The 144179-nt window shown below is 42.5% G+C and overlaps 3 protein-coding genes across 7 annotated transcripts; all 3 read right to left on the bottom strand.

Moving 5' to 3' along the window:
• Positions 1 to 59927: 59927 nt before the first annotated feature.
• On the bottom strand, positions 59928 to 100480 carry EPM2A (EPM2A glucan phosphatase, laforin). 2 transcript variants are annotated; one of them, XR_013392226.1, is made up of 5 exons: positions 98918 to 100480; positions 87049 to 87223; positions 65581 to 65822; positions 61022 to 62561; positions 59928 to 60674 (listed from the first exon to the last, which is right to left on the bottom strand). XR_013392226.1 is itself a non-coding variant. In XM_028723596.2 (4 exons), exons 1-4 carry the CDS (start codon positions 99180 to 99182, stop codon positions 62287 to 62289), a joined length of 957 nt encoding a protein of 318 aa, XP_028579429.2. In that variant the 5' UTR covers positions 99183 to 100480; the 3' UTR covers positions 59928 to 62286. The 2 variants fall into 2 exon arrangements, 1 of the variants encoding a protein (XP_028579429.2); XM_028723596.2 differs by having other exon boundaries at positions 59928 to 62561.
• Positions 100481 to 100880: 400 nt separating this feature from the next.
• On the bottom strand, positions 100881 to 121000 carry FBXO30 (F-box protein 30). Of its 3 annotated transcripts, XM_028723598.2 has the most exons (7): positions 120771 to 120999; positions 112062 to 112102; positions 111690 to 111789; positions 110660 to 110691; positions 109539 to 109643; positions 107112 to 109176; positions 100881 to 103724 (listed from the first exon to the last, which is right to left on the bottom strand). In XM_028723598.2, exons 5-7 carry the CDS (start codon positions 109601 to 109603, stop codon positions 103521 to 103523), a joined length of 2334 nt encoding a protein of 777 aa, XP_028579431.2. In that variant the 5' UTR covers positions 109604 to 109643; positions 110660 to 110691; positions 111690 to 111789; positions 112062 to 112102; positions 120771 to 120999; the 3' UTR covers positions 100881 to 103520. The 3 variants fall into 3 exon arrangements, with proteins under 3 accessions (XP_028579431.2, XP_028579436.2, XP_028579437.2); XM_028723603.2 differs by lacking the exon at positions 111690 to 111789; XM_028723604.2 differs by lacking the exons at positions 110660 to 110691; positions 111690 to 111789 and having other exon boundaries at positions 120771 to 121000.
• A 3439-nt stretch (positions 121001 to 124439) lies between these two features.
• Positions 124440 to 143781, bottom strand: LOC114594220 (pancreatic secretory granule membrane major glycoprotein GP2-like). Of its 2 annotated transcripts, XM_028723605.2 has the most exons (9): positions 143438 to 143780; positions 136113 to 136207; positions 134693 to 134797; positions 133132 to 133292; positions 131712 to 131847; positions 130532 to 130626; positions 129576 to 129744; positions 125480 to 125597; positions 124440 to 124725 (listed from the first exon to the last, which is right to left on the bottom strand). In XM_028723605.2, the coding sequence occupies exons 1-9, from the start codon at positions 143517 to 143519 to the stop codon at positions 124553 to 124555; spliced, it is 1134 nt and encodes a 377-aa protein (XP_028579438.2). In that variant the 5' UTR covers positions 143520 to 143780; the 3' UTR covers positions 124440 to 124552. The 2 variants fall into 2 exon arrangements, with proteins under 2 accessions (XP_028579438.2, XP_028579439.2); XM_028723606.2 differs by lacking the exon at positions 134693 to 134797 and having other exon boundaries at positions 143438 to 143781.
• Between the last annotated feature and the right edge of the window lie 398 nt (positions 143782 to 144179).

Below are 144179 nucleotides of genomic sequence, written 5' to 3'. Positions count from 1 at the left end.
TCAAAAGCCGTCGGGGACAGCGGAGAAACGCGCTGCCTTTCTCTGCTCTCCCGGGAAGGCAGGCAGGGGGGAGCAAAGACTTTCGCCCCCGCCCGCCTTCAGAAGAGGTCCAGGACCTCTTCTGAAGGCGGGCGGGGGCGAAAGCCTTTGCTCCCCCCTGCCTGCCTTCCCGGGAGAGCGGAGAAAGGCAGCGCGTTTCTCCGCTGTCCTGGATGGCTTTTGAAGGCAGGCAGGGGGGAGCAAGGACTTTCGCCCCCCGCCCACCTTCAGAAGAGGTCCTTGACCTCTTCTGAAGGCGGGCGGGGGCGAAAGCCTTTGCTCCCCCCTGCCTGCCTTCCCGGGAGGGCGGAGAAAGGCAGCGCGTTTCTCCGCTGTCCCGGACGGCTTTTGAAGGCAGGCTTTTGAAAGCCGTCCGGGACAGCGGAGAAACCCAGCGCGCCCTTCCCGCTGCCCCCCGACTTGGCTGGAAGGCTGGCGGGGGGAGAAGCCTGCTCCTCCCCGTCGCCAGCCCCACAAACTCGGGGGACAGCGGGAGAGGCGCAGCGCGCCCTTGCCGCTGCCCCCCGACTTGGCTGGAAGGCTGGCGGGGGGAGAAGCCTGCTCCTCCCCATCGCCAGCCCTGCAAACTCGGGGGACAGCGAGAGAGGCGCAGCGCGCCATCCCGCTGTCTCCCGACATGGTTTGGAGGCTGGCGGAGGGCTTCCTCCTCCCCCAGCCCCGCAAGCTCCCAGAGCGATGCCAAAGCTGCCCGCAGCTTCGGCATGGCTCTGGGTCCCGTTCTGGGGGAGGGGGAAGCTCGGGCTTCCCCCGCCCCAGCCCCACGCCTGGCGGTGGGGGAATAATTTTTCCCCCTTTATTCCCCCCCCCCCGCCAATTTTTCCCGCGGCACACCAGGCAACGTATCGCGGCACACTAGTGTGCCGCGGAACACCGGTTGGGAAACATTGGACTAAAGGACCATCTAGTGCAGAATTGGGTTCCTGCAATGGCCACCACCGATACCTAAGGGAAGCTTGCAAGCAGGATATGAGTGCCCAGGTTCCTCAGCCACTGATATTCAGAGGCCGACTCTCTCCAATAATGAAAGAAATAGAGCTATCATAAGTAGTAGTCATGGGTGGCCTTATCCTCCATGAAAGAGGTGAGCCAAATGTATGATAAACACACAAAGTGAAGCATGTTGGGGGCATGTTCTTTTGATTAAATCAAAATCAAAATAAATGAAATTTTAAAAAATAAACTGATAACTAATTTTCTAAAAGTTTTATTGTTTTCTCTCATCCTAACAGATTTAAAAAGTTAAATATTCAGATGTCTAGATTATAATATTCACATTGATTTGTCCAGCACCCCCACTGCTCTTAACCCACAAGTTTGTGCTGAACATTCTTAGATGAATCTAAAGTGGTGACAGTTATCATCCCAATTTTGGCTAAGAGTTAAAATAATAAAAATGCTAAGTGGCATTGAAACTGATTGAAACTGTGCCTGATTGTTTCGGACAAATACTGAGTGGGGATATTTGGGGTAAAATATCCCTGTACTGATGGAGGTTGTGGAATTATGTAAGTTCATTTCCCTCACATTCCTACACTTCTGTCGCTCTGTTTCCATGCACCAAAACCTTGTCCCAGATTGGTCCAAGTCCATAATTACTGTATTTTCTTAAAATAAGTACATTCGCAACTATGCAATGCATGGGTCCTATACAACTATTTACATATTTATCTATCCATCTTCCAGCTGGAAAATTGAATGCGAAAATGGGAATAACTAAGGTACTGCACACACCCACATTGCAAATTGAAATACTTCTCTGAGTATACACATGTATCTAGTAACATTATAGTGGAAGTAGTTCAAGTCTTGTTCAGAGCAGATTTTGTTCCACAGCAAGTAGAGGTGAAAATGTAAGTGAAATAACATTGACAAATTCTGGTTTGGATGAAAATTGAAACAGACAGAAAAATTGTTCATCTAGCCTGGCAAGTTCCCAAGCAGTCATCGCTGTGGAAATCAACCTTCACATGAAAGCAGCCAGAGGTTTAGTGCCTTTGAACATGCCCTGATAGTGAGAGGTCTTGTAGGCCACCAGTAGGGACGGGGGAATCTGCCAGTTTCAGTTTCTTTCAGTTTCTCACTTTTCTAATTGTAAATTCACTTCACATTTCTGCATTGGTTTTCAATGGAAAAAAGTAAAGGATTTCCCCAAGCATTTTAGTGTGAATTTTTCCTAATATACACATTTTAGTATGCAAATTTCCCTAATATAACATATTTTCTTGTATGCTATTTTCCCAAACATATGCATTTAGTGCACACTTTCCCCTAATACTCACATTTTCACTCATTTCTTTGGCTGCAGAACCGTACTGCAATATTTAGAGAAAAGTGAATTTTCAAGGATGGTTGCCTTTGAGTTTGTGCATTGTTTCAGGAAATGTGGATTCACCTCAAAATGAACTGAATCTCTCCTGTAGACCTAACTGTCCTGTGAGTATTTATTATCTAGTACTTCAAAACTGATGGTGGCAGTTTCCCCAGTATTTTAAGGCAACGGATTCTGTATTCATTGACACTGCTAAATTTCTCTAAGCAATTGTGCAGTGTGTGGTCCGAGCACAACAGCCATTTCCATGGTTGAAGTTGTTGAGAAAAGTACAGTTGCAATCACACACATGGCTTGCCAGTTCGGTTTGCACCGACATCTCTCCACACTGTTGTGTATGATTGTGTAGAGGAGTCTAGAAGTGAGAACCACTCCACTGTGTAATGAAGTGCTCCCCTTATTTTCCGCCTTAAGTCTGCTGCCAACTGTATGGCTATTGATGGCAGGCCCTGGAAATATGAGGCAATAGCACACCCGTCTCCTGTTTGATTGCTAACTTGTCATATTTGTTATGGCATAGCAAATACACTCATGGGATAAAATATGACTTCATGTTGACTTAATCCAGTCTATTTTGGCTGTGTGAAAATACCCTTCGCAGTCACCTTCCTTGGCATTTCTGTTCATATGTTCATGAATTGGCCATAAAAACAATCAAAGTTAATGGGAAGACTCCTATAGGTTTTAAATGTGCTGTGACTCAGCCCCCCAAATGTCCAGTATTATCACAACGGCCACACAAGGATCATCAAAACCAATGAAAAAACTTAACCTTGCTCCTATGGACCACTGAGGAAATGAAACACATTTGCAGGCCTGTATAATGAATGTGGCTGAAGTAATTTAGTAAAGACATTATCATGGTGGTAAGCAGGCTTAGGACTTAACTATTGATTTCCTGTCTCTTAATTGTTTTGATGAGGGCTGATGCACTTGAATAACCTTAACTGGCTTTTTGAGCTAGAGTTTTCTCCCCCCCCCCCCCAAGTTGGGAGGACAATGTAAACTGTAATAGTTTTAATTAGACCTTTTCCTGTTTTGTTTAGTTCATAACCTGAAAGGGCAACTGAGCAATAAAATGGCAGCAGCAATGTTACAACTCAGCATATAAAGGGCTGTGTGTGCTCTGTGCCAAAATAAAAAAGGGTTTCTGCTGAAGAAAGAAACTCAGATCTTGTGAGAAGAAGCAGAATAGCAGCAAACAGAGCAAAATGTAGAATTTTACATTCATGTTAATGTCTTACCTAATTAATTTATTTCCCAGAAATTTTTCCACAATGATTTAAAAAATACTTGAGAAATGAAGGGAGAGAGGGTCATGCAGAGAGCCAAAGCAGACATACTAAGCACTTTTAAAAGATTTGCTCTGCTAAACTCATTTCAAATTTCACCAGACCTTCTGGGGTTTTTTCCATATTATGAGAGCTAGAAACTCATTTATTTAAAGAAAGTGAAAGCTAAGATTCTCAGGGAGCCAAATTCCATTTGTGGTCAACACAATGGATGTACACAGAGAAAATTTACAGATCTGGTGTTTAAAGTGTTCTTTTCTGACATAATATGAAGAAAGCCATTTAACTAAACTTTGAATACAAGTATCTGCAAAAGACCTGTTTTGTGGTGGCCCCACAGCTCTGGAACTCATCACCAAATGAATTCAAAATGCTGGTTTTGACCTGTAAAACTTTATAAAGCTTGGAACCCTAATATGTCTCCCAGTATGAACCCTCTCATTTTTGGAGGCCTACCTCCAAGTGACCCTGGTGGTAGAGATGCAGAGAGTGGCCACAAAAGAAAACCTCTGTAGTGCTCCCTCAGTTGTGGAATGCTCTCCCTAGGAAAGTCTGCCTAGTGTTAACATCACCATGTTTTGGGCACCACATCAAGACCTTCCTTTGCTTCCAGGCCAATGAATTTCTCGGGTGATTGATCTAAGGTAGAATTAAGGTAACCAGTGAAGCACTTTTAAGACTGGTGCGATGGATGGAAAGGAGACTGTGGCAGTACTTCATACTGCACTGACTAAACCTTCCAAATGGCCTTGAAAGGCAACCCAATTGCAGTAATCCAAGTAGAAAATTACCAGAACAGGGAAAGGTATTTATAGATGGGAGTTCTAGTCCAAAACTTCTGGAGGCCACTAGGTTGGGAAATACTGATTATGGTACCTCTCTAACAATTCATTTGTGCAAAATATGTAGTTAGCCCCTTCGCCTTCTGCTACCTGAACTGACCCAACAGCATTAACTTTCTGAGTAGCAGGAAATCCATGACTATGTTATTTATTATTCATGCTTCTTTGAATAAAAGGAATAAAATAAAGGCCATGGTTAACATTATTTGCAGACACCTCTTCTAATATTGTGGATGCTGCTAGCAAAAGAAACACCAAAATTTGTTTTTTAAAGAACTGTGAACATAAGTGGTGCTCTGAACTCATAGATTTCTTTTCTCTCTGATTAAGCTATCAAAATATATTCTTGGAGCATAGAGAAAACTAATACATGATATTTCTCTATAGCTCAGTGACACTAGCAATAAAGGATTTCATTCTCTATAATGAACAATAAATGAGTAAAATGTGCTGCAGTAATAAGAAAAGAGGAGGCCAGATAAAAATAATCCTTGAAGTTTCATTAGTAGTTTTGTACCATGTGCAGAGTCTTGCTAATGGTCTTGGATCATACAAATAAACTTCTGCAGCAAAGAATGGGTGGTTTTCAATGAGATTTTACTCAGAGTAGACCCAATGAAATGACCATGACTAAATTAGGTCCTTTAATTTCAACAGGTCTACTCTGAGTAAAATTCAGTTGAATACCATCCTCTGTGTTGTTCTCTTTTCTCTGTCAGTCCAAAAAGGAAGAGTTGATCCAGCCTCAGTTCCAGAGACAAAAGCTGTCATAAGCCACATTATTTTCTGTTAGCTTCAATAGGATTACAGTGATTAATTTGCATTCCAATTAATATGCAAGACAATCCGAAATCACTGGCCATGTCACCCAGGCTGGATTATGTAGATCAGTGTGTGGAGAACTGCTGTGTAAATTATCCTGACCTGAAGTAGGAGCTTGTGCTTGATATAATTTTGCTCTTTTTAGACACTGGTTCCCTAATGTTTCAAAATGGAAAGAGATGTGAACTGCAATGTTGGATACCAAAACAGGGAGCGCATTACAAATTTTAGAGTCCAAATAGTATATGATGCTTAAAGAAGTAAAATAAAATTAATGAAGATTAACTTGCCTCAGAGCAGTCATCCTAGAGCTGTGTGGGTACATCTCAGTGACCAGAACCTGTTAGGATATTTCCGTTCCACCTTAAGAGAGAGCAGGCTTGTGAGTCACAGAGTCTGCGTATTTCCTGTTACAGGATGTTTATGTTTGCTGTTTCCTTTCGTTTTCAGTCGGTCAGAGGCACTGACACAGAACAGTCATGTTTTTCCTTTGTTCTGTTCAACGCTAAATAAAGTCTGAAAATTATGCTCTTCTGCGGTGCAAGCTTTCTGGTTGCTGTTTCTGCTGATAAACAGTGTGCACAAGCCTGGAATGTGGCAATCTATTTCTGAGGCTTCGTGTCGCTAACTGCTGGATCTGCCTGACTACGGGAGATCGATGGACGTCCGACAGCCGGCTTGGGGCCATGATGGACAATATCTCCCTGGCAGTTTCCCAACAACAAGGTTTCGGGCCCAGATTCACAGCACCTACAGGAGAGTAAAGCTGCAACAGACTGCGTTTGAGAGGTACGTGGGAAAAGCGAAAGAAAGGGAGGCTTTTCTGTTTTACCTCGGACGGAGCGTTTGATGTCCGGCAAGGCTTAATTGGCCTGGGAGCCGAGCCAAAAGGCATCGTGATTAATGGCTGCCAAGATAAGGAGTCTCTGAAGTTTAAAAAGACTCACGGCTAAAGCAGAAAGCTGGAAATGGAGTTTTTCCAAGCTTCTGAGGCAAATGCTGAATGCCTTAAGTTACATGGGCAGAATTATGAAACCTGGGCAAAATGGTGTGAGAGTTTGCTGCGTCAGTTTAGGGTGTGGCATACCGTGAGTGAGGCCCCCCCAGTTCCTCTGACAGAGAGATGGAAAGCCGATGATTCGAAGGCGATAGACGTAATAGTCTTATCCGTATCTCTTGAGGAAATTAAGACGCTGGCTGGCAACACCACTGCACGTGGAATGTGGTATGCTTTGATGAAAGCTCACAAGTCAGTCATCCCAGCCCAGAGTTTGACTGCATCGGAGGTCCAAGCTGTTTCCCAGAATGCGAGTGAATGCAGGGATGCTGAGGGCACCGGTTGCAAGCTGCAGGGGGAGCTGACCGTCACGTCATCCCAGGCAGCATTCCAGCCTCCAGGGGGAGCCAAGGAGTCGGCAGCTGAAAGCTCTGTTTCTCATGGGAACCAAGGTCATCGTTTTTGCAGAGGCCGGAAGGCCAGAGGTAAACAAAGACAGATGCCTGCAGATGGCCCGAAGCAGAAGGGGGGTGAAGAGCCCACGCCAGTGGAAAACAAGGCTTTGTTAGCTGGCACTGCTTCACCAAAGGCTAAAGGCAAGTCTCATGGCCAGGAGCAGGGGGGCAAGCTGCAAAAGCCCACGCCGGTGGAAAACAAGGTTTTGCTTGCTGCAAAGACTGCTCCAAAGGCTAAAGCCAGGTTTATTGTGGACTCTGGTGCGAGCCGCCATCTTTCAAAGGATAAGCACCTGTTTATCTCCTTCTCGCCTCAAGAAGGAGAGATCCACCTGGCTGATGGAAGGACGTTGCAAATTGCAGGAGAAGGGACTGTGAAACTTGCAAGTTTGCATACAACCATCAGTAATGTACTGTATGTTCCTGGAGCTGCGGATAATTTGCTTAGCGTCCCACAGCTGACTGGGCGTGGCTTTGAGATATCCTTCAAGAGGAGCGTCTGTGTCATCAGAAAAGGCAAAGAGGACATTTTGCATGCAAAGTTTATAGATGGTTTATTCTGTATAACTTATGATGACAATGCTGTTGTGTCTAATGCTGATTCTTGTTGTGTTGCACAAACTAACAAGGTTCTTCATGCAGGATGCATTCATGATGCACATCGAAGATTTTGTCACATGTCTTGGCAGGCGCTGGCCAAGATGCCTGGATTGGTTGAAGGTTTGAACATCAAACCTTGTAAGTATTACATGAAATGTGTATCTTGTGCAGAGAACAAGGTGAAGGTTGCTCCAAAAGGCAAGGAGTCTAGCAGGCAGGCTTCCAAACCCTATCAGCTAGTGCATGCGGACCTGGTTGGGCCACTTACGCCCTCTTTAGGAGGAGCAAGGTTCTTCATGGTTCTAATTGATTCTTTTTCTAGGTACATTCATGTGTTTATGCTCGAGCAGAAATCGCAAGCGTTTCCTAGGTTCAAAGCATTCTGTGCTTGGCTGGAGAATGCTCACGGTAAACGTATCGGCTGTCTGTTTACCGATCGCGGCGGGGAGTTCACTTCTCAGCAGTTTGAAGCTTTCCTGACTGAGAAGGGAATCCAGCATGACATGTCAACGCCTAGATCGCCATGGATGAATGGGCTTGCGGAGCGAGCAAATCAAACGTTGCTGCAAGGAATGAAAACCTTGTTGCATGATGCCAACCTCCCTGATAAGTTTTGGGGGGAAGCTCTGTCAACGGTAGCTTATACCGTTAATCGCAGATTGTCATCACCCATTGGTTGTACCCCCTATGAGAAGATGTTTGGCAAGAAACCCAACACCAAACACATGAGAATTTTTGGTTCTGACATGTGGGTACACACCCCACAAACCAACAAGCTTGGGAAGCGTGGGGCACATGGTTTGTTCATGGGGTACGAAAAAGGTGCATACAGGGTATGGATGACTGACTCTAAGTCCATAAAGTTCACAAGGAGTGTTGAGTACAATCCTAAGTGGGGGGAAAATGTGGGAATTTTCCAGAGTTACCCAGAGGAGGATGAAGGTGATGTCAAGCAAGCAGCTAAAGCTGAGGAAGCTGCTGAGGATGATGATGATGAGGATGATGATGATGATGATCAGAGTTCGGATTCCAGTTCATTGGGCGGCGCTGCTGCTGATGTCAGTGAGAGTGATGACACAGCAGACTACAAGAGTGCAAAGGCCTCAGTCAGACCATCTGATGCGTCTGACAATGAACTGGAAGAACCACTGTTCACCATTGGTCATTTTTCTCCTAAGAAAGAGGAGATGAGTCCAGAAGACTTGCGTCTAGTACGTAGGTCTGAAAGGGCGACCAAAGGCAGACCTCCTAAGAGATTTGCTGATGAGTTTGCTAAGACTGCAACTGCTGTTCTTAGTAGCTCAGAGAAGGTGTGGGAACCTTCAAGCTTCAAAGAGGTTCAGGAGTTAACCTCTAAAGATGCTGAGCCTTGGCTTAATGCCATGAAGGCTGAAGTTGATTCCTTGAACAGGAACCAAACTTGGGAACTGGTACCGGTAGTCCCAGGTATGAGACTGGTTGGCAGCAAATGGGTCTTCAAGGCCAAGACAGACCAGAATGGCAAGGTTGTCAGACACAAAGCCAGATTGGTTGCCAGAGGTTTTTCACAGGTACCAGGACAGGATTACCACGAGACCTACTCACCCACCGTCAAATATGAGAGCATTCGGCTGATGCTCAAGATTGCTGCGGAGGAGAAACTGCATGTTTCCCACCACGACATTAATACAGCTTTTTTGTACGGGATTTTGAACGAGGACCTGTTTATGCTTCCACCTGACGGGATGCAGATACAGAAGGGAATGATCTGTAAACTGCGGAAATCCTTATATGGTCTCAAACAGAGTGCTAGGTGTTGGAACACAAAACTCACTGAAACGTTGCTTTCTCTAGGTTTTCACCAGGGCAAAGCTGATCCATGTGTGTTTGTCAAGGAGGAGGGGCAAAACAAACTGTATTGTTTATGTTTTGTTGATGATCTTCTGATGTTTTGGAAGAATCAGGCTTTCTATCAAAGCACCCTAGCTCAGCTGAAGTAGCACTTTGACATGAAGGATCTTGGTGAGGTATCCAACTATCTTTCTCTGCAGGTGGAGAAGGACCAAGCAGGTAATTTTCTGGTACACCAAACACAGAAAATTGCTGATGTATTAACCAGGTTGAATTTGGTTGATGCAAACTCAGCAGACACACCGATGGTGACAGGTTACCAGGTAGACAGTACTGCTGAAGCGTTTTCTGACACAACGCTATATAGATGCGTTCTAGGCAAGCTGAATTTCATTGCCAGATGTTCAAGACCTGACATAGCTGTAAGCTGTAATCTGCTTAGCAGACATGCCAACAATCCTACGGTTCAGGATTGGAAAGCTCTGAAGCGCATAGCCCGCTATTTGAAAGGGACTATGCACTACAGGCTGAGGTTCACCAGTCAGAAGACTGGAGGTCTTGAAATCTTTGCAGATGCAAGTTTTGGAAGTGACACCACAGATGGTACAAGCACTTCTGGAGTATGCTACATGTACAACCACTGCCTGTTTGACTGGTTGTGCAAGAAGCAAACAACAGTGAGCCTAAGTTCCTGTGAAGCAGAACTCAATGCTCTGTCATTTTCACTCATGGATTGTGAATGGTTGATGCAACTGTTTAAGGACATCGGGGTTTCTGTGAAATGTCCTATACAAGTGTATCAAGACAATAGATCATGTTTGGCTTTGCTGAACTCCGAGAGTTGCAAGCAAAGAACCAAGTACTTGCAGATTAAGCTACATCGTGCAAGAGAGTGTATTCAAAAGGGACTGATTCGGGTGTCCTACATGGCAGGAAATGAAATTCCTGCTGATCTGTTGTCTAAGGTTGTTAACAAAGAACAACTAAAGGTTTACACACAGAGGTTGCAATTGGGTGAACCACAGGTACTACAGGTTACACGGAAAGGGGGAGGATGTTAGGATATTTCCGTTCCACCTTAAGAGAGAGCAGGCTTGTGAGTCACAGAGTCTGCGTATTTCCTGTTACAGGATGTTTATGTTTGCTGTTTCCTTTCGTTTTCAGTCGGTCAGAGGCACTGACACAGAACGGTCATGTTTTTCCTTTGTTCTGTTCAACGCTAAATAAAGTCTGAAAATTATGCTCTTCTGCGGTGCAAGCTTTCTGGTTGCTGTTTCTGCTGATAAACAGTGTGCACAAGCCTGGAATGTGGCAATCTATTTCTGAGGCTTCGTGTCGCTAACTGCTGGATCTGCCTGACTACGGGAGATCGATGGACGTCCGACAGCCGGCTTGGGGCCATGATGGACAATATCTCCCTGGCAGTTTCCCAACAGAACCTTGGTTAACTGAGGCTCAGTAGGCCCAGAGTATCTACAATACAATCCAGAAGGCTGAAATTTAAATTTATTTTGTATTGTGGAAATCAATGGAACAAAATCAATTTAAACCCCAGAGTTACAGGCTACCTATTAATGATTAGGTTCTCTTTAGGCTGAGCTACTTATTACAGGGGATGAATGGCTGTACAAAGTGCGTCTAACTTCACATCTCGCCAGTAACATCTACTCAAAGAAATGTGATAGAATTGCTTTCAATGTTCTCCTACACCCCGCTAACCCACCCTCAGCTTCATTGGCTGCTGTTTGCAGGGAGTCAGGAAATCCTACATGAAATGAGGTCATGTCACACATTTCTATCACCAGATTTTTCAGGCAGATGTGTTGTTGTTGTTTAGTCGTTTAGTCGTGTCTGACTCTTCGAGACCCCATGGACCAGAGCACACCAGGCACTTCTGTCTTCCACTGCCTCCTGCAGTTTGGTCAAACTCATGCTGGTAGCTTCGAGAACACTGTCCAACCATCTCGTCCTCTGTCGTCCCCTTCTCCTTGTGCCCTCCATCTTTCCCAACATCAGGGTCTTTTCCAGGGAGTCTTCTCTTCTCATGAGGTGGCCAAAGTACTGGAGCCTCAGCTTCAGGATCTGTCCTTCCAGTGAGCACTCAGGGCTGATTTCCTTAAGAATGGATGAGTTTGATCTTCTTGCAGTCCATGGGACTCTCAAGAGTCTCCTCCAGCACCATGTGTTAGATGCCACCAAATAGGCCCCTTAATATCTACTTAACCCCCATGCAACCCTTTTGGTTGCAATCAGACAGGACCCCTCCCTGTTGAACCTCTGTCGCTTACTGAAAACGTAAGCACATGAGATGAAATTGTTGAATCGGGTCAATGGCCCATGTATTCCAGCACCCTGTTCTCACAATAGCCAATCAGATGTCTGTGAACTGCAACAGCACTCTGCCCTCCTGCGTCTCACAGCAACCGGTATTCAGAGGCATCATGCCTCTGTCAGTAGAGGGAGAACATAGCCAGCATGACTAGCAGACATTGATAGCCTTGTCTTCCATGAATTTGTCTAATCCTCTTTAAACCTATCCAGTTTGGTGACCTTCACTGGCTCTTGCGGGAGCAAGTTTCATAATTTAACCATGTGCTGCATAGAGAATAACTTTCTTTCATATGTCCTGAATTTTCCAAAATCCAGCTTCATTGGATATTCCTGAGTTCAAGAATTATGAGAGAATGAGATAACCGCTTCTCTCAAATAATCATCTATCATGTCATTTCTTACTAGCTGTTGGTGGTGGTGGTGGTGGTGGTGGTGGTGTTCAAGCACGCTTTTAAATTGAATTCTGATCTTATAGTTTCAACTCGTTTTAGTCTTATTGTACTGGGTCTCCTGTACACTGCTTAGAGACAACTGTGATTCATTGGTATACAAATTGTCGAAGTAAATAAATAAAATAATAGTAAATCCCTCTTTGCATCTAGCAACCAGTTTTAATGCAAGTTTCATCAGCTGGAAGGGCTACTAATTAACCAGAAAGGGTTTGGGGGTAATTTAACCCTTTCCTTTCCTGTTGAGATCCTGAAGAAAATCTTCTTCTGAAGCTAATATTTGCTTTGGGAGTAAATCTTCCATTGGCTCCAGTGGAGGAAATTCAAATGAAATGCTACCTTCAGAAGAGGAGTTTAGGGATGAAGGGATTAAATTCCCATCCATGTCTGCTCTGATACCTTTAATTATCACCCACCCACCCAAATGATGCTATCTGCATTTAAAAAACAAAAACACAACCCTGTAGTTTGGCCCCAGTCCTCCTGCTTACTCAGTCTTGTGATTATCTGAATATTTTGGAATCCCCAAAGCCATTTGGTAAATGAGGTTGCAATAAATGCTGCATAATGTTTAATAACAAAGAGCAGCCAAGTCCTTGGTTTATCATATCCGTTTGAAAAACCAGATAATAATGGGCAGATGTTAAGAGCTGGCAATTATGTTCCTATGCAAAATTTGCTTTTGTTGTGCACTCAATACATTTGTAAAGCCTGTCAGTGGATTTCCCCTTGTCTTGTAGACCCTTTGACCCCCCCTCTCAGCCCATCAGATTGAGAAGGAAATTGCACTCCAAATTCATCTTCATTTATTCCTTAAAAACACAAGCTTGCTTGTCACTGAAAAGAAGTAGCTAATCTTTCAGAAGTGGATGAGAGATGTGAAGAATGAGTTTATAGACTCAGTAGGGCATTATTTCTGGCATTTTTAAAATAAATAAATGAATGAATAAAGACAGTGTTCAAAAATGTGTGGTAGGAGCAAGTGAAGGGCCACTGTTGCTTCTTCTTTAAAGAGAAACTGAATATGCGGGAGGGGAATACAAATTTCAATCTGGATGTTGGAAAGCTTCTACAGTGGTACCTCGGTTTATGAACTTAATCTGTTCCGGAAGTCCGTTCTTAAACCGAAACCGTTCTTAAACTGAAACTGTTCTTAAACCGAGGCACGCTTTCCCTAATGAGACCTCCCACCGCTGGTTCCCTTCCACCATTCGGCTTCTGTTCTAAGACTGAGGTAAAGTTCGCAAACCGGAACACTACTTCCAGTTTTGCGGAGTTCATAAACCGAATAGTTCGTAAACAGGACTATTCATAAACCAGGTGCCACTGTATTGTGTAAATCAACTACAGTCATACCTCGAGTTACAGACGCTTCAGGTTGTGCGTTTCTACTTCCGGGTTTCGGAGCTTGGGCATGCACAGAAGCACTAAATTGCACTTTGTGCATGCGCAGAAGCGCCGAATCGCAACCCGCGTGTGAGCAGACGCGGTGCTGCGGGTTGTGAACGTGCCTCCCAAACAGATCATGTTTGCAACCTGAGCTTCCACTGCATAGGTGAGATTCAGCAACTGCTCCAGCATGATATCTTCATGTCTGCTTCTCCTGGGCTTGCACCACCCAATGGAAAGCATTACCAAGCATTTTAGCAGGCTGACAGTCATTCACTCCATTTGACCCAGCTTAACATGGTCTGGGCCTAATGGAGCAACGCATGCACTTAAAAGCTATTTGTGTGCATTAGCTACACTTTCTGGCTCTGAAGAACTGCAGCACACTGGAGGACTGCCAGCATTTCTTATTTTTGTCTCACTGCCCCTGCTCCTGCTCCTGTCATTTTAACAGCAGGCAGACATGCAAAAATGAAGCCAATGAAATGTTTTCTGGCAAAAAGATAAGCTGAGGGAAAGCTTCACTTGAGAAATATCTGTGTCAGGCTGTTGTAAAGGACAGACGAACTGCTAAAAAGAAAAAGTTGGCAGCTCCAGCACCCTCCAGATGTTTTGAATGCTATTATTATTATTATTATTATTATTATTATTATTATTAATTGTTGTTTAAATTTATATACCGCCCTTCATCCAAAGATCTCAAGGCAGTTCCAGAAGATAATTCCCTTCAGCTCTAGCTAGCAGCAGTCCAAAATATTAGGGGCGAGGGCAGGGAATATACCAGGTTGGTGAAGGTTAATCTGAAATCTTCATTATATCAAATTAAAGGCATTTCTGTCTACCTGTTACAATCCTAGGCAAGGACATATTTCCATACAAGGACAGGACTAGACATAAATACTTGGTCATCCTGGTGTGTATGAAATGTAAAAGTAATGCTTTAGGCCATGTAACACCCTATACTCTGGGGGGAGGGAGAGGTTTGCTGCTTCTCCCATCCCATAATAGGGATTCCCAATCAGTTCAGTTCTCCTCACCTTGCACATCAGTTTGTGATTTAAAAGACAAAATCCTCATAAAAATGCATCAGCGTTTTAATGCAAATTTCTCCTAACATACACAAGTTATCCCTAATGGACACATTTATTTTATTTTATTTTTTGCAAAGCAATTTCCCCCAAAATAACACATTTCTGTGTGCTGTTCTCACTAATATATTCACTTGCAGGGACATTTTACGCCCGTAGATGCATTTTGGTAACACATTACTTGGCTGGAGAACCGCACTGCAAAATTTCAGAGAGCTGTACGTTTGAACGATGGCTGCGTTTTGGTTCTCCTATTGCCTTGGAAAATGCAAATTAAGTAGATTCAACTTTAAATGCAGACTGAATCAAATATCTTCCCCCTCCATAACCCAGAGGTCAGCAACTCCATCTGCCCATGGGAGAAATATATAAACTCCTTTCCTTTCTCCCTTCAAAATCGCAGGAGAAGCAGCAGAAAAAAATAAAAGAAGAAGTGCAACCCATGGCATACGTCCTGTTTCAGTGCTGCTTGTAACTTAGTGAAGTGCTCCTAAATTCATGTTGGGTCCAAACCCAGGATCTGCACCTGACTTAAGGCTCTGAAAGCTGATGGTGGCCTACTTCTATAAAATAAAAGGAAATAAAAACATTTCTTTTATATTTTTATAAACTAGCACCTTGAAGAGACACAATGGGCAAGGCAACTGCAGATACTGTCTTAAATTCCCCAGAATGGCTCTTGTCCTTGACAGCTACAACCACCTAGCTCAGTTCATCTATTTAGAGAGGAGGGCTATATATGACCAAGTGTCTCCATTGCTGTTCATCAGCGCTGCTCCCCAGTCCACTGGTAAGTTTGTGGGGACCATCTGGACAATACTGAGGAGTGAAGGGTACCTTGCTCAGGGCCCCTTCAAAGTGGCTACACCCCATGCCATGCTCACGTCAGCTGAAATTGTGCCACTCCCACCATTGCTCTTCCCATTAGGCAGATGTGTTTTTTTAAAAAAAAAATCAGTGTAAACCTGAACTTGATTAATATAAAATAAGCACCACTGCATTCAGTGGGCCTTAAGGACAAACTTGTTGTTGTTGTTTAGTCGTTTAGTCGTGTCCGACTCTTCGTGACCTCATGGACCAGAGCACGCCAGGCCTCCCGCAGTTTGGTCAGGCTCATGTTTGTAGCTTCGAGAACACTGTCCAACCATCTCATCCTCTGTCGTCCCCTTCTCTTTGTGCCCTCCATCTTTCCCAACATCAGGGTCTTTTCCAGGGAGTCTTCTCTTCTCATGAGGTGGCCAAAGTACTGGAGCCTCACGATCTGTCCTTCCAGTGAGCACTCTGGGCTGATTTCCTTAAGAATGGATGCGTTTGATCTTCTTGCAGTCCATGGGACTCTCAAGAGTCTTCTCCAGCACCATAATTCAAAAGCATCAATTCTTCGGCGATCAGCCTTCTTTATGGTCCAGCTCTCACTTCCATACATCACTACTGGGAAAACCATGGCTTTAACTATACGGACCTAGATAATAGTGAAACATGTCAATCCATTTAATATATCTGTTCTTTGTGAAAAAGAAAGATGGTCATGCATAGGTTCTAATCAAGATTGGGACTGTGATACATAGGGAGGAGGATTTTATACTGCCCAACCACAATACAGCAGTTCTGGTGTTTTCCTTGTGCTCACATTCCTTTCACAATTTTGAAAGCACAGGTGCTATAACTCCGTTGATAATTTTGAGCAGCGATGAACACATCTTTCATGTCTTTTGAAACAGTTGCTACTTGAGCCACCAGTTCCAAATAGTGATCATGTGAAAACCACAGTTGGATTAGCATAGCCAGGGAACAGCCTGTTGGGAAGGGAGGAGACAGAGCAGGGGCAGGGAATGTGACCCTGTGATGCCATAGTAAAAGACCTTGATAAAACGTAAGACAGAAGAGAATAAATGCAGACAAATTTATCCAGAAGAGGAGAAGCAAATGAAAGGATAAGGAAATAACCCAATTAAACAAACAAAACAAAATCAATGCTTTGCCCCATGCCTATAAACAATTGCCAAGTATAATTCAGCTTGCTAAATCAAAGGAGACCCTATTAGGATTGATCACCTGGATTCTGTTATTTGCTACTTGGGAAGCAAACGTTATGTAGATGGAGTTCCCTCTTCATTGTAAAAATCCTATTATTATTTAATATTTGTATTATAAAAGGCATTTCAAAGGCCAGCTAATTTAAGGACCAATTTGTATCATAGTAGACACTGGACACACATATATAAAGTGACATTCTCTGCCCCAAAGATTTGCTGATGAAAATGATTCCAGCTAACAAATGTAAAGAAGCAAATCATTTTCCCGCTCTGCTGCTTTCTGGTGCAAATATTCTGAGATTCTGGGTATACCAGAACAGGACATCTTATTGCTTTAAAGCTAAGCAGTTCTCTCAAGAACAAGATGTAACAGGCAACACACCTTGGAATGAGGAAATGCTACAGCCTGCACTAACCCCATTACTGTGCTCACCTGCTATGAAGAAGGCAGAAACCCAGTGACAGCTAAAAGCCCATCAGTGTGGGCACTGGATGAAAGAGGACATCTTAACATTAGAGGATTCCTCTTAGGAACAATAAGGCTCATTTTCGCCTACTGTGAACTGATCCACACAGCTACAGCAGGTAATATTTGAAAATCCCATTAGTCAGGGTAATACAAGACCTCTGTCTTTGGCAGGTGTTTAGTTGGAGGCTGTGAATGACAACAGGTTGCTGCCAGCAGGCCAATTCCAAAGGAGAAGACATTAAAGATCTTCCTTGGGTCTCTTTTTCTGGGCAGGATAAGTCTGAGGACAAGGGCAATTGCTTGTGGATGGGTTTGCTTCTAGGTAAGAGTTTGGAGCAGCTGTATATATGTTTATAAGTACAGTGGTACCTCGGGTTACAAACTTAATTCATTCTGGAGGTCCGTTCTTAACCTGAAACTGTTCTTAACCTCAGGTACCACTTTAGCTAATGGAGCCTCCCGCTGCCGCCTCACGATTTCTGTTCTCATCCTGAGGTAAAGTTCTTAACCCTGAGGTACTACTTCCAGATTAGCAGAGTCTGTAACCTGAAGTGTTTGTAATCCAAGGTACCACTGTAAGTTAAACAGCTTCCAAGTGAAAGATGGAATAATGGGAAGCTATGGCTGTGGGGAAAACATGAATGTAGCTCATGAGCACAAATCCAGTGTGATTGGTGGTTATTTTGCTATTTTATATTGTTTCGTTTGACTAAATTTTATTGCGTTGTGTTTTTTTAAAAAAATTGTTCACTACTTTCAGGGCCTGTAAGACAAAAAGTGGTATATAAATTAACTGTAACATGGCAAAGTTATGCAGACAGTGCCTCTGCATGAGCATCTCTCATCCGTAAGTGCAGAGGCAGCCCCACACATTCCCAATGTGCATGCAAAGACAGCAGCAGCTAGCATGAACTGGCGCCCACTCTTAAAAATGAATTGAAGTGACAAAAGGCTGTCGTTCTCCAGTCACCTACTGATAAACTGAGAGCAGAATATCATTCAGGACAAACATGCCAGGCAGGCAGAGGGTCCTACCCTTCGTTCTTTGATGAGTTCTGACGTAAAGATGGCAGGTGGAATAAAAATAGCAAGGGTCAGTGCAATGACAGCTACACTGTCACTACCAGAATTATGGAAGACCTGGGCCTTAATGAAGTATTTCACCAAGGACACTGAGAAAGCTTGTATTAGAGCAGGGGGAGGTCGGAGGGGGGAACATGCTTGTTCTGAAGATGACTCAAGAAACATTCTTAGATGAACTAGATAAGCTCAAATGTTGGGCTCACCCAGGAAAAAACAAGGCTTTAGACGTTCTGAGCTGCTGCCAGTATGACTTAGGCATTCATTGTCTGTAGAAAAGAAAATGTGAAAAAAGAGTTAACAGCATCTAAGGGACATGGGTGGTGCTGTGGGTTAAACCACAGAGCCTAGGACTTGCTGATCAGAAGGTCGGTGGTTTGAATCCCCGCGATGGGCTGAGCTCCCGCCAACCTAGCAGTTTGAAAGCATGTCAAAGTGCAAGTAGATAAATAGGTACAGCTCTGGCGGGAAGGTAAACGGCATTTCCGTGCGCTGCTCTGGTTTGCCAGAAGCGGCTTAGTCATGCTGGCCACATGACCCGGAAGCTGTACACCGGCTCCCTTGGCCAACAAAGCGAGATGAGTGCCGCAACCCCAGAGTCGGCCACGACTGGACCTAATGGTCAGGGGTCCCTTTACCTTTACCTTTTTAAGGCTGCAGTTAAAAGGATTCCCTTTTAACTTTCCCAAGGATTCCCTGGAGGAGTAAAATATTCCCACTCAGCATGTGAGTTGGAAAATCTAACATGAATGTTTCACCCTTTTCAAGTTTCTGTAAGACTGCTTACCTGGAAGTAAGCCCAGTTGCACTCAGTGGGGCTTACTTCTGCGTAGACATGTATAGAATTGCATTGTTAAATGATTTATGACTCTAGCATGGATGGAAAGTAGGCATAAATTCATCAAGTGGATAATCAAACAAATGTGACAACATTATATACAAGGAAAAATAAACCTCTTTTCCAGTTTTCCAAGGAATCTATGCATGCTTCATGCAATTGTCCTTCTTGAAAACAATGCAAAATAAAAGAAAGAAGCAGAACAAGGAAAGAACGTAGTAACAGCCTGGTAGATCAGGCCAATAGACAACCTAGTCCAGCATCATGTCCTCACGGTGGCCACACAGAGGCCTGTGGAAAGCACATAAAAGAACAGAATGTTCCAAATGTTTATACGACACAAGCTTATTTAGACAACTGAGGAGCAAGTTAATCCATTGTACTATTCAACAGGCAGTGAAAGTCTAGCAAATCTTGGGAGATTTCCTTCAGATCATCTCATATCTATATATGCCCAAAATAGATGACTGCATTTAATGAGAGGCAGAACTACTAATGGCAAGAAGTTTAAGGAAACATCCAGATGTGAACTGTCACTTGAGCTGTTCTCAGAGTTATGAGTCCTTCCTCTAGTCTGCCTAATATAGACCAATGATAAATTGCATGTTTCACTGCCAATCATTTCCAGAAACAACACAAAAGCCCATCTTCAGTTAGTTTTCCACATTACTTCAGAAGCCCCTACTAGGAACACTGACAGAAAGCTCTGCAATACTGGCTTAAAATTAAATACTTTATTAGAGACTTGTCAGTGAAAATGACAGCACAGGCCTCCGGCAGAGATCAGCTTTTTTTGCAAGTTTTCCAAGAAGGCAAGGCAAGGCAGTGGAACAATGGACTAAGTATGTGGAAGAGCCCCACCTAGTGGTGGGCTGTTTTGCTTAGTTATTTCATTTCCTTCCACAAGTCTTATGTACAAGAATTTCAGATGAGCATGAGTGTGCAGTGGTGGAGCTTCATACTCTGGCACCAGGGGTCGGAGAGCAGGCAGGGGCGGGGCTGGCGCGCGCCTGGGGGCGGGGCGCAGTCACGATGGCACCCTACTGGGATCGCACTGCCGGGGCGGTGCGCTTCCCTCACACTCATCTTCCTCCACCAGTGTGAGTGTGATGTGTGAATCATCATGCAGAGACAGAAAGGCTTGGATTCCAGGTTTTTGATATTGGAACAGAAGTAACTGTCCTCTATTGAAAGAGAGCTGAGCTCATGGAAGGGCTGCTTTTATGACCAGCAATGTCCTCCTGCGAAAAGTTCCTCTAAAAAGTTCCATAAACTTTGGATTAAAGCACAGAATGGAGGACAATAGGATACTCGGATACTTCCATGGGTGGATATGCAATATTATTATTATTATTATTATTATTATTATTATTATTGGTAATAATTGGTCAGCCTGGATGGCTCAATTGGTTAGAGCGTGGTGCTGATAACACCAAAGTTACCAGTTCGATCTCTGTATGGGACAGCAGCGTAGTCCTGCATTGAAGGCGGTTGAGCTAGATAATCCTCAGGGTCCCTTCCAACTGTACAATTCTGTGTTCTAATATTACTACTATTATTATTGATTATAACCCAAAACAGAGAACAGAACGGCTAACGACAAGTACAAATTTAACTGATTATTATGAGTCTATTATATTGTGTTATTTAAAATATTTAATCAAAAGTATTAATGAAATAAGACACTTACAAACAACATAAGCAATACAACAAGAAAAAAATAGGCAGTATAAAATACAATTACCACAATCAAAGCAGATTTTAGTTGTCAGATGAATGTATACATTGTGGGGAACAGTTGGATCTGTACCGGGAGAGAGTGCCATCAATGGGGAGCCATCACTGAGAAAGCTCTATTGTGTGTAATGGCCCCCCTTGACCCTACTCAATAAGGAGTCCCACAGGAAAATGCTCTACTTTGCTCTGCAAGATGGAATTAACTTCATGCCATGTTTTGGTCACCTTATAAATGTACCTTTGTTTACTTTTATCACAGAGGCACAATGTCTGTGCAAAGAATGCTAGTGAGATAGAAGACAGCACGTATTTGTTCTTTTGGAAGCAGATGTGCTAAGGAGAAGGGGGTACCCAAACTTTGACTAGGGCCACTTAATTTGTAATCCAGGGCTGTGCTCCTCTTACAGCTGCCCCTAATCTATGCCTGCCTCTTACAAAACTCACCAACATTTCATGTCTGGTGGCCTCCATGGGTGTTGATTTCCAGAAACGTCCCAGAAATCTCTCCATTCAGCTCTCTACAATTTTGATGCCATTGTGACTTCTACTTGGAGTGCTGTCATGAATTTTCTTTCACATGTTTATATGACAGGAGAACAAAAGCTAAACTTCCACCTCCATTTTCATCAATGTCTGAGCTGCAGACCAGCACAAAGTCACCATGAGAGAAATATGCTGTGGACGGGATGAGCTGAACAAACAAGCAGGGTTTCTTTGTCCATTGGCACTGATTGGCACCTGCTCCTATGCACTACTGCCTTTTATTTTCAATTGATTTAAGCCACTTTTATGCCGCCTTAAAAAATATCCCCCAGTGGATGAAATAATGAAAACATCAAAATGATGACAAAACAATGCTTAGGACAATATCCAATAAGCTCAGAATCATATCCACTTGAGAAACTATATACAAGAGCCAGCAGAATATGATGCATCGAAACCCCTGTGAAACAAAGAAATAGGACTTGACTGAGCTCCCTGGGAAGGGAATTCCATAGTGGTAGAGCCAACACCAAAGAGGCCCTGTCCCTGACACTGGCCAATCTACTCTTGCTGGAGGCATGTGAGAGACTGGGGCTGCTGCAACTGATCTTAGAACTCTTTTTTATAATCTTATTATTGTTGGTGTTTTTCTAATATATATATATATATATATATATATATATATATATATATATATATATATGCTTTCGTAGATTTTCACGGGTACAGGCCTGGGAACCTCCTCTCTGCCCAGAACATTGGAGGCTATACACCACACCTTCAACAGTATTTATAGGAACTCAAACACTGAGATCCTGCTCTGTTCCAGTAACAAGAAGCCGAAAGCACCAGCCTGAAGATGACGAGTGAGACCTCGTCGAAACGTCGCCTAGACACCCCAACTTTTACACGGGAAGACACCCGAGGACACCAAAACCTGCATTCCTGTACCCGTGAAAATCTACGAAAGCATATATATATATATATATATATGGAGGTTTTGGTGTCCTCGGGTGTCTTCCCGTGTAAAAGTTGGGGTGTCTAGGCGACGTTTCGACGAGGTCTCACTCGTCATCTACGAAAGCAAATATATATATATATATATACCCCCTGCCTTTTCCCCTGACAGGTACTCCTGGCAACTTCCAGATAAAGATAAGAACAACTAAAAACTTAGAAAACAACATTTAACAATAATTAAACTTTGATAGTTAAAACTATATCTATCTATATCCCTATACTGTTAAATGTTATTATATGTCTCAGGCTTCAGGGAATTCCGATCCTCCCCCCTCACGGCAGCTGCCGAGGAAAGTAGACAAGAAAGTTCTTACCAGGTCTTTATTCAATATTCACAGAGAGAGGCTTAGGAATGCTGCCTCTTAGAGTAATGGCATTGCTCCGAGTAATCTCCTCTTCTCCACTGTCAGCAGCAACACCCCCCCTTACGGTGGCCACAAAGGGTCATTTGTCTTTGAGCCCTTTGCTCTCCCACTTTCAATGCTCACTGGATCCTGGGAGAAGGGGGGTCTAGAATGCTATCCAGTGATAACATGTCAACCAGCGGCTCCAGCTCTCCCCCCCCCCCCGTTATCTCCCAACTCCTGTCTTCATCTATCTCTGAGCTGTGACCTCCCTCAAACCACTGTTGTAAATCTACACTGTCTCCCTGTCTTCTCTTGAAGGTTCAGGGGGAGGGGAAGGCAGTCCCCACCATTCTTCCTCAGTCCAGTCCCTGACATATTCATTTGGGTCTAGCAGAGTGCACAATCAAGTTGAATCCTCTTGATCCACCTCCTATCCCCTACAGTTGACTGAATTCTCCCCTCTTTGATGGCCAAGAAGACTTAGACTTCCATCCCTCCAACTGTTCCTCAGCCATTTCCCCTTCTCTCCCCACCCCCTCCAAGCTGCCTGATAAGCTTCACCATGCCAAATGAACTCACCAGCTGCATTTCCTGTTTTATCGAACAAGAAGATATTCCTTCTGTTCATTTCTTCTGTGTTGCTTTCTGACCTTGCACTGCCAAGTTTTGATGAAAGAAAAACGTAGGCTTCCAGATGTGGGCTTTGAATTATGCTATGGGAAAAGCTCCCTATGCCTTTATCCTATAGCACCTGTTGTAGGCAGAGGATCTCCCTCTGTCCTCTCTTCTGAATCAAGCATTCTTAGACAGAGAAAGAGGCCATCAGAGGTGTTGGTGTGTCAAAGAGCACAACTCACTTACATATTTGGCTGGCTTTGCTCCTTGTAGATGTGAAGTCTGACTATGAGGAATTTCCATCTCTACTTTATTTGAAATTAAATATTTAGTTAAGGCAACCCTTGGGACTATTGAACAGACATTTGAACGGCTAATCTATAATAGTTGAGAACAGATTGAAACACATCATTATAATGCTTAACTAGATGTTATATGATTAAAAGGACCAAGACAAGTACCAATGCCTAGTGCTTAAAAATTAGTGTGTAATAAAGCCATAGAGCCCCAAGGATATTAATTTTTTCTTGTGAACTTCAGAATTCCTTAACTGTAATATCATTGGTTTACATACAGCTATGTATATTGAAAGAGACTCATTTCTCTCATGCAGTGTCTTTGAACAGTAGAGCTCTAGCTGCTCTGACAACTAAAGCGCAGATTAAATATTAGAGGCAGAATTTAATTAACCAGCCCCACTAATGGAAGCCCATGCAAGGACTGCTGCTTGCCCAGTGGGGCTTCTTCCCCTCTGCCCCACTGAAATTGGCTTGCGAGAGGAGGGGGGTCTGGATAACCCCAAGAAGAATGGAGGGGGGTAGTAGAGTGGAAATTGTTCCATCCGGCAGAACTACTGGCATCTACATCAGGCTTGCTCAACTAGTGGCTCGCTATGATGAACACAGCCTACCTGCCACATAATCTATTCAGCCAGATGTTTGACAATAATCCAATTTTTTACAGTCACACAGACAGGCAACAAAAAAAGTATATTCTCTGATGGGTTGCCATGCATGGCTTCTCGGTTTGGTGAGTGACAACAGAGCAGACTTCATCTGTGCTATAAAAATAAGGAGCTGTGCCTTTCAATAATATGCATCTAAATACATCTTTGGTTTCATATCTATTTATATGAGCATTCTAATACTGTGCTGTCTGGTAGAGAAACAGGCACTTTAATAAATTATTCCATTCCTTTCTCCCCCTTTTTTATTTCAGTTGACAATTCTCAAAACTGTTTCCTGTGCTGAAGGGTCAAAAAAAATCCTCTTAAAAGGGGTTATTGTATTGTTATGTCCCTCATAGAATATGGCACCACCAGATTGTGTATAGATGATAATAATAATAATAATAATAATAATAATAATAATAATAATAATAATACCCTGCCCACTCTGGATGGCTTCCAACAAATATAAAACATCAGACATAAAAACCTTCCTGATACAGGGCTGCCTTCAGATGTCTTCTAAAAGTTGTATAGTTCTGTATCTCCTTGACATCTGATGGGAGGGTGTTCCACAAGGAGGGTGCCACTGTAACTTCACTTCTTGCAGTGAGGGAACTTCCAGAAGGCCCTCAGAGCTGGATCTGAGTGTCTGGGCTGAATGATGGGTGTGTATTGTGAATCTTCCACCTTTAATCATCATGCAGAATGGCCAGCATATGGATTTTAGCAGGTGAAGCTTTTCCTGTCATGGTTATCCATGATGGAAGAAGCTTCACCTGCTACATATTCCATTCCATGCAATAATTAAAGTCCTTTTACTGCTCTTTACTGAAACTGGCAGATCTAGCTGTTTCCTAAGAAAGGTCTCAAATCCCACATTTCTTGAAAATCTGGAATCTATCATGTTTAAATAGTTTGTCCCTGTCAAAGCAAAGCAAACATGGTTGAGCTGCTAGAATGGTGTTTATTTTAGTCTCTTCACATGCAATAAAGATGAGCAAGTAGAGACCTGTAGGTCACATTGAGGCCCCACCTTATTTTTATTGACCTCAACTAGGTTCTCTATGCCAGATTGGGAGTGTGAGGTATGGTACAACTTCTTACCAAGTAGGTACCCATCTCATATGTGCCTGCAATGTAAGAAGGAGCAACACACATACCTCACCCTGACAATCCTGCATGGAAATGGTGGTGGTGGGAACCAGAAGAGCCACATCTTACTTATAATCATCCCTCCCTTGTGTTGGGCACTCAGGTCATCTCAGAGACCTCTGCAATGACATACATGCCTCCAGGGAGATTTATAATTTCCAAAAGACTGTCACTGCTGGGTTGAAGGAAATGTGTCACTCTGCTTCATGCTGTATTAACTAAAGTTAGAGTAGGCCCACAAGCCTTTGCTGGGAGATCTGTGCTGGTTAAAGCAGCACATCAGAGAGTCCCATTATTTTTCCACCTATTTTATATAGGGAACTGTTTATGCGCTTTAGGTATTTTGTTGCTGACTTCCTCCCTCCTTTATTTTTCAGAAGACTCTTGTTAGGTATGTATTATGTTTCACAGTTGAATCTGAGACAAGTCGATAATAGCTTACATTATGAGATTCTGTATTTCGCAGGGGTTGAGTTGTGGAATTTATTGCTGGCTTGACATTGTGTGTAATTTGACATTGCTGCTTAGTATGCATTGTTCATTATATATTATGAATCATTATGCATTATCTGTGGCTATGTATTATTATTATGAATTGTATTTATATGACAATGTTAATGTTTTGTGTTGGATGGACATTATTTTGTTTATTATGTTCTGTGCTGCAAACCACCCTATGGTCTTTTGACAGACGATGGTATCTCTCTCTCTCTCTCTCTCTCTCTCTCTCTCTCTCTCTCACACACACACACACACACACACACACACTGATTGTCAAGACCAGCCCCAGAAAAGGAAGAAACACACAACTGATAGTTAACTCTTTATAGGCAAGAGAAACACTTGCAGCAGCTTCCACAGCTCTGGATACACACACACACACACACACACACACACACACACACTTCTAGCCTTTAGGCAGTTGTCCACAGATCTGAGCCCTACAGATCAGTTACAGAAACGGGGGGGGGGGGTCCTCCCCTCTTCTGGCTTATATACCCTCTTCTGACAGGTTGCGTGCCTACAACTTGAGATTTCTCCTGCGTGGAAGTCATTGCTGCTCTTCCCTTTTCAAACCCCTTCTGGTTCTAGGAGACTGACCCAGGGAATCTCCTGCCCCATCTCTTGCCCGAACCGTCCCTTCTTCCTCCACCACATCCTGCTTACCCTCAGACTTCCCTGACTCTCCCTCCTCTCCTGGCTCCTGCCTTGTGGGTGGCGTCACACCCCATAAATCACTGGTTCCCTCTCCTGGGTCACACCCCTGGTCCCGTGCCTCCACCACACACCCTTTGGAGCCCCAGCAGCCCTAGTTCTGTACACTGATGTATGAAAACGGTAATGCTCTGACATCAGCATAACACATCAGCCACATGATTCTAACTCCAAACATATTCCTCACTGAATTTTCAATAATATCCAAAAGTTTCTAATAAAAAACCTAGTGATTTCTATTAGACTTACTTTCTCCTGGTGGTTACAAACCAGGGAACCTTTTCTGTGTACTCAAATAATATTTACACTTCAAATTTATATCATTTTTGTATTTGATCAAATCATTTCCAGAATAATTTAGGAAACCGAAGTTTGCTGAGGATGATGAAAACTCTCTATTAGCAGTTACTATTAGCTCTTTCTTACAAAACTCCACTTCCTGTTACTCCCTAGTGTGAAGGAATGGCTATGATTTAATCCTATAGTATACATAGAATTGTAATGAATTTGATTTTCAATACACATATGAGAATTCCTGGATGCCAAGACCCAAGTTTGGCACAACTACTCCTTGGAGAACAGGGGATGTGACATCACAGAGCTTGCTCTAACAATTTAGAACTCTGTGGTCCTTAACCCTTTACATAGTAACTAGCATTGTTAGGTTTGACTGCAAATCTCCCACACCAATGGCAGCAATGGAACTATTTCCCCCCTAAACCTAACTGCAGTAGAGGGGTATGTGTGCGATTTTCATTGTGCTTAGTGGATAGGCATTGTATCACCACTTGACATTGTGTGCATCTGCGTCTGTAATGAAACAAATAAAAAATATCTGCATGGTTGTAAGCATTGCAGTTAGCACCATGTGACATTACACCCTGATTGAAGTTTTGCTTTGAGCAGAGCACCTTGAAGATGAGCTCCTTTGTACAACAAGTGTCCCTTATTTTTATGGCTATATTGAGGCAGAACAATTTGAACATCCTGCCAGTTCTTCTGAGCTGTAGCTGATTGTTTCAGCACCTAGCCCTACTCACACTGCATTTCAAGAATATCATTTTTATGTTGCTCTGAAATCCTGGAATACAGCACGTCAAGCTTCCTTTGAGCTTTTTCCACCCTGGATTTCAAAGACAGTCCAGCTAATAGGCAGCGGCAAGTGCATGTCTAAATCATGCAGAAATTAATGGCATGATGAGGACAATAAGAGTCCTCTGATGGAATGACTGCTTCACCTTGAGGAGTTCATACAGCTACAGTTTGTTGGTGCCCAGACTGTTAATGAGTTCTTCCCTCTTGATTTTTTTTTTTAATGGAGCACAATAGCAGTGACTGACAGAACAGCTGGGAGGGAAAAGGAGTTATCAAAGTCACGCCAGATCAGAATTTCTTTTCTTTTGTTTTGACAACTTGGTAAAAGGAAGGTGGGTTAGAAGAAGAGGAAGAAGAGGAAGCAGCAAAAGGTAAAGGTGAAAAATATGTGTAAAAGAAATAGGTGTGCTTCATCAATTTCCATCTCTAGATTTAGAAAAACAAATAAAAATATGACTGACTAATCAAATAATAAGCAAAGTCTTCAAAGTCATTTTTCTGAATGTAATGAGAGCCATGCAAGAGAAGACATTCGTTTCAATGGACTGTGCTGAAGAATTTCCACAACCATTATATCTCCTTTAGCCTTATAGTTAAATAAGCTAACAAGAACGTGTAATTTGCCCCAAGATACCTGAGAAACTGGCCAATGGAACACAATTTTTTAAATAAAAGGTATCCAGGGGGCCTCCTGGAAACTACATGACAGTCAGGTTAATGCTTGTCCCAGGAAAACTGGTGGAAAGCAATGTCAAGGATAACCATACAGAAGAACAAGTCTTGCTGAAGCAGAACCAGCATGGTTTCAGTAAGTGTGTCTTGTTTCACTAACCTATTTGAGTGTCTCAACAAGCATATACTGTATAGAGAGGTGAGCAAGTTGACATTGTGCACTTAGACTTTCAAAGAGCTTTTGGCTCACCAAAGTCTTCTGAATAAGCTTATCAGTCATGAAATAAAAGAAGTCCTCTTATAGATTGTTAACTGGCAATGCCAGTGCTTAATTATTTAGTTATTATTGCACTTAATAGGAATGGTATGAATAAGAAGAAAATAAAGTGGGAAAGTTCCTTATACAATGACAGTGGTGATAGTTATTGAAAGCAATTCCAGACCGTTAAGCTTCTATGGAGAGGTTGGTTTTAGTGGTGTTTTCCAGTGCAATTGTGTACCTCTCTGCTTAGAAACAAGTCCCGTTGAGTTCAATGGGACTTACTCCCATATAAGTGAGTATAGGACTGCAGCTTTACCATGGAATCCCATACATGTCTATTCAGAAGAAGGCCCCACAGGGATCAATGGTACTTATACTGAGAGTCTTAGGTAAGTGAGTATAGGATTGCAGCCTCAGTTTCTGGAAGCTTCATATTCCTGAGACTTTGTGATCTTCTCTGCAGAAAGGCATTTTATAATGTTACCTTATTAACTCCACAAATTTGGTGCCTATTATGTTTCCATAAAGCGCCAGAAAACCACCAAAAAAAATCAGTATAACATAAAATGGCAGTGATAATAATATTTCTCTTTGGAAACATTACATCATTCCTTCAGTTATTAAAGAGCAAAATGCTCAATTTTTATTTTTAAGAGCTTAGGCTTGCACCCAATTTAATGGCAGTTTAAAAACACAATAATGTGGCACCTTGGTGACTTTCGCTGAGCATGGTATTTTACAGCATTCCTCCAGTGTCTACTGTTGAGGACTAAGAGGAGCCAGTCTAAATGGCTATGATTCAGAATGTGCAAATTTGTTGGCTAGGATCCCAGTACAAGATAATTTTAAGAGCTTAATGGAAGGAAAGTTTCCTGCCTACCCCAACCCTGGGGCAGCCAATTTCACCTTTCCTCGGGGCTTTCTGAACAGCGTTGGATGGGGCACAGGAGCCTGATGAGGAGGGAGGATTGCACCCAACCCTAAAGAGAGGCTTTTCAGGGAGCTTTGTGGGGAGGAGTAGAAGAGAAGCTTTCCTTCTGTGAATGTCTTCTGTAAGGATCAAACCAGTGTATGGAGATCTAGCTACGATTGCCATGGCAAACACAAACCATGAAAGAGGAATGTGTCTCCCTTAGCATGCAGTGAACATGTATCATCCTCTGACTTTTGCACAACTGGAATGCAGCTTACGATACTTTTGCTTCTGGCCCTACGTACCACTGCCATGAGGCACCCAACAAGTTGTCCATGAAGGAATGTGGCATTCACACTGAAAAAAGTTTCCCCCACCTCTGGTGTCAACAGTTGAGACAAAGCGGTGTCCCACTCCCATTCAACACCCGGCCATTGTTTTGACTATTTGGCAACAGAGGCCAGGGTGCCCAGGGTGACTCCCAGTCAGAAAGAAAGGAATCTGTAGCTTATTTCGCCTGTAACAGTGCTCTCATATGCTTCTACTATGAATCCAAGGCAGCCATATAGTTTGGAATCATCCACATTAGAAAATTGATGAAAACCAGGAAGCCCTTTTAGATTGTCTTACAATGAAATCTTGTAAACTATTTCGGAAAGGAAGAAATCTCACAAAATTGTTATAGGCTGCAATTCGGACCCACTCAGTCTGGAACAACCCAATTGATTTTTATAGTTCTACTTTGGGATAAATAGGTTGTGGATTGCCACTCTGTAGTGATTTGCAATAACATCTCAGCTGAGTCGGAAAATGAGTTTCTTTTTGAATCAAAGTTAAAGCCTTGGAGAAGGAGACAGGTCTGGCAAGTGTTAATCCTAATATTTCTAGTAAGTCAGAATTGAAACTGTATTCAAATCTTCTTTTAACTTTACCTTTTTTATGCTTACATTTTCATATCATAAATATGTATATGTATAAATATGTATATTTATGAAGAGGCCTAAATGATAATGTTCTCTTTCATTCTTTTTTGTGTGCGTGTTTTTGTTTTGTTTTGACTAACTAAAGCCGCAAAACAATTGTTCAGCAAAAAGTCACAAAAACCCTCTTTGCTTTGTTTCTGCCAATTTGTAACTGCATGAAAAGGCTGATGTCTTGAGAGTTTGAAAGAGGGTTTTCTATCATTATATCTAATGACTGTTCTGCTTAGTTTGTGATTATTCATTTACATCTGGTTGTCTGCTGCTCTTGGCGGTACTTGAAAGAGTTGCATCCATTCGGTATTTGCCTCTCGCAGAATCATTAATTTTCTCTTCCAGAAAGGCATTAACATCTTCATGCAATTTGTTTCTCTGATTAATGAGAACAACTAAATCATTCTCTGTCTCTCTGATCCATCCGTCTGATTTTTTATTTTTTTTACATAGTCTGGATACACAGACGGGGGCTGCCCCATATTCTTTTATGCTGGGTGTGCTGTGAGCATGCAGTGCCACTGTGTGCATGAATTATCCTTTCTCTGAAATTTGTGGAAGTACAGGATCTGTCCCAAGGCCTGGACCAGGCAGCTGTATGCCCCTTGATCCATAATGCACAGTTCCCTATACCTAAAGCCATTAGTTCCTCCTTTCTTCAACAGCTTGTCTCCTCTCCTCTACATATCTCTTTCCCACCAACTCTTTCCTCAAATTCCTGTTTATTACACTATGTTTTCCCTTCAGCTACTTTGCTTCTTCCAGAGATTTCCAGAGATCCTTGCATCCTGCACTGAGGTGACCTCCAAGGACCCTTCCAACTCTACAATTCCCAGTCCTCAGCCTGTCCCGTGCATTTATGTCCACTCTGGCAGCTTGTATGAGGTTTTAATCCGAGCCAGCCTGACAATTTATCACTTACTTTTACTGAAGCTAGTCTGAGAGTGTTTGTTGGTGACAGCTGCATCCCCTGCGCAGGTTAGATACTTGTGAACACTCTGTGGCATCATAATGGCTTAGCTGCTTCAGCACTACATACACATAATATAATAGATATAGAACATCATCTTTTTGCATGGAGTTCTACAGAGTTTTCATCCTGCCTGCATGTACAGTGGCTGGGTGTCAGGGGTTCAGGGAAAGAGGCACAGATGAGGGAGGAGACTGAGAGCGAGGGGGAAGAATCCAGGAACGAGGAGGAGGAGGATGACAATGACTTGAGGGCTTCCATGAGTCTCTCAAGTGAATCGGAGGATTCCCAAAAGGGGGCGCCCCTGGTCAGGCCAAGGGGAGCCACAGGGGGGACTCGTCAGGAGCAGGGGAGCAGCAGGGAAACCCCGAGTGGGAGTGGGAGATCGGGGCCGGCTTCCCAGCCGGAACGGAGTGAAGAGGGTGGAGTTCCCAGTGTGACACAAGGAGCAGAGCAGGAAGCAGAGAGGGGAAGGAGACCGGGGCAAGACGTCCTGCCGGAAGGGGCGGAGAGTAGTACAGAGAGTAGTATAACTGTCAAGAGGAAGGTCAGGGGTAGCGAACGCGCGCCAAGTTCAAATGTGGAGGCGCGCGGAAATGCGGAGAGCCCGGAGGAGGAGCCTGGTCCCAAAGCACGGAGGAGGGGGGAGCAGGCGTCTGGGGACTCAGCGTCAGGGGAAAGCAGGAGGGAAGGAACCCAGGGGGGCAGAAAGACCCTGCGGAAAAGGAAGGACAGGAAGAGGTGGACTAGCACAAGCCTCTTAAACTGGTGTAGAGGCGGGACTGATTCAGAGGGGACTTCAGCGGTCTAAGCGTAACAGACGTGGGGCTGCGCGCCTCGGCTGTGGAACAAACAATGTACTTCAATAAAGACTTTTGTAAATAAAGTGGACTTGGCGTTAGTCTCTTGTGAGCTGGGACCTGAGGCGGCCCTGACAGTAAGTCCCCTCTCAAAAAGAACGCAAAAATTTTTTTTTGCAAAGCTCACGAAGTGTGGCAACCATGAGTGCGGAAGAACAGTTGACAGCACTACGAAACGCAGTCTCCGAGCTTTCCACTGCGGTAGTGGTCTCCCAGAAGAAGAGTGAAGAAGCGGAGGCGCGATGCCACGATCTGCAAACCAGGTGGGAACGTGCGTGCAAAGAGGGGTTCCCGGGGTCCAGATCAGAGGGAATCGGACTCGGAAGGCGGGGAGGAAATTTAGTAGCCCCCTTCGATGGGATCCTGAAGCACTACCCCAGTTTCAGGGCAGACGTCCTGTATGCACTGCATTTGCTTCGCAATGACTTTAAAGATGAGGAGGAGAAAGTGGGTTTTATTGTGTCTCATTTGCATGGAGACGCCAGAGCGTGGCTGCGCAATTTGTGGCGTGAAGATGGTCCTGCCCGCCGCGATTCTGATGAATTTATTAAAGCGATGGACGCTTGTTTCCAGTCCACCGTGGATGTTGATGTTGCGCGCCAACAGATGCATGGACTCAGACAAGGCAAAGCCACTGTGCGTCAGTACCATTCGCACTTTTTTGCATTGCTGACTGTATTGGGCTGGGAGAAAGACTCCAAACCAGTGAGAGATTTGTTCTGGGAGGGACTCCACAGCTCCATAAAAGATTAATTGGCCAGGGGTGACAGACCTCAAACCCTAGCAGACGTAGTACAGAGGGCTCTTGCGATTGGAATACGACACGAAGAACGTCCTTGGCACAATGAGGAAGGTCGCCAGGTGCGTGCGCCAGCGAGGGCACCTCCTTTTATCCCCAGGGAGTTCGGCCAGGCGCATCCTTCGCCTCTAATGCGGCAGGGGGAGGAACCAATGGAGCTTGGCAGTGCTAGAGCTCAGACAGCAGCCAAAGCCCCAACGTCCGGTGCAGTCAAGGAGAAGCCTCCTAGAGGGAACAGGAAATGTTACATCTGTGATAGTGCACAGCACATGGCTAAAGAGTGTCCCCAGAGGTTCCGGAGACACACTGCAGCTTTAGCAACGGTCGCAGCAGACGTACTTCATGAGGAGCAGTTTCAGGGAAACGACAGTGCCTGGCTGGAGACAGCGATGCTGGGGCTCAGCCAGGCGAGTCTGTAGAGCAGTCCCCAGCGATTTTGCAGCACACAGACCCCTTACCACCCAAGCCAGCGGTGCAGCTCACTGCAACACTCCAGTTGCCGAATGGAACCACCCTGGAAGTCCCCATTACAATCGACTCTGGAAGCAACGCGGACTTTGTGGGGGTGCAGTTCGTCAAGCAGCATCGCATAGCGCTTCTGCCAGCTACGACGCCCCTGAACGTAGTCACGGTAGATGGCAGAAAATTGCTAGGAGGGCAAGTTGTGCAACAGACGCCTCCCATGGTGATGCAGATTGGAAATCATCGAGAAGTCATTAGCTTCAACGTCACCCGCCTATCAGACACGCCTATAGTGTTAGGCATGAGCTGGCTAGAGAGACACAGTCCAGCAGTGGCGTGGTACCAGCGACAGCTCACCTTTTCCTCATCGTACTGTGCTCAACATTGCATCCAGTTCAGCCAAGGGGAGGAAGCTGGGCAGCAACTGCAACTAGGCATGGTGCAGGCGGTACCCCGCAAGTACGAGGGATTTTTGGAGGTTTTCTGCGAGAAGGAAGCTGACCAGCTGCCACCCCACAGGCCTTACGACTGTGCGATTGACCTGTTGCCGGGGGCGAAGCTGCCGACTGCAAAACTGTATTCCATGTCTGAAGATGAGATGCAAGACCTCAGGGAGTTCATAGAGCACAATTTGAAGCGCGGATTCATTCAGGAATCCAGAGCGGTGGGGGGCAGTCCTGTGTTTTTTGTGAAGAAAAAGGACACGCCCCAAAAGAGACTCATTGTGGACTACCGGGCCATAAACTCGATGACAAAGCCCAAGGCCTTTCCCATGCCCAAGATTTACGACCTCCTAGCAACCGTGCGGAAGGGGAGGATCTTCACCAAGTTGGATTTGCGCGGAGCGTACAATCTCATACGCATGCGTGAGGGCGATGAGTGGAAGACGGCCATGTTCACGCCTCTGGGCACGTATGAATACAGAGTTATGCCTTTTGGTCTCCAAAATGGATCCCACTGCTTCCAAGCCTTTATGCATCACGTGCTAGCGGGACTCCTCTACAAGAAGTGCGTGTGCTTCCTCGACGACATCCTGATCTTCTCAGAATCGCCGGAGGCTCACGAGAGAGACGTAAAGGAGGTCCTGCAGAGACTACGGGAACACAGACTCTATGCCAAGTTGGAGAAGTGCCAGTTCGATGTGACGGAGGTGGATTTCCTGGGCTACAAGCTGTCCGACAAGGGGCTGGCCATGGACAGCGCCAAGGTCCGCGCGGTGTTGGACTGGAAGAGCCCGCGCAATCGGAAGGAGGTCCAGAGGTTCATCGGTTTCGCCAACTTTTACCGCAGGTTCATCAGGGGTTTCGCGAAGGAGACAGCAGCAATCACGGACACTCTCAGTTCCAAGAAGAAGAAGTTCACTTGGACGGACCAGGCGGAGCGCTCTTTTCAGAAGCTTAAAAGCCTCTTTGCCTCCGAGGAACAGCTGCTGCACGTGAATCCTGGCAGGCCCATGCGGGTCGAGACGGACGCATCAGACAGAGCGGTAGGGGCCGTCCTTTTGCAGGAAGATCCGCAAGGGCACTGGAGGCCCTGTGCTTTCTACTCCCGGAAGCTCAGCAAGGCGGAACAGAACTACACCATCTGGGACAGGGAGTTGTTGGCCATTCACGCGGCTTTCAAAGCGTGGCGGCACTTCCTCATAGGAGCCAAGCACACCGTGCAGGTCCGCACAGACCACAAGAACTTAGAGTATTGGCGCACGGCGAAGCTCCAGAGCCAGAGGCACATGCGCTGGGCGGAATTCTTCGCGGATTTCGACTTCCGAATAGAGTACATCCCGGGGGACTCCAATGTCATAGCCGATGCGCTCTCAAGGAAACCGCAGTATCTTGAGGAAGTGGCAACAGTAGCAGCCAAGCACATTTTCGCACCGCAGGCGTGGGCGTGCGCTTCAGTCGCCGTCTACCTGGACGCGGTGTGACACGCGCTGCAGACGGATCAGTTTGCACAATCCAAGATGGAAGAGCTGCGCAGAGGTACAACGAGAGACGACGAGTTCCAGATACGCGACGGGCTGTTAACTCGCAAGGGTGCCCTCTACGTGCCAGGGGACGATCTCTGCGCAAAGGTTCTGCACCAGTTGCACGACGCACCCAGTGCGGGCCATTTCGGCAAGGAGAAGACAGCGGAACTGGTAGCCAGGGACTTTTGGTGGCCCCAAATGCGAGGAGAGGTCGCGGATTACGTCGCCAGATGTGACACCTGTCAAAGGTCCCAGCCAGTGCACCAGAAGCCAGCCGGACTATTGGAACCGCTAGAGACGCCACTGCAACCGTGGGAGCGGGTAGCGCTGGACTTTGTTACTGATCTGCCCAGCTCCCGAGGCAAGACGGCAGTACTGGTGGTTGTGGACCTGTTCACCAAGATGGCGCACTTCATTCCTTGCGCGAAGGTGGCGACAGCGGAACAGACCGCCAAACTCTTCATCGACCACGTGTTCAAGGTGCATGGGCTGCCACGGTCCATTCTGTCCAACAGGGGGCGCCAGTTTGTTTCCAGTTTCCGGCAGAAGCTCCTAGGTATCCTGCACGTCAAAATCAACCTATTGTCGGCGAGACATCCGCAGACCAACGGCCAAGCAGAGAGGGTCAACGCTATCATGCAGCAGTACCTGAGATGTTACGCCAATCAGCGACCCGCAGCTTGGGTGGATTACCTGCCGATGGCTGAGTTTGCCTACAACAACACGAAGCACACGTCGACGGGGGTGACGCCGTTCTTCGCTAACAATGGACGACATCCCAGAACATTCCCGGGGCTCATAATGACGGGGGAGGGGGCGCCGCAGGGGGCCGACCATTTCGCAGCAGAACTGCAAGAGGTGCACGAGGAGCTGCGGAGACATTTGGAGCTAGCTAAGCAAGCCTATAAGGTGCAGGCGGACAAACACAGGAGGGCAGGAGAAGACATCCAGGTGGGGGACTGGGTATGGTTAGCGGCCCAAGCGGTGCCGGCCAAGTCGTTAGCTAAGAAGAAGCTAGGACACAGGCAGCTAGGGCCATACCAAGTTGAGGCCAGGATCAATCCCGTAGCGTTTCGACTGGCCCTCCCCGAAGGTTCCAGAATGCACCCGGTCTTTCATAGGTCGGTGCTCACCCCCTACAAGGCCCCACACAGATTTCAGGAGCCAGGGACGGCACAAGAACCACGCAGAGAGTCACCCAAGAGGGGGAGGTCACCTAGGGCCGAACCAATCAACGAGGTCACAGAGATTCTGGACTCGAGATGGGGGGAAGAGGGAGTAGAATATTTTCTCGCCAAAGAGGGTACCCCAGCCAGCGCCAACAGTTGGGTGCCGGACTACGCTTTGTACGAACCTCTTCTCAAGGACGAATTCCATGCCCTTTTCCCACACAGGCCCATGCCAGCAGAGTACTTTGACGACTGGCTTTTTACGCCCACACTTTCAGCCAGCACTTTCCGGGGGTTTTCTTCCACGGAGGAGGGAACGCCAGAGTCGAGCCCCCCCAGGGGATCGTGCTCGGGGGTGGAGACGGAACCCTCGTATTGGTGGGACGAGCAACCAGAGGAGGACTGGCGCAGGAAGTGGAGGGAGGGGCCTTGGCCAACAGCACCGGACGAAGTAACAATGGGAGAGGAGACTGAGAACACCTTGGGAGACGACCCTGAGTTCGAGCACACATACACTGAGCTGGAAGCAGAGGAGATCGAAGTAGACGAACTGTATCCAGCATCTACCCCCGCAGAGACGTGGCTCCCAAAACCTGCGCCCGACGGGCGGGAGGGGGGAGGGGGGGCTTCGAGGGGGGATGGTTGTCAGGGGTTCAGGGAAAGAGGCACAGATGAGGGAGGAGACTGAGAGCGAGGGGGAAGAATCCAGGAACGAGGAGGAGGAGGATGACAATGACTTGAGGGCTTCCATGAGTCTCTCAAGTGAATCGGAGGATTCCCAAAAGGGGGCGCCCCTGGTCAGGCCAAGGGGAGCCACAGGGGGGACTCGTCAGGAGCAGGGGAGCAGCAGGGAAACCCCAAGTGGGAGTGGGAGATCGGGGCCGGCTTCCCAGCCGGAACGGAGTGAAGAGGGTGGAGTTCCCAGTGTGACACAAGGAGCAGAGCAGAAAGCAGAGAGGGGAAGGAGACCGGGGCAAGACGTCCTGCCGGAAGGGGCGGAGAGTAGTACAGAGAGTAGTATAACTGTCAAGAGGAAGGTCAGGGGTAGCGAACGCGCGCCAAGTTCAAATGTGGAGGCGCGCGGAAATGCGGAGAGCCCGGAGGAGGAGCCTGGTCCCAAAGCACGGAGGAGGGGGGAGCAGGCGTCTGGGGACTCAGCGTCAGGGGAAAGCAGGAGGGATGGAACCCAGGGGGGCAGAAAGACCCTGCGGAAAAGGAAGGACAGGAAGAGGTGGACTAGCACAAGCCTCTTAAACTGGTGTAGAGGCGGGACTGATTCAGAGGGGACTTCGGCGGTCTAAGCGTAACAGACGTGGGGCTGCGCGCCTCGGCTGTGGAACAAACAATGTACTTCAATAAAGACTTTTGTAAATAAAGTGGATTTGGCATTGGTCTCTTGTGAGCTGGGACCTGAAGCGGCCCTGACACTGGGTCAGAGTGCTAAATCTTTCACATAAATTTAAAAGAGAAAAAAAACTTAATTGTCTCCTTCTGAATAGTTAATAATTCAGTACATCTTAACTAGATACTGTGTTCTTTAAGGACTGATGATCTTGTAGAAATTTGACAGATACCCACTTTTGCTTTCTGTTTGACAAAACTCAACGATTGTTCACTAATATCTAAAAGAGGGCTACTTTTTTTCTTAATCCTTCTTGCAGATTGTCAGATGAAAAGCACAGAACATCCCTAATGGGAATTTCCTACCTCTCATCACTTAGATGGATTTCAGATGTATATATTTTTTATAGCAATTACTTCTTCTATCACTTCTTTCCTCCATATTCTGGTGCCATAGTCTTTCTGTTGATTACTAGGAATGAGCTTTGCTGCATGTTTTTTCCTGTTTGATTTGCCTGAGGCTTTGTATCTTTAACCCTAGATTTATGTCACATCGGAAGCATGTATTTCAGTTTTAATGTACTACAGCAATAAATAAATATGACAAATTCAGTATTAGGAATGGAAAAAAGTGGGAATGAGGTAGAAAAAAATCCTGAGGTGCCAAACTGGATTGTAACATTTCCCATAATCCCCCTAAAACTTCATGGAAGTAGAAATAAGCTCAGTAGGCAAACAGCAAGATGAAATGCACATTTCTGTGCATTTTACCTGCACAGTTTTGTTTTTTTTTAATGTTGGTGGTCATAGAACATGGGAGAAACACCCTTGAGTCTGAGTGGTACACCCAACTATATCACCTCAGGATTCAACCAGCTCATTTTGCTAGGTGTATAAACCTAGTCTTAGAAAATTAAATTCTGGTTGCACCATCTCAAAAGATACTTGAGCCCTAATGTAACTAAATGGATCACCATTAGGTTTCAGAACAAAAGGAAGCATCATGTGAACAAATATGAATCATGGAATTTGTTGGTGGAAGGTGTGTTGATGTGGATAACCATTAGCAGAGTTGCCAACCAACTGTGTTCTTTCAGGGAACAAGTATTTGTGGATCAGAGAAGCCAATAAACGTTCTAGCATGCTGTCCCTTGTCCTGCTAATCTCTCACATGCATCATCGAAAATCCACACTTTTTCTGCCTTTGACACACCTGATCCAGTCAACACTTCTTCCCATGGAACTGTGAAGAACCTAAAGTTCTCCACAAGGGTGTGGAGTCTGGGAGAGAGAGTCTGAAGGTAGAAGCTTAAAGGGCCTAAATCGACTCCTAGTCTTTGTTGGAGCAAGTGGATTACTTGGAGCTATCCATGGTCCTGCAACTTCTGCCTTTTCTCCTCCTCCTCCTCCTCCTCCTCCTCTGTCCGATCTGGTCTTAGATCATAAGACAACATTCACACCAAATAACAAAAAGCCCTGGTCTGGCCCTGCTGCCAAACCATGCGTTATTTTAAGTGGTTGGTTTGCACTTGTATTTTCCAGTCCCCTAGCAGGAGTCATGGACTGACAGGGGAGTTGATGCAGATTGGGACTGGTCCTGCCAAAAATATGCCCCCCCTCCCCAAAGCTGCTATTCTCTCCAGCTTGGAAATGTTTACTGGCAAACATAGCTTTTCAGGGAGGGGATTTTCACCAGGACCATGGCATGAAGGAATGGGTCAAAAGACAGATATATGTCAGGAAATAACTTTGGGGTATAAATAAATTAACAATGACAACGACTGGATCTAAGACAACAGCAATCCCGGGGAGTAAACCTATTTCCCCTTAACTACATGCAAAAATAGACTTTAGTGATTTATTATGTGATTTTTGATCTAATCATAATGATCTGATATGGGTGATACGAAGACAGAGTCACAGGCAATGACTCAGCCATTTGGTAAGGTTGAGGGCACTTCAGCATACAAATACAAATAAGTGGTTTTGTGTGTGTGATCTTCAAGAGTTCATCCATCTTCTTGGCAAACAATATAGCAAACCCTTCGCTCTTCTCTACTGAAAAGTTCATGGATAAGATGAGGCAGTTTGGATTCAGCACAGTGGAGAAAAAGAGGGGAGATGAAATGTCAAGGTTGCACAAAAATAATGATTTTCTTGGCCCAGCACATTTTGAAGTAAACTTAGTGCATACAATTATGGCTTTCATTGTCGCAATGTGTTTTGAAATGCCCCACACCAACACACATGGATATGGCACACTCAAGAACACAGTGGTGTGTTTTTAAGTGTCCCTAGAGAAATGTGTTTTTAAAATGCATTAGGATGATAAATACTTCTGTTTTTGTGCACACTTGGTATTTAGTGCTCTGATGGTGTTTCCTGCTTGGCAGGGGGTTGGACTCGATGGCCCTTGTGGTCTATTCCAACTCTATGATTCTATGATTCTATGATTCATCCCCCTTCCCTCATTGTTTCTACCACCCTAATATTAGTGCCATCAGCGTGATGTGCAAAACTCAAACTACCATGCAAATCTGTTCTTTGAGGTGTCTGAGATAAAGCATACACAATTATGTATATTATTGGTCATAAGCCTTCTGCATGCCCATGTGATCTCTCTAAACAAAAATCAACAGTTCGACATATTCGTTTCTGCTTCCCCACTTTTCCCCCAAGTTGTTTTTAAACTGGGGCAGAAAGCACAAAATGACCAGGACACAGCAATGAAAAAGCAGTTGGGGCTGACAATATTTTAGCAGTGAGCCGTTCTTGCATGAAACTGATTATGGCAGCCAAGAAGAATGTGTTACTTCTATTTGTGCTGGACCTCTCAATAGCTTTCATTACCATTAACCATAGCGTCCTTCTAAGTACTGGTCCCTCCCCCAAAGCTAGTATTGGCATTGGAAGGAACTCTCCCAAGGGAGAAACCTCTGGTCCCATTGTCACACACACTAGCTGATTCAATCTGCATTTTTTAAAACCTGCACAAAGGAGAGATAAAATTGGGTGTCATCAGCATAGCAATGGTGTCCAATTTTGAAATGGTTCTTACTGGAACCAACAAGTTCATTCATAAAGGGGCATTTTGACAGGTGTTATAGCTCAGTTTTTGGCATGGTTTGGTACCTGCCTCAGTGTAACAATGCATCTCAGGATCCTAAGCTTCTTACTGAAGTCATCATCATCACTGACAATCACTACATATACAGTAAAACCACCATCAAATCTGCTAAAGTTCTTTGTTACATACGATGAGAGGTAAATCTCATATAAAATATACAAATTAAATCTCCAAGTCCCCTTTAGAGTTAATCACTAGATTATCTAAACCTTTTCCCCTAATCTTCTTAGTTGCCATGACATAGAGGGCTATTCTGTAAGTTACAGAGTCATCAGCAGGTGGAGATTGCAATTCTCTTTCTTCTTCCTGGTTGTAAGCTCCCATTGAACTCGATGGGACTTACTTCTGAGTAGATACGTATAGGTTTGCATTGTTAATTGTGTTTACCTTACTCTGGGCTTTTGAAAAGCAAAAATCAAGCAAAATCAAGCTTTTCTTTTTAATCTCATAACTTTCAATTGAATTTTGCAATTTTGCACATTTGAAAATAGCAACTCTGGAAAAATGTTTTAAATAGGAATGCTGTGTATACACCAGCTGTAGTTTCATATCCCCTGTGTCCATGCAAATTGTATGCAAATAATGTCAGTAATATGACTCTGAATATGCAAAATAGCCCTACTATTGATGCTTATTAAATTGCCCACTACAGCTTTAATGTGATGTTTTGAATAATTGAAGTCATTACTTTTTCCCTAAAATGCTAGGCGTTTTCCCAAAAGGATGAAAACTCTCATAACTATGGCAACATGGACAAATGTCATTGTTCAGTAGTATATTTGCATGTATTTACGGTTGAATAGGAACCAAGCATCAAGTGCACAGCAACCAGTGCTTTTCTGTAAAAAAAAAAAAAATGCAGATGATACAGATGCATAGCATGAATTCTTACTTTAAAATCCCATCTGTGTAATTGGCCAGGATGCACCATATTTGCCTGACAAATAGAACTTCATAATTTTAAGGTTATTTACTCAGTGTACAGTCTTCCAGATCCAATTAATTCAGAAGCTATTAACAAATGATAGGAATTAATTAAACCCTTATGTAATTGTGCCTGATAGGGATAATAATTAATGCCAAATGGGCTCATCATTATGATGAGTTTTAGTACAAATTGCAAATACCAGTTATCCAAAGAGGTTGATTACTGATGATCATATGTTTCCAGCATTATTCACTATGAATTCCTTTACATTGTTGTATGTTGTGCCTCATTAAAAGTTGCTCTCCTTTCACCATAGCAAGAACACCCCTGTTTTACTTCATGTATGGACATATGCAATATAACCTTTATACACAAACCCTGCAACAAGGTTGACCCACATACTGGGGCCTAGTGGCTTGCCAAGGGGTGCCTTCCCCACCAGTTTCTTGGAACTGTCCACAGGGTATGTCCACTTAAAAAACATGTTAATCCCCTTTCCCTTGACCATTTTGTCACTCTAGTATAGACACATGTAGATCAGGAAACATATTATGGCACAAGTACACTCACCACCACTAACCTATGTCCAGGTTCCAAATGGCTGCTTAGGGTCAAACATAACGTGGATGATCCATGGTCAGGATCATAGAATCATAGAATTCTATGGAATTGGAAGGTACCTAGATCATCATCTAGTCCAACCCCCTGCAATGCAGGAATCTAAACCAAAGAATCCATGACAGATGGCCATCCAACTTCTGCTTAAAAACCTCCAATGAAGGAGAGTCTACAACCTCCCAGGGGAGTCTGTTCCACTGCTAAACAGCTCTAAAAGTTCTTCCTGATATTTAGTCACAATCTGTTTTCTTGTAACTTGAATCCATTTGCTCCGGTCATACCCTCCGGAACAGGAGAAAACAAGCTTTCTCCATCTTCCATGTGAAGGTCTTTTAGACATTAGAGGGTGGCTATCATATATCTCCTTCAGTCTCCATTTTTTCAGGCTAAATGTGCCCAGCTCCTTCAACTGTTCTTCATAAGGCTTGGTTTCCATGCTTTTGTTTTTCTAACTGACTGTCTCACATAGTTACTTTGAAGATCAGTGAAGAGGCATAGAGACAATGCATATTTAATCATTTCCTCTTCTGCTGTTCCCCCAACCTTTTGAAGCCACAGGTAGCTCCACAGGTCAAAACATACATGTACAAAGATGAACAGCCTCATGGATCAACTAGTTAAGAAAACAAAACTAAGGTGGGGGATCCAGATCATGAATTTCTCACATCACATCTATTTCAACACTTAAGCTCACATACAGTGGTGCCTCGCAAGATGAAATTAATTCGTTCCGCGAGTTTTGTCGTCTTGGGATTTTTTTCGTCTTGCGAAGCACGGTGTCGGGAAAGTTTTGGAAAAGCTTCAAAAATCACCAAAGTCTTTAAAAACCTCAAAAAAGGCTACCACAGTGCGTTCTATGAGTTGCTCCTCGAAGTCAAGTCGCAACTGTATTAACGGTGTTAAGAAAAAGGAAACAAACTTGCAAGATGTTTCCATCTTGCAAAGCAAGCCCATAGGGAAAATCGTCTTGCGAAGCAGCTCAAAAAACAAAAAACCCTTTCGTCTAGCGAGTTTCTTGTCTTGCGAGGCATTCGTCTTGCGAGGTACCACTGTAAAGGGCTTAATTTTGGCAGCAGCTGTTGTTTTCTATGAACAGCTGGTGCCCATGCCATATGAAAATTGCCCTTTTCAAATATTTCTGTACTAGAATAGCAATCTTAACTAATAAATACAAAGACACAAAACCCCAAATGGCTTCTTTGTAAACGTTTCTTTCGGCTGCTTCAGGGCTCGATATACGAAGCTCTTCTCATACCTACCTCAGACCTAGCCCACTACTGTCAGTTTTTAGGATGTCAGGTAGAAATTCCCCCCCTGCCCTAGATTCTGGGGTGCCCAGGTGAAAAAAGGACGGAGCGCCTTCAACTTTAATAGTTCTGCAAGAGAGAGTATTTCAGCAGATGTCGCTTGCATGGCACGCTACACCTACTGAAATCCCTTCTTCCACACCACAGATAGGCAGACTTCAGGCTTCTGGGATCTACTTGGGTTTTTACTATACTTCCAAGATCCACTGTCTTGAGCCAAGTGCAAAAGACATAAACTCAGAATTAAAAAAAAATATGGGCCCAGGAATTTGTTTTGAGTTCCAAACCCCAAAACAGCCCTTCCCTACCAAAAAACAACAACAAAAAACCCAATCTGCAATAAATCTGCAGTAAATAAGAAATCTGCAATACATGTCTGGACCCCCAGCAGTGAAAGGAGAGGAGCTGCAGCTGGAATAACTGCAGAGCCGATAAATGACAAGAAGGAAGTTGAAGGAAGTTAAAAAAAACTTTTGCAGAATGCAAAGAGGAGGGAAAGAGTAGTAATGGATAGAAATTAAGGCTACAGCTCTGTACATACTTAGAGTAAGTCTTGCTGAGCTAAAAGGCACTTATTTTACTCTGAAGTATAGGATTGCACTGGCATTCACATGAGAGGTCATGTTTGAAGACTGGATGGCCAAGAATCTTTTTTATTAATTTTTAAAAATATAAACGTATAACATTAAACTGTACAAAATCCAAATATAGAAATATCTGAATCTCTTGACTTTCCCTCATCCCTTCCATGGGTCCTTTTAATTCTGTTTTCAGTTGCATGTCAGTACTTCTCCAATTTTTCATCTTCCTAAGTTATCTATACGTTCTGTTACTTTACAAGTGTATTTAAAATCCTGCTAATGTTTTGACCTGTTTACAATAATTTCGTATATACATTTTAAACATTTCCCATTCTTTTTCAAATTTCTTGTCTTCTTGATTCCTGAGCTTCCCAGGTAATTTTGCCATTTTGGCATAGTCCATCAACTTGATTTGCCATTCTTCTCTGGTCGGGACTGACTCTTCCTTCCATTTCTGGGCTAGTAATATCTGGGCAGCCATTGTAGCATACATGAACAATTTCCTCTGGTCCTTTGGAATCTCGATACCTATAATTCCTAATAAAAAAAGCTTCTGGTTTTTAAACAAAGGTTATTTTAAACATTTTTTTCATTTCATTATATATCATTTCCCTTAATTTTTTAATAGCATTACAGGTCCACCACATATGATAAGGGTTCCAGCATCTTTAATAGTTGTGTGTCACAGAAAGAGCTCTTCAGCCCAATAGGGATGACATGTTGGCTGGGGATGTGGCTGATGCACATGTCTGTATCAAGGGTGTCAGGCTAGCTTGTTTCTGCATGAAAACCCAGCGATCCATTCATACTGGACACCTGACAAGGGCTTCTCTACCTTGTCTGAATTTGGGGACACAGGAACACAGCTGGAGAAACTAAATCAGCCTGATCTGAATAAGGTATGTCTCCTTCTAAGAAGATACCTGTGATAACGATGAACAGGGGAAGCCTTTTGAAATATGGTTGTTTGGTTTTTGAAAGACTCTTCTGAGGCAGAACAAGACATTGAGAAACTGAACAGGGAGAAAATTGTTTCAAACTGTCATTTGTAATCTTAGAAAGGGGAAACTGAAAAACCAAACTTTTGCTTTTCTCATTCAAAGACTAATAAAAAAAAACTTTAGTGAGCCAAGAATTCAATAAATGCCTAGCAAGGGAACACTTGACAGGAGAAAGATGTGAAATTGAGTACATTTGGAAGACAGTTTGAGAGTAAATTATTGAAAGAATATGAATATTTTCCTGTTATAGCTCTTTTGAGATGCCACATTTTGTATATTAGTAATGAAAGAAAGTATGGATGTATAGATCAACATTTAAATCCTTGAAGAATCTTAGGAGGTTTTGCTGTACTATTTGTTGCCTCACATACCTTTTATTATGTGATGCGAAAGTACATATTTTTCACTCCACCCCTTTCCCCCTGCATGCATATGCTTGAAATACCTCCCAGAACCTGTGAGAAGCTTGCTTCAAATTCCTTCTCATGGCCTACCTTTTCTGTAAGCCACTTGGTTCTGATGCCCTGCATTAAGTAAGTCAGAGCATGTGTAAGTGAAACTATTGTATATGCTCTTCCTGCCTATCCTAGCCTCCATATCCCTCTCCTTCCTCCACTGCTTCTCCTGTATCAAATGCCTTCACCCCGGTATGGCTCCCCTTTATCACACACACAGCCCAACAGGACAATGACAATAATCCACCAACAGCATACAAATCAATATGGCTAACCTGATCCAAAACACCCACCCACCTCACTCACACACGAAAACAAAGATCACCACAGCCAATCACAAGCAAACAATCACACCCTAGGCCAACCCCAACCTCTCTCACCACCAAAGGAACACAAGTGAACAACACAAGCACGCTGACACCAAACTCTACATACATTAAACATAATAGAAACACCGCCACCCAATCCCACCCTTATCCATCTTCCCTCTCTCCACCCCCTTTCTCTTTTCTCTCCTTTTTTTATTTTTATTTTTATTTTCTTCTCCCCCTAATGCCTCAACAAATGAAACGGATTTGTAAAAATGTTACATGGGGAAAAATATATATGAGGCACTACACTTCTGTAAAACAAGAAAATCCTTAATAAAATATTTAAAAAATGTGTTGTCAGGGAACTGACATCAGAGCGAGAAGCGGAGGCAGGGCTCCTGAACGATGCTGGAGAGGGGAGCAGCAGGGGGGAAGGAATTCAGTGTAACACCAATAGGGAAGAGAGGGAGATGGAGGAATTGGTGACAGGGCTCCCAGACCCTTCACCCGAATCTAGTGGAGAGAGCGCTGGCACGCCCCTGCCGTCCCCTTACGTGCGCAGACGCGTTCCGCGCAGGGAATTTAGGAGGAGACTTGGGGTCAAACAGTTCTTATGTTGGAAGAGGTTCAAGAGACGCCCACTGACAGATTCTTCAAGTGACTAACAGGTCACGGAATGCGAGCTCTGACCCTAAGCATGGGGGAGCAAGCAATCTAACTAAACCTAAGGCAATTTACGCACAAGTAACCCCACATAACCATTACATGTGTTCATCATCTGAGGCCCTTCTTCGTGTGCCTCCTCCACAAGAGCTCCAGAGGGTGGCAACATGAGAAAGGGCCTTTTCTGCAGCAGCTCCCTGTTTGTGGAATGCTCTGCCCAGGGAGGCTCATCTGGCGCCTTCAATATATATTTTGGGGCGCCAGGCGATAATGTTTCTCTTCAACCAGGCCTTTGGCTGATTAATATTCTACAACCTTTTCAATATGTTTGTGGGAGAGGGTAGTTACTGTTTTGTTTTCGTTTTGACTATTTATTGGCCAATTCTGGGCTTTCCCCAGCCTTGCACATCCATATCTCAGAGATCTCTAGGAGATCTCTGATCCACAAAACAAAAATGACATTTCCAGCTGTAAGGAACATACCAACTTTGTCAAGGTGCATGTTTTATCTCACTGCTGGCTCTTCTGGCTGAGAACAAATCCCTTAAGTGAGGGTACTAGAAACTGCTGTGTGGACACTACTTTAATCTAAAGTGTGAAGAAACCTATTCTGCTTCTCTCTCCCTTTCTTTCACCCTAAATTGGTAGATCCGCTTGCTCATTGCAATTTCATGGTATTAAAGCTGGAGACATTCATTATTCTCAGCATACTTTCAGTTACAGTGTTATTTATACAGCATGTGCCTCCTCATAATCCATCTTGGCTCTCCTTGAAGTGCAGGAGTCAAATGGAAGCCTGCAAAATAAACATCAAAAAGTCAGTCGCACATAACTCATTGGAAGGGAATACAAATAAAAAACTGCAAGCAACTCAAGCCTGACCAACCGTGTCTGCTCAACTTTACTTGAACTCTTGAACGTCTTGTAGTAAGTTGTATGAATGCACCTGTGCCTCTCCTCCAATTCCAGTTAAAATGACAGAACTGGGAAAACGGGAACAAGCCTCCTAAAAAGGAAGCTAATTAGTAATGGTCTTCATCAGTGGCATAATGCCAAAATTTGGCTCCTCCCTCCTCTCACCTTCCATTGTTCATCGTTGTTGCAGTGCCCCCTCAACTCGGCACTCAGTGCAGGTGAACCAGTCATACACCCCTAAATCCACATCTTCCTTCATCTCTGTTTCAGTACCGTTACAACTTCCTGGACTGCATTTTTTCTTCTTTTCCTGTACACCATTTTCAGGGCTACCAAGATAGAGGGGGGCAATAGAGCAGGCATGAGGGAGAAGGTGGAAGGGGGCTTGTTTAATCCAATGTTAGCCTATAAACTCAACAGTTTTTTTCTCTGGGAAGGAACAGTGCTCATGTTTGCTCTGAGTTTTCATGGTGGAACAACACAACAGACAGATGCTGAAGGAGTAGACAAATGTGGTCCCAAAAGATATGAAGACTGGGCTCTACTATTTTCATTCCAGACGTCATTCTAAAAGTGGCTCTCTTGTTTGATTGTTCTCCCTGGGTAGGTGTATGGATTCCTTGATTGGATGCCATCTTCTCGGCCAAAATAAACTAGTTTAACTCTTTGGAATGCCATCACAAGAGGAAACGATAATTTGGTGGAATGTAATAATCTTGTTCAGTTCCTTGCACTGATGGAAAGTTTAGAGAGTCCCTACTTTTCTTTTGTAAACCACTCAAAATGTTTGTATTAAGTGGCACATAAGATAAACAAAGTCCACAAATTTGCCCCTGACCAGGCCATTTATTCCAATGAAATGTACACATAACTAAAAACTCCGTATCTTGTCTTTCTTTCCTTCTTAAACCTCTCCTTATTTATAACATTTATTAACAAATTCACGAAGTGATAGACCTAGGATCCCATTTGAATCTCTATCCAACTCATTGGTAAGGGACACCCAAATGATCACACCCACTGAAACCAATTGAGATTGCATGTGATCCTGAAATTGCTCCATCATTAATATGAAAACAACAGAAAGCAGTTATGACATGTCAGATATATCCTGTTTGGAAATGTCTAGGTAATCTGTGGCTTGTTAAATCCTGACACATCTCTAATACCAAAGACTGCTTTATCTTGTTAAGCAATTATGCTGGGTTAATTGATTTGATTTGCTTAAGTGTTAACTCTGCATTAGATGTGAAATGAGCAGCAGAACTGATTTCAAGTCCAGCCTATGTGCCTCATCAACCGTTCCACACAATTGTCAGCAGTCAAGTGAAGTTCTTCCCAGTATGAAATGAGGTACGCATCGATCTGCTGACAACAGCTGGGACCATTTACCTCATTTCAGATGACATGTAGTACAAGTGGCAAAAGCCCAAAGAAAGCCGCTGAGGCTGTGAAATGCTACAGCAAATCTTCTATGTGTAGAACACTTGATGTCTGTAATAACTAACAACAGGAGAATAGAACAGAAGAATAGAAGAATAAGCAATGGCACTGGAGTCAAGGGGCGGGGGGAGAGAGAACCATTCATACTCCCACACTCCTTCATAAGTTACTTTAAACAAAAAAAATGTACTCTAGTGTTATGGGCCCTGTGATGCCAAGCAGGGTGGGGCAGGAATGGCAAGATCTGTCAGAGGAGAGTGGAGATATCTCAAGCAGTGATGTGGAGGAGGACTTCACTCTGGGGGCTGTTGGACAGCCCAGAAGGGGAGGGGGAGCTGACCAAAGCAGTCCCACCCAGTGCAGTGGAACATTTTGGGACCCTGAAGCTTGAACTGATATGGGGGTCTCTTAGCAACCAGCAACAAAGTCTGGGTAACTACTGTTATCTTCTTCAATGGGGTCGATCTTTTTTTTTTTTTAATAACTACTACATCTCAGATTTTGATTAAAATTGCTGAACTGGATTATCCCACGTGTCAAAGTCACTGGTGTGAATAAAAAAAACACCCTATGCCTTACAGTTTTTGAGTTATGGGGTGTTCATGAAAAATAGGGAAAATTAGGAAATGTTATATACATGCAGGGTGCACTTTTTAAAGCAAAACATTTAAGCAATGTGGACTAAAGTTGCTTCTGGGGCCTCTCTGGGATTAGGGGTCCTGAAGCTTAAGTTTCTTTGGTTTCGTAGTAGATCCACCTCTGGTCCCACCCCATCGCCTGAGAATGAGGTTCCCATGATAGCCGATGAGCCAGCCAGTCAATTGCAGAGCCAGCCGGATTGGAGATGAAGGGAGAGTCAGAAGGCTGGACTCAAGTTCCATCGCCAAGGATGCACCACCAACAGATGTGAACAGACACAGCACCCTCTGCTCCCAGCAGGAGCACAAACTTGCAAGCTCAGTCTTCTCACTTTGAATGGGAATTGCACAAATGACAGGCCCTGCCCCACTCCTTTGGAAGTAGAGAAGGAGGGATATGTCAAGTGTTGGAACAATGTTTTTGCTTAAGTCATGTATTGTAGACTCTGTTGATGTGCCTTTGAACCTTGTACAATGGTACCTCCAATTACGAACTTAATTCGTTCTGGAGGTCCGTTCTTAAGCCAAAACCGCTCGTAACATGAGGCGCACTTTCGCTAATGGCGCCTCCCGCTGCTGCCGCACTGCCAGCACTCGACTTCCGCTTGCATCCCAGGGCAAAGTTTGCAACAAGGGGCATCTACTTATGGGTAAGCAGAGCTTGTAACCCGCAGCGTTTGCAAGGAGGACAGTACGTAACAACGAGGTTCCACTATAACATGTATCCTTACCTGATGCATAGATTGTGTATGTTATTCTCAGTTTTCAGATTGTTAATTTCCACCCATTCTGAAGTTTTAAGGTGCATTCCATTTTTGTAATCTCTGTGCTATTTATACCTCAAGATTTAAGCACTTTTTCAGTTACGTATTGTGCAGTTCCGATTGCCCAATGACCATTACAGCTTTCTTGGAATTCCAAGTCCTGTTGCTGTCTGCAGCAATGCCAATCCTATCTAAAATGTTATTGCTGTGAAATTACAAGGCTATACTTCAGCAATCAGAGTATATGCTGGCCTCCCATCTGTCTTTAGTTCCTTCTCATTGACTCGGCTTGCCCATCATTATACTTCTGAATAAATGTGTGCATGCATCTCGTTATAAGGATCAGGTCACTCTGCTGCCAGGCTGTGTCTCCATGGAGCATCTGTTGGAGTGTTATTTATGTACTTCCATATATTTCCATGGTACCTGAATTTCTCCATTTCTATGATGGTGATAACTCAAAAAATAAAAATGCTGCCATTGTTACAGAAATGTAGGCATCCAGATATGGACCACTCACATGGAGGAACATTCCTAGTATACAATAACTCTTTGCAAGCTGAGCTTGGCTATATTCCCAGCATGCCCCCTGGTGTCACCTCAACCAGCCCTAGAACGATTGAAATCACATTGCCAGTCCATTCACATAGCTAATGAAGTAGGCCTTGGCCTGTCAAATCTGGCATCAGCTAAACCACTTAGCTCTAAGCAGGTTTTGTGTTGTAATTATAAGAGGGCTATTGTATGGGAATATTTTATGCTTCCTGCTCTTGACTGTCACACCTAAGCATATCTAATTAGTTTTTTATTTACTCATCTTATGCTGCTGATCATGAATCGCAAATAGAAGGTAATAAGAAATTGGAATGGATAAATTTATGAAGGCTATTTTATGATTTAATCTGGCACATTAGTGTTCTTTCTCTTGCAAGTAAACTTCTGAATATTTGATGAAGCAATTCTGTTATGATTCCTCAATTTTCTTTCTCAACAAGTCAGTCATAGAGGAAGGCATACTTAGAAGTGTTTTTATTTTTTTAAAAAAAAATCCACAGATGTTGAATTTGTTAATAAATGATGCCTTTTCTTCTTCTTCTTTTCAAGCAGTCTGGAAAATGGGGAATCATTGACTACACCAATAAGGTTAAGGTCATAGAGAGAGAAACACCTGAGTTTATAGCAATGCAATTATTTACTACAGTCATGGGAGCTATAAACAGGGCCATTCCAACATACATAAAAGATTTGAGACATGGGCACAAATTTGCATAAAAATTCCACATACTTATATATCTGTGTATATGCAAATTTGGAATTTAAATGTCACAGACAGCAAGCCACCTAGTTTCCCATTCAAATTACCTCAGTTAATTTTTTCAGTTAATTTGCAGCCACACCAGTTCACCCCAATCAGCTCATCTTCAATTCATCTACTCCCAGTTAATTTCCCTACAAAATCTGCTCCAAGTCAATTCAATTCTTCCTTACTTACCCCATTCATTAACCACAAATATATCTAGAAGACACCATCCTCTATCAGGTGGCAGAAAGAAGGCGGAACTGCTGAACACCTACTTTGCCTCTGTCTTCACCCAAAAGGAAAGCAGCCCCCAATGATGTAAGGAGGGAGCTGCAGCCCCAGACAGGAAAAGAGGTGGCAAGGGAACACCAAGCTACTTTAAAATAATTAAAATCTCCAGGGCCTGATGAGCTGCACCCAAGAGCACTAAAGGATCTTGGATGTCAGCTCAGAGTCTGTAATCTTTTAGAATTCTTGGAGAATAGGTGGGGTCTCTGCAGACAGGAGGTGGGCAAATGTCCCCATCTTCAAAGGGGGGGGGAGACCCAGGTAACTACTGACCAGTGAATATGACATCGATACCAGAAAATGTCTTAGAACAGATAATTCAGCAGTTAGTCTGTAGGCACTTAGAAAAGGATGCTGTGATTACTAAGACCCAGCATTGGTTTCTCAAAAACAAGTCATGCCAGATGAATCTCATTTCTTTTTTTCATGTAGTTACAAGCTTGGTGGATCAGGGAATGCTGTGGACATAGTCTATCTTGATTTCAGTAATGCTTTTGCGAGGAAGGTATTAAAATGTGGGCTGGATGAGGTAACTGTTAGGTGGATTTGTAGCTGGTTGACTGACAAAACCCAAAGAGTACTGGGGTGCCACAGGATTCTGTCCTGGGCCTGTTGTTATTCAACATCTTTATAAATGACTCGGGTGAAGGAATTGAGGGGATGTGAATCAAATTTGCAGATGACATCAAACTGGGAGTGCTAGCTAGGCAGGAAGAACCAGATGAACAAATCTAGGATGGGGAACACCTGGCTTACTAGCAGTACATGTGAAAAGGATCTAGGGATCTTGGTGGACCACAAGCTAAACATGAGTCAACTGTGTGTTGCAGCAGGAAAAAGCTAACACTATTCTAGGCTGCACCAACAAAAGTAGTGTCCAGATCAAGGGAAATAACAGTACCACTCTATTCTGCTTTGGTCAAACAACACTTGAAATATTGTGTCCAGTTCTGGGCACCACAATTTAAGAAGGCTATTGAGAAGCTGGAACATGTGCAGAGAAGGGCAACCAAGATGATCAAGGGTCTTGAAACCAAGCCTCATGAGGAGCGGTTGAAGGCTTTGGGTATGTTTAGCCTGGAAAAGAGGAAACAGAGAGGAGAAATGATAGGCATCTTCAAATATCTCAAGGGCTGCCACATGAAAGAGGGAGCAAGCTTGTTTTCTCTTGCTCTGGGGGGGTAGGACTTGAACCAAGGATTCAAGTTACAAGAAAGGAGTTTCTGACTAAACATCAGGAAGAACTTTCTGACAGTTGAGCAGTTTGACAGTGGAACAGACTCCCTTGGGAGGTTGTGGGTTATCCTTCATTGGACATGTTTAAGCAGTGATTGGATGGCCACCTGTTATGTATGATCTAGTTGAATTTCCTGTATTGCAGAGGGTTGCACTAAATGACCCTTGTGGTCTCCTCCAACTCTCCAACTCTATTATCTGAAATTAACCTATTTCCCCATATTAATACACTGCCCAGTAACCTAGATTACCCCCTCCAAATTCATTACCCATCTGGAAGTGCTCAGGGCACATAAATACACTCCAGGTCCAGGGGCGGACTTTGGTCTTTCAGGTTTCAGTGCTGCCCTGTGCAATGTCATAATTTGGCACCCCACTGCCTCTCACCTTCCATTCTGCTTAATTCACTACATCTTATTTGTGACACCCTGTGGCGCCCCTAGGCTCTGCACCCAGTGCAGTGGAACCAGTTGGACTGCCCTCTATCTACCTCGGCTAGGTCCAACCCTAGCAACTCCCTTGACCAGAAACTACTACAAAGAGAAGCAGGATTCTGCCCAGTGGTAGTACTAGAAAAAAATGGGAGCACAGAAATGGCAAAGTATATTTCTAAGTGGGTGGGGAAGAAAAATAAGAGCATATGCTAAAGACAGGAGTTCAGAAATCAGCGGCTAGTGGGGGCAAGTTCCTTGTTTATGGGGGTACTTACCTCTCTGCACCCCCACAGAGCAACCTATGAGTCTGCTATAATAAAATGCCCAATAAAAATGCAAATTAAAATACCCGTTTCAGATTTATAAGTCACAACAATTCCAGCAGTGCCATGCAGTTGTTCTTTTAAGTAAATAAAGTATACGGTATTCTAACCCTGCTCGCATTAATTTTCTTGGATGATCAAGAGCGCTTTTGTTCCGTTTTTCTCTCTTGGGTAATTGCCTTGGCAGATTCTGTTATATAATTTTTATTTCTCCCCCTGTAACCTGTTTGAAAGTTTCTGTTCTATTTTCATTCTTAAAATCTGTTTGAAGTTTTCTGAACTATTTTCATTCTCAGTGCATGTTTGCTCTCTAAACTTTCAGTTTATGGGATTTATTCTTCCGAACACATATAAATAACTGAGTTAGCCTGAATTCTGCAGGCCGGTACACCCAGGAAGCAAAACCAAACATCATTTTCCATTTCTTAACTCATGTCTGAATTGCTCTCCTGCAGCTCACAACTCTGCGTGGATCCTTGAAGCTATCTGACCTCATTCTGCTCTTTCAGTTCACCTCCCCTCACCAGTTATTCCTCTTTTCCTCTGTCCATGTGACCTTCCATTGTTTGAAGGTGATTAATTCATTTGTTCTGCCTCAGTTAGCTGGAATAACTCTCTTCTGCCAGTCATTTCTCCCTTATAATATTGCTTCCCACCCCCTCTACCTCTGCCACAGAGAAATCCAATGGCTCAGCTTCACAAGCAGGCAGCTGACACTGGTATAAACCAGCATTGGGAGTCTTTGAACTTCTGACAGAAAAACTGAAAAGAAAATGGTGCATAATGTAACAATCAGGACAGCCCCTCCTCCAGCAACCATGGCAACAACACCAATGTGCCTATCATAGAACATGTCCATATCAACAACATATGAAAGAAACTGCAGAGTCAGAATGCCATGTTCCATTGCAATGGTGGGAAGAAAGACAGGCAACGTTTGAGGGATCTCAATTATTATTAAAAGGTAAAGGTACCCCTGCCCTTACGGGCCAGTCTTGACAGACTCTAGGGTTGTGCGCCCATCTCACTCAAGAGGCCGGGGGCCAGCGCTGTCTGGAGACACTTCCGGGTCACGTGGCCAGCGTGACATCGCTGCTCTGGCGAGCCAGAGCCGTACACGGAAACGCCGTTTACCTTCCCGCTAGTAAGCGGTCCCTATTTATCTACTTGCACTCGGAGGTGCTTTCGAACTGCTAGGTTGGCAGGTGCTGGGACCGAGCAATGGGAGCACACCCCGCCGCGGGGATTCGAACCGCTGACCTTTCGATCGGCAAGCCCTAGGCGCTGAGGCTTTTACCCACAGCGCCACCCGCGTCCCTTTCAATTATTATTACTATTTTATTATTTATTAAACTTCTATACCAACCTTCATCTGAAGATCACAACACAAAAATACAAAATGAGAACACAAAATACATAATAAAACAAACACAAACCAATAACTCCCCTCCCACAAACACGTTTAAAAGGCCATATAATGTTAATCAGCCCAAGGCCGCGTTATAGAGAAACATTTTCGCCTGGCACCGAAAGTTACATAATGAAAGCGCCAGGTGAGAGTCCCTGGGGAGAGCATTCCACAAATGGGTGCCACCACAGAAAAGGCCTGTTGCCATATGCCCAGATTTCCCCGGACATATCAGGAATACTGCAGTCGGCAGCAGCGTCCAGGCAGAAATTGGGAAAATATCTGGGAAAATCTGCACACATGGCAACGCCATGTATAACATGTTGCAGTAATCTAACCTGGAGGTTACCAGATCATAAGACAACATAAGTTAGGCTATCCCTGTTCAGAAAGCGGCACAGCTGGGCCTTGTGAAACACCCAGGTCTGGTGAGAGGGAGGCATTCTGGCAGCGGCAGAAGTGGTGGGATGGGTGGAGTACAGTGGGAAATAGGGCAGGAGGAAGCATGTACCTGTTTTGGCAGTGGAAGAAGCAGAACATCATGTACTAACATAAGTAGCCAGGGCGGCATCTGTCAATCAGAGATGTCCCAGTCAAATCAGGACAATTGGTGGGTGGGTGTTCCTACAAAGCAAGCCCTAGTTGTTCAGCAGCTGAATAATGGCCAAACTGTTTTCCCTTTCAGCAGCTGCTTTTGTACACTACGCCTTCACAAAAGATGATCTAGGTCAGACTGCTGTGCATTTATTTGTGCAATATCATATATATATGTACACAAACACACAATCCCATTGTTCTCAGTCAGTGAGTAATTTGGTGGAATCTTGCTGTGAGTTTCATTATTATTCAGCAGCAGATAAAGATGACATGGGATTGGGGGGGGGGAGAGAAATCACAGTGACGCAACTTCACAGTGCTAGACTTAATGCAAATAAGCTGGTGCCAGCCCTTAGAAAATATCCTTGGCTGTGTTTATAGCTTTTCGGCAGGTCACCTAAATCAGTATTGCTGGTTTTTAATGTTTCCCTTCCTTTCTACGTTTACAGTCCTAATCCCTAATAATGCTTCACAAATCAGAAGCTTTATCATATAATCCTTCTTTACTTAAATCTGCTCTTCGGTCTTAATGAATGAAACACCTTGGGTTGCTTCTTCTCATGTTGTGTTTTTGAACACCAGGAGTTTTCTTGAACATCATTCCCAGGCTGTAATGTGCAGAACATATTAGGGAAAGGGCTGCAGCTTTTCAATGGTAGATCATTTGCTTTGTGTCTCGAGGACCGGCCACCCACATGAAGATAAGAAAGACACAAGAACACATGTATTTGGGTTAATGGGCTAAATAAGGCCACAACTTTATTGGTTACAGCATGTGAGAGGTATTGGCTTAGGCAATGGATCAGACAACTATACATGACAGCATCCCATTCAGTGGGGGGTCAATCGAGGGTTAACAGCCAATGGGAGGAGCTTGTTGATCCAAATACAACTGAAAGCTTCCCCAGGCATCACCAAGGGTCGTGCCATGGCCCTAGCCACCAGCAGGGCATCGGAGGGGATCCACGACCACCGGATTCCTTTAATGGAATACCCAAACAAGGGGAGGGGTAGGCAATGGCCACAACCTGCCCTCCAACACATTGCACAAATTCCGATGCCTAACCGCCAATACCCAAAAAGTTGTGACAATTTGCTATGAGGTAGGCGAAAACCAAGAGGCTAGTGCCAATTTGCCAAATGGATAAAATTCCTACCAGGACCCCTGGGCAATGAAGGCAACCAACTGAAGTCCATAGCAAGGTCAAAAAGACAGAATTGACCTAAAGGGGTGGGAGATCCAAAGGAAGCAGGAAGCCAAATGGGGCCCCAGCGCCACCACGGCCACATAAGCATGGCTAAACCCTGCCCACAGCCAGCCCTATTGGCTGTCTGCTGGGCTTGGCGCGGCAGCTAAGGGAAGGCTGACGCAGGGGGCCGAATACGCCCCCCTGCTGATGCGGGAGCCGGTTCCTGCATACAACTCCTCCCCTCTGGGAGGAGGAGAGGTCTTGCAAGAAGAAAGCCTGTGTTTCATTTGTAGGTCTGGAAAAGGTTGGTCCTAAAACCCAAGAGAGCTGCGGCCAGTCGGTATAGACATATTGAGGTAGATGAGCCAGGGTCTTCCTCAGCGGCTTCATATATTCTTATAATAGGGAGATTGCGAGTGCTAACATGCATAGTCCTCATGCGGTTTTGGTGGGGTACATACATGAGTATCTATGTAATATGCCCATACTGAGTGCAATAAGTTCCAATCTGTTAATCAGTTCCATCTTGAGGTTTGAGCCGTGCTATTCCAGTCAGCAAATTTGTTCTTTTAGTTGGGGTATGCTTTTATGTCTGAATCTCATCTCTGTGTGTAAATTTTTTGGCTGCAATTAATTCTTTTGATGATGCTTTTGAATGGATGACCTGTTTCAGCTCTGCCTTCTTCATTGTCACTAGAAAAAAAAACTCCCTTTGAAATTAGAGTAATGGATTAATTCTCATTTTAGGAGTTTTCTACCTCCCACCCTTTTGTCTCTCAAAAATGTATTAGCACCTTTGTGCCAGACTTCCAAGAGGAGCCATACAAAGACATTAGTTTCAAAAATTTGCTCATCTTTTCGGACACAGCATAAACAGGTTTTTGTGTGGTAATGGCTAATGAGCCAATCAGTAGTGCATATTTCAAATTAGTTTTTTAATGGACTAGATCTAGACTTATTATGTAATTATGCTACTGGGGAGGCATCAGTACTTTGAGACAATCACTTTGTATTGTCCGTGAGCTCTGTCATTTGCATTTGTAGTGCTAGCTAAATTTATTTTTGCCACAGAATTGTAGAGTTGGCAGGGTCCACAAAGGTTATTTAGTCCAAACCCCTGCAGTGCAGGAATCTTTTTGCCCAAGGTGGGGTTCGAACGCACAACCCTGAGATTTAATGCTTTAATGACTGAACTATCCGTCATACCTAAGAAAAATATTTGTGTTTCTCTAGATGTGCCAGAATGTGGATTGATAACCAACTATGGTTAGGCACTTTTAACTGATATCAGTGGTAGAGAGTTGTAAGAATATGCTTAACTCTTCACTGCAATAAATGGGATTTAAGACTGTTTCACTTTGGCTGGCCCATCCCCACAATTTACATTAATACACTGGGGCAAACTCATTTTTTTTTGCAATGCAAGAGGTGGAGGAAATAGAAGTAGCAACCACCATCTGTTGCAAATGATACAAGCTACTGTAATAAATTTGACCATTATATAGAGAGTATTATACTGTACAAGAATAATCAGAAATACACTTACTCTTGTTTTCTTATGGTCACATAATAAACGTGGGTTTACCCTGTGTATGCAGCAGGGAGGGTACCTTCATCAAGAGTACAGCATGAGCACAATGGGTTGAATCAGCTCTGCATACTATGGTCCTGGTCCCAACTGGCTCTGCCCTATGAGGCTGCTATTTAACTTCAAAAAACTAATTGCATCAATTGCATTCATGGATTTAACATCAGATCTAATTTGGAACTGAAAAGCAGCTCTACAGACTTCTGGGATGTGAAGATGGTCTATGATAAAATGGTGTTTTAAAAGACAAAAGCATTCGCAACACTCACAACAACAGCTACACCCACCCACATAGATACATATGCACAAACACACACAATTTCCAATATACTCAGAAACTGAGTGTGGACTATAAAGGACAGATTATTTTGCTTAAGTTTTTGCATACTTTCCATCAACAATGAATAATGGCTTCTATCCGGGGCAATATATTTGTCTAGTTGAATTATATTTATGTTTACCAGTGTGGCCGTTCGTATATTATTATCGGATTTACCCCGTGTAAGCAAATCATCTTTGTACTAAGCAAATGACGGAGGAATCTGCTGCATCAAAGGGCACTGTCACAAAATGAAATTCTGTTCTGTGGTCTCTCCAGAACAATTTTTGTGTGTGCGTGCTGGCCTAACAAACAGCAAACATGAGCCAAACTGTGAATAGATAGGGAATATAGGCTGATGCCAACTCTACAAAAATAATGGAGTATATTTGTCTATCATTGTGAGCATGTTACCTGTTTGGAAAATACACATAGCATGAATTAGCTCTAAACTGGGCTCAAATAGCACACAGAAGGCAAATGGTCATACAGAAGGAACATTAAATATACTGAAAACAATGGTAGGATAAATCATTAAAATCCAACAGTGTGATGAGAAGAACAAATGCATCATTCTAGGCTGCATAGCATGCAAAAAGCACAAATTTTATTTACCAGCAGTAATAGTGCAGTTTCAATTATTTAATGACATGTTGGCACAAAACTAAAATCAGAAATAAAACATCAGACCAGCACACAAAATAAAATAATTAAAATAAATTCCATTCCTTTCCTTACATGCAAGAGAATGGGAATGAAAAGTAAATACCGGCAGAGCAATGCATTAGTTTGCTTTTGAAGGTGACTGCAATGCTTAAATTCTATCAACACTGGAAGAAAAAGCTGAGACAGAGCAACTTACAACAGTCTTGTAATGAAGGCTCAGTATTGTTCAGTAATGAAAGCAAAGGTAATAACAGCCCAGTGTGGTTATAACCATGTTGGAGATAGGTGTGCTAAATAAATGGGGAACAAAGAATGCTGGGATGGGACTTTTCCGTTAACCAGTGTGCATGTTAGCAATGGATACTGGCGGAAAATCCTGGTATTTTAATGTATTTTGTTACTTGCGTACAAGACGAACTGAAAGGGGCACACACACAAAAGAAAGGAACAGAATGTTTCAACACACCAGTTTTTGAAGTGAAAGACAGAAAATCGAGATGGAAATGCAGAAGAACGGAATGGCAGAACAAAACATAGGGGAGAGTCATGCCATAAAATAATTTCACAATGGAACATAGGAAATTCACCAACTCCTGGTGAAAACAATGGTGGCATTAGATTCAGATGGAACTTGAGTCAAGAGAATTAGGTGTTAGCTTTCCCAAGCTGTCGTAAAACAAAAATAAATATGCAAAAGTTACATAACTTACATTTTTATTGGATGCATAGGCATAGAGTGCACTGGAAAATATGTTTAGAAACAAACAAAAGCAAAGTAGGATGCTATAGATAAGCTTGCCACTGTGCCACATATCATTTTATATGGCTTTTGGTGGAGGTGTAAGTGTGGCTCAATACTGACAGATGCAACTGTCAATTTTAGGAGCCTGCAGTGATCCATTTTCTTTTCTCTTTTACTTTTCTGTCTTTCCCTATAATTTCCTTGTATTTTTCTTTCTTTCAATCTCATCCCTTTCCTTTCTCTGATTAAGCTTTCCACACCCACTACTGACCTCACACACGAAGAGCCGTAGCCACTGTTGTTCCAATCCAGCAAATGTCATCATCAGAAAACTGTTTTGCCTTCCAGACTAGCCCTATAAGAGAATAGTGAGTGTGAGGGGTGGGATCCTGCATATGCAGGATTTGAACTATACCAAGTGGATTAGAACTTAAGCTTTAAAAGTTTATTTTTTATTTTACTTTTTACTTAATTGTTGATAAACCACATTATGCATGCTTAATACACAAAAATACAAGATAATGATCCAAACATAAATGCAAATGATCAAATAAAGATATAAAGGAGATATTCCTGAGGACCTTAAGAAATCATTTCCAACAATATTCCTGGCTTCTCTATCCTCTGGTTTTTCTTCAGATCATATAAATATATTGCTGTTAAAAATCAGTTAAAATCTAAAAACATTATACACATCATAAGATAAAGATTTGCCCATACATTAGAAACAAATATGCCAATGCAGACAAGAGTAATACCCCCACTTTTTATTTTTCTTTAAAATTTTATTTTATTACAACTTCTATTTGCCAAAGACTGTGCTAAAGGCTCCCTTTGATATGACCAAATAATCCAAACTGCCCAGGTGTGGGGGAAATGATTTTTTAGTTTGTAACAGCTTGTGTTCCGATCCATTCTGACTTCTTTCTATCCCAAGTCTTTCTCTTTTAACTCTTTGCATCATTCACCCACGCCTGATATTGTATAAGAATCTTATGTATGTGTATCCAATTGGCTAGGAAGTTTAGAGGAATTTTGCCCTGATCCAGCTAGGGGACATACATGCTTATCTTTAGCTGGATGATGGAACTAAATGCACAATCAAGTTCTAAACTTGCAGCTCCTCTCTTGGTCCAGCTGCCCGGGCTGTGTATGTGGAGTCCTGTTACAAAATCTACAGTGGTGTTGTGGAGGAAAGGAGGAAAGATGGATTTAATTCCAGCGGCTTCCCCTCCCCAAACAGCTAATCAATGTGCCAAGCAGCTAATCAATGTGATTACACCTTTTCCAACAAAGCTGCACAATCATAGCCCTGACTGCTGCACACACATTCGGCTGAATCGAAGCCATTTTGCTTAATTGTTCCAGAGAGAAAGAAAAAGCAACATATGAAAGATAAGACTCAGAAGACTTCTTCACCGTTATCACCATCATCCCACCGTTTCCTCAGGCAGTGATCCTGTTTTTGGAGCCAGTTTCACAATTCCTCAAATGCTTGGGTTTGGCAGCACTTCTAGCGACGTCCTCTTTTTCTTGCTAAGGCTTGCATGAGGAGCGAAGAGGTCCAAATTTCTGAAAGAAATCCTCCTCAGCACGCACCAGAGCTTCTTCATCGATGTAGACAGCTGCTCTCCTGGAGGCCACAAAATACTGCACTTTCCTCAAGTTCCACCCTAGCACATATTTTAACCAGCCGCAGACTGCAGCTGTGGACCTGCCAACACCTGCATTGCAATGAACGTAGACATTGTGCCCGTTCTCCAGTAGCCCGTGGAGGAGACAGACAGCCTGAGGCAACATTTGGACTCTACCTAGAATTAGAAACAGGACAACTGTCAAATGCATGACGACCCCACACTCACAAGTTAGAAACACTGGTAGTGGTTTGTGTTGTGCCTTAGTTCTAGGTATGGTCATATTTAGCTTGTGAGGATTTTCACTGGTGAAACATGATTGCTCTTTTACCTTTGTGAACTGTAATTAAATAACTGCTTTACAGTGACAGGTCAGAGACTAGCAGAAACAGCAATTGGTCAGGAGTTCTTCAGCCTGTGTGTCCTCAGTCTAATACCTATCTAGGACTCTGACCACAGTTCACATAAGATGCTTAATGCTACTGACACTAGTGATCCTTAAAGGTATAGCTGAGTGTGTCGTCTGAACCTGAGTTTGTGGGTAAGCTTTCTCTTTGCTAACCATGAGTTGTAGCCAACCTTATTTTGATGTACAGTATAGCCTTCCTGGTTATAATTCTATGTATAAGAAAACACAGGGTATGAAGGGCTAAAAGTAAAGTCTAAGTCAGACAAAAGACACAGGTAAAGAAAGAGAAACAGAGACCTCAAAAACTGATTATATATAATGAATGTGTTCACCCCAATGCAGAGGCAGTGTTTTGCCTACACAAACAGGTTTTGGTATGCAGCTGTACTGCTGTGGGATATGATAGGTCACTGTGTGCAGGAACAAGCATCCAGCAACTGCCCATCTGTATTTTGCCCCCATATTTTGCCAATGCTGCTCCATAATCAAATACTTTCTTGTTTTCCATACTTCCACTTAACATATAATGCAACGGTCTTCTAAGAAGGCTGTAAGTAGAGAGATTTTCTCATTCCCTTTGTCCTGTTTTCCAGGGTGATCCTTTAATAAAAGATTCAGCCCAACTAATAAGGATGGAGAAATCTAATTCCCTCTGCCAACGAGAAAATGGGAAGAAAAATGTAAAGTAAGGAAGAGGGCAAAAAACCTTTATAGCACCCACTCCTTGAAATGGCCAGTGTAACTTGACACTGCCCTTTGGCAACTGCCTGGAGGTTGGTTCTAATGATGTGGAGAAGACCAAACTGTTCCTTTTGAATTGGGAAAATAATGTGTTCACAAGAGGTAATAATGGACTACTTTTTGTTGTGACTGTAACTCAAGAACATATGAAAACTGCACATACTAAAAAAAAAAAAAATGGCAATAACCAGACTTTATACATTGAAGTCATTTCATAAAGGCCACCACCCACTCTAGGTGGCTTTTACCTGAAGTGGAGGGATGAGGGTGTGTGGGTGGGATTAGGGTTGATGACTCTTCATTCCCTTTTGCCTTCTTGCTTCTCTTACAAGAGTGACTACTACCTTGTGCACTTCAACTATCCCAAGCACTCAGATTACCAATAAATATTAAAAATTGCCTTACATCCCAACTATGATCTCCAACATGACATTTTGTTAAGGGTGCTGGAAATTGTAGATCTGAGAGGTACTCTACAGCTCCCATGATTCTTTTTTTTGGGGGGGGGGTGCTTTAAATTGGCTTTAGATGGTTTTCATGCAGTTTTAATCTCCAGGTAAGAGCTGGCCTTTTTCAGGGCAAGTCTGGGCCACTTTGAATTTGAAGCGATCCTCCTGCTAGGTTTCTTTCTTTTGTTGGCTCTTGTTCTTTTGCTTACTGCTGGCTAATTTAATTTTATTAATTCTTGCTATTAAGTTGTAGTTGTAGTTACTGTTTTCATTGTGTATTTTTTCATCTTTCGTCGCTAGGCACTTCGCAAGTCCTTTTGGTTCAAAAAGGCAGGGCACAAATATTGTAATAGGTAGTAAATAAATTTAAAAAATGTTCAAGCACTGTGACTTGGAACAACACAAACATGAAGACCATTATGGAAGTATATTGATTTTGCCTAGAAGCTATTCCTGGAACATTAAAAACAAAAGTGTAATTGTCTTCATCACAAAGTAATTTGAAATTCATGAGGGGTAGCGATCTAGTGTGTTGCATCAGAAGCATCAGATTTTTGGGACATGAACTTTTGTGGGGAGCAGCATACTTCCGATGCATTAAAGTCACTCTGAGTGACCAGTATCAATGTGATTCTTTGACTTTTTGGGCACATCTAGTTCCTGGGACAAAGGGTAATATTTGAAGTGAGTAGGGATGGGTGAATATTTCCGTTTCAGTTTCTCTGGTACTTATTTTTCTAATTTTAAGTTCAGGTTTCCACATTCCCGCATCAACTTGCAAACCTTTTTTTAAAAAAGAAATCATCCTGAAAACTCACCAGCATTGTAGTGTGACTTTCTCCTAATATACACATTTTTGCATGCATTTTTGCAAAGCAATTTCCCCTAACATAATGCATTTTGGAATATTATTTTCCACTGATATATTACTCTAATATATACATTCTTGTACACATTACTTGGCTGGAAAACTTTATTGCAAAATTTAGAGAAGTATAAATTTTGAAGGGTGGCTCTGTTTTGCTTCATATTAGATAAATTTGCATTAAATGTGAAATGAATACTTTCCCCTTCCACATCCCTAGATGGGAGAAAGTGTGTGCTACCTTTGAGATCAATCGTGATGGTGTACTTGTTTATATATGTGGGGAAACTTCAGATTATGAAATAAATCCCTGTATATTTTGAGTACTACTGATAAAAGCAACTTTTAATTTATTGGGTATATATGATTGCTTATCTTCATTATCATCATCTTATTATTAATCTCAGTAATAAGGATAGAGCTTTCTTTCAGGTACTGTTGAACATCAAGTGTATTCAGCGTATTTCGAGATTGCTCAATGCAGTTAAGAGCAAGCACAATTTAAACAAGTTTTTTATATATGAGAGCTGCTTGCTAAATCCATAGAACACTCTGATCTCTATCTCTGGGCATATGGTGTGCCATGGCAGCAAATTGCCTGGAAGATAACAGCAAGTAATTTGTGAAGCCGTGTGAAAGCTGATGCTAACCTTTCACACAATGCATATCTTTTCCTGAATGTTTTTCTTCTTCTTCAAGTTATTCTAACTCATGGCAGAATGTGAATATTACCTTCAGTACTCATGTCTGGTGTTGGCATCCAGACATAAGCAAGGCCTTCTTCTTTATACAGCTTCATGAGAACTTCTGGACTCATAGGTTCAGGATAGCGATTACATCCCCAGGAATTCTGAACAACGTCCCATTCAGTCTGGAAGTTCATTACAGCTGTAATGCCCAACTCTCGTTTTAGCTTTACGGTCACATGCTCCACTTGACGAGGGCAACTTCCTAACCATATATTTGGCAAAATTCTGTAAAAAAAACCAAAAAACTTTCTATAAACCAGTAACATGATATAAATACATAGGAAGGACATGATGGGTTTATGGCTGCAATAGCAGGACACCTATGCCGCCTGTCCTATGTACAGCTGGAGTGGCTAACCACTTTTGGCTCAAGATCTGCACTGACAGCCAGCCAAAGTATGAATGGCTGAAGTGTGCATGGCCCACACGGTCACTTGCTGGGCAGAGAAGGAATGGCAGAGACCGCCTCCCCAACCTGACCCTCCCAGTTCAGAAATACAACAGGGGTTTGAGGGAGGCCACAGCTCAGAAGCAGATGAGTGGAAAAGCTGGGAAATAATGGGAGAGGAGGAGGAAGAGGAAGCACCAGGAGGGCAACAGTTGACAGACACAGTGTCTTTAGAAAGCATTCCAGACCCCCCCCCCCAGAACCTGGAGAGCCTTGAAAGTAGGAGAGCAAAGGGCTCAGAAGCAAAGGGCCACCCATAGGGGAGATGATAACGAATGAGGAAGTGGGAGAAAAAGGGGGCGGAGAGTCACTCGAGACAAGACCATTATTCTAAGAGGCTGCATCCCAAGCCTTTCTCTGTCAATGTTGAATAAAAAAGCAGGTGGTAAGAACTTTTCCTTGTCTTATCCGTTCCCGGCAACCTGCCGTAGGAGTTGTTTCCTCTGCCGCCTGACACTTGCACACATGCTCATTACATGCTCATACAGATATTCACTCAGGCTGGCAGACTCGTACACACATTCAGGCAGGTAGACACACACATTGAGACAGTGCTTGTGGGGAAACGGAGGCCGTTGCTCTCCACAGACATCTCACCGGTGTGGTATGTCAAATTCTGCCTGAACAGAGTTTGGAATGGGGTAACTTACACCAGCATGCCTTATGACAGTGGAATTGACCCCAGCTTTTTACAGTTAGGATTGCTCTGTGAGTCTGCAATAGGATTAGTTTGGATATTATAAAGCAGGATACAGTGTCCCATTGATGATCATTTGTGCTTCATTAACACTAACAGTATTCTAGCAGCCATTCATTCAGAAGGAAAACAGTGTTCTTGACATCAAGAGCTAACAGCTTTAGAAACTCTCAAAGAAAGTCTTTCTACATTTGCAGCAGAAAAGCCTTTTATATGGATAATTGATGTGAGCACTACAATATGACATACTTGTTAAACAAGCACGCTGTCATGAGGACTGCCAGCATAAGTTATAATAGCAATTTTTACCATTCTGTTTTTACAAAATCTGCCTTAAAGAGTTGGTTCATTTGACTGTGCTTTAATGAGAGAAGTTTAATTCCTCCATTAAATTTATCTCTCTAGAATGTGTGGGCTCTGCTTCCACATAGTAGAAACAAACATATTAAATACTGAATATTCTCCCTCTATAAGGTAAAGCCTCTATTAATAGCAAAACAGACTGTGCTCAGTTGAAATACTGATTATACCAACCCAGTATCAGGACAACTGTAGCTCAAGTAATAAATCAATCAAATAACTGGTGGAAGTTATGAAACATGCTATTGTTTGCGATGTTTGTTGTTGTTTTAAGCCTTCAGTAAGACCTTCCTTTTACATATAAATCATTGGGGTCAACAATACCTCACTACATTATTTACTTGTTTTTACATTGCCTCACACTTTTCCTCCCAAAGAGCTCAAAGTGGCATAAACAATTCTCCCCCTATTTGTTTATTTTATATTGAAATGTAAAATCAAGCATAGAAGAAAACCATCACATAAAACAGATGGAAAATATTGAAGCAGAGACAAAGAGGGACCATAGATTTCAGTAATACATTCCAGACTTTTGATACAATAGAAATTATAACATATATATATATATACACCATTGATATGGTTAACCCTTATATTCCAAGGAGATGAGCTTCATTTTCAGTTAACTTTAGTTTGTAAAGCTCTGCACATCTTCCTGTTTTACTATATTATCCACAGCCATTTATAGATGGGGGTAGGGTGCAATTGGTTATGTTCTGCATTATTAACGTAAACAATAAAATCTTATCAAATAGAAAGAAAATTGACCTTACCTGTTTGTCTCATGGTTCTTAGTTTATATGATCATTTTTAAAGGGCTGATTCCCTACATTTGTGTACCAAGAAGAAATATCTGTTCTGGCTAGATTCCTCCAAAATCAGGCTGTTTGGCTCCCCCTCCCAGTGTGGTGTAGTGGTTAAGAGCGGTAGACTCCTAATCTGGGGAACCGGGTTCGCGTCTCTGCTCCTCCACATGCAGCTGCTGGGTGACCTTGGGCCAGTCACACTTCTTTGAAGTCTCTCAGCCCCACTCACCTCACAGAGTGTTTGTTGTGGGGGAGGAAGGAAAAGGAGATTGTTAGCCACTTTGAGACTCCTGAAGGGGAGTGAAAGGCGGGATATCAAATCCAAACTCTTCTTCTTATTGTCACAGCAACCCTGTGAAGTAGGTTAGGCTGAGAGACAATGACTGTCCCATGGTCATCTAGAGAACTTCATGGCTGAGTGGGGATTTGATCCCTGGTCTCCCAGATCCAAGTCCAACACTCTAACCACTACAGTATGATCTCTATAATGTACAAACCGCTACACAAATGGTATGGGGGGGGGTCTAACTGACCTCAGAGTTTTTTAATCACAAAAAGTGTTTTCAAAACTTCTTTTGCCATCAATTTGTATTTTAATTAATTTTTAGAATGTATTTATAATGTTGTACTGTTTTAGTGTTGTTAGCCGCCCTGAGCCCGGCTTCGGCTGGGGAGGGCGGGATATAAATAAAATTTATTATTATTATTATTATTATTATTATTATTTGATTGAAAGTTGGCATTACGTCTGGCAACCTGGTGAAGTGAGGGTGCAGGCTACTTACAAACATTTGTAGATTTGACTGGGGTCTCAGTGACCTCCCCCACCAAAAGCTGAATTAGTAGGTTTTGTACAAATTAATGGGTGGGGAGGTTCACAAGGAACGTTCTAATTTTGGGAAAAAAACATTTAAACAATTCAGGTTTGTAAAGGTTTTATAAACCTGTGGGATACCATATGTTCATTTTTTCCCCTCAGTATTGTTGAGGAATGTGGTAGAGTTGACCTCAAATGCCATAATAGTAAAAACATTGGTGTATGTGTGCCTCATGGCAATTTTCACCTCAGCACGGCTGAGATCTACCCAGAACATGGAGTTGTGAAAGAGTGACACAAATGTTTATTTTTTCAGTGCTGTTGGGGTGTATTTGACCACACTTGCTGATGGAGAATTAAATTGTATATTTTAACCAGGGGGCCATGGAAAACCAACATTCATATGATGTATAATCCTTGTTCATTATTTTCTTGTTTCTAGAAGTGTAGATCCCAAATCAAGCAGAAGAAATAAAGGCATTTTCACCCTTGTGGCATCTGTTCCTGTTCCCTGAGCCTCATGTGAAATCCCAAAACTGACATGGGAACAAGCTTCATGCACCAGACATTTAAAATTAAGTTCAGATCCTATCTATAGTCCATTTGGTCATCTTAAATCTACAGTGTCACAATGGCTCCCGACAACTTGGCTTTCTCTTATGTGTTCTTGAGAAGCTGTTTGAGTTGCAACTATCATTTTCTATAGTCGACAAAGTAACAGGGCAATGCAAAGCTTATCCTTGAGTTAGAATCAGAACACTAAGGAGCAGTATATCCATTATAGAGACGAGGAAAAGAAAAACAAACTGTGAATGACTCACACTTCTAATTTCCCTCCTTGCGGTATAACACGAGCAGTGGGACTTAGGGATTTATCCTCTGATAAGATTCACAAGCCCCAAATAACTACTGGAGCTTAGAGCTCTCACAGTGAATGAGATCTTCAAGTCCCACTATCCATATAATAGGGGACGTGAGGAAGTGTGTGGGGCAAAGAAGCACAAATAGTTGGTGTTCTTTTCCACCTCTGTATAATACAGAAGTCAGTTCTGTCAAATGTGGACAGGACAAGAGGCCTACAAAAACGAGTCATGCATATCAGAGCAAGTCAGGCCAACAGAGAGTAAAGGATGGTAAAACTGGACCTGAAGTGCAGCTGAGAATATTATCTACCCACTGTGACTCATGCCTCCTCTTATATTGATTGAAAATGGTCAAAGAAGCCTGCCCCAAAGCCCGTGATACCCCTAGGAGATAGAAGGGTAAGTAGCCATTTGATCCTGAGTACCCATGAAGACTATTTTACAAGGTGACGCAAAGAGGTGGAGGGAACGTTCTTTCATATGTAGTGGACTTGTAAAAGGGTAAAAGAGTATTGGGAAATGATCCATAATGAATTGGAAAAAAGTACTTGAAAGTACTTCCCCCACAAAACCAGAATCCTTTCTGTTGGGGATAATTCAGACTGAAATTCCCAGGTGTCAAAAAAAAGGTTATTTATGTATGCTACTACTGCGGCCCGTGTTTTGTTAGCCCAAAAACTGAAAACAAGCGAGGTCCCAACAAAAGAAGAATGGCAACTTAAGTTGACAGAATACAGTGGTACCTCGGGTTAAGAATTTAATTCGTTCTGGAGGTCCGTTCTTAACCTGAAACTGTTCTTAACCTGAGGTACCACTTTAGCTAATGGGGCCTCCTGCTGCCACTGCGCCATTTCTGTTCTCATCCTGAAGCAAAGTTCTTAACCCAAGGTACTACTTCCGGGTTAGCGGAGTCTGTAACCTGAAGTGTCTGTAATCTGAAACGTCTGTAACCCGAGGTACCACTATATGCACAACTCGCAGACTTAACATATAGAATAAGAGAACAAGAAGAGCATACGTTTAAAGAAGATTGGAAAATGTTTACTGAACACATGGGAAATAATTGTGTACAGCTGAAAACTCTAGCAGCATTGATAAATTCAACAGTGTAAACGAATTTTGATGGATGCAACAATGGAATGGTATAGTTTTTGTAAAATATGCAGGGATTTATGATATGTAAAATGAACCATGGAAAGAGAAGGGAAGTCATTGATATCTTAAGAATGTAACATGAGTATTTTAAATTGTAAAACAGAAAACTTAATAAAATTATATACAAAAAAAACCACACACTATCTTACAAGGATTTCCACTGACCTGGCATTCTCATGTAAGGACTTGACAGCAAATTCTTCAGCATGAATCTAGACTCATTTTTTCTAGATTTTTCTCTAATCTTGGGTTTTTGTGTATGTTGTATGGGGAGGTTGATAAAAAACCAGTATGGAGGAGGATATCTCTTCCCCTCAAGACTAAGGAGTAGGCCAGGTTCTGGAAGTCTGTGGCAATTTCAAAATTGAGCCAAAAAGAGCAGAGGAAACATGGGGTCCTGGGAAGTCACTTTTACAGAGTGTTTCTTCTGTCAGAAGATTTTAATTAGTTTAAAAATGCCAAAGCACCAAATGCCCTTCCCACCTTTGTAGATTCTTAATTAAATTTGACAATTCACTCTAGATATAGCTGAAGCCACACATTCTTTTCATTTAATCAATACACACGTGAATCATCTTCTCACCCACAGAGATGTTGTGAGCCTAGAGCTGTAAAAGATCTTTGCTGTTTTGACACTATTCTGCACTGCACACAGCCACTCTGAAGCACTAAAAAATCAGCAGCCTCATAAAACTTGCTTCTAGTCTCCTGAGCAACCCATCCCTGTCCAGAAGCCTTGTAAAAAGCAGCCCCATGTAAGCAGCCTTTAAGTGATGCATTTAACTTGCTTGCATCTATAATGAGGCACTATGTGGCCATCACCTATGGTTAAAAGCTAAACGCTTGCCAGAATTAAGCTACTTTGCAGAAGGAATTGGTAATAAAGTCACTCACCAGCCATTAAAGTTGTTTATACTGCTGATTTTGATTAGATGAAAGCCAGTGCATTCTTTTCAAAAGCACAGCAATGAAGTCCTACTTAAACTCTGCTAAGTTGTCAAGAGAAACAGTTCACTCTACTTGACCAGTCATGTGCTGACTCAATCTCTTTGAAAGCCGCTTCACACTCTACATGGCAGATGCTCTTCCAGAGGGTTTGGCACATGTCCAAAGGGTGAACTTTACCAGTCTGATCATATGCAGCATCAGGTATGCCTGAATCCATTGATTTGAATGGGCAGCATCTAACACTGCCTAGGATTTGGCTATGTTACATTGGAACATAGCTTATTAATGCACAATGGGAGCAATGACTAATTTTGGATTCCTGATCCATGCACTCTTTTTTTTAGATTCTCATTTTCCTTTCCGAGCTTCTGCTGCTCACTGGTACATAGTGCTCTGCCCCTTGCAGCGTTGAGCTCTCTGAAGGGAAAGAAGAGTGGTCCGGCACATTTGTTCAAAGGCGGAATTGAAAGAGGTGAGATAAAATCAGGTCCAAATTCCAAAGGGCAGTCCAGGCAGGTCAGAGGGAGAAGTAGGCAGCAGTGGGGCAAGGAGCAAAGAGAAACTTGCAGGATTTGGGAGCAAGCAGGAAAAGGCAAGGTCAAAGTGATCAAGTCTACATTTGATAAAAGCATACTTCATTTTATGTGGTATGGGATAGGAAAAGATAGTGACTAATCATAGAGAAGAGGAGTAAACCAAGATAAAGAAATGGTAAGGCCAGGCCTTGGATCCCAGCAAACTTATGGATTTCAACAAGAGAAGCAACCATTCTGCTGGCTGGAAGGCACATGATTCACTATTCACTAATGAGCATGTTATTCAAAATGGAAAGTCTCCATTTGCTTATCACCTGTTCTTAATTTATTTGTATACAAGCTTTTTGTTGAAAAGAAAATCTAGCTTTTACCTTTGTGTATGGTGCCATTTAGCTTCATACTTCTGTGCCACTACGGTGGTGCCTCGCAAGACGAAATTAATCCGTTCCGCGAGTCTCTTCGTCTTGCGGTTTTTTCGTCTTGCGAAGCACGGCTATTAGCGGCTTAGCAGCTTAGCAGCTATTAACGGCTTAGCGGCTATTAATGACTTAGCGGCTTAAAGAAAAAGGAAACAAACTCGCAAGAACTTGCAAGATGTTTCGTCTTGCAAAGCAAGCCCATAGGGAAATTCGTCTTGCGGAACGACTCAAAAAACGGAAAACCCTTTCGTCTAGCGAGTTTTTCGTCTTGCGAGGCATTCTTCTTGCGGGGCACCACTGTACATCACAAGCGTTTTGTACACAATTATAGTAGCTCATTAGCTATAAAGACAGCTAAGACTAAGATACCTATTTTGTTTTTTCTGTTACTCTTTGGAATTACCCACTGCCTTGCGGGATATCTTCGGGAGAAGAAAATGCTAAGGAGTAAATCCTATATAAATCCAGAATGGAGTCCCTAAGACAGTTGGATGGTGCCTTGCATGCCTTCTTCTGGCAACTCCTACAGCCAAGCTGATGCCAATTGTATTGCTCTGCTTTCCTTTGGACTACACCAGCAGGGCTGAGGGGAGAGTGCTGTCATCTGGGCAGCCCAGGACAGCCATACAAACCCCCAGGCTTGCGCCCTAGAGAGCTCACTTTGGTAAAACAACTTGGGAAGCTCATTTTTCATCTAAACTGTATAATTAGGGACACTTCCGGAGGCGGCGCGAAACCGTGATGGCGGACCTCTTCGAGTTCTGAAGAGGGGCACCGCAGAAAAGGGTTGTTTCGCTACGGCGCAGCGGCAACCCATCAAGATAAACCACGGACAGAGTGAGTTCGTGGCCGTGGGACTCGGCGGGCACCTGGAGCGACCCCAAATTCGCAGAAGGGACCCCGTAAGGGGCTCCGGAGTGAAGGAGGGGGAGCGGTGCTGTGAGTTCATCGCTCTTTCTGCGGAGGCGAAGCCGCGCGGCTGTCACGGATGAGCGCTGACCTTTCTTCCAAAAATACCAGCCTGAAACAGCAAACCCGTGAGTAAGGATTTAAGATTTGCTAAAATAATTTGAAGAAATTTGGCTGAAACCGGGAGACGAGAAAGAGGAAGTCCGTCTTCCGGCACTGCTTTCAAGATCAAAGCAGACGGTTCAAAGAGCGGAAAGCGCTGTGAACAGGGAAGCCTTAAGGCTTTAAAGTGGGACTTTCGTGCACATTTGAATTCTATCTTTAAAGAAAAAATACAGCTAAAAATACAGCTAAAAATATAGCTTTAAAACTGACTTGGAGCGGTCTCCCAAGGGGTGAGGGAAGACTCTAACCCCAAATCTTCGGGTGGCCGGGTGAAGTTGCTTAACTACGGAACTGTAACAAACTTCCAGATACTTTTGTAACTGAAGTGCAACTTTTGAGCTTACTTAGCTTGAGTGGATACAATTGCAGGCACCTTGTTGGAACTTTGTTAAATGTTTTAAAGTGCTCTGCAGGACTTTCTTCTTAGTGTTTTGGAACTAACTTGTTTTTAAAATTGTCTTCAAAAACGGAACAAAAGGGACTTTAATGGCGGAAAAGTTACCTTCTTCTTACTAAATTTTGGTGGCACTCCCCCTAGAGGATATTGGGATAACAAAGGCCTGGGAAAAGTTTTTTCTGTTTACCTTCTCTCTCCAGACTGTTTTTAAATTTGGGCTTGTCTTTCCCATGGGATTACAACATTTGACCTTGAACATTGACTGATGAGTGGCACAGGAAAGACAAGAGCAGCCAAAGCTAAGGAAGCTAAGGAAAAAGAAAAAGCGAAAAAGCAGGCACAGCTCTTGCAAACAACTTTAACTCAGGGACGCAGACTATCAGTCCCAGCTGTGCTTGCAATACAAAAAGTAGAAAGTGAAAAGCCTGAAAAATCTGAGGAGGAAGATATGGCATCAGGAGGATCAGAGGCAGTACTGAAACAAGTCTTGGAACAATTGTCAGCATTAAACCAAAAAATTGATAACCAATCAATAAAAATTGACCAAGCTACATCCTCGATCCAAAAACTGACAGACCAGGTTTCCCAACATACCCAAGCAATTGAAAAATTGCAAGGAGCAACAGAAGAGAATCGTAAATTGGCAGGGGAAGCCGTTCAAATTGCAACAGCAGCTAAAAAAGAGGTTGAGGAAGTCAAAGCAGAAGTCAAGCCTCTGCACAAACAGATAGGGGACCAACAAACCTACCTCTCTTTGGTGGAATTGAAAAATCGCCAGACTAACCTTAGGCTGAGGGCGGTGCCAGAAATCGAACAAGAAGATTTGATTGGATTTTTGACAACAGAGTTCTCAAAGTTTTGGGGCCTAAAAGAAGACAGTGATTTTAAAATAGTATCGGCTTTTCGATTGGGAAGATTGGTAAGAAAAGACAGATCAAGAGACTGCTTAATAGCTTTGAGATCAAGAGAAGAGAGAGACAAAATATTAGGCCTATACTTTAATAACTCAATTGAGATACAAGAGAAAAGGGTGGAAATTTACCGAGACATCCCTAAACAACTACTGGATTTGAGAGCCACCTATTCAGAATTGGCCAAGCTGTTGAGACTCAACACAATTCCTTACAGGTGGGAGTTTCCACAAGGACTATCATTTACTTACAAACAGAAGAAGGTTAAAATAAGAACGCCAGAGGACCTACAAAAGTTCCAGCACGACCACGGAGAAGATCTCCAAAAAGAAGCAGCAGCCCATTGGCCTCTACCTAAACCAGGACCCATTCTGCCAGCAGGCGGAGGGACGCCTATACCCTCGGAACCAGAGGAAAAAGAAGACACACCGCTCTAGGTGTAACAGAATAGCTCAGGATGTCTCTGCAGCTACTTAGTTGGAATATAAATGGCGGAAATTCCCCGGAGAAAAGAAGGAGGCTATTTCATATATTGAAGAAAGAGCAATTGGACATTATTTGTTTACAAGAAACCCATGTAACCAGGCTCCACAGGAAAGTTTTGGTTAACAAAAGACTAGGCCAAGAGTTTATCTCTTCAGATAAGGTGAAGAAAAGAGGAGTGGTGATCTACGCTAAGGAGAGCCTGACACCTAAATTTCTATTTAAAGATGAACATGGAAGAATTTTGGCAATTGAAATTCAGACCCAAGGAGAAAAAATATTGTTATTAGGAATTTATGCTCCAAATGACGGGAAATCGGAATTCTTCAAGAAGCTGCATGAGACTTTGCTGGACTATCTGGACTATGCTAACATCATAATGATGGGAGACATGAATGGAGTGGTGTCTACACATATGGATAAGTCTTACAACCAAAATCTAACATCAGACGGCAGACTGCCTAAAACTTTTTTTGAAATGACTGACAATCTGGATTTGATTGATATATGGAGGACAAAGAACCCCCTAGGTAAAGAAGGCACTTTCTTCTCTGAGGCCCACCTGTCCTGGTCGAGGATCGACCAAATCTGGACCTCCAGGGGGCTGGCACCCAAGACCAAAAAGGTGGAAATCTGCCCAAAAACATGCTCCGACCACAACGCCTTGAAAATAGAACTCAGATTAACTCAACCCGGTTCCTTCAGATGGAGAATGAATGACACACTACTAAGAGATCAAGAGATTGTGAAAAAGGCCCAAAAAACACTAAAGGACTACTTTGAGATAAATCTGAACACTACAGTAGAAAAAAGAACAATCTGGGACGCAAGCAAAGCTGTTATGAGAGGGTTTCTGATACAACAGAATACAATTAAAAAGAAGCTCTGGAATGGAAAGAAAGATAAAATATTGGAGAAAATACATCAAGGAGAGGAAAAATTGAGAACCAAACCAAAGTCAAAGGAGTTGCTGAGAGAAATTAAATTCCATCAAGCAGAATATTCAAAATTGATTAACCAGGAGATTGAATGGAAAATAAAACAGATGAAGCAAAGATCTTTTGAATCAGCAAACAAATGTGGAAAGCTGCTAGCCTGGCAGCTGAAAAAAAGACAAAAGTTAAATACGATAACAAATCTAGAGATTGAAGGAAGGATGGTACAGAAACCAGAAGAAATTAGGAAGTGCTTCCACAGATATTTCAAAGAACTTTATACACAGGGGCCTCAGAAAGAATCTGAGATAGATCAATTTTTAAAGATAAATGGACTATCAAAAATAACTCAAGATAAAAGATCAATCTTGAACTCTACAATAACTACTCAGGAAATTGAAGGTGCCATTCAGACCATGCAACTAGGCAAATCTCCAGGCCCGGACGGGCTTACCTCCAAATACTACAAGACTTTGAAGGATTATTTGATACAACCTTTGTTGGAGGTATGTAACCAGATTTTGGATGGGAAGAGGGCACCAGAAACGTGGAAAGAAGCCTTCATCACATTGATACCTAAGACAGAATCTGAAAAGACTCAGCTCAAGAACTACCGCCCCATCTCACTCCTGAATGTGGATTACAAAATTTTTGCAGACATTTTGGCAAGTAGACTTAAAAAAGTTTTAAATGAAGTAATTCACAAAGACCAAGCAGGCTTTCTCCCTGGTAGACATTTATATGAGAATACCAGAAACATCATTGATATTTTGGAACTTTTACAAACCAACATGAACACAAGGGCGGTGTTAATTTTTATTGATGCGGAGAAAGCATTTGACAATATATCTTGGAGGTTCATGAAGAAAAACTTGGAAGGGATGGGAGTGGGGCGGGGGTTTGAAAATGGGTTACGAGCAATTTATTCAGAGCAAAAGGCTAAATTAATAGTGAACAATGTGGTGACGGAGGAGTTTAAAATTGAAAAAGGGACACGACAAGGGTGCCCTCTATCCCCTCTTTTATTCATTTCAGTCCTGGAGGTGCTATTGAATATGATAAGGAAGGACCGGTTGGTACAAGGGATAGAGGTCGGAGTGAAACAATATAAATTGAAAGCTTTTGCAGATGATCTAGTTTTGACATTGCAGGAGCCAGAATCCAGTACAAAAAGAGCTCTTGAACTTATATCTGAGTTTGGTCGGGTGGCGGGATTTAAGTTGAACAAACAAAAAACCAAGGTTTTGACCAAGAATTTGACACCTACAGAAACAGAGGGGTTTCAGAGAGAAACAGAACTGAATGTGGTAAAAAAAGTGAAGTACCTAGGGATCTATTTGTCTTCCAAAAATTTGAATTTATTTAAGGACAACTATGAAAAATGTTGGTCGGAAGTTAAGAAGGATTTAGAAATTTGGTCAAGATTGAAACTTTCCTTGTTGGGAAGGATTGCAGCAATAAAAATGAATGTGTTGCCGAAAATGTTATTTTTGTTTCAAACCCTACAGATCGTGGACAGAGTGGAATGTTTTGGAAAATGGCAGAAGGATATATCTAGGTTTGTCTGGCAGGGCAAAAAGCCCCGAATAAAGTATAAAATATTAACAGACTCAAAAGAAAGAGGGGGGTTTGCCCTGCCGGATCTGAGGTTGTATTATGAAGCTGCAGCCTTCTGCTGGTTGAAAGATTGGTTTTTGCTAGAAAACACCGATGTCCTAGATCTGGAAGGTTTTGATAATGCTTTTGGCTGGCACGCATACCTATGGTATGACAAGGTTAAAGTTCACAAATTGTTTAAAAGCCATATTGTCAGAAAAGCAATTTTTACAGTCTGGACGAAATATAAAGACTTATTAGAGAGTAAAACACCGAGGTGGCTGTCACCGGTGGAGGCCAAGGCTCAAAAAAGACCCAATATGGAGGCCTACTGGCCGAAATATTGGGAATTAATTGAAAAAATTGAAGACAGTTGGAAGTTGCAGAGCCAGGATAAACTAAAAAACAAGGTGCGAGATTGGTTACATTATGCTCAAATGCAAGAGGTTTTTAAAATGGATAAAAAAGTTGGTTTCCAGGAGGAGAAATCGAAACTAGAGACAGAATTGTTAGAACCAAAGACCAAGATTCTATCTAGAATGTATAACTTGCTGCTTATGTGGAACGCACAGGACGAGTTAGTTAAATCTGCTATGATAAAATGGGCACAGGATGTTGGACATAATATTATGTTCGAAGACTGGGAGAGGTTATGGAACACCGGAATAAAATTCACGGCATGTAGTGCCTTGAAGGAAAACATTATGAAAATGATATACCGGTGGTACATGACCCCAGTCAAGTTAGCTAAGATACATCACCTGTCTGACAATAAATGTTGGAAGTGTAAGGAAGCAGAGGGGACTTTCTTCCATCTCTGGTGGACCTGCCCAAAAGTGAAGACCTTCTGGGAAATGATTTATAATGAATTGAAAAAGGTATTTAGGTATACCTTTCCCAAGAAACCAGAGGCCTTCCTGCTGGGCATGGTAGACCAGAAAATGCCAAAGAAAGACAGAAACTTGTTTATGTATGCTAGCACAGCAGCAAGAATACTCATTGCTAAGAGCTGGAAGACACAAGATTTGCCCACGCTGGAGGAATGGCAGAAGCAGTTGATGGACTACATGGAGATAGCTGAACTGACCGGCAGAATCCGAGATCTGGATAAAGAAACAATTGAGGAGGACTGGAAAAAATTTAAAGACTATTTGCAAAAATACTACAAGCTGTATGAATCTTAAGATAGTGCATGATTAGGAAAAGTTATGCTTTAGCAATCATGATTAAGTAAATTGTAAAATAAGTGATAAAAGAGAAAAGGAGACAATTTGAATCGAACATGTTATGTTTATTTTAAAGGTATTGAAACTGAGATACAATATATTGAATCTGGCTACATAACATTTGAAAGTTACTATAAGGCATGAAATAAGGTAACAAAATGCTGACATTGTTAACCTAAAGAACGCAGAATCGGAAGGGGTGGGGAAGTCCAAGTTGTTTTTGTTTGTTTTTGTTGTCAAAAAAAGGGAAAATTTGTTTCTTGCAATTATGTTATTTGTTTGTAACCTATAAAACTACGGAAAGAAACGCAATAAAAAATTTATAAAAAAAAAATAAACTGTATAATTAGGAGGAGCAGAATTTTGTATTTATAATTTCTTTCTTATTTGCTACTGAAGCTGTACATTTTAAGACAATTCTACTCCAGGGCTTTTATATGGCAGAAATGAAATAGACTACAATACATTTTCTATGTTCATTTCCCTCTTTTTTATTATTTGTGGCACACTGGTGAAAAGTAATTAAGCACTGGCAAATTTTCTTCTTAGATGTTATTAGTCTACTTATCTGAGATCCTCACAAGGGAACAGACTTGGCAACTAAAAGGAGGCAGGCACCTTTTTATCACTGTTTAACACCACATTATATAGTGATATACAACATGTTTGAAACCATGGAATAATAAGTGTTATGCCACCTGCTTATGAAACTATTCATGCTGAATTTAAGAGTCTGGTTTTCTTACATACAAGGTGAATAGTGCATTATATTTGCTACAACAGGCAGAAAAATTATTAAGCTGTCCGCCAAGACCCTTAGCAATTGCCAGGTAGCCCATGGAAGGGAGTTTAGAAAATCCCAGAAGGAGCAGCATGAGTGATAATGGGTAGTTAATTAATTGGTCCATTCATTATAATAAAAGGACAATTCACTGATTGAATCCTGTCATTGTTCATTCAGGGATGGGGAACTTGTGGTCCTCCAGTTGTTGTTGGACTCCAATTTCATTAGCCACAGCCCGCATGGCAAATGGTCTGGAATGATGGAGGTGTGATCTAAAAACACCTGGAGGGCCACAGGTTCCTTATTCCTTATATACACTAAAGTACAATCCTATACCCACTTACCTAGAAGTAAGGCTCGCTGAGCTCAATGAGACTTACTTCTGATATGTAGAAGATTGTGCTGCATAAGTCAGCTTGCTTCAGTTACAGGAAGGGGGGTGGGAATCCCCAACATCAAGAACTGATTTGCAGAGTAGTTTAAACCACTGAGCCTCTTGGGTTTGCAGATTGGAAGGTCAGCGGTTTGAATCCCTGTGATGGGGTGAGCTCCTGTTGCTCATTCCCAGCTCCTGCCAACCTAGCAGTTCGAAAGCACACCCCCACCCCCCAAGTGCAAGTAGATAAATAGGTATCACTCTGCCGGGAAGGTAAATGGTGTTTCCGTGCACTGCCCTGGTTTCGGTGTTCCGTTGCACCAGAAGCAGCTTAGTCATGCTGGCCACATGACCTGGAAAAACTGTCTGCAGACAAACGCCAGCTCCCTTGGCCTGTAAAGTGAGATGAGCGCCGCAACCCCAGAGTCGTCTGCAACTGGACATAACTGTCAGGGGTCCTTTACCTTTACCTTTTTATACATTACGTAACAAGTTACCAGTAAAAATAAGCAATATTTTCCTAGCATCTTGAAAACTTGGAGTGCTAATAGTCTCCCCCACAATACCTTTATTCCTATCTTTCCACCTCAGTTGTCTGAACAAAGTGTAATTGATTTCTCTTTTTATAGGAAGGGGTTAATTTCACTCTCAAAATGATGAAACCCATTTTATCAACATGACCTTTTCCCTTGGATTTAATTTTAATGGAAAAAAATGCATGTTCTGTCCGATTCCTTTAGTCTTTTGTATCTATCAGGTATTTATAATCTTGGTAAAAAGTTGTAGGGAGCGGGAGGGAGAATATGGAATGAGACACATCGTTCTGATTTTCAAGTCTTCAATGTTGCTTAGCCAGTAAAGAGGAAATGAAATCCATATTTCAAACAGGTTGGCAAACTGTCAGAGCTCAATTTTTTTTATCGTGGTTCACAGAGATTTGAACAACATTTTTAACTGTTATAGGAGCTGTACATCTAGCCCCCTGAGTATCACAATAAAATCTCCCGCTGCATAGCATTAAAGCGGGGAAATGGGAGATTTTTCAAATGAGCCTCTTAAGTACTCTCTCTACAAGCACAGCCACAATTCAACTGTTTGGAATTTTGATTTCTGCAGAAACAAAAGGTCTCTTGGGGGGAAAACTGCAATGATTCAGTAATGTTTGTTTACTTTTAAAAATAAGAAATGTTATAAAAACTAAGCTATAGGCGAGGAATATGCAAGTTTTCTTCTGATAAACCATATATAGGCTTCTGAGCTAAAATATGAAAGTTGTAGATAAGCCTGAAACAATATACAGTCCAAAGACACAATAAGGTTGCATCGGTAGGATTCTGAAATCCATGAGGATTTGAAATTACGTTCTCTTATGATATATGAGGAGGCAGGGGGAAAAGAGTCCCTGTGCTCTCACTGGGCCTGTGGGGTGCTAAAGTATTGTCCAGAGCAGAGAGGAAGGAGAAAGTACATTTATTTACTTATTTCAGAATAAATACACTCAAGGAATACTCAAGTGGTGTACAGGCACTCCGGGCATATGCCTCTGGATTCACACGTAGCTGCAGCCAGCTAGGGTGGGGGAAGAAATTCAGATTGCACTTAAAGGTGAACCCACCTAATTCACATGTTCTGAAACACAACCATCCTTCGAAAATTCAATGACTTTTGCAACGCAATTCTCCAGCTAAGTGATGTGTACAAAAACGCATATATTGGGGTGAGTGTGCATTAAAATTCACATGTCTGAGAAAACCACATACAAAAATGTGTATATTAGGGGACACAGCTAACCTAGAAGCTCAGCTGCAAAGCACCTTGCCGGGGTGCCAGAAGACGTCCAAAGTGTGGATAAGTAACTGATGAGCTTGGCCTATGAGGTTTTGTAGCAAGTAACCAAGATTAAAAGGCTTTATCTATTCTAGAGGCTATCAGCAGAAACAAATGAGTAAAGTTGGAGGAACAGTCACTGTAACTGGAAGACTGTTGGGAAGAGAAAGTGTAACGTGAGAAGCATGACTGGCTGCCTATCCTGGCTTGGAGAAGTGTCTGCAGACTGGATTCATGGGTGAGGGAAAATAAACTGTTATAGGTCTGTTTGCCCTAAACAAACCCCAGACAATATTTAATGAGTGGAATCAGTGAAGATTGGGAAGCATGTCTGACTTTATCTGAGATCCTGTGCAGTAGAAGCAATAGGGATGATGAAGGGGAACATTTGTTACCCATAGTGAGACATCTAGATGAAACAAAAATACTATAACATGCCACGCTTTCAAGCCCTGGAACCATGAAAGGCAGATGGGTTCAGAGAGATGGAGGACAATTTGTATTTCATACAGTATTTTAGATACACACACACACACACACACACACACACACACACAAACACACACATACACACACGTATATATAGTGGTACCATGGGTTAAGAACTTAATTCGTTCCGGAGGTCCGTTCTTAACCTGAAACTGTTCTTAACCTGAAGCACCACTTTAGCTAATGGGGCCTCCCGCTGCCGGAGCACAATTTCTGTTCTCATCCTGAAGCAAAGTTCTTAACCCGAGGTACTATTTCTGGGATAGCGGAGTCTGTAACCTGAAGCATATGTAACCCGAGGTACCACTGTATAGGCATATATACCGTATTTTTCGCTCTATAACATGCACCCGACCATAACACGCACGTAGTTTTTAGAGGAGGAAAATCCGTAGGCATGCCACCCGTAGGCATTCCCTCCATAACACGCACAGACATTTCCCCTTACTTTTTAGGAGGGAAAAAGTGAGTGTTATGGTGCAAAAAATACGGTATATAGGCATATATACATATACATATATACATATATATATGTTGCACTCCTGTATACACTTGTTTGTGAGTATAGTGCTTAGCTCAGTAGGACTTCTAAGGAAGTTTCCATAGGATCAGGCTGCCAACTGGAGTATTTTTAAGACAACAGCTTACACAGTAATAACAACAGAAAACTTAGGGTGACATTACTTGACATTGCTTTGCTCTTTTTTCCTTTTTTTGCTGCTCAGTTACTTACGTGGGATATTTAAATGATAAATGATGCACTAAATATATTTAACTTTCCTGAGCTATTTGAGTTCCAATGCTGTTTGGTCTGAAATCAATGGCAAAATTCCCACTGACTTCAAAAGGGACAGGTTAAACCCATTAGCATGCATTAAAAGCAACTCAAGTCTTGTTTCCCTATTTTAAATGAGAGCCTGTATCTAGACTCTCTTTAAAACTTACAATACAATCAATGACTTTGGCTCTGTAGCTCATTATTTTTTAGCCTTGTTACTGATGCAGTTGCTATTGAACTTCTAGGGAAAGAGAAGGGGAATTGGGCCTCAGAATTTAGTTCCAAAGGTAGAAATCCCAATAGATGCCATAGCTCTGTTCTTAATTAATTATTTAACCACAGGGCATCTTTTCAGCTTTCTACTCAAATGGCACAGCTCACTGAATTCCAGTTAAAAGTCGTCACTTTCTCCACCATAGTTCATGCTATAATTTAGCAATAAAAAATCACTCCAGGGTGACACTTAGCACACAGGTTATTTTTCTTTAAACAGCTGAATGGATTTCTTGCTTCTCTTTCATACTTAGTTCTCATGTACATACATACATATAAATATATATATATATATATTCCAGACAAAGCATTTTTCTTTTCAGAGGTATTTTAATAACTCACTGTTGACTTTACCTTTATTAACGATGATTAGAAGTTTTAATGGCCTTTATGAAACAATTAATTTTGTTACAGCAAGGCAAAGAGTCAAAGCTAACATAGCCACTACCACAATACTTGCTGTAATTGTTCTTATAAAATACTTATCAAAAAAGATTTTAAAAAATAATCCAATGCATTTTGAGTATAAGACTCTTCCATTTAGGGTGAGTAATCTTGAAGCAATCTTGAAAATTACCGTATTTTTCGCCCCATAGGGCGCACCGGGCCATAGGACGCACCTAGGTTTTTTTTGGGGGGGGGGGATAAAGAAAAAAAATTATTTCCCCCCCCCCAGGCATGGGGCTGGGGCAGGGGAAGCCTGAGCTTCCCCCAACCCCAGCCCCCAGAACAGGCAGCTCTCCACAAGCCTTGGGAGACCGGTGCGACTTCCCGCCGGGCTCCCACGCCTTGCGGATATCTGCCTGAAGCCCAAACCAGGTCGGGGAACAGCGGGATGGCGGTGCTGCGCCTCCCTGCTGTCCCCCGAGCTTGTGGGGCTGGCGGCGGGGAGAAGTGCGCTTCTCCCCGCCGCCAGCCTCCAAACCAGGTCGGGGAACTGAAGCCCCTGGCTTCGAGATGCAGGCTGCTATCCGCAAGCCTTAGGAGCCCGACGGGAACTCCCGCGGGCTCCCAAGGCTTGCGGAGAGCTTCCTGAAGCCTGGAGAGCGAGAGGGGTTGGTGCTTCATTTTTGGAGGGGAAAAAGTGCGTCCTATAGGGCGAAAAATATGGTACTTATACCTGACTTCAAGGTGGCATTTCGAGTTAAGCTCATTATCCTTTCCCAAATGTTATATTTGAGGCACTGCAGTACCACACTGCACATATTCACGCCTGAATGGGTGACAGCTAGGCCTGCATGTGGGTCTATGTGCTGACAAGGCAACAAGCATTAGAGGGATGTTGCCATCGGTTCTTGGGACCTGACTACATTTGTAGTGTGGTGGGGATCTGGAAGATCAGACATTATCCAAAGCCTGAATCTGAGTTGCAAACTATAAACTACCATACTGACCCGTTTATTTTCAATTATTACAGCAATATTACAATTACACTGCACTTGATCCAGCAAGGGAAAACTATGTGCTGAAGAAAGGTTACATGCACATAGCCAGCATAGATGTGTATCTGCACGGTTATACTCAGTCGGTCACTTTCAATGCTATTATTTTTTTAATGTATGACTGGAGCTGGATCAAGGCTGTAGGATTGGGTAAGGAGTAAGAAGAGATGGGCGGAGGAAGGGGGTGCGGTGGGGGTGGGCTGCCCTGGGTGTTACCACTGGGGGGGTGACAAAATGCCGGGCGGCACTCACCTCGGGGCCTGCAGCGCGCCTGCTTCACACATCTCTCCTGCGAGTGACGCGGTGGCTTGGGCACCCACAGGCCCAAACGGTCCGCCCCCCTCCATCTGTAGGGCAGCTGAGTGGGAGGAGGCAGGCAGACTCCTTGGAGGCCCCACAGAGCATCCTGCCCCAGCTCGGCCCGCCCCCCAGGTGGGTTGCCCCACCCCTGGGCGCAAGGCACACACGGCGCCCAATCGGCTTGCTCCGCCGCTGTATGAACCCCAACTTTCAAGGAGCATTTTTGGAAAAATATAGATCACTTCAAAAAGTCACATTTGAATGTTCTGCCTTTCCAAGGCTGGTTCCTTTGGGGCAAATGGCCACTTTCCCCTTATATATCACATCTTCAAATGCACATACACTCAGTGGTTTTCCTTTCACATATGAGGTTTCTTTTTAAGATTACTTATTTATAATTACATTTATACCCCACCTGTCGTCCAAGGAGTTCAAGAATAGGGGAAGCATGCTTAAAGAGCCAACCTTGGCATCTGGTGCTCTCACATAGCTCTATCCCATTTGCTTCACGTTGGCCAGCTGCAGCCTTACAAGAAGGGAAGCCAGCTGCACTTACAGTATGGCAGTTCTGTGGCTTTGTTTAAAAGAACCAAACTTGCTTATCTCCAAGTGTCAGGCTCCTGGCACTGTACCTGTCTACCAGTCTTACACCTACTGCTGCCCAGCTTCCTGACCCAGCATCTGGCTTCATTCTCAGCTGCCAGCTTCTGGCTCTGCTCATCGCAGTTTGACTGTGAATTCCTTATCTCATCTCTTTGTTTTCCATGTTTATTCTCTTCACCATTCAACACCTGGCATCTGTTATTACCGCTATTAGTCAAGATGTTGAAATTGGAGATTAGCTACCTATCTGCAGATGTTGTAGAATGCTACTGAGAATCTTGTTTACTGGACAATAACTATTTTAGTTCTAGAGGGCAGACAGGACAATGCTTTGCTACTTCAAATGAAGACGACAGCAGCTGGTGTTAAAAATAAGCACCCCGTGTCATAATCAGATTGTCATTTGACACAATGTCAGATGTTTCTAAAATTATGTAAGTTAAGTTGACTGGCAGTTTTCCACATTAGCTGATTCCAATAATTGATCTTCCAAGTGGTATCAGTAAAGGAGACCACCACGTATCAAGTGCCCCATAAAAGCATGCAAAAGCAGTCTTCTGATCATCCAGGGCAGCTAGAAATTCACCTTGAGGGTGGGGGAACAAATGTGTAAATGTGAGTTTCTAGTCAGCACAACTGCAAGCAAAACTTTTGAAAAAGTGACTGGGGTATCTGAGCACCCACATGTTTGCATATGATCATCCATCAGCAAATAATATGAAGTATTTTGTTTTCCCAGCTAAGTCTTCAATCTTAATCATACTTATTAGGACATAAATCATACTGAACGCAGCATGACTTGCTTCTGAGTAGACATGCTTAGGATCATGAAGTAAATCACCATCTTCCCATGCTGTTTTCATAACACCTAATCTCTTTTTTTTTTTTTTTTTTTTTTTTTTTGTTACCTGGAGTAGTGAATAGCTTGATGTCCAGCAATATTAAAATAGAAGTCAGTTGTATGTTTCATCTCATCAGTATGGCCAGAAACCTCAATCCAATGGCCTATTGGGAGGCAGTAAACTCCATCGACCAAATTGCTTGGGTTATAGACACTACATCGATCATGGTGGGGCCCGTTGCCTGAAATGAGAACACACACAATTTGTCAGTCAATATAGCTCAATGGTGTAAAAACAAAGAGCTCTGAATTCATGGGATTTTCATTCAGTCGGCAGGGAGGGTACACATTATAAACACACACAAACACACATATTATAGGTTGACCTGGACTTAATCATGCTTAGAGTAGACCTATTGAAACTTAAGTCCAATTGATTCCAGTTGCTCTGCCATAAGCATGACCAAGTCTGGATTCAACCCTATGTGTATCCTGTTGTGGGGAAAGCAAGGCAGCCATCCATTGGAGTAAAAGTCATTTTCCTTCAGGAAATGGAAACACAAGGTGTCGTGTAAGTAAAACCTAAATTTAAAGGGGGAAATAACTCCTTTCATTAACTGTCACTAGAATTCCTTTTCTCACAAGCTAATGACAACATGTGCAAAATGTTACTATTCAGCGATGCCTTCAAAATGCGGTTTCATCTACAAGGTTTTCTAAAATTCTCACCTTTCTTATTATAAATCCATCACTCAAGGAAGCAGATGTAGTGAGAACTCCTGAGCAGACGACTGCCACATTATGTTTCTAAATGAAGTGACCTAGACACCAGCAACCACTTTGTGCTAATTCTGCACCAGAGATTTCAACACACATTGTTTATCTGTGGATTCCTTCCCTATTTCAGGCATTAAGAGTGCCATCTGCTGTGTAAAACATGGCATGTGCCACCATGAAATCTCTTGCCTGGATTTGTAAACCCTAACTCCACATTTGGAAAGCCAAACAAAGTTTTTTCTAGCTTTTGCAGACTGTTTATGAAACATCTGGTTAATTCTTATTTTAAAAGTAAGGCGTACTTTAGGCAGAATCCGCGACCAGGGGAAAGAGACAGTGGAAGAGGATTGGAAGAAATTTAAAATGTATCTTAAAAACTGTTGTAAAATTGAGGAGTGTTAAGATGTCAAGGGGTAAGAAGCAGAGAATTACAGCTGTAACTAACAAATTAAAGGAAACTTAATGAAAGGGAATTAAATAGATAAATTGACTAAAGGGTTGCTAAAAAATTGTAAAATAAGGATGCAGCGAAAGGGAGGTATGGGGAAGTCGGGCGAAAGAAGGTGCATGAAATTAAGAGTATGAAATTATACATGTTAAAATGTTTTGTATGTTTTTGTTTTGTGCTGTGTTTGTTTTTTATTATGTGTTTGGAAAATGAATAAAAATTATTATAAAAAAAAAAAAGTAAGGCGTACTTTAGTGAAATAGAATAGAACTACCAGAAAGGTAGATCAAAGAGACAGGAAGTAATATCAAATATGGATCAAATCCTGCATAAATCACCATTAGCCCAAATGGACTTGTTCCTGAGAACAGAGACTCCTCCACAGAATCACCACCAGGCCCCCAAAGTAAAGCAGTACTGGGGACTTCTTCTTCTTCAATGCCCCCCCCCCAAATTGCGGGATCAGTTTGGTCTTGAGCCAGAGAATAAAATCAGAGAGGCATCTAAAGGAAAAAATGTTGTGCAAATCTGGTAAATTGAAAAAGGTCTTCCTTTTTCTTTTTTAAAGTACAAATGCACAGGAAAACACATACATACACACTTGCCCACAATCAATCTTAGGTTTCTAGAACCTATGGTGGGCAGGGAAGTACTAATTGACACAGAAAACCGCGCAAAGTGTGAATACATCCTATCAAGCACTGCCCAATGATGTAGATGGGAAACATAAGGGTAGATTTCAGAGGCATAAAACTGGAAGTCCTCATGTGTGGATGAAGGTGCACAAAAGACCATATGGAAACTGCTACCTACATATGCATTAACGCCCCACTGTGGACACAATCAGATAATGGTGACAAGAGATGAAGTTCTAGACCTTATTGAGAAATTGAAAAAGGACAAACCATCAGGTCCAGATGGAGTTAATCTAAGAGGGGGGAAATTCATATGAGATTTGGGGCGGGTTATGGGGAGGGAAGGAATGGTATCCCCTGATAGATCTTTTCTCTTGTCCAGACCAGACCATTCTGGCAATAGGGGAATTGGAAATGCTAAGAGCAGGAGCAGCTACTGAATTCAGCTCATGCCTCTCCTCCTGTGAGAGACACAGATCATCTCTCCAGGCCTTTAATGAATACAAAAAGATATACTCATTCACAATCTGTTCCTTTGTTTCAGAACAAATGAAAAATAAACCTAACAGGCTCTTTTAAGTTCAGCTTTCTATTCATTCTGAAATTACTTCAAGCCCAGATTTGGATGTACTTCCTTGGTGTTCCTCTGAATTAGCAGATTTAGATGATCAGTCCCCAATCCACACATACAACGAAAACAGGCTTTGGAGCCAATCTTGAAGGCTGAATTTCGTGTAGAAATATCTGGACATGAAATACTCTTGTGCATGGCAGAATATGCAGCTCACATCTGGCAAAACCATAGTAGGGCATCAAATGTATAATATATCCTCACACGCAGAGACAAGAAATATCACCGGATTTACCTATTTTTGCTCAAAAAGGAGTTAACATAGTATCACACCCTTCATGAGGAAGCTTTTTGGCATTTTGAGGGAAGGACTGTGATTGGCTACTCAGTTTGTAACTTTAAGCAGTTATACATTGAAAAATAAATGTTTGCAATATACCACTTTAGAAATAATGGCTGTTTAAATCATCAACCTTTTTCAATTTCTACATATCCCCTTCTCCCATACAGAGTTTAAAGGACAAAATTAATCAGTTTCCACCCACCTCCTCTTTCACTTGCTGAATAATAAATGAAAGAAACACAAAAATCACTTTGGAATAGGGATGTGGCCAAACAAAGAGCACATTAGTAAAGTCCAGATCGATTGACAAATACATTTTTCTCTCATTGCTATAGCTTTAGCTTTCCTATTTGGATAAATGTAGTTTTAAGAATTTCTTTTTTAAAGAAAGTGTTTTCTTAACATGAAATAAAACACAACCTTGTACAGCACCATTGCAATATTTAATCCATTTCATTTACAAATCACACAAAAGCTCAGATCCTATAAGTTAGCTCAAGGAAGTTCATGCACGGGAAGCTCCTGGTCCTTCCTTCCCACTGTAACCATCCTTGCCTGATTTTTGCCCCCGTCCTACATTGTCCAGGAGCAGTTTTCCAGGGGACAGAACAACAACTGCTGACATTTCCACTTATAAGAATTAGATAGCAGGGAATGGGAAAACCCTATGCTTGAGACCCTGGAAAACTACTGCCAGTCAGAGTAAACAGTACTAAGCTAGATGGACAAATAAAGCAGCTTCCTATGTCCTTCCTAATATTGATTGATTGATTGATTGATTGTATTGATATATCACCTTTTCCTCCAAGAAGCTCAAGAAGGTATACACGGTTCTCCCCTCCCCCATTTTACCTTCACAGCAACTCTGTAACGTAGGTTGTTAGGTCCAGAGACAGTGACTGGCCCAAGGGTCCCCAGTGAGCTTCATGGCTCAGTGGGGATTTGAACCCTGTCCTCCCAGGTCATAGTCCAACACTTTAACCATTGCATCATACTGGCTTTCCAGTACACACACAAACACTTCTACCACACTATAGAAAGAGCGGTTGAGAAAGGGCCTGTGGAAGCCTGGAGGCTGCGCTCAGACTCTTTTGCTCTTATGCAAACACAATTGGCATGGGGATGATGGTTTCCGTGCAAGGACACTTTGCTCAACGTGGTGCGCAAAGCCTAAAAGCTGGGGCTGTGTGCCTGCATTATGTCCGTTACTGGTGTGGCCTGGGTATCCTATGTGGAAGGAGATTTTCATGTCTAAAGGCTAAGATTAAAAACAATGGAGCCCATCACTGACAAACATTAGGAAGCCAAATAATGGTTATTCTTGAAAGGATATATTTCTGTACCAAGGATTCCGAACTAAGTCCTTTTTTATTCCACTGTTGTTCAAAAACTCTCCCATGCAATTTGCTTGCACATCAACATGTCCAAGAACAAAGCAATCAGCAAACTCTGCCTTACAAATCAATCTCTGTGAACAGTCTTTCTTTCAAAGCCTGCAGGACTGCCCATATGGCTCCTGGCATGATGCGTAAGAAAGATGATCAAACTGGCATATCAAAAAGCCACTGGCTTTATTGCAAAGGAGATTAAAACAAAGATCTCTGAGCAATGAGCAGCTCATATGGGAGAGAAGAACAAACAAGAATATGAAAAGCAAGTAAGACATGATCAAAAGAAAGAAGTAATCCAGAGTAGCCCAAGATCAGTGATGGGAGGGAAAACATAAGCTCCAAAAGGGTGTGGGAAGAGGGAGGAGGTGCAAACATCAAAAGAGCTGAACTCAAGCACACAACATGCTGGGTAGCATCTTATACATGGAAACCTGTAACACAAGCAGGCTAAGAGTCCTGGGGCAGTTCCAAGTGGTCCCAACGTTCTTGTAAGGCGTCCACTACCCACTTTCTTAATGGTTGCAAAGTAAAATAGGCATAGATAGCAATGTTTCTGAAAGAAACATCCAGCTAGCCAACTAAGGAAAAACCATATCGAATGCACTATATTTCATGTGCTCTCCCAGGGGAATCTGAGTACAGAAAACAGATTTTCTCATGGTGTGATATGTTCACTAGATCTGAAATTGGTGCCCTTGTTACTGTTCCAGAGACTTGATCACCACACTGGGTCTGGCATGTCTGTTTGTAAGTTCTGTTTTCTGGATTGTGACTGCACCCGCCATGCCATTTGTGCATTCATCAGCACTGCCAGATACAGGACCAAAAAATTCAGGGTGTGTCCTTCCCTAGTGAATCTACTGAGACTGGAGCTCACATTGCATCTCTCAAACACTAAGGAGACATCTCTGCTACAAGACATCAATGACTGAACTATACAGCCTCCTCAGTATCAGGAGACCTCTAAGAAGCTTTCCCCAAACTTGACACCCCACTGCCTAGAAAAATCCAACAGCTGCAGAAAAGGGTACTGGCATTTTAAGTGCCAGATCAAGGAGCAGGGCTTTCTTCTGGGATAGCTCAGTTAGTAGAGCATGAGACTCTTAATCTCAGGGTTGAAGGTTTGAACCCTACACTGGGCAAAAGATTCCTGCATTACAAGAGGCTGGATTAGATTACCTTCCTGGTCCCTTCCAACTCTACCATTCTATGACTCTACGACTTTGTGTAACTAGCCCAGGCTACAAAACTCTGCCAGCTGCTCCAAGGCACCACTGAAACAATTTTATTTTCTGCCTCTGCTACACTGCCACAACTGTAACCCTGATCTTATCCAAGGTCTTGGCCTTGCTTTGCTTTACCTATCATGTTTCAGAACCCTGGCTCTACAGATCTCTACCTTGCTTGGGCCATCATCACCTTCCCTTGGTGCTGAACATAACCACAGAACAGGACATTTCATTAAACTCCCCATCATGATCTTGAGGTCAGTCAAGATCAGTGTTTATGTGAACTTATGACCTCCTGCCAATGTGTTTTACTTTCCCCTTGCTTACACTGAATTACATTTGCCATTTTAATGCCATTTTCACACATTCTGGATACATCTTTTGGAGCATTTCACAACCCTTTTTTTTCTACCACCCGCAGTGGTTTGGTGTCATAACTTGGCTACCTTACTGCTCATTCCAGATCATTTTTTGAAAAAATTGTTTGGGAGAAAGATGACAGAATTGTGTGGAAAAAATAAAAATGTTATTAATAAGAATAGCACAGAAAATTGTTGTTGTTGTTGTTATATTTCCCCAGAATAACTCAAAGGTTGAAAGCTAGTCTGTCCTATATAACTGAAAGAGACTGCTGTTCAAATCCAGACAACTGGGTTGCAGCTCAGCAGTTGAATTTATCTGAATAAACTATGGGGGGGAAGAATAAGATTTTACAATATGTAAAACTGGATTAATGATTATAGAAGAAACACAGACAGGCAGATTGACACAGAACTCGTGGATGTGCAACATTCAATGGGGAGCTGAAAGTTACAGATAGGTTGGTCTGATAGTGTTGGTCTGCCATAGTCAAAACAAAAAAAATTCCTTCCAGTAGCACCTTAAAGACCAACTAAGTTAGTTCTTGGTATGAGCTTTCGTATCTGAAGAAGTGTGCATGCCCACGAAAGCTCATACCAAGAACTAACTTAGTTGGTCTTTAAGGTGCTACTGGAAGGAATTTTTTTTGTTTTGACTTGGGGAGCTGAAAATTCAGCTTAGCTGTCTGACCAGATGCTTTTTTTAAAATGTTTCATAAAGAGATTCAGATAAATCACTTCCAACTTTCTGTAGTCTTGCATTACAATGAAAAAGAAAATTCATTGAGGTCCAGTTTTCACTTACTGTACTTCAAGGAATGATATTTTCCTGTTAACATTATTAGGCTTCACCATTGAACAAAACAAGTCCCACGTTTCTAAACCCTTGAGATTGGAGTCTGTTATGGAAGCATCCCTGCTATTTCACAGTATTAAATTCAGTATTAGATGGCTTGGAATGCAAGACTGAATTGGTATTGATTGTTACTGTATAGAGCTATGGACATGTTGAGCTTCCTTCATCTAAATAGAGATGGCTCAGACAACTTGGCGATGGGCCTGCTTGGTTTCCAAATAGCATTTCCCCTGTACATTTCTAAAGCCTGGCTTAGCATATCAAAGATGCAAAGGTACATTACAAAATGTACATTACAAAAACTGTATACCTAGTCTCTGTTTTTCAGCAAATTATGGTGGATAATAAGTAAAGATATAGTGTCCCCCCCTTTAGTTGTTTCAGCAGTAAACAATAGGAAAAAAACAATACTCACTTGCTATTCTGAATGTGTTAATTTTTGCTCATTGGATCAGTTAAAAAAACCTGTCCCTTTGTTCAGGGAACTGAGGCATTGCTGTGTTAAGTCTAAGCTTTATTCTCTCTCTCTCTCTCTCTCTCTCTCTCTCTTTCTCTCTCTCTCTCTCTCTCACACACACACACACACACATATCTTGCAAGTCAGGAAGAGAACAAAACCTTTCTGTTTTCAACTACTTATAGGTGGCACAGAGGCAGAGATAAGGCTGCAATCCTTTATATACTTACCTAGAAAACAATGGAACTTACTTCTGAGTATACATGCCTAGGATTATGCTATAAGTCTCTTTCACTGCTCTTATTTACAACCATCAAATGGACAATTGCAAAGCTAAAACTAAAGGCTTGATAAGCTGTAGCTAAGGAGCAGAGCACATGCTTTGCATGAAATAGACCAAGGTTCAATCTCCGGAATTTCTAAGCAGTGCTGCGAAAAACCCTTGCCTAAGACCCTGCCAGACAGTTCAGACAATGCTGAGCTAGATAGACCAATGGTCTGACTTCAGTCCCTGGCATAACACTCAGAGTTGGTCTGAGGAGATAGACTGTGATGGTAAATTTCATCCCCTGATTTTTGCCCCCACCCAGAAAATATCCAATATGCCTCCACTGCCTTTACAGCCTGTGCATGGGGGCACAAAACTGGAAGGAGAAAATCTCAGGCTAGAGTTGCTACCTGTTCCTATAAAAAAATGGGATCATCCTGGTTTTGGACAAAAGTGTATCCCCTTAAGTGTAGGTGGGTTCTCACAAGGCAAGAATAGTGATAACAGCAAGAACCTTTATTGAACTATAGAGCAGGACAACAGGGGCAAAGCAACTGCTTATATACATTTCTGAAGGCCTGGGCCACTCCCACTCCCAACGTGATTGGCTGCCTAAACTTCCAAGCTGCGAATCATAAGTCAGAGTTTAAGGGCCAATGGCAGAGGCCCAAATCCTGAAATGTTCTGTGACTGAATATCAGGTATCAAATCGGAACACAGGGGCTCAGAATCCTTAGTCCAGACTCAAGCTCAGGCAACACAGACCACTGACTACAGTGGTACCTCAGGTTAGATGCTTCAGGTTACAGACTCCGCTAACCAGAAATAGTACCTCGGGTTAAGAACTTTGCTTCAGGATGAGAACAGAAATTATGCTCTGGCGGCGTGGCAGCGGGAGGCCCCATTAGCTAAAGTGGTACCTCAGGTTAAGAACAGTTTCAGGTTAAGTACGGACCTCCAGAATGAATTAAGTTCTTAACCTGAGGTACCACTGTACATAATATCCCCTTTCCCATTTGGACTTCAAACAGAACGCCTTTTCCTCCACATTTGAGCTCAGCCAGCCCCAAATGGCAGTTGCATCGCTGTTGGTGTGGCTGACAAGGAGCCCAGCCCAGCACAAGGGACAAAAGGTGAAAGGAGCAACCTCTTCTCCCTCCCTCCCTCTTGCTGGTGCTCCTCCTCTGCTGCCGCCCCCAAGTCTAGCATGGTGTGGGGCTGCCACTGCTCAGCCCCCTCTGCCACCCTGACCTAACCTCTCCTCCTCCCTCCTCCTCCACACTCTAGTCTCTTCTGATACCAGCATGGGCAAGAGGCTGGAGCTTCATCTCAAGTCGCCTGTGGGAGCTGGCAATCTATCCCTGCCCCCTGCCTATCTATGCAAGTTGAGGGAAAGAGCAGGGCCAAAATGGTGAGGGAAGCAGGAGACCAAATGCGGGGAATCCCCCTCCACAATGTGGGGGAGGATTTGGTGCCATGAGAGTATGTGTGACCCTCCCACCCCCACCCCGACCAGTCCTTTATTTTGCGTGACCTGTCTCATATTTTGCCCAACCAAAGGTGCCAACCCAATTTTAGACCATACCAGAAAACTAACCCATAGAAGATTGCTCTATTTTCAATGTTTTGATTTTACAACATGTTCATGTTTACTTCTAGTCACACACAAAGTATCCTTATACCTGAAAACATTAAAAGATCTAATACTGTTTGCTCAGCGAAAGGACTGAAATAAGCTGTGCTTTTTAAAAAATTAGGCAGTCAATACCTAGCTGTACTTAATGTTCCTTCCCTTCTATTATATTTTAGACAAGATTGAAATGCACAAAGGGAATAAAATTTAAATTTGTTGAGTTAAAAGTCGATTAAGCTCTCATAGTGCTGTCTTGTAGGAGAAACCAGGATTTTCGATTCTCAGGTCCAAGAGGGACATCTAGTGGGAGCAGAAAGTATTGATTTATAGACCATTCTAGCTTGAGGAACGAAAAGAGAGAGAGAGCAAGAGAGCAAAAGATTGAGGAAGGGAATAAAAAAGACATGAAAGGGAACAACAAATTACAACTGCCCTCCTCTAAAAATATAATTATTTCAGTAAAATCTTCTCTGGAGGTCACAGATTTGGAGAGTGTGTTATAGAATTCCTAGTTGTCATAAGTAGATTTTATTAATACCACGAGGAAATGATCAGCTTCCAACTGCAGTAGCAAGTTAAAGATGCATTGTTTCTGAAACCTACTGTCATTTTGCAATGGAACAGGAAGATTTCCTTATGAAACCGAGCTACAACAATATATAGCTACCTTCATTACCCAGTCCATTCTTCCCTTCCAACTATCTACTTTAGCTTTTCCAGGTCTTCTCCCTATTTCCAATACTGTCTGGCTTTTCTATGCAATTATAAGTAGAACAGAATAGATTCTTACCACCATTACACACAGAGAGAGACACACTATCCATAAGAAATGTACTCAAGTGTTTTAAAATAACACCTGGTTTTGAAATTTTAAAGCAATAAAGCACAATTCCCCAAAAAATTAGTAATACCAAGATAGTTTAATTATATACTACATGTCTTAGCTAAATATTAACTGTACATGGTGCAACTTTCAATCACACACCTTACTACTCTCTAGGTGCAAATAAAAACACTGAACTGCAAAAGAATGCCTTTTATTTTCACCAGCCTACTGCAACCTTGAAACAATGTGGCTTTCTTTATTTTCCTCTCCAGTGCCATAAACCATGGCTACTTCCTTAGCTGCAGCAGCTCATAAACATTTTTTGTCTGGAAGCTGCACTATGTAAACTATACCCTCAACTTTCATTATTATTAAGCCCTGCATTTGGATGTGAAGGCATCTTGAACACTGTGAATGGGGCAATATAAATCTAATGTGACCTCTGTGTGCGTAGTAGTTTCTTTCCCACCATCCCTATGCGCCTGCATAGCATTACTCTGTGAGTCATTCACCCCTTGAAAAGGACTTCTACACCTTTCTAGCAGTGTTTCAAAGTTACCAAAGAAGTATGACCTACTGGAACTGTTGGCCTTCACCAAAATATACATGCTCACAGGATAATTCAGTGATTGTTTTGGATGCAAATGCCATCCCCCCCTAAATTCTGCCTAAAGGTATCCAACCACACCTCCTTCGCAGGAGCCTACATTTCATTTAGAAGAGATTTATGGCATATATTTGTAACAGTGGGGTGTACGGGTGTTAAGGGAGAGGTACCTCTCATGGGGGGCACTTTGTGCTCCTTCTGGAAGAGTTTGTACACCTTGCACTCAGTTCTCACCTGTGGCTCCTAGAAGCTGTCAACATGTGGACAGCGGCCACACTCTGGAAAACAGCTTCTACTGGCTGGCTAACCCAGGTGAAGGTACCCGATGGGTCTCAAGTCAAACCCTGGCAAATTGAGCAAATGAAACCAATAGTGGGTTCAATGGTCAAGAAGGCAGTTTCTGCATGTGCTGTAGAGGGAGGTGAGGGGCAGGTGGGGCTCATTCTGGAAAGGTAGCTCATCTAGGAGAAGACTGTCTCTGATCCTAAATCTTGTATCTTCAGAAGAAGAAAAGGCTAAGGATTAAACCCTACACAAATCTGGAGCAGAGTCCCTAAAACGGCTGGACTGCAGACAAGCTGGTGCCAAACGTTTTGCTCTGCTTTCCTTTGGGACCACATCAGTGAAGCCGAGAGGGGGGTCTTGTTGTCTGGGCAGCCCAGGACCTCCATACACACCAACCAGGCTTGCGCCTCAGAGAAGTCACTTCGGTGCTGTTAATGCAGCAGTTTGACTTCACTGTCTAGTCTAGACAGCCAGAGACCAACCACAGACCTGTGTGCCCGTATTCATTCATGACCCTTATTAATTCCCCGTGGTCATCATAAGCTAACTGCAACTACAGTTGCACCTCAGAAGTTGAACAGAACCCATTCTGGAAGTCTGTTTGACTTCCAAAAAGTTCGAAAACCAAGGTGCAGCTTCTGATTGGCTGCAGGAAGGTACTGCAGCCACTTGGAACCTGCGTCGGACATTCGGGTTCCAAAGAATATTCACAAACTGGAACACTCAGTTCCAGGTTTGCAGCGTTTGGGAGGCAAAACGTTCTAACTCACAAGGTGTTTGACCTCTGAGGCACAACTTTACTTCGGAGCCACATCACAATGCATTCCCAGTCTCAACAGAAGGGGGGGTGTTTGCAAATCTAATAACTATCTCCACCTCTAATAATAAGAATAAGAATATTCTGTCCCCCCTTGTGTAGCCAACACAGCACCATCCACGTGAAGAAATATATCTCAGCAAGCTGAGGGGAAGACTTTCTGCACTTGTGAGTTACCTACACCTAAAAGATCCGCTCAAGGCAGACTGGTTTTTTTCTTTATTACATAACGGTGACACAGCTGTACTGATGCAATAAGCGCGCGTCCCTCGCGCTGCCCACGACGCGGGCAAAAACAACCGCCCACCGTCCTCGACGCAAGAACTGGCCGTCATGGCCACGCCCCCGTGGCACACGCATGCGTGCGGGGCGCACAAAGACGGAGAGGAAGAAGGCGGGGGGGCAGGGAGCTCGGCTTGCTGAGCGGCCGTTACCTTCCCAGACAGCGTCCCCCGTCTCGTGCCGCCTGAGGAATTTGTACCAGAAGGTGCACGCGGCCTCGTCCTCGCGCAGCGCCGCCTCCGCGAGCCACAGGACCGGCTCCTGAGCGGGCAAGGGAGCCAGCGGCCTCGCGGGCTTCATGACCAGCGCCTGCTTGGGGTCCCACTGGCCCAGCTCGGGCCGGGAACCCGAGACGCACAGCGCCGTGCCGCCTTCGGCTAGCCGGGCGGGCACGACGACCCCGAAGCGGAACAGCATGGCAGGAGCCGGCGGCGGCGGAGCAGGCAGAGAGAGTGGTTGTCGGGCTCCCTCACGCCGACGTCACTTCGGCCTCCGTGAGGCGCTGCCCGTCCGCGCTCCGCTACCGAAAAGGGAATGCGAGCCGGCGGCGAAAGAGCGGACGGAGCAGGACACGTGACACTTCGGGAACCCGTTATAAAGGCCTCTCGCGCCGCCTGTTAATGTTATTTTAAGGCCCCCTGCAAGCTCGCAAAGGACCAGCGCTTCTCGAAGGGAGCGAGGCTCGGCTTGCGTTGTATTTGTTCCACGTTTCACTTCCACCCCACCTTCCCCTCCAAGGGCCTCAATGCGGCAGACATTGGTTCTCCCTCTCATTTAATCCCACAACCACCCTGCCAGGTAGTTTAGCCTGACTGGCAGTGCTCGCCGCAACGTCACCCAGGGAGCTTCCTGGGCCAGCAGGTATTTGAACTCTGGTCTCCCAGGTCCGACGCTGCATCACACTGACTCTCCTATAGGGCTCAGGAAAAGAAGGCAAGCAAATGGAGGGGCAGCTGTATCGGCTCTCCTGTAGGCTTGTGCGCAGGGAGAGGAAGGAAGGTCTGGTCACTTGAGAGTCAGGCAAATGGTCCATTAAGCTCAGTGTTACTGATAGCATCTCCCCACGGTTGCAGACAGTAGCCGGTCCCTGGGGATGCCCAGGATCCAGCCAGTATGTGCTAAGCAAATATTCTAGTGCTGAAATGTGTCCTTCCTTGCACAGCTCCAGGAGTTGCAACTCATTCCTACCATCTTGTTCACACATGGTGGTGATCAGGGGTCCCTGGGTTGAGTCTGGTGTGCTTGGTTTTCCACAGCTGCAGCTTAAGAGGGAAGTGGGTGGGAGGATTAGATGGGGATAGAGGCGGCATAGCATGTCCCCTACTGCATATAGCTGCCTGCCAGGCCAAGTTGCCGAGCCTACATACAGTGTATACGAGAACCTGTTCAAACCACTCAAAAGATTACACTGAGGCCTCAGTGTGCAGCATTCAGTTAACTTTCTGGCCCCAAATGTGTTTTTAGGTGGATGAGAAGAGAGGAGCAAATACTAAACTTTTAAAAAAGTTGTACACCTGTATATCTACCAGCTCCCTGTAGCCAAAGTAGTTTGTTTGAACACATTAGTGAGCATGATATTCATGAGGAAATACTGAACATTCATACTTGGGATATGACAAACACTACAAAATAACCTGGAGGGTGGGGAGAAGAGACAAAAATCCATTGGATTGCTACTTGGGACTGAACAACAGTGGAAACTGAATTGTTCATTACTCAGTACATCTCTTGAAGAATTCCAGAAATGTCATGGTTTGCTTCCTGAGAAAATCATTAATTGTACTTAGCAGCTTTGAAAAACTAACAATAAATTGCAGCTATACTCTCAGTTTCAGACCCAAATTGGTTCAATAGGAACCTAGGGAGTTGTCTTATATAGTCATGCCATCAGTCCATTTAGTATTGTTTCAGCTACGCTATCTATTACTGTCAGCAACCCTCCAGGATTTCAGAGGGGATACTCCCAGCCCATTGTGGAGATTGAGCCTAGGACCTTCCACTTGCAAAGCAAATGCTCTACCCCCACCTCCATACCATGGCCTAGCACAAATAGCATGAGGATCATTAGCACAAAACACAACATCCTAGATCAAGGAAAAGCATGCACTAAAGAGAGAAATGGCAAATACATTTTATTAAGATTATGACAGACATTGCAAAAAAATGGCATTAACTGAAAACATTCAAAGGAGTGTGGGGTTGGTGAGAGAAAGGAATAGCTAGAAAATGTAAATAAAGGCAACCAATTGGAACAAAGTACTGGGGCAGACTTGTGTATTTAAAATAACAAGATACAGTACAGGAGAAAAAGTCAAGTATTGAAAAACTACATGCCACTGTTTTGTTTAAAAACTGCATAGCAGTATGAAATACTGATATCCTAGATTTGCATTGAATTTCTGCACACAAGAGTATACCAAACAGAATTATTTAGCATTAATGTTTTAATAGCTCTGGATTAAAGTTTAAAAAAACCCACAGTATCTAAATTTCAAAGTAAAAGTGCACAGTATTGAGAATGAAGTGTTCAAAAAGCTAAATGTGGAAAAATGAATCAATTTTCCTCACAGATACAATTACTTTTAGAGATAGGGAGCCTTCTAGTGTAAAAGGCCTCGTGTTACAATATTTGTCTCAAAGAGGCCGGGGCATATTTTTGCCTATCTCTATATTTAACCCCCCCCCAAAAAAAAAAACCCCACAGTTAATACTTAAGTACACACTGGTGAGATATTTGATGGTTAAAGATTAGTGTATACGGAAGTATCTTGTAAAAGCTGTGGAATGGACATTCTTGGTTGTTCCTGGGCTTACATCTCTGTTTTGGAGAATGGCAAGTTCCCACAGATTCTTGAAGAAATGTCTATACCTGGGTACTAGAGATTTATTGGTTGTAAGAGCAGTATACATGAATTTACAAAGAATGTTCATAATAATGTCCCCTTCTCAAGTTTTAAAACAACTAAAATTAGAAGTGTTCTATTGATTGAAGAAAAATTATGCAGGATTAAAGGAAAATTCTCTAGACCCTTCAAAGAGAAAGGCAGCTTTGTGAGAAAAGTTAACTGATCCCAAGATGCACGCATTACCAAAAGCCATGTAGAGCAAGCATTTGTGTTCCTTAATGGTATCAATATATGGCACTAGAGAATGAGGCTGAGGTTTGTTTTTCAAAAAATGGGGCAACTTGTTATGAAAAAGGCAATTATTTCCCAGATTGGAGTCATATATGCTGAACATATGAACTCCTGGATCAAGTACTTAAATGATTTCATTATAAACATTTCAAATGTAGCCATTTTTATAACCATCTTTTTTTCAAAATGGAACACCCTTTTAATACAATCTTGGTTTTAGTCTATGGCACAAGCTCAAACTAGCAGTATGGTATAAAGAGAGTTATGGTAGTATAGTTAAAGGCATTCTTATAATTACAGTAAACATTCAACACAATGTCCTCATTATGGAAGACTGGAAAACCATGGAGTCATGATAAAGATGAACATGCATTTAAGATATGCTGTTTGCAATGAACAGGTTTTCATCTTATAAAGATGGCATGACACCTCTAGCCTAAAAGCATTTGCTTAGAAGCAAATTCCAAATTTCAGTGGAACCAACTTCAAAGTGTGCTCAGAATCAAGAGTCCTATGCAATTTAAAATAGCCTGGAAGCAACTAGTACATTTGTAGACATGTTAACAATAAAATGTATTACACTGAAACCACAAAACAAGCCCTTCATTAGATCAATGAATTAAAAATTGTGGATCCTTTGTAGCTAATTTACAACAAGCAACATGAATTTTGTTCAAGTTCACCTTTTATCAATCTTTGCCAACAGAAGATGGGAGAAAATTTATTAATCCAAAATGCTAGTCTAGGTATACATTTAAGTCTGAAATAAAATTAACTTTTGTTCCATTACACCAGGGCTGGGGAACCTGTGGCTGAACTGCAGTTTCCATCATCCCTGATTTCTGGCCATGCTGGCTAGTTCTGATGGGAACTGGAGTGCAGAAACATCTGGAGGGCTAAAGGTTCCCCAGCCCTACATCAGACTCTTAGTTGCAGCAGCCTTTGTTGACCATCAAGTAAAAGTGTCATTAAAAGGAATTCTGCTTCATTAAAATCTGGAGTTAGTTAACGGACTTCGAAGAGCTTTGATTGCGCCCCTTACTTACTTGCATCAACACCAAAAGCACCCAACCTATGTAAGTCTTCTCAACTAGAAACTTAACTAGAAACAGTGTTACATACCACTGAGTCAGCTTAAATGAGCACAGCAATCTTTCGGAAATGGAAAAGATTGTTCAAAATATGCACTGCTAAATGCTAAGTAGCAGTCAGCTTCTCACTTGTATCCTTATTTGCAAAGAGACCAAATATATGCTGTTTGGTCAGATTCCTGTTTATACAATTGTTCCGGTCTGAATGTGCATACCTCTAGAAGTGAATAAAAAGAAACAGAACCGTAAGTCAGAGAAATCCTTAATGAAAAGTTTACAGATAGGAGTTTTATATAAACTACCCTGTCCAGCAAGTTCCATTGTTTCAAACATTAAGGCAACTTTCATTAATTCTAAGCAGACAGTATTATAAAAAATAAATGCCACTTCAAAAATTTATGTACATAATGACAGAGTAGATTTACCTAGAAATTGTATTTAGTAAATTAATAAAGTGTCACAAAGTATTACATAGAGGTTACATCAGGTGCTTGAGTGTATGTGCAATTGGAGTAAATTCTTCGTGTTTAAAGTACAGGTTTCAAGACAGAGCGCAATGACCGTCCTTCTTTTGTAAGTTCTCGTGTGACACACATACATGGTAGTGGTACAGCTTCCTCCCGTCTCTCTACAGCATTATAACTGCATTTCTTCAAGTGGTCAGCCATGCTTACAATGTCAGCAAATTTCCATTCGTTTACAGTACAAAAAGCTGTGCTGAATCGCCACACCTAGAAAATAAATGTTTCTTATCAAAGTGCATTTAGTTCTGCTTTTTCAGGGTTCAAAGACTGCATTTATAAGTGTTTGGAAGCAGTGTTTCCCAACTACTAAGTGCATGGCAGTACAGCAGCAAACACAAAACCCTAAGTTCATAAGACAATACAGTGGTCTGATCAAGAAGCTACAGTTTTATTATCAGAACTGTTCCCCCAGCTCCTCATCCTCCTTTTTGGTATGGGAGGTAACTGGCCAACATTGCAACTGGGATTGATTTTTTTGCTAACCAGTTACTGCCAAACCATGGTTTTAAAATATATTCAGATGAGGGTTTGATTATCAGGTGTTGGTGTACAGGTGAAACTCGAAAAATTAGAATATAATGGAAAAGTTCATTTATTTCAGTAATTCAACTTAAAAGGTGAAACTAATATACGAGATAGGGACACAGGTGGCGCTGTGGGTTAAACCACAGAGCCTAGGACTTGCTGATCAGAAGGTTGGCGGTTCGAATCCCTGCTGCGGGGTGAGCTCCCGTTGCTCAGTGCCAACCTAGTAGTTTGAAAGCACGTCAAAGTGCAAGTAGATAAATAGGTACCACTCCGGTGGGAAGGTAAACGGCGTTTTTGTGCGCTGCTCTGGTTCGCCAGAAGCAGCTTAGTCATGCTGGCCACATGACCCGGAAACTGTACGCCGGCTCCCTCGGCCAATAAAGCGAGATGAGCACCGCAACCCCAGAATCAGTCACGACTGGACCTAATGGTCAGGGGCCCTTTACCCTTTACCTAATATACGAGATAGACTCATGACATGCAGAGCGAGATATGTCAAGCCTTTATTTGTTATAATTGTGATGATTATGGCGTACAACTGATGAAAACCCCAAATTAACAATCTCAGAAAATTAGAATATTAAATGAAATCAGAGCAATATTGGACCTCTGAGAAGTAGAAGCATGCATATGTACTCAGTACCTGGTTTGGGCCCCTTTTGCATCAATTACTGCCTCAATGTGGCATGGCATGTATGCTATCAGCCTGTGGCACTGCTGAGGTGTTATGACCAGGAAGACCAAGATGCTTCAATAGCAGCCTTCAGCTCTTCTGCATTGCTTGGTCTCATGTCTCTCATCTTTCTCTTGGCAATGCCCCATAGATTTTCTATGGGGTTCAGGTCAGGCAAGTTTGCTGGCCAATCAAGTACAGTAATCCCATGGGCATTGAACCAGGTACTTTTGGCAGTGTGGGCAGGTGCCAAGTCTTGCTGGAATATGAAGTCAGCATCCCCATAAAGCTTGTCTGAGAAAGGAAGCATGAAGTGCTCCAAAATCTGGTAGACGGCTGCATTGACCCTGGACTTAATGAAGCACAGTGGACCAACACCTTCTGATGACATGGCTCCCCAAATCAACACAGACTGGAAACTTCACACTGGACTTCAAGCATCTGGCATTGTGTGCCTCCCCATTCTTCCTCCAGACCCTGGGTCCTTAGTTTTCAAATGAGATGCAAAAGTTGCTCTCATCAGAAAAGAGGACTTGGGACCACTGAGCAACAGACCAGTTCTTTTTTTCTTTAGCCCAGGTAAGACGCTTCTGACGTTATTTCTTGTTCAGGAGCGGCTTGACAAGAGGAATACGACATTTGAAGCCCATCTCCAGGATCCGTCTGTGTGTGCTGGCTCTTGATGCACTAACTCCAGCCTCAGTCCACTCCTTGTGAAAGTCCCTAACACGTTTGAATGGTCTTTTCCTGACAATCATCTCCAGGCTGCAGTCATCCCTGCTGCTTGTGCACCTTTTTCTTCCACACTTTTCCCTTTTGCATAACTTTCCATTAATGTGCTTCAATACAGCACTTTGGGAACACCCAACTTCTTCTGCAATTACCTTTTGAGGCTTTCCCTCCTTATGGAGGGTCTCAATGATGGCTTTCTGCACAACTGTCAGGTCAGCAGCCTTCCCCATGATTGTGCTTCCTACTGAACCAGACTTGAGAGACCATTTAAAGGCTCAGGAACCCACTGCAGGTGTTATGGATTGAATAGCTACTGCACCTTTTCACAATAATTTCCTGAGATTGTTAATTTGGGTTTTCATCAGCTGTACGCCATAATCATCACAATTATAACAAACAAAGGCTTGCCATATCTCGCTCTGCATGCCATGAGTCTATCTCATATATTAGTTTCACCTTTTAAGTTGAATTACTGAAATAAATGAACTTTTCCACGATATTCTAATTTTTCGAGTTTCACCTGTAGATGTAACACTAGCCACTTATCGCCAAAAGTGAAGAGTGTGGGGAGGAGGGAAATGTTCTTCCTGGCAATTAAGCCTGTGAGATGTTATGAACTAAAGTGTAATGGTTTGGCAACCAGAAAACCTTTCATCTGCATCCTTCTTTCTTAGCAATAAGAAGCTATGGCAAGAGTAAGTCAAAATGAAAGACTCAAATAATAGTTATCAGCAGGCATCCTTCCTCCTGCCACAAACACATTAACTTCTATGGCAATTTTAACCACACTGGATCCTAATGATTAGCTGCCTCAAGAACCAATCTTTAATGAAAGGCAGGATATAAATATTTTTAAAGGTACAGGGCATTATTAACACATTCTTAATCCACAGATTTTGTCGCAGCATTCCCTTAAACCATGTGGTGCTCTTTTATTCTCAAATTGTTTTAGATCAAATGTGCTAGTCTTACAGAGATAGCCCATCTACAAATATTTATTAGGGTTGTGTTTACGTTTTACTACTTAAAAGAGTTATGTTCAATATTTAGCTTGTGCTCACTATCATAACCTTTTACAGATCCAATTCTTTATAAACTCACTACAAACTCCTGCTTCAGCCAGGGTCCCACACTGTCCAGTGCCACTTGGCTCATCCAGCATAAGTCTCACTGCCATGTCCATACATCAGCTTTGGTCTTACCTCTGATCAATTAGCACACCACACAGGCTAATGTTTTCTTTGCTTACTCTCATTACTTTGCTGCCCACTCTATTTGCTATAGGTGTTCGCTAGCCACTGGTTGACAAGGCTAGGGAGGAATCTGACCTGTGTTCCCAAGGGGCCATTTGCTTCCAGGGTCTTTTGCCTTTCTCGCAGCAAACATCTTTGTTGCTTTGCTTTCATACTCTTGAATTATTAACCTGGTCACAACTGGTTTGTCTAGTGCTGGGGAACTAGGCAGATCATAGCCCAGGGGTTTATGGGGCACTAGAGGCTTCCTGTTCAAAAAGCACAATTCTAACTTTTAGTTCCTCTTGTATCTTTATTAGCAGTGATGTGGACCCACCATGCTTGGGAGACCTCAACCCATAGACAAAAGAACATACTAATTCTAAAACATAGGTAAAGGCAATTCCATGTATAGTTATGCATACAAACCTTTTCTTTTATTTGCCACGAAGAACTTCCATCTGGGTATGTCCTCTTTTCCCACAGCAGTATGACCATTCCTCGTGCCTGTAATAAACTTCCGCACACATCCCTCATTAATCGCGACACTCGTGAAAGCTGACATAAACTAAAACCATCTAGAAAACCTGCAATGTGTTGTAGAACTTCAAAAGGCAGATTACTCAGGTGGTCACTACGCAGTCCTAAACAGCATCTCTTATCAGGCTCCGTCAGCACAGTAGATATACATGGCTGAACCCCAAATGACCGAAGGTGCCGATCATGAATAATCTTTGCCCCTTGCGTTGAAGGACAGAATCTGCGTTGAGAATATGTACATCCATAATACGCCAGAGGACACCTCTGCTCCATCCAGCCGTTGAGGCCAGCATGAATGTCACCATGTACATTCTTAAAATGCGAAGGAAATTCATTTCGTCTAAACAACTGTCCACAAACAAATGTAAACATTGAACGCTTTGTTTGGTATCTAGCCACACATTCTAGCACCAAGTCTAGCCCAAGAGTCTGGAAAGGGCTTGGATTTGAGAGCTGTGGATTTGCATGATCGCATGCAGAGGCTGAAGCAATTTCCCCTACCATTGTATTTGTGGCCAGAATTGCAGAAGGGAGAGAAAACGTCTGCGTCCCAAAATCAACACGGTATCCATCAATAACACGACTATCAGATATTCCCCTACCACCGGGAGAGTCTCCAAGACAAAACAGCAATGCTGCTGTGATTAAATCTATTCCATGAAGACCCATAGGATCTTCTGTTATTTCCAAATCTGATGTATCCACTGCTTTGTCTTCCTTTGGTGCAGATATGTAGTGATTTGCAAGGAAATTATAGGTACGATGAGGAATTAAAGAAAATACATCTATGCTTCTCAGTCTGTCTTGTTCAATTTGTTTCTGTATCAGTTCTTCATTACAGTACTGTGGCAGATATACATGATTAACAGTGCCGTTAGACAAACTGTGGAGAGGTAATTCTTCCTTAAGTTGTGTTGCTACAGGAATAGGGCTGCAATAACCCAATGCTTCAACATGAGAAGCATTACATACACCATTTGCTACATTAGATTGGTCAGAATTACACATACCAAGTTCTTTACTCTCTTGCAGTGTATCTGCGCTTGTATTGTCTGCATGAAAGCCATTGCATAAAGAGGTATCAAGACCCATATTCAAATTGTACTGTTGCATGGTGTCGTAACAAATGTCACTTGAGCCATTTTGTTCCAACTGCGCATTTTGATTCAAGATATCCAGGTGAATACCACCAACTGCTCCCATGTTATCTTCATCTAGACAGTCAAGTTCTACTTTATGCATTCTACTACAATTTTGCTCTTTTGGCTGAAAATCTTCACTTGTTTTAGGTGGTGAAATGCCAAGCTTTGAGCTTAACATGCTTATGTCTCTAGTAGCAGTGTTCAGGATATCTAGAGCTGTAGCTAAACTCTTTGTAGTTTCCACAGTAGCTTGATAAAGTGCACCATAAGACTCTTCATCTACAGGCATCAAGCCATTTGAAAGTGCAGCATCTGGGGCACCTGCAACAGAAGTCTGTTCTCTGGATTTTACCACCTCATCACCTGTTTTCGATGTCATAGTTGCTACTTTGAGAGATTCAAGGAGCATTCGTTGATCCTGAAGGGCAAGAGCCATGTCTAACTGTTCAACTTCATCAACATCTTTACTAAGATTCTCATAAGATTTTCTATCTGCATAACTGACAGGCCATCTGTTCCACTCCATAGTGCAGCATACCACACTTGCAGGGCAAATTTCTAGATGTTCAGCAATTTTGTTTCGGGCTACAGTAAATGGACAGCCAAAGCCACTGTTGAGACAAGGCACTCTTTCAAGTGGGCATAAAAGGCGATGCTCTGCAGCTTTGCATGAATGAAACACTGCTCCACAAACCAAAGGACAACCAATCAAATCACAGGAAATGCCAGCCTCTGGTCTGGTCATACAACGCCGACTAACACAGTTGACGCAATGTAGATGTTGATGTTCTTCCACGGTGGCAAGTTCAGCTCTAGGAAAAGAGGAAGATAAAGCAGACCAAATGTCCATATTTGTTTTTAAGCAAGCATCAGACTTGTAGCAAAGTACTCTCCTGGTTATATAAAATATCTGCAAGTGCCACTGTATGCACACTGTATGTCGTTGTATGTAGGAGATTTGGCTACTGCATATAAAAAATCATAATTTCACATGTTTTGCCAGTCAATCTTTGCATTCAAAAGCATTTCATTCATTCCAAAAGAGAAACTATTTCCTAGGAGCTCTGCTCAGTGTTCCACAAAATTTATAGGTTTGGGATTTTACTACCATCCCACATTGACATTTCTAGTCCTTTTTAGTGGTTTTTAAAAGCACTGGATCATTGAAACTTACTTGCGTTCAGGCACACTCAAAGCAGGCACAGTAGGAAGTCCTCCCCCCGCTGACAGTGTAAACATGGTGACAAAATCACTTCACCGCTGCAAAGTCCTGTGGCACCTGTTTCCAAGATAAATTTTGATCAAACCCTAGATAACATCAAAGCAAATTTGCAAAAATAGGATATTGTCTGGGCGTATACAAATGCAGCAAACAAGGCTTTCAAGCTAAGACGAAAGTTATTTGATAGTTACACAAAGAAGCCCTTTGTTTATTATGTTAAATTTCAAAATGGTATTTTAGCTCCCTCTAGTGATCAAATAATGAATAATCAGCTAATATGAATTTTCAAGGACTTCAATGCCTTTTAAAGTGGAAGGAACCCTGTAAAGCTCTTCACCAACACACACCTGTGTGTCTGCACAAGATCTATAAAAAGGCACTACAGAAAAACTGTTTGATCTAGGCTTAAGAATGTATCTTCCCAACAAACATAAAGTGAGCAATGAGTTCTTTCACGTTTGTCTAATACCACACACAAGTTGATCTGCTAAGATCCTTTGATGGAAAGGTTCTTTACATGCTAAACAATGTAATTGAACCCCCAAATTCTTGATCTCTTTTAATTTTTTTGCAGGAGAATTTGGTGTGCTAGAAAATACTAATAACGAGGAATAAGCTATAATTTAGAGACCATATCCACCTCTTAAATGCATAAAAACTAACTTGAAGGTAGATGCTTCTGCAATACGACCCCAGGTCCAGGTCTACTGAATATGTTTCAGTAGAGTGTGATAAATGGTAACAGCCTAATCACATTGTATCAATCCTTTCCCAACTAAGTTCAGGATTCATACATAGGACTATTGAATTTTATCTTAACAAGTACATTGCAAGCATATTACAAGCACATTACAAGAAATGTGGCTATGGCTGTGAAAATGTTTTCAATGCACCTCCCATTCAAATCCAACATGTGCCTTACTACACTGTCTCTGAATTAAAAACTGGCCCCTGAATAAGCCAATAAAAAACTAAAAGCATAAGAAACCAAAAATGTATTTTAAGCCCAAATGTTTCACCACCAAATTTAGGAACTGTATTCTTCAAATAAACCAAATCTCGTCAATACGTACTTGAACTTGCTCCTCTAAGATTTGGAGAGTCCCTGAAATAGAAAAAGGTTGACACCCATCACTTTGACAATACCATCATACCAAAGAAAGAGGGCATCATTGAGGAGTCCTATATGGCATTAACAGTATTCTAGTCTCTTGCTTTACTCATGTGTCATTCAAGGATGAAATTAACAGATGCAGTAAAGAATCACACTTGGTCTTACTCCAAAACCATGCAGACACCACACACGAAGACGAGAGCCATATAAGGTAACTGCTTTCTTTTCATCAATACTTAAAAAGATTCAGGCCCAAAGATTAAAATTGTGACAATATATGCACAAAATTCAGCTTAACTTTTAAAAAAGCCATATTTCAGATAATCCAAGGTGGGTACTAATCATTCAATGCAGCTCCACCCCAAAGGGATTCAGGAACTTAAGAATTAGTGAAATTTTCCTTTTTTATTATTATTCCTCCTCCCTCTCAATCTCTTTGCCTTCTGTGCCATGTATTTTTAGATCAAGGACAGGGAACCTCAGGCCTCTCTACCTGGTCCTAGATAAGAAAGGGAGGGGTGTGCAAGTGTGTAAAAACTAACCTACTGGTACAAAGGTAAAATTCACATTCATTGCCCTGCTCGTTTTTGTCTCTGGCCCTGCCCACCACTGGCATGAGGTTCACACAGAGGAGAATGTGGTCCTTGGGCTGAAAAGCTCCTCATCCCTGTTTTGGATTGTAGGTCTGTGGGTAAGGTTGTTTTCTAGTTCTAAGCCACTCTGGGAGCCCTTTTGGCAGAAGAGTGGGATAAAAATGCTTTAAATAAATAAAAATCAGCTTAGCTAAAGCCACCTAGTGAACTTGCAACAAATGGAAGAACTCCTCAGCTCACAAGCCATACACCAGCCCTTAGAGCAAATTCTGCTACTTATAAACGCAACCAAAATAGCAAGACGTCATTTTTCAAGCTTCAGCTCTATCTTCTCTTGCTCAAGAAGTGGTTCAGTACTGGTTTTGAACATCCCTATGATCAGGAAAACTGTCTCACCAAATCAAGACCTTCCAAGGGACAACAGAGCAATGAGACTTTTCTGTGTAGACTCCATGCCTATAATATGCAGATGAGGATAATCCCACAGCTAAGAAAACTAGGAAGAAACAGAATCAGATATCAGAAACTATGAGTTATCATATCCCTTTCCCCCTTTATGAGATGAGAAAATTCAGTGACTTACGCTGCTAATTACATCTATTGCAAGAACTACAAAATTGATAAACTCTTATGGTTGAAAGCATCCAATTATGATAGCAGCATATCTGATGAAGTTTCCCCACCATTAGTTTTCCCATTCAATGTATTTCCTTGTGTTTTCTCCCCACCCCCCACCCTCCAGCCCCCTTGTTATAAGAGCTTACTTACCAGTTTGTTATTGCTGGAATAGAGTTCTGGTTGATTTTTTCCTGTAACAAATCATTTTCAGTAAAGTTAATTTTTTTAAAATAATATCAACCTTTAATTATAGTATACTGACTTGATTAGAAAATATAGATATAGATAGATACACACACACACACACACACACACACACACACACACACAATCTTCTTAACACCAATGTAACATTCTTTCACAAGGCAAGTTTTTTGCTAGACTAGCAGAGAAGATGTTGTCCATGTGTGGACATTGCAATCAACTGTGGAAACAGCCTGCTATATACCAATGAACCTTAGCTGTGTTTTGTGAAGCTGCTTCAGAAGCAGTAAGCACAGAATGGAATAAGCATGTACACACACACACACACACACACACACACACACTTTTCTGTTCTAAACTCCACTACTCCCTTAACAAATAAGTCACTGGGGGTTTTACAAAACATGTGGGCATATAAACTGTTGTTATGATTTTCAATATTGCAATTCAAAGCACATTTCCATGGAAGTAAGTTCTATTAAAATAAAGAAATATATGTGAAAGTAAATATACTTAGCATCCAGGTAAGTTAAATTTATAGAACACCAGACAACTGATAATAGAATGCAGTGCTTTGTTGGTATTTCACAATGCAGTACCATGCCGTTCTTTTCATGGTTGTAATATTTTAATTCCTGGTAATCCAGGTACTAAACCAGTTTCCACAGTCAGATGTGATGATCTCGTGTTTCAGTTCAGTGCATGTGACAGTAAATCCCATAAATGCTACTCAAACATCATATTTGAACTCTGTCCATAAATTGTGACCTGTAGAATTTTCTTTTTTATACCAATATTTTATTATTTCTCAAGAGGCATCTCAAAATGAATTATATGCATAATTAACAATTTGTTTTTAAAGCTCCACCTCTGAAAAGCGTGCATTTAAAATAGTTTACAGGGTTGGAAAAATATTATTCCAATTCCTAGAAGTCAGAAAGTACTTTCAAAGAATAGCAAGAAGAAGCTGTTACAGGTCACTGCGTTAATAGTGCGACAGGAAGGGTTATATGGAGAGAGAAACAGAAGTGATCGAGAAGTAAGAACACAAAGAAAGCACACTGGAACAAGAAGGAAAGGAAACAACATACTGGTAGAGCAATTTATGTGGTGATGTTCAGGGAAAAAGTTAACCAATGCCCTTAGCTCAGTTCTACCAATAAAAATGATTTTGTATGCTGGTTTAGGAGCAGAGAATTGCAGGACTCTTGGCTGAGAGTCCTGCAAGACCTGCTCCCTGTCTTTTTCCACCTGGCTTAAGAGGATGGGACCCTGATGGACTCTAGCTACAAAAGCTGAGGCTGCTTAAGAGGCCAGAGACCATCTTGGCTACCTCTTAGTGCAGACCTAGGTCATCAAGCCTCAGCTTCCAGTCGCTGCTCACCATGAACCAAGATTGGCAGCAACAGCAGTAGATATCTTCTAGGCTTATGATAATATTTTATTCTTTTGCTAATTGTGCTGTTTTAAATGTACATTTTATATTTGACTTCCTTTAGTAATGTTTTCTTTTTGAATGTTTAAGAGAATATTTTAGTTTCCTGTTAATTATGCTCCTTTGAATGTATACTTTATATTTGTATACTGCAGTGATGTTTTATTTTGGATTGTTTTATTTGATGCTGTGGTCAAATTGTTACAAGGTTTTCAGTTCTTTTTAAAGCAAGTATGCACACAACGCCTGTGCATTATTTTCCAAGAATTCCCCTCCCAATCCCTCTTTGCTGGTTGCCAGCACTGGTATCTTAGAGAAAGGGCCTGCAAAACCTGCAAGTGCCAACACCGTACCTTTTAAAATTCTAACAATTCAAAGTATTATTTTTCATAGAACTAACTACACTACATTCACTTGGAAGAGCAAGGTAGTTGAACTACAATTCTGGTGAAACAAACATGGGAAACATATTTCAACCCGCTCCTAGACACTTGCTCACCAAAACCCAGTCTTATTGACCATTGTGAAACCCAGTCTTATTGACCAATCAGTACGGTAAGATAACAGCTTCTGATATACTGGTCTCTTACTAATGAACAAACCTAGGCAGAACAGCTGCTCATTTCTGATTAGGCAATGTCAGCAACTGGGTTCAGTTCATCTGAGATGTTGAAGTATGCGTGCTTGCCTGTTACCAACCAAGAAACCTAAAAATACACACAGTTCTGGTGAGATGTACACTGCTCTCAGAAGGTACAGATCACCTGATGTTATTGTACATACTACAATCAGCTGACTAGAGCTCTCAAAGTGTGTTTGGAACCTCTGCTGCCAAAACTAAAATTCCAGCTGCAGCAAACAACCCGATGACCAATGTTTGTATGAACAACTAAGAGCATAATAATGACTTGAAATAGAAAGCTCTTGGTATTCAAAGTGTAATTCAACTCCTTCTCTGCTTCTTGTGTATCCAGTTACTATAGCTACACTTTAAACTTTGAACACTGGAATTTTAACAACATGTCAGTGTGTATTTTTCAACCGTTTCATACATTTAATAAAGTACACTAAGATAACTGTTTAAAAGTTGGTGATATGGTAATCTCTTACTAATTGGTTAACTGAGACATCAAACATTCTGGTTTGTGTTAGGTGCAACTCAGAACCTACCCTACACCATGGTTTGCACTTTCAGAACAAGTAAGCTGTGCTTTAGAGCTGCTTGTCTTCTTGTGTTTTTCATCTGCTTAGAACTCAACTTCACTAGTTCATAAATTTACTCCCACCTCCATGAGGAAGTACCGGTAAGCCTCTTGAGACAGAACCATGGAAGTGTGGTTCTGAATTCAGATGTAACAGCAAATCACAGTGAGCCCAAGCTGTACTGTGGAAACCTGCATCAGTTCAAAGTATGGTCTGATATGAGTTTAGCAGCCCCTCACAAATCATAGTTCATAAACAGGTGTAAATTCAGGATTGCAAAACTACGGTAATGTGCTGAAGCCTCTTCACAGTAAGTAGTATTTCAGATTAGTTTGTAAAATCAATTGCTCAAAAATATTGCTTACAAGTTCTAAATTATTTCTGCCCATTTTCAGAATTCAGATCAAAATTACATCACACTGAGAGCTCCACGTCAGCACCTTTCATCATCCTCTTCTTTTCCTCTTCCTAATGTTCAGTTTTAAAGTCTGAGCTGGGATCACTGCTGTGAACATCTCAATAGGGCAACGTGAGCTCTGATTTCCCATTTCAAATATCTTTTTAGAATGGCTGGGCTTCTAAATTTACATACCTTAAGACTATTGGTACAGCTGATACTACAAACCCTCTACAGTATCTTGCCTCCAGAAACTGTAATTAATTTCAGTATCTGGCCAATAAAGTGACAGGAAGAAAATAATAGCATATTGTTTGTTACTGTTACCTTAGTCTATAAATTCATGTACAATGGAAATATTTCTGCAATAGACTTTCAAGTATTTTACAATATTTAGCACATTCAAAAGTAGGCAATAAATTCCTTATTATTGCACATACATATACTACATACAAGTCAAGCAAAGAATGGGATAAAATATCTAATTTTATTTTTCTGTCTTTGCTTTTTAGGTGACGTAGGATTCTGTTTATTTCACTATTTTCAATTAGAATTTTAAGTTTATTACTAGATTACAATCATTTCATTACAAATGTTTAGCTTTAAGATGGCAGTTCAGAATAACTGGTTTTCTTAATGTCTCAGTAAACATAATTGTTTTAAAAATATGTTTTTAAAATATCTTTTTATTAAAAGATAAAAAGTATCTTTCTGACAGATCCGCTTTCATTATCACATGCTTTATTTTCCTAAGTACTTGGTATAGTAGGCTGTTACACAACCATAGCAGAAAAAAAAGAACTCAGATAGATCAGACACAGAAGCACTACTTGGTTAAATTAGCATAGGAACCAAAGCAACGAGTCAAATTTAATGTGTAACACGTTTCTGCACATTTCTCCTCACATGTAGCAGCTGTGCAGAAGTAGCGTATGAAACATTTAAGGGAGAGGGTTCTCTTTAAGAACAACTGTTCTTAAAGAGACAACTGTTCTAGAGTTGGGGAAAAAACAATTGATCACTTAAATGTAAAAAAGCCCATGAAGTCAAGAATAGCTGTGTGTAAGTTCCAGGTTTTTAAACTGCATCCATAGAATATTATGATTGTAGCCTGAGGGCCCTTTGCTCTCCAGCCAAATACCCAATCCCTCATTTGGTTTCAGGCACTATAGGCTTTGCAGTTTGCTCCAGAAATTTTCTGCCTTCTCCTCTCCCAATTACACCACATGGCCTAGATTTTCTTACTAGTCATGTGCCATAATTATAAGCATCTCTGAACAGGAACTGGAACACAGGAGTCATGATGAAGCACGAAGCAAGATGAGGCAAATATCAGAGCAGCACAGACTGCAAGTGTCCAAGACTATCATCCAGTTCACTGCACTGGGAAAGAGGGCTTCCTTATGATCTGGCCAGGTTTCTGTGAAATTCTGGCATCTTAAGAATAGTCACTTCTGTAATTAGTATGAATTGTCGATGATCCATGCCATTATTCTAATACATCAACACTGAAAATACCTGACCTATAGATGAAACTTTTCCTTCTCTGTTAAATGCTACAACTAAATTGGCGTTTCATCTCTATTTGCATTTAAGGATTATAGCTTTGCACAGTACTGTGTTTACACAAAGGTAATCTTTAAAAGAAACATTCAGCTTTAGGACTGGGGTGAGAAATCTACCACACACTTGCCCTAAAGAAGCCACTTATATAGCTTGGAATCTGAGACACTGAGGACATATTATTTTATACACAACACTGAGGACATAGTATTTTAGACACAATTTGTCAAACATTACGTCTAGAAATTAACATAAATTTAGAAAAGGGAGAGGCCCCTTGCTATTGTCTTTCCTTCTGACCATAAGCACATTTGGTTGAAAGTCTACTGTGCAGTCTGTCTTGTGTACTTTATGGTTGCCTGCTGCTGCTCTCGAATTAAGAGCATCATCAGATAGTGACATGTCTGTTTTGCAAAGGAGAGGGGGGAAATAAACCCCTTCCCACCTCACAATTAATGAAAGGAAACAGCTCAAGAAAACAAAAGTAATTTAAAAATGTGGGGAGGGAATGGACACAAACATGGAAGTGTGACATGCCAAATAAAAGGAATAAAAATACAAACAAAGTGAAGTGGCAAATGGCAGTAATAAAACCATTAAGGAAGGTGTGGATATAGTTACAAACAAAAGAAAGCAAATATCAAAATAAGAATGTCAGGGAGCACTATCAGACTTATGCCTGTGTTAACATTAATTCTCTAATCTTAGTTTTAATATTCAAGGGTAGGGGTTTCTGAAACAATTTATTTAACTGGATGTTCAGATCCCACCTCCTTTTGGTTTTGCCTGTGCTCCTGCCCAAATGCAACTCCAACACGTCTCTAAACAACCACTGAAGCTCTCAACCCCCCAAAATGTTCCCCAACCCTGTAGTAAAGGCTATTTCATGTATCTTGTGGTGTATAGCCACCCATTTACTAATGCCTTATTTTTAAGCTTAATAATAATAATAATAATTTATTTATATCCTGCCCATCTGGCTGTTTCCCCAGCCACTCTGGGCAGCTTCCAACAAAATATTAAAATGCAATAATTCATCAAATATTAAAAGCTTCCCTAAACAGGGCTGCCTTCAGATGTTTTCTAAAAGTCAGATAGTTGTTTATTTCTTTGACATCTGATGAGAGGGCGTTCCACAGAGCAGGCGCCACTACCGAGAAGGCCCTCTGTCTGGTTCGCTGTAACTTCGCTTCTCACAGTGAAGGAACCGCAGAAGGCCCTCAGTGCTGGACCTGAGTGTCTGGGCAGAACGATGGGGATGGAGACGCTCCTTCAGGTATATCTATATATTCTACACTGTACCACACATTTACAGCTTATGCTAATAGTATTGTCAGTTTTCACTTGATAGAAATTAAGGGTGCTTATGAAATTTAGATTAAAATATTATAAAAGTGGTCAGTTCTCTCAAAATGCTAGTAGCTAAAACACCTGGCAATGTGTTTTCAATATTTCACAATTACGCAGATACTGCCTACATTCCTTCATTATGGTTCTGGACACCGAGTGTGTTTTGTACCTATTTGTTTTTATTTTAAATATCTGTAGCCCAATGGATACTTTCAGACTTTGGATTTAATTTAAAAACAAGATACTGGTTTACTAAATATGCTGGCTTGTTTTTGCTGATATGCCCTGTTCTAACATCTGCACCTACAGAAAGAGTTCTATATTGGGGCCTAGGGCACAGACGACGCACAGAGAAAAGATGATACACAGAGGAAAAATCTGCATCCAGCTTCAATAGCTGTAAAGTTTGCTGCTACTTGCTGGATTGGAGAAACACATGCAGCTTTGAACAGATGGTCAATGTGGTTAGGTCTGATGGAAACAGATTCCAGACACCATTAGCCATCTCAGCAAGAGCTGTCAGCACCCAAACTCTGCTCAACACAAAGCTTGTTGCATAGAGCAGCATGTCTATAGTCTGTAGCTGTCTGTCACAGTTTCTAGATTGGGAATATAATCTGATGTATGACATAATGTGGAGAGAACCCCCACCCCAAGGTGTTACTGCCCATGAATTGCTATTTAATATAGTAAATTCCTTTAAAATCAAATGGGCTTAATCTTGAAAAATGTGGTTGGGATTGAAGTGTTTTCAGAAACAACTTCACAGATCTAATGGCTTAATGTACTACAGCTGGGCAATAGTTTCTCCATATGGTTTCCAAAGCTATGTAATTTCTGAAAACTCTGGAAGTACTGCAGGACATCTTTAAGAGACATTAAAGTAGTATGTAAAAATAGGAAGCTGCCTCAAAGCTTGCTTAAACACATACATATTACGTTATCCACCCAGTCACCACATCTGCCACCCCTTGATTGCACCCAAAATAAAGGATGTAGGGAGAAGCTGAAGGAAAAGGTTAAAGTTTGTGAATACAGAAGTTCAGTGCCAAACCTCAAATACTGAATGACTCCAAGACTTATTTTCAAAGAGCTGCTTACCATTGTAACAACTTATTTCAGATAAAATAAGAATTATCAGATATATATACAAACCATGTCGCTTAAAGAATTTCACATTTAATAATGTTTTATTACAGGATTATCCCCCCCACCACTCTTTTTAAGTTCAGGCTTAAGCCATATACTTCAGCATAACTCAAGTCCCAGCTATATTCTTTCACTATCATTTTTTTTTTTAACTACGCAGCACAAAAACTACAAACTGTACTGTTACAGTAGATGCCAACAAAATGTGACAGGGAAATTCTTTGAGAGAATTAAAGTAGTGTTCATATTCCTCTCTGAACAATAGTCCCTATGGTCATTGTTTGATGTCTTTTCAAAAATCTGACAAGGTTCTCTTATTTCAAAATTACTACAATGTCTCCTTTCCCAAACTGTAGCTTTTACTCCATTCTGCTTTCAGCTTACAAACGTTTACAAAACATTATACCCATCCATTCATTTTCAATAGGCGATTGATTATTACAGACTCTTCCATATTAGATATGTAGGGAAAATGTTTCAAGAAGAAGCTATTCCAAGAATCAATACCGCTTTCCATTGTGTTCTATTCCTCCTTATAACAAGTGACAGGCAGAGCCATACTCCTTCCCTCCCACATGTTTAACATAGGGAACGATGCTGTCTCCTTTTAAGGCTCAGGCTTAACCACAGGACAACCCTCAATGGAGCCAAGTCATCTAGGGCAGAACTGCCCTTGCATTTAACCATTTATTTTTAACACACACCCATATAGGAACCCAGGGAAATCCCCGCCGGTGAATCGAACACGCTTCTCTGTACTAATTTGTGTAACACCTTCCCTTGAGGCGGGGACGATGCCCTGCAGCAGCCGCACCAACACACCCCAACTCACAATAGGGCTTTTCTGACCACTGGGTGCTGGGCGTCTGTGTGTGTTGTGTGTGTGTGGTTGAGCAGCTCCGCATATTACTGCCGTAGCCATGCTAAGTAATCGGCTCAAGGAGGAGGCGGTCCATTCCCCTCTGTCCATTGTTTCCATCTACACCGAAGGGGAAAGAGAGAAGAGGAGGGGCGGGCAGCGAAGAGAAGGGAAGGAGCCAGCGACACAGGCGTATCTTCCCCCTCCCTCCCTGGCACCCACCCCTACCCTCCTTTGAGACACGTCTTTAAACACAACGGGGGGGGGGCAAAAGCAGCAGCGCCACTGCCCCAAGGAAAGCACCTCCCGGGGCCTCCTCAGAAAGGACCGCGCCAGCTGTCAGCCAGTCATTGCCCCCCCTCCGGCCCCCGACGACCACCATCACTCCCACCCCGGTTCACAGCCCTGCGAGAAGGTGGGCTGACCGCCCAAGACCAGGCCGGGCCCGTCCTGCTCGGGCAGGAGCCAGAGGGGGACCCCGCAGCTCCACACCACGCATCGACCCACCTCCCTGCCAGCCGCCATTTGTTTACTTGTCGGCCGGCAGGGAGCAGCAGTAGCAGCAGCCGTAGTTCGAGCCCACCGAGGGGAGAAGAGACAGACAGACAGACAGACAGACAGACAGAAAAGCCCTCAAGACGCGTCCCGTCCCGCGTCCGTGTTCTCGTTCTCTCTCTCACACACACACACAAGACTCACCGCTCGGTCGCTCTCCCGCCTCCTGCGCGTAAAGCAGCTCGAACGTGGAGGGAGGAAGAGAGAGGAGCAGGCGAGAGAGGCAGCCGCTCCCCCGGACGCCCTGAAGATTCGATCCGGTTCCGGTGAGGGGTGGGGCGGAGGACTTGCCAGAGCAGGCTCGCAGCGGCGCTTTCCGGCTACGCCGCTCGCTCCCCCCCCCCCCGCGCTCTCTCTCTCTCTTCCCCGGCTGCACGGTGGCGGTGGGGGGAGCGGGTGTCGTAAAGGAGGGAGGAGGAGGAGCAACGGGAGTCCTTGCGGCCGGCAGCGCCGGTGACGCAGCGAAAGGAAAGCGAGCTTCCCACCGGGGGAGCGTGACCGAGGCTGTCCCGGAGTCCGGCGACGCCTCCGCGTCGCTCTCCCTTATTGAAAAATACAAGGGCGCCTTGCATTTTATTCGCGGCCATTATATTAGAGAATAATGCTAATTTACAACACTAGTATAAGTTATTATTCCGGAGGATAATGGCCCCGGAGGAGTGCAAGCAACTATTGCGGGAATAGTTTTATTTTGTTATCATCATCATCTTCCTTATTACTTACGGAATTAAGGCTGTTGCAGCCGTACTCTGGAATTTGCTTCTGAAGAAGCGACTGCTGCTCCCCGGTTCCAGGCTTCTTTCGTACATGCTCTGCTTCATATATGATGAGGGAAAGGACCGGGGAACTGGACTATTTGTTCTGAAAGGCATGATTTCCACTGCATGCAGATGCAATGGGATATATAGCGATGCTGTGCGGAAGGAAAAGTCCTTTCCTCTGCCAGAGAAGGCCCGTGGCATGGTAGTACCTGCGGGCAAGGGGGAGGTCTGCCCTGCTTCGAGTTTCTTTATTATTATTTCAATAGTTTGACAGATCAACCTATCTTGCCACATAGTAAAAATTCAAGAATAAAAGACAATTTCCATGGTACCTCTTCATTGTCCTCCTAAAATGAGACTGCCTCATTCTTTTCAATGGCTGGCTTTGCACTCTGTAAGCACTCTGATGGAGGCACTTTTCTGCATTATTGCATTTTCCACTATTCTGCTACTGAAAGATTCTGGGGTGAAGGCTGCTGTCATAGGGTTCAATTCTTTGCTGGTATTTTTCTGAACCTCTTATCTCCTCTTACAGGGCACTTGGATTTCTGCTTACTATCATTACACCTTGTTTGTTGATGGTGTCATTTCCTTACTTTGAAATACAGTACAGTAATCATATCCAAAACTGGCAAAGATATGTCCCTGGACATGAGAGGCTTTTGGCCTTGCTGGGCTTGGATGTGGATCACAGTCACACACAAAAAGATGTACAAATTCCTTCATGTTACTTGGAAGCAAAACTAATTTGTGCATGTTTTGTGTGTGCCAATTGTCAAAATGTCTGGAGCATTAGCTAATTTAGCTGTTACGGTCTGAGGGTATGTTCCTCCATATTTTCTGTTGGTATTCTTCTATCTGCATTTGTATTCCTTCTGTAGAATTGCTACTACTACTTCTTCTAGTTACTATTTGCAGTTGAGCAAATGTTCCTCAAATAAATGAGATTTTTCTTTATTCCCAGAAGATGCCAAATTTCATTTGCAAATATGCGCAGCTGGGTTTTTATGTGACTGAGTAAAGTATCCTGTTAGGATTATGATATTTATTATATTAAAGTACCGGTTATTATTAGATAATAATCTGTTTCACCCATTTGCTAGCACCTTATGAGAATATATGTTGCATTAGGGAACCTATAAAACAAGGGTGGTCCTCTGGATATCATATCTGACAATTGGCCATGCTGGCTGGGGCTGATGGTAGTTGGTTGGAGTCCAACAACGTCTGGAGGTCCACAGGTTATTTATTTACTTAAATCATTTTTATCCCAAAAAGAAAAGAACTTGAGAGGGAGTTAGAAAAAAGAAAACTCAAGCACTGTTTCTTAAATACAGAGTTCTTGTAATGACCAGCTGGAATAGAAGAATTTCAAGAAGAGCCAAACGTTGCTGGTCTTTCAGCAGACCCCTGGAGTCTGATGGAATGGCTGCTGTGAATTATAGTTGCATGGTGACTTGTTGAGCTATAAAGAAATGTATTGTGCTGATAAAGCCCAATCCCCTTCTCCTTGGCATCTTGAAGATGGGTGGTAAAGATGGCTGGAGCTCACTGCCATCAGAAGGGCTGTGGAGACAGAACTGGGATCAAAGCATGCACACACCCAACCTCTTTTCAGGACAAAGGGACAGACCCCTTTTACTACTGATCCATTTCTCCTGGAACCTGTGGACAGGAGAATCCAGAACAATTTCATCTGTGTTGTGCTTACATCCTGCTTAGCTAAATTCTTGATAAAGGTATTCTTTGTAGCATCAACTTGGACTTGAGAAAATAGTGGGTTTATATGAGTGAGTGTACTAAGCATGCTGCTGTAGTTGTCACAGTAAGATGTTAACAGTTAATCTTCACCACTTTTTGTTGTTTTTGCTGCTACAGAGGGGGCATGGCTACCTTTCTGGAGGTTGTGGTAAATATTGTAGACAGGGAAATAAGGTCTGAGTGATTGTTTCATTCAGCATTACAAACTTTTTAGCAGTAGATCAGTGTTTATTCAGAAACAATTCTATTATCTTTCTCTTAAGTAGGTCAGACCAATCTTAAAAAGGTAAAGGTACCCCTGCCCGTACGGGCCAGTCTTGACAGACTCTAGGGTTGTGCGCCCATCTCACTCAAGAGGCCGGGGGCCAGCGCTGTCCGGAGACACTTCCGGGTCACGTGGCCAGCGTGACATCGCTGCTCTGGCAAGCCAGAGCCGCACACGGAAATGCCGTTTACCTTCCCGCTAGTAAGCGGTCCCTATTTAACTACTTGCACCCGGGGGTGCTTTCGAACTGCTAGGTTGGCAGGCGCTGGGACCGAACAACGGGAGCGCACCCCGCCGCGGGGATTCGAACCGCCGACCTTTCGATCGGCAAGCCCTAGGCGCTGAGGCTCTTACCCACAGCGCCACCCGCGTCCCTCAGACCAATCTTAACAGTTCATAAAATTAGCAAGTACTGCACTTGCAGAATTGTGCCATAACTCTTTGATGCAGCACAGAGGGGGGAAAGGAGTAAAGGGAAGATGGGTCACACAATTTCACCAGTTTCTGCTATTAAACAATGCTTTGCTTATTGAGGACAATTGATAGCAATGAATAACAACATAAGCCATTTCATAGCAAAGAGTAGGAAAGCTGTAGTTTTCATCAGAGTGAGCAGCAGATCATTCCTATAATATTTAGGATTATGGTGCCATGCATTAAAAATGAAATGACAGCTGACTTGTTGACTGCTTCCATGGGGGGGGGGAGGGCCTCAGAAAATAAATGTTTTTCCTGAGAGACATGTATCTAACGTATGTAATGGAGGAATGGCTATTCAAGCATTAAAAATTTATTACGTGGATAACACTTTTCTGAAGAAAAAAAATGCAATCAGCATCCAGCTCATCAAGTATAGTGAGCACACACTCATCCATGGTCATGCACACTCACCCAGCAATTATACTGAGAAGCATTCCATCAGAACATGCATGAACACAGCAAAATGTACACATATATACAATCTTCAGGGCATTTTTTGTGCATGAGAAGTTGAGAACACAGTTCACATCTGGAGTGGTCTTCAAATTGTAGGTTCACTTACATTTATTATTTACCTACTTTGGGTAATCTTTACTTGTAGCTAGATAAAATATATCAGTAGATTTCTATAGAATATGTAAATATATGGGAACAGTTAATCATGATGGTACTTCAGAGTTGAGAAAACGGGACATTGTTAGTTGTGCTTGCATAGTAGGGTAGGACCTCCGTGACTGAAGAAAAAGGTTCCCAAAAATTACAGTTGTCACCAGTACAGCCATCAGAATTCCACTAAGGATCAAAATGTCTACTGGTAGAAGTTTTCCTCTGTCTGAAAGAAAGCAGAACGATTTCCAGAAAAGTTAATACTTTCGCACCAAATCTAATGTGTGAAATAATGTTAACCATTATAAAACTTGGAATTGCATTTGCATGCTGCTTTAAACAGAGCAGCAACGTGGATTTCACCTGCACCAGATGGCAGCAAGAGGGGAATATCCTGATCTGAGATGTTTGCTACAAATGCATGAAGTTGCATTGTGCTCATCATTGGTCCATCTAGCCCAGTGTATTGTCTACTCTGACTAGAAATGGCTCTTCAGGATCACAGGCCGAGGTCTTTGCCGACTCTCCTTCCCTGGAGATGCTGAATATGGAACCTGCAGACATACACATTTACTGGCCAGTCACTTAGGTGAGTTCTCAGTGTGTTTAAAGTCATTCTTCTGGGAATGGAGGATGAACCACTTCTTATATTATTAACCTTAGGATTTTTAATTGATGTTGCTTAATTGATGTTTTTCAATTTTTGCACAAAGATTTCTGCTTACTCAATAAGGTTTCCCCCCATCTCCTTCCCACATCCCCCCAAAACAGTGCACAGGGGCAAGAATGTGGGTTGTTCTGTCTGGTAAGCTGAAATGATTGTTTAGGGAGGATGTTCATCAAGCATGATGTTGAATTCCATCCATTATCTTTATTCTACTAGATGGGACATTTGTATGCTGCAAAAGAGAACCACTATTGTTCTCTGTAACTCTATTGAAGATTTATATTTTAAGGCATGCACTTTTTTAGCCACTTACCAACATTAGTCTCTTCATTATCTGCCACCTTTCGCTTTATAGGGCCATAAGATACCATGTGACTAGAAAAGGGTGGGACTTCTCTTTTAGTTCTGGTCAGACTGTCATCTGTGCAATTCTAGAAAAAACGCAAACTAGTAAATATGTGTGAGCCTAAAGTGATTATCAAAGTACCGTAGTACACAATAAGAAACCCTAGGATTACAAGTAAATTCCCATTTGGTTAGGTAAAAGGCTACTTAGAAAATAATGTGCCAGTCAGAATGAAAGGTATTGTTACATGCCACCCCAATCTCTGGGAGTGGGTGGCGCTGTCATCTAAACCATTGAGCCTCTTGGGCTTGCTGCTCGGGAGGTCGGTGGTTCGAATCCCCATGACGGGGTGAGCTCCCATTACTCTGTCCCAGCTTCTGCCAGCCTAGCAATTCGAAAGCATGCCAGTGCAAGTAGTTAAATAAGTACTGTTGTGATGGGAAGCTATACAGCGTTTTTGTGCGCTTTGGCTTCTGTCATGGTGTTCCGTTGCGCCAGAAGCAGTTTAGTCATGCTGGCCACATGACCCAGAATGCTGTCTGAACAAACGGTGGCTCCCTTGGCCTGAAGCAAGATGAGCACCGCACCCCATATTGTCTTTGACTGGACTTAACCATCCAGGGGCCCTTTACTTTTTCTTACGTACAAGATTCCAGGGGTTCTAGGTTCTAGGGTCTGTGTGTCCTTTTGGATATGATACAATGCGAAAACTAGTGTCTTTATATGGGTCCTTTACACATATATAGAACCTGAGCCTGCAATGGATGGGTCCACAAGATTAACACCCCAAAATGGTCTTGTTTCTCCCATAGCCACAGCCTTGGATGTCATCAATATCAGCCATAGCTCTCTAACTTTTCTCCCTTGGTCATGTCACAGCCAACTTTAAAGACTCTACTTCCAACTCTGCCTTTGTCTTCTCACTATCTATTTAGGAGTTGGAGGAGGGGCCCTGCCTTCTGGCACAGACTCCTTCTCCATAGCTTTCTTATTGGGCTATTACCTTCCTTTTGTTCTTGGGAGAAAAGCAATGACAAACCTAGACAGCATCTTAAAAAGCAGAGACATCACCTTGCCAACAAAGGTCTGTATAAAAGCCATGGTTTTCCCAGTAGTGATGTATGAAGTGAGAGCTGGACCATAAAGAAGGCTGATCGCCAAAGAAGTGATGCTTTTGAATTATGGTGCTGGAGGAGACTCTTAAGAGACCCATAGACTCCAAGAAGATCAAACCTATCCATTCTGAAGGAGATCAGCCCTGAGTGCTACCTGGAAGGACAGATCCTGAAGCTGAGGCTCCAATACTGTCCTGAAGGACAGATCCTGAAGCTGAGGCTCCAATACTTTGGCCACCTCATGAGAAGAGAAGGCTCCCTGGAAAAGACCCTGGTGTTGGGAAAGATTGAGGGCACAAGGAGAAGGGGACGACACAGGATGAGATGGCTGGATAGTGTTCTCGAAGCTACCAGCATGAGTTTGACTAAACTGCGGGAGGCAGTGGAAGACAGGAGTGCCTGGCATGCTCTGGTCCATGGGGTCACAAAGAGTCGGACACGGCTAAACGACTAAACAACAACAACCTTCCTTTTGCTTTCTTAATCTCCCAGCCAGTTGCCACATCAGGAGACTGGCCTGGCTTAGATTTTAACCCTTGCTGGATCCAGGGGTTCAGGCGGCTTGATAACACCTACTGGAGCCAGGAATTTAGGGTGTCTAACAAACTAATAAGTACATTGCCAAAGTTTTCCAACTCAAGTACTGAAGGGTGATATGCAGGGACATGTATGAATGTTCAGTCGCTTAACACACCATGTCAGACTATTAGAATCCTAAAGATGTGTAACCCACCAATCTCTTGCAATCTGTCCATCATAGGAACATAGGTAGCAACCTTACGTATATATACCAAGTCAGACCATTGGCCCATCTAGCTCTGTACTCCCTACACTGAGTAACAGTGGCTTTCCAGGGTATTAGGCAGAAGTCTTTCCCAGTCCTAACTTGAGGTACCAGAGATTGAACCTGGGACCTTTTGCATGCAGAACATATGTTCTAACTATGAGCTATAGCCCATCCCCAAAGGGAAGTAGGAAGGAGATGGCAATGGGTATGACTAGAGGAAGTTAAGCATTGTGTGTGCGTGTGTGTGTGAGAGAGAGAGAGAAAGAGGTGTGTGTGGATGAACTGAAGGTTTACTGCAGAAGATACGGCTCAACATGGAAACCAGAAGGAATAGCAGAACAGCATTTCTTCCTTTTATGTTATGTAGGAATTTGAGATGTAATGTCTCCTTTTTTTTTTTTTTTACGCATCTCTTTTCTGAGCAAGCAAGTAATAAGTCCCATAGTGAACTAACCAGAAAACTCCCTATGATCCACATGACTCAATATTTTGGAACTCTACACTACTACTCTGTAGAAAGTTCTCATTCTACATACACTGTAGACTCTTAAATTTAACTGAGTGGGGCTTGTTTGCATAAGAGTCACTGTTGTTATTGGTCTGAACTGTTTTATAAGCCATGTAGTGCTAGCCTCTGTTATTATAACTGTCTCTATCCAAAACGTCACACTGACTTTTTCATTTTACCCTTGCTCAGTATACAAGTGTAGTGACATTTTCATTATAGCACTAGGAAAATAAATCCTTCTCTGGAGTTTTTTCAGAACCATGACAATTGCTACTAAGGTAGAAGCATCTATTTTCTAAAATAATTCACAAGGATACTATTCAGTCACCTACCAGCTGATGATTCAGATACAAACAGTTTTAAGGAACAGTGTCATTCTGAAACAGGATATTATAGTGCATCTGTTAAAAAGCCCTGCTTTAATTGCAGAAATAATTTGCTAGTTGACTGCCAGTAAAGGTCACCTAGTTATGCTGCCATTGGTACTAAGTACTTTTTCAGATACAGTATGTTCCTATGACACTGCATTGTGTGTTTGAAAGGCTGTGATTCAGGTATCTGTAAAAGCAGTACATACACTATCATCCTTAGCCCTTCTCCACCCAACCCCAAACTCCCCACTGACAATTGCATGCTCTGTTGTAACCTTCCAAATTAGGAAGGGGAGGAAGCCACAACAATACTTATATGCCAGATTACAGGAATTCCTCCACCACCTCTTCTCTGTCTCAACTCCAGAAACCGTTCTGATCTTCCCATGTCACAGACTCTGGGTCAGGAAGACAAACCCAGGCGGCTTCCAGTTCTGCCTTAATAAATGGTGATGCTGGATATTGATTGGATCATTCCAGCTCTGATGGAAAGAGACTGGATGAGTCATACACCCATGCTCATTATTTGATAACCTGTAGCTGTATGAGCTGGCTGCAATTAAAGCTATGAAATGATAGTTTTATCTGCAGTGATAGCTCTGGTAGCAAGAGGGAAAAAGCACAGAGGAAGATAAACAAGCAAACAAACAAAAATGAGCTCCAGTGCTTCTGATAATCAATTGTTCAGTCAGCTTTTTTTTAAAAAAAGGATTCTCCTTCATTGGCGGCTGCAAAAACCTTTCAATTTCTTAGCTTTGACAAATCAGGATCTGTTAAATGCACACATTAACATATTTTTCTTGAAGCATTCCTACAGTTAACTCTAAACTCAAGATGACTTTCCCACTCGGAGTACTGTACTCTGATAGCTCGTTCATTTCTTAAAGTTTCCACAAAATGATGGAGTGATATGTGATGAATATTCATGTGTGACACACTCCAGAAACACATGGATTGAAGTGGAACAGCACAACAGAAAATACTTGACTCTGAAGGACCAATGAGGGGGCTTCAATAGCGATGTGCAGACAAGGGCTCCTATTGAAACATCTTGTGTGCTTCTTTTTGCCTCACAGCTTGTCTCCCCAATCATTTCCCCCCAGCCAGGCTCCCTTCCATTCAGAGTCCAGCTGCTAGAAGGAAATACCATCTTTAGCATTTTCTTTTCATTCCCTTTTACAGTAACACGCCAGAACAAAAATAGCCTCAACTTTGAGTGCAAAATGCAAAGTTTTAATTCAAATTTTGAATGTGAAATTTTCCTGTAAAACAATCAACTTACTGGTTTGCAAGCAGCTGTTGTGCCATGACAAATCTGAACTGTGCAGTGTAAGAAAACATGGTTGTATGCGATGCCAACAAATTTGAACATTTGGATCCTGAAGAGTGCTTCTTCGCCTTCTCCATTTGTTATTACTGATAGGGTTTCATCTTTTACAAATTGTGGGCAGCTATGCAGGAACAAAACCAAAAATATATGATTACATCAAAAGCTGGCATCTTTGCAAAATATGAATACACACATTATGGATAGACTACCTAGAATAAACTCAGTCTTGGTGCAAAGTACTTGACTCAAAAGTATACTACTACAGTATTAGAATGCTTTTTCAACTGTGAGCATTTCTTGCATCAAAGAGGCATCTTTTTCCATTTTGCCAGCCCTTTCAGTGTGACCAATGGTTCCCTGCTCCTCGCAAGTCAGAAAAACCATCTATGCCAAGGTACTTGGAGTTACCATTGAAGCTATGGATTCTGCCATTGTTCAAGGCTGATTTACTCAAATCATACTGTTTACATGTACAGCTTCAGAGGTACAGGCACATATGGACAAACATGTATTAACTTGTTACATAAAGAAAGATGGGCCCGCACAAGGATGAAAAGGCACTTGCTATTTGTGAAGAAGCCGCCTCTGGCTGATTTGCTTAAGAGAAGAGGAAACAGTAAGGGGGAGAGGTCAAATTCAGCACCATTCACCCAAGCAACCTTTTGCTATTACTAGCATTCTCATTACAGTCTCCCTCAGAATGTATTCTAGTATTCTCAACAACAATGAGATCAATGAGTCTGATGCTGATAATACCTACACTCAACTCTTGAAGCACAGCTTTGATTTCATCTGGTCAGCCTCCCCTTCACAGCAGTCACTTTGCTTTGTTTTTTAAAAGAAATGGAAAGCTCAGCCCAATATGTTTTCAGAATGAGTTGTCCATTTTACCAAAGTGGGATACGAACCTGTCTCTGATAAAAGAATACTGGACAGCATGAACAGGATCCTTCGTTGGGGTAGACCAGCAGTTTTCAAGCCTAATGATTAAGTTGCCTGGGACCTGCCAAATGCAGAGACAGAACATAAACAGGGTTCTTGTTTCTTAAGTCAGTAACTTTCAAAAGGACTAGATAGGTACACAGAGGATGAGCCTAACAATGACTGTCAGCCATGATAGCTAACAAGAAACCGCGACAACTAGATGCTGGGTACAAATAGAAGGCAGCTGTCACTAGGGCTAGACGAAGTTGTCAATTTTGGGTTCTCTCTGTTTTGTATTTTTCCAGACTTCAGTTCAGCTTGGCATATCAGTTCTGCATCAGTTTGCAAATCTTTTTTCTTTTGCTTTTTTTAGTCCTTGCAAAAACCCACCAGTATTTCAGTGCACCTTTCTCCTAGAGATACAGATTATTGCAAGCAATTTTCTCGTCTGCATTGCCCAACCCCAAATGTTAGTGAGTGGTGTTAGGATGGGGTATAGGTTTGTCGCTGCTGGCTTCTCCCACCAGCAGTGACAAATGGTAAGCTCCAAATCAGGACATTTTGGAGTAGGGGGTGGGTACCAACAATTTTAGATCTCCTGGATCCAATTCCTCACTTGTCCCCTGAGGGGTCTTATCTCGGGCCCCTGAGTTATACCATTTCCTGGCCTGGCAAAAAATGAGGAGGGGGGTCTTCTACCTTCACTCTTAGCTGGTGCTAGAGCAGTAGGGTAGATCTGCTGCTTCATTCCTCCCCAGGCCCCTGGTTAGGATTTATCCATGAACAGTAAGGTTGAGGCCTGTGGGTGAATGTAGATTCTCTGATTTGGATATTGTTAGCTCTCAGCCCTAATGCTCCTGATATCCCTATTCCCACTGGCCCTATCTGTCTGAAACCATATGTTTGATAGGAAATTCATTATCTGTTTAAAATAATTATGTATTTTATTACCCTCTCTCAACCCCACTCCTGCAAATGGATGATAATAAAGTAAGTCACAAGTAAACAGTCACGTTCAAAAATGTTCTCAGATTCGTGTTGCTTTTGCTCCCCCCCCCCCAATGGATCTTGGCTTGTGCCTGGTTTGATGAAGATGTCTTGCCTTTGCTATCTACCCATCACCTCAACTCTCAGATTCATCAGGGACTCAATAACCCCAGGTACCATTTTCACTTTGACAAATACGTTGTCCTCTAGAGTCAGAAAGGGAATGGTAGTCCACATGTCTTCAAAATGCCGGTCTTTGTACAGCATCATGGATACAGAGAAATTTCCATCTTCTGTATTTAGTGTGATGGTCCTGTCACAAACAAAGACAAATAGATATGATGGAGATGTTGAAATGACACAATTTCCATGATAATTGTCATTACACGCACATGCACACACACACACATGCATGCGCGCACACACACACACACACACACACACACACACACACGTGTGCATGATTTACTAGGGAAGCCCAATGGTGAGGCCTGGGCCAGCTATAGAAATTACAACACTGGCATTGCAGAGCTCTTATACTGGTACTTCAGTATTATACACAAATGCCCAGGATCAGGTTGCAAGGAATGGAGCAGCTCTAGTAGCCAGTGGTGATGATACCCTTTTAAGTAAATTTGCAACTTGGCAAGCTCCTGTGACTTGGACCAGCTGCATGACAGGCAGAAGCTTTCAGCCGGTGAAAGTTTCCCAAGTATGGTGATACAACAATAAGCTTGTCCTAACTAGATGCATGCCTGCCTTTCATGCACAGAAGCTATGCTATGGAAAACACGGTAAGAGCTCTAAGCAAGAGAGTCCCACTCGTCTCAAGGAACTTCAACAGAGCACACTATTTATGCAGCTAACTTAGTGCAGTGATTAACCCAATATTGTCTGCATACTTCTCAAGTGACTTTAATCCAGATTTGGGATGGAGGACGAAATGAGTTCAGTTTGTATTTAAATGTGAACATATGTAATTTGCGCTTCCCAAACCAATATGTGAACCAAAATGCAGCCCCTGTTCAAAATTCACACTTCTCCAAACATTACAGTGCAGTTATGCAATCAAAAGAGCATGCCCAAAGACTGCATGATATAGAAAAATGCACACAAAAATGCTTGCATTTGTGGGGGAAAATACAGAAATGTATCATGTTAGGGAACATTGCTTGCAAAAATGCATATATCAGGGGAAATGGTGTACCAAAATGTGTGCATGTGGATTTAAAAATAAATAAATCACAAACCAATTTGGAAATGGTGATAACTGAATTGGAAAAATGAGAAACCATAATTTACAGATTTGTCTATTTCTAATCCAGGCACAATATTGGTACAGTGGTACATTGGGTTACATACGCTTCAGGTTACAGACTCCGCTAACCCAGAAATAGTGCTTCAGGTTAAGAACTTTGCTTCAGGATGAGAACAGAATTTGTGCTCCGGCGGCACAGCAGCAGCAGGAGGCCCCATTAGCTAAAGTGGTGCTTCAGGTTAAGAACAGTTTCAGGTTAAGTACGGACCTCCGGAACGAATTAAGTACTTAACCCGAGGTACCACTGTATACAGAAAACAACAAGGGTAACAGGCTTACCTGATATCAACACTGATTTTATTTTCTCCATTAGGTTGCTGTACCATATAATTAATAGGATATCGGCAGGCAAATGTGATATTGATAAAAGTTCTTGTGATTATATCAGAGAGGTGGTTCTGTATGGTGTTGATGAAAATAATATGTGCACCTTCGGAATCCTGCAAGTTAATAAAACACAAAAATATTCCAGTAAGTCCCAAAACTTAAGTTGATAGGAAAATAATAATGTAGTGGCAGTGGGAACTGAAGGTTGCTCTGAAGCTGTGCTTCCAGACTTGGAAGCTTTGCTCCTTAACCAACTAGAGCAGGCATAGGCAAACAAGGCCCTCCAGATGTTTTGGGACTACAACTCCCATGATCCCTAGCTAACAGGACCAGTGGTCAGGGATGATGGGAACTGTAGTCCCAAAACATCTGGAGAGCCAAGTTTGCCTACGCCTGAACTAGAGCACCCAGTAAGGAAAGGAAGATCCTCACTGATGTCTTATCAAAGGTCCATTGAGCAGAGCCCCAGACCCAGGTCAGTTCTTAGCCATTCTGCTCTCCCAGTTCAAAGATAGAGATTAAGGATCACACAAGTAATAGCATATTCTTGCTGGGCAGGGAGACAGGAGAGGCACTAGAGACCTCTACAGACTGCTTCTGTCCTTGAACCCAGATGTGTAGTGAAATACTGTGATAAGTCACAAATGCACTTGGGGGATTTTGAGTATTGGTATAGTTTCAGCCGCCCTAGAATGGCCACATCCACATAATATATTTTAAGGCACATTTAAAACACATGGCTTCACCCAAAGAATCTTGAGACCTCTAGTTTAGCCCTTACAGAGCTACACTTTCCAGCACCCTTAGCAAACTACAGATCCCAGGGTTATTTGAGGGAAGTCATGTCTTTTAATGTATGGTCTGAAGGTGACCAATGTTTAACCAATGTTTTTTTGCTTAAAATAATAGAATCCAATAGTATCATGGAACTTGTTTTGAACTGTTTTTAATATTGTATTTTTAAATTGCTGTAACCTGCCCTGGGACCTGATCATGAAGGACATGTAAGAAACGGAATACATAAAAAGCAACACCACACACACACACACTTGCGCAAACACAATCAAGTTGCAGCCTTTCTCAACCTGTGGGTCCCCAGATGTTGTTGAACTACAACTCCCATCACCCCTAGCTAGCAAGGCCAGAGCTCAGGGATGATGGGAGTTGTAGTCCAACAACATCTGGGGACCCACAGGTTGAGAACTGCTGAAAGCTGCATATAAATCTATGCCACCTCTGAATGATTCACATGTTAATCTGGTTCTTGGTGTTTTGGCTATTCTCAATCAGTTTCTAAAAGGCAGGAACGATGTTTTTGTGGTTTACATTATGAAGAGAGACAAAGCAGATGATTATTTAGTTCCATATAGAATTTAATGTGTGTGAGATTCTGTCATTCTTCAAAAGCTGTTCTTTCATATACTAAATAAACAGGATACAAGAGGATAAATGCAGTGTACAGAGAAGGTATGTAAAAAGCCATAAGACTACAGCAACATCTTTTGCATATTACCATTCGTGTTCCGCAGTCTGTGAAGTTGGTCTTAATGCTGAATATGTAGAGGTTTCCTACTTGAGTACCATGACATGCTGGGTCATTAAGGTGTAAATCAGAGACCTGCAAAGGAAAAACCTTTCTTTTTCCTTTTAATTTTACAATATAATTCTCAACACAATTTTAGATTATGTTTACAGTTGCACTAGCTAATCAGCACATCCTTGGTCCTGACACCTTCATTTCACTTGGAAGCATGGCATTATTGCATGAAAAATGCCTCCTTTGCCTTCTGGGACTCACAGTCATCAAGATACAATTTTACCAAGTGCCAATCTGCCTTCTATCAACAGGTATATTCTATCATGTGACAGCTACAATTTTGGGGGGGAGTGAAAATCCATTCATTTGATGTAGCCTATGATCCCATTAGGAGTTGGACACAGAGAAAGCGGCAGCGTGAGAAAAATCTACCCCACTTTCAAAAGGCACTTCCCCAGAATTTTCTGAGTACAGCTAAAATATTTCATGGTTGAAGGCACTAAGAAAGGCCTGGCATTTCCCTAATATTTTGATGTGGTGTAGTCTGCAATGTACCAGCTCACATTTTATCATCATCTGGCTGGCAGCTCCCAGAAAATTAGAATATAAAGCATATGACGATGAAGATAGCGGAAGATCTCTACAGATAAGATCTGGATAAATAATGTCCCCTTATGCTACAGTTCTAGAAACTAGAGGCAACGAAATGGGCTATTAGCCACAATTCTTTATGAGCTCCTCTGGGTTAATGAATTGTAATAGGAAAAAGGAAAGCATCCAGAAAACCCCCCCAAATGACATATACAGTGGTACCTCAGGTTAAGTACTTAATTCGTTCCGGAGGTCTGTTCTTAACCTGAAACTGTTCTTAACCTGAAGCACCACTTTAGCTAATGGGGCCTCCTGCTGCTGCTGCGCCGCCGGAGCACGATTTCTGTTCTCAACCTGAAGCAAAGTTCTTAACCCGAAGCAATATTTCTGGGTTGGCAGAGTCTGTAACCTGAAGCGTATGAAACCTGAAGCGTATGTAACCTGAGGTACCACTGTACAACAAAATGTTGCACTGTGGAGTATTCCTGTTCAGGGGGTCAGCCATGCACTTCCATTCTCACCTCCTCACCACCACACACAACAGTCAGCATTCATGGGAACTCAGTCCTCCTTGGGCTGTCTTTGGGTCGTCCCCTCCTTGTTGGGTCCCCCCCTTTTTTTTTGCAATTCTACAGACTTCAGGGTCCCTCCTGTGTGTGTGTGTGTGTGTGTGTGTGTGTGTGTGTGCAGTGGTTGCTAAATATGCATTGGCACTCACACATCCAAAATAAAGGGGATTACCTCATGTTAAAGTGACTGAATGGGTTTTTTTTTTTAATTAAAATTTTAAAATCACAGTACTTACTAATATTGGAGGGTTCTTTGACAGGAAGAATGCACTCGGAATTTCTACTTCAATCAGGTCCTTAGTACATATGATGGTCTCGTTGATTTTTGTGTCTATATGTAAAAACACTGCTTGTTAAAGGGGAAAGAATGGGAGGTAAAGTCCCAGCTTTCTGGTGTGTGGGTGTGGGTGTGTGTAATCTGCATGTGTGTATGTACAGAGTTTGAATCTGGATCGCTGAAAAGCAAAGGTGAAATTCCAAAGGAAATATTATTCTTGGGATACATTCTAAAATACAGGTTAGTGAATATCAGTGAATTCTGTGGCTTCCCAGAACACTTGAAGAAGAGGAAGAGTTTGGATTTGATCACTACCCGAAGGAATCTCAAAGCAGCTAACATTCTCCTTTCCCTTCCTCCCCCACAACAAACACTCTGTGAGGTGAGTGAGGCTGAGAGACTTCAGAGAAGTGTGACTGGCCCAAGGTCACCCAGCAGCTGCATGTGGAGGAGCGGAGAAGCGAACCCGGTTCACCAGATTACGAGTCCACCGCTCTTAACCACTACACCACACTGGCTCTCTTTGGGATTCTTACCAAAGTTAAAGCCCAAATCAGATGCACCGGCTGCAGTTCAGAACTCACGTGTGCATGACCAGTTTTTCCCTAGCAGAGTACCGGTTTCTTATCAATTTCCAAAAATGGCATAGCCCTACTTGTAATGTGGGGCCTTATTACCCAGTTGCAAACATTGTCAGTCACTCATGTCCAATTCTTACAATAATTACTACTATTCTGGGAAAGCGAACACTTCTGTATAGCCCAGTCTTATGACCCACTGCAATAAAGATATCGCCTCGTGTCTTCAGTTTTATTGTGTATTCTTCAGTATAGCTGAAATGCTAAACTAGTTTAATGGTATCTAGGATTAGACCAGATTGTCCCAGCTGTGGAACAGCTACAGTGCCTGTTTCTTCACTGAGGATACCAGTTGTTGCTGCTTATCCAAGCTTGTTCTTTTTTTGGCAGGTGTAGTGACAGAATTCTTGCCTTGCTATAAGATACAGGAATATTGTGGGTGAAAGCTATTCCATTTGCAGGAGCAGTTCAATAGGTTTTGATGTCTATGATGGGAAATTCCTGCTTGTGATGGAGGCAAACTGGAGTTTCCCCAGACTTGGATCCTTCTGCATTTGAGCCTGACTTATATTGTAGGACAGTCTGCCAGAGCTGTCGGTCAGTCTTCCCTCCCTTCTTACCATCCCTTTCCTTCCCCCAAACTCACTTGGCAGTAGTTTGAACCCAGCAAGAGCTCTAGATGGATCTGTGTAAGGCTTGCCTCTCTCCCTGGCACATACAGTGCTCCAACAGCTGAGTAAAAAACACGGGAGAGCCTGTAAACCAGAGTCCACCAGGGTGTGGACTCAAGACACTTGGGATAATTACATTTCACAGCTCCCCTGATGCCTAGAACTCAATAGCAGCCTCTATGATGCAAGAGATGCTGGGAAACATGGCTTCCCAAACTCTCTTTCACAGGTGGATTGGGGGATCTGAAGAGAGTGGTTTGAAAGGAGGTGTTTTGACCTGTTGCGTTCCTGATTATGAGGATCATTACAGAGTTTACAAATGTGAGGGGGAGTAAGCTATTTTCTAGTTTTATTGAGCTTTTTGAAGATAGCTAGTTTTGTTGAGTCCCATTCTATTGATTTTCTGGTCAATCTCTTTGTAGATATGAGTCAATATGGGGCCAGGTCTTCCACATCTCCAATAAGTGGCAACATCAGATTAAATCCAACTCAATGGTGTAATGTTGGAAAGTGTTGATCACTTCTCCTACCTGGGCAGTTATCTTTCCACAAGGACTGACATAGATGCCAAAATCCAGCATTGCCTGAGCAGTGTGAGCTTTCTCCCAATTGAAGTGCAGAGTGTTTGAGGACTGGGACATTTGCAGGGAAACCAAAATGCTTGTTTACAAAGCTATTATACTACCAACCTTACTGAAGGTTTGTGAAAGATGGACCACTTATAAACGCCACCTCCAACTCCTCGAAAGATTCCATCAGTGATGTCTCCGAAAAAATTTACACATCATTTGGGAAGACAGGCGAACTAATACCAGTGTACTGGAAGAAGCAAAGATCACCAGTGTTGAAGCAATGATTCTTCAACAACAACTTCGTTGGACTGGTCATGTTGTGCGGATGCCTGATGATCATCTTCCAAAGCAACTTAATTCCAATTCCAAACTTAAAAATGGAAAGCGTAATGCTGGTGGTCAACAAAAGAAGTTTAAAGACTGCCTCAAGGCAAATCTAAGAAAATGTAGTATAAACACCAACAATTGGGAAACACTTGCCTGTGACTGCTCCAATTGGAGATCAGCTTTTACCAAAGGTGTCATGGGCTTTGAAGGCACTCAAACTCAGGACGCAAGGGAGAAACATGCTAAGAAGAAGGCACGCTTGGCAAATCCACATCGTGATCAGCTCCCACCCAGAAACCAATGTCCCCACTGTGGAAGGATGTGTGGATCCAGAATTGGCCTCCACAGTCACTTACAGACTCATTGTTAAAACTGTGTTTATAGAAGACAATCTTACTCAGCTACGAGTGATCACCAAAGAAGATGAAGAAGATAATGGGAGACTAGTGTTTCCTCAAAAATTTGCTGTATGAGTCACTGCCTTAAGTGTTTAGGTCACTATAGAGTTGAGAGTCTACTTGTGTTGGGCTATCTTGATAGAAAATCCTGTTTCTGTATTCCAGGTCAAATCAGCTGCAGGGCTTTTCATAAAACACATTTGTTTTTGGATGCAATGGAAGTATCTCCAGAACACCAATTAACTTTGGCCTTTCAGAAATTGTATATTTATCAGACCCAAATAATGTTAATAGAGCTTTTGGCTGATTGATTCTTGAAGCATCACAGAGCAGGTTCCATTGAAGGTCCTTACTTACTAATGGTCTGCTGAAATGTCACAGAAGTTATTGGCTTGAAAGAAATATAATTTACATTCAGGAAAGAATTGTTAGCCTTTGGGTGGCTAAAATGGAAGGTGAATTAGCACATTGCTTTCAGTGGTTGATCAGTGTGTATTGAAAGCCTAATCTTAGCACAAAATTGTTTTCAGAGATGAATGATTAATCTAGATTGATCATATTTCTATCAGCTGGAAGATGAGGTTAGCAAATGAGGCCTCAGAGGGAGGGGAAGGGATGGAAAATACCCCCTGCCCAAACCCCTAAACTATTATTACTGTCTCAGGTTTTGTTTGTTTGTTTTTGGAATCCTGAAAATAAATTTGAGCTGTAGTCTAGAACTGATGTTACAATGGAAGAACACTGAACTGATATATCCCTGAATTAGTAAGTGGTCTACAATGCAGTTTACAGAGTGGTTTACAATATACTACTGCTGCTGCTGCTGCTACTACTACTAATTTTATTATTTATACCCCGCCAATCTGGCTGTGTTCCCCAAGCCACTCTGGGCAGCATATAGCATATCTAAAAACATAATAAAAACATCAAGCATAAAAAACCTCCTGAAACAGGGCTGCCTTTAGATGTCTTCTAAAAGTTGTGTAATTCTTTATCTCCTTGACATCTGAAGGGAGGATGTTCCACAGGGAGGGCACCACTACTGACAAGGCCCTCTGTCGAATGGTTCCCTGTAACTTCGCTTTTCACAATTAGGGAACCAGCAGAAGACCCTCGGAGGAGGACCTCAGTGTCTGGGCCGAGACCATTTAGGGCTTTAAAGGTCAGCACCAACACTTTGAATTGTGCTCGGAAACATAGTGGGATCCACTGAATATCCTTTAGGACTGGGGTTATATAGTCTCGGTGGCCACTCCCAGTCACCGGTCTAGCTGCTGAATTTCTGGATTAGTTGTAGTTTCTGAGTCACCTTCAAAGGCAGCCCCACATAGAGCGCATTGCAGTAGTCCAAGTGGGAGATAACTAGAGCATGCACCACTCTGGTGAGACAGTCTGCGGGCAGATAGGGTCTTAGCCTGCATACCAGATGGAGCTGGTAGACAGCTGCCCTGGACATAGAAAGGGTTTCAGTCTTAGATGTATAATGCAAAATAAAAAGTTGAACAAATGGAACAAACATATGGAAAATCTGATTAAATAATAACTATTCTACGAAAATATTCTAATAAAAATATTTCTATCTAAAACATTTATAGTGTTTTTTAATGTAAAATGTAGAACAGCGGGTTATTTTATGAATTCAGCAGAAACTGTAGATTTTTAAAATGTAGTGCCACCAGTGTTACTCTAAAATCAGTAATAAAGAAGTCCCATGAATTTTAAGAAATATATGTTGTCGTTTATCCAAGGATCAGGGGAAATATTGTTGTGTCTCTTTATTCACTATCAAACTTTATCTGGAGGACTTATGCCCAAAGGCTGGTGGGCCAGCTTTCAAGAATTTACCCTACTTGTCCACATGTAAAATGATGGGATCAGAATTACTCCTGTTTTCATGTTCCCAGAGTTTTGTTGAAAGAAGCTAGAGCTTTGTAGCTGCCAATCTGTCTGTAAAGCTGCCAAGAAGCAGCAGTTAATTTACGGGAAGGGAGGAGAGTGCCAGCAAAAATCCTGAACAACAGCACGTGCAGAATTATTCTGAGCATGACAGTGCTGTACTGATGGAAAGTGACTAGGCACAATTCATCTTAGGATTCATGTACCTTTAACAGTTGTGTGATAGCATGGATGTCAATAGATGTAGCCTCTTTCACCCTTGAAGCATTGGAGCACAGGGGTTCCAACAGAATTTTCTGTACCCAGTCCACTGTGTGTGGTTTAGGCCCTCTGTCCCACTTGCAAAAGAGGAGAGAGATTTGCATAACATTTACAGATGCTTTATGTAATATGCAAATTTGTAACCTCTTTTGCAGGTGGATTGGAGGGTCCAAAAATAAATCTTCTGCCACACACATAACAAAATATCTGACAGACAGAATGTCAGCAGGTGAAGCTTTCCCCAATTGTATGCCCATACTAGAAAATGCTTAACCTATTGAATTTTTAGCTGCCATTCAGCTCTTAAAGGCACAAGAACCCTGCTTTTCCCCAATGCCAACCCTAAACCTACACTGCGACCCTGTACTCTCTTACCTGGGAATAAACCCTATTAAACAGCAAAGACTCATCAGTAGACATGTATAAAATTCAGCTGCAATAGTGAATTCTTGATGCATGTCTGGTCTTTAGCTTTAAATGTGCCTAAGCTTTGCAAAGTTTTCCTATTTGTTATTTTGCAGTGAGTGGGATTCTATAGCATCCACTTGCACTTATTGTGTGGCAGGATTTGCAGAAAACAACTTCTAGAGTACTGTACTAAAATTAACCCATCACCAGGAAACGTGCATCTCTAGTTTCTAGGCAAAAAAGGAAGTGCAAACTATAGAAATTTCAAGGAGTACAAAATGAGACAGAAGCAGGAAAAGTGCATTAAGGACAAAGTGAAAAGCGTGGATCCTAAGGACCCAGGGATCTCTATCACCTGGCGTTCAAACTGAGGAGATTTCACCCCTCCCATACCCAAGAATCTCCTGATGATCTCCTGATGGTCTCTGCTGACTCTCCAGAGAGGAGGAGGCGTGTCCTGCTATCTACTTATTCTGCCCAGCACCACATCTGTGTGTGTGTGTGTGTGAGAGAGAGAGTCAGTCAGTCAGTCAGTGTATCGGAGAGAAAGTGTTAGAGATCCTAGAGATAAGGTTGCTGCTAAGTGCAGCTGCAGACTCTCAGTGTAGCATTGATTTATGCTTAGAATATTCAGCTCTGTATATAGTTTTGTATCATAGTTGTAGTTACAGAATAAAAGGAAGATATTTTACAGAGCTGCTCTCCGAGTGGTTTATACTCTGCAAGACTCTGCAAAACTCTGCTGCGCAACGACTGTATTATTGAGACAGTGAATCCGGTGCTCTCAGCTCTAAGCTGTGAGTCCACAGCACTGTGACCTGTTCCTGTGAGAAAGGAGGTCTCTGGCGGTGCTACCCAGCTCGCCTAGCCCAGTCGGGGTTGAGGTGCATGAGTCCAGTTGGTGCACTGGCTCAAGGGCGATGCTGACACAAACTCCTTAATAACCTTTCTGACTTCACTTATTGTCTAAAACACTGAAAGATGGGAGCAGCCAAGTTGGCTCATCTCACATAAATTGCTTAGAAGGGTGCCTGCAGAATTTGCTTCATAACTTTCCAGGAGGGCTCAATTCTACCTCCCCCCCTCAAAAAAAAGACAACTCAGACTAACTTGTGTTCCCTCTTCTGAACGTTCACAAATGTTAATGGCATAGGAGTCCTCTCCTTGAATGCAAGACTAGAGAATCATTTTTGTCTGTCACGGTCACATTCCCACAGAGGTAATCTTTGTGATGGTGAGTGGCACCAAAGCCAGTGGTGGAAAGTTTGCAGCGTTATAGAGTGTTGTGTGTTTGTTTTTGCCCTAATCCCTCCACCTCATGTTTTCCCTTGCCAGAAGTCTGAGCTGATTACTTGCAGAGGATTTTCCCTCCTCCTTTCCTCCCTCCATTTTTATTTGTGCCTCTCCTCCCACTTTTTGCTCCCTCGCTCTTTCCCCACTGTGGGCTCCCCCAGCTTACATGAAGGAGGGCTGGCATTTGTGTTTCTTAGGGTTCATCCTTGCTCCTCAAGAAAGCCTGCATTCCTTAGACCAGGAAAACTGGGTTTTAAAAAGTCACCCAGATACTTTCTCTCTCAGTTTAGAGTCGACTATTATTAAAACTGGGGACATCAGTAGTAGCCTAAAATCACAAGCCTTACATGGTAGTTTATTATAACCATAGCTGTCAACTTTTTTCCTTTTTTTAAGGGACATTCCCTTATTACGAATAGGATTCCTCGGAAGAAAAGGGCAAAGTTGACAGTTATGATTATAACCAGCAAATTTATATTAATCTTTTAAAGAGCATATTTCAACAAGTGATACCCACTGAGGCAAGCAATTTCAGGAATTTCCAACCAGGTGCTTTAACAGTGTATTATTTATTCTAAAATCTATAAGTATCACAAAGGTGATGTGCAAGTCCAGGCCAATTTTTATTACTAACATTGATTCAATAGAAAAGGCGACTTTGTAATTTTAAAAAAAACCCACCTGTTAAGGTATCTATACTGAACCTTTGCCACAACACATAGAAACATCAACGTGTGCTGCAAGCTGTGTTTTCAAACTACATTTTGATAAATGCATTTAAAGTGCAGGTATAAGACAAAGGTAAATTTATAATTGTACCAATAATATCACAGAAGTTATAGACACTGTTTCAAAGTAGATTCCTCCTGAGAGAACTCACCCTCCCCAGTGTTGGTCCCGCTTGAAGACATCAGCAGAGAAGCCGCCAAGAGGGTAGAGAAGGGCATTTTGCAAGGTGCCATCACAACCGAAGTTTCCTCAAAGAGCACCAGCCAGGAACTTGAACAGAGACTTCCCGCCCTTCCAACTTGGTCTTTTGGATGAGGGTTTGGATGAGGGTGTGGTGTAAATGGTTCCTCATGGCTTTTACCCTGCAGTGTTTCCCCCCTCCCTTTCTAAACTTGAATGCCTCCTGCCTGAAGACGCAAGGGCGTTCTGGGTCCAACAATAGGATTCCACAGAGATAGCCACTGGAGACCATGATTACTCACGCCAAAGTCACCACCTATTTTAGAGCTGAATTCTCCCCAAGAAGAAAACCCTTCCCCCCCACCTCACATTTTTGTCTTTACTATAGCAGCCGCTTAGCACATCTTTTATCTGGGAGGAGGAGGACCTCCCTCGACTCCCTTTGGGATTCTCCCTCTGGGTGTTTTATATGCTTCCATTCTGCTCTGCAGAAGGGCAGTAAATGATTTACAGCTCCTTGTTTATTTATGCATTCCTTGTTGTTGTTGTTTCTTGGGAATAAAGGCACAAAATAACAGAAGACACTAACACCATCCCCACAGAAGACAAAGCCTGAAATGGAAATAATGTCCTAATTTTCTCGATGGGCAATGTAAATAAATAAATGCCTTTCTAAAAGAGGCAAGACTTTTCTCAAAGGAAAAAAAGCAGCA

Source organism: Podarcis muralis, chromosome 3, assembly GCF_964188315.1.
Source record: "Podarcis muralis chromosome 3, rPodMur119.hap1.1, whole genome shotgun sequence".
In the NCBI taxonomy this organism is placed as follows: domain Eukaryota; kingdom Metazoa; phylum Chordata; class Lepidosauria; order Squamata; family Lacertidae; genus Podarcis; species Podarcis muralis.
The sequence above is the reverse complement of the archived record's forward strand: the minus strand, read 5'-3'. Positions and strand labels throughout refer to the sequence as shown.

Excerpts from the sequence above, each read along its gene's own strand:
- FBXO30 (XM_028723604.2), bottom strand. The coding sequence starts at position 109,603 with ATGTTTACACTGTCAGCGGGGGGAGGACTTCCTACTGTGCCTGCTTTG. Across the intron at positions 109,177-109,538 it reads TTGAGTGTGCCTGAACGCAA|AGCTGAACTTGCCACCGTGG; the intron begins GTAAGTTTCAAT and ends CTCTTTTCCTAG. Across the intron at positions 103,725-107,111 it reads CGTGGCAAATAAAAGAAAAG|GTGTGGCGATTCAGCACAGC; the intron begins GTTTGTATGCAT and ends TTTATTTTCTAG.
- EPM2A (XM_028723596.2), bottom strand. The coding sequence starts at position 99,182 with ATGCTGTTCCGCTTCGGGGTCGTCGTGCCCGCCCGGCTAGCCGAAGGC. Across the intron at positions 65,823-87,048 it reads CAAGCTATTCACTACTCCAG|AATTTTGCCAAATATATGGT; the intron begins GTAACAAAAAAA and ends TTTTTTTTACAG. Across the intron at positions 62,562-65,580 it reads ACCAGACATGAGTACTGAAG|GTAGAGTCCAAATGTTGCCT; the intron begins GTAATATTCACA and ends TTCTAATTCTAG.
- LOC114594220 (XM_028723605.2), bottom strand. The coding sequence starts at position 143,519 with ATGGCACCTTGCAAAATGCCCTTCTCTACCCTCTTGGCGGCTTCTCTG. Across the intron at positions 129,745-130,531 it reads TATTCTTTTATCAGAGACAG|CTGCCCACAATTTGTAAAAG; the intron begins GTTCGTATCCCA and ends GTTCCTGCATAG. Across the intron at positions 124,726-125,479 it reads TAATGAAGAGACTAATGTTG|ACAGAGGAAAACTTCTACCA; the intron begins GTAAGTGGCTAA and ends GCTTTCTTTCAG.